The sequence below is a fragment of the Erythranthe guttata genome, chromosome 7, assembly GCF_056151865.1.
Source record: "Erythranthe guttata isolate IM_541 chromosome 7, IM_541, whole genome shotgun sequence".
Classification (NCBI taxonomy): Eukaryota; Viridiplantae; Streptophyta; class Magnoliopsida; order Lamiales; family Phrymaceae; genus Erythranthe; species Erythranthe guttata.
The window spans coordinates 6,391,406-6,535,584 of NC_142539.1; the positions used below are offsets into that span (position 1 = coordinate 6,391,406).

The 144,179-nt window shown below is 34.9% G+C and overlaps 6 protein-coding genes, 4 long non-coding RNA genes and 1 pseudogene across 11 annotated transcripts; 7 read left to right on the plus strand and 4 right to left on the minus strand.

Annotated features, from left to right (window-relative positions):
- Positions 1–6,245: 6,245 nt before the first annotated feature.
- LOC148769086 (uncharacterized) lies at positions 6,246–9,387 on the minus strand. The gene is made up of 3 exons (XM_088820221.1): positions 9,046–9,387; positions 7,973–8,998; positions 6,246–7,214 (listed from the first exon to the last, which is right to left on the minus strand). Exons 1-3 carry the CDS (start codon positions 9,385–9,387, stop codon positions 6,246–6,248), a joined length of 2,337 nt encoding a protein of 778 aa, XP_088676347.1.
- A 5,311-nt stretch (positions 9,388–14,698) lies between these two features.
- LOC105956238 (uncharacterized) lies at positions 14,699–18,035 on the plus strand. Its single transcript, XM_012980083.2, has 7 exons — positions 14,699–15,398; positions 15,502–15,604; positions 15,915–16,183; positions 16,308–16,413; positions 16,769–17,334; positions 17,495–17,599; positions 17,699–18,035. The coding sequence occupies exons 1-7, from the start codon at positions 14,982–14,984 to the stop codon at positions 17,783–17,785; spliced, it is 1,653 nt and encodes a 550-aa protein (XP_012835537.2). The 5' UTR covers positions 14,699–14,981; the 3' UTR covers positions 17,786–18,035.
- A 1,139-nt stretch (positions 18,036–19,174) lies between these two features.
- XTH15 (xyloglucan endotransglucosylase/hydrolase 15) lies at positions 19,175–21,309 on the minus strand. The gene is made up of 3 exons (XM_012980100.2): positions 20,595–21,309; positions 19,770–19,963; positions 19,175–19,694 (listed from the first exon to the last, which is right to left on the minus strand). The coding sequence occupies exons 1-3, from the start codon at positions 20,871–20,873 to the stop codon at positions 19,337–19,339; spliced, it is 831 nt and encodes a 276-aa protein (XP_012835554.1). The 5' UTR covers positions 20,874–21,309; the 3' UTR covers positions 19,175–19,336.
- A 13,934-nt stretch (positions 21,310–35,243) lies between these two features.
- On the plus strand, positions 35,244–36,054 carry LOC148769087 (uncharacterized). The gene is made up of 2 exons (XR_016032174.1): positions 35,244–35,571; positions 35,675–36,054. It is a non-coding gene; the product is annotated as an uncharacterized LOC148769087 (long non-coding RNA).
- Positions 36,055–55,205: 19,151 nt separating this feature from the next.
- On the plus strand, positions 55,206–56,481 carry LOC148769088 (uncharacterized). The gene is made up of 2 exons (XR_016032008.1): positions 55,206–55,396; positions 55,916–56,481. It is a non-coding gene; the product is annotated as an uncharacterized LOC148769088 (long non-coding RNA).
- A 4,652-nt stretch (positions 56,482–61,133) lies between these two features.
- IVD (isovaleryl-CoA-dehydrogenase) lies at positions 61,134–65,743 on the plus strand. The gene is made up of 15 exons (XM_012980099.2): positions 61,134–61,555; positions 61,916–61,999; positions 62,093–62,150; positions 62,696–62,820; positions 62,922–62,966; positions 63,078–63,126; positions 63,228–63,337; positions 64,126–64,202; positions 64,322–64,372; positions 64,514–64,578; positions 64,703–64,857; positions 64,984–65,024; positions 65,116–65,170; positions 65,274–65,330; positions 65,461–65,743. The coding sequence occupies exons 1-15, from the start codon at positions 61,445–61,447 to the stop codon at positions 65,608–65,610; spliced, it is 1,233 nt and encodes a 410-aa protein (XP_012835553.2). The 5' UTR covers positions 61,134–61,444; the 3' UTR covers positions 65,611–65,743.
- Positions 65,744–77,298: 11,555 nt separating this feature from the next.
- Positions 77,299–81,252, minus strand: LOC105956250 (protein TIC 22-like, chloroplastic). Its single transcript, XM_012980097.2, has 7 exons — positions 80,677–81,252; positions 80,291–80,365; positions 79,993–80,049; positions 78,008–78,067; positions 77,827–77,907; positions 77,700–77,735; positions 77,299–77,607 (listed from the first exon to the last, which is right to left on the minus strand). The coding sequence occupies exons 1-7, from the start codon at positions 81,127–81,129 to the stop codon at positions 77,524–77,526; spliced, it is 846 nt and encodes a 281-aa protein (XP_012835551.1). The 5' UTR covers positions 81,130–81,252; the 3' UTR covers positions 77,299–77,523.
- A 1,762-nt stretch (positions 81,253–83,014) lies between these two features.
- Positions 83,015–86,293, plus strand: LOC148769089 (uncharacterized). Of its 2 annotated transcripts, XR_016032010.1 has the most exons (6): positions 83,015–83,139; positions 83,384–83,438; positions 84,806–84,887; positions 85,088–85,150; positions 85,984–86,047; positions 86,137–86,293. It is a non-coding gene; the product is annotated as an uncharacterized LOC148769089 (long non-coding RNA). The 2 variants fall into 2 exon arrangements; XR_016032009.1 differs by lacking the exon at positions 83,015–83,139 and having other exon boundaries at positions 83,219–83,438.
- A 6,550-nt stretch (positions 86,294–92,843) lies between these two features.
- On the minus strand, positions 92,844–94,087 carry LOC148769090 (uncharacterized; annotated as a pseudogene).
- Positions 94,088–105,591: 11,504 nt separating this feature from the next.
- LOC105956249 (Pentatricopeptide repeat (PPR) superfamily protein) lies at positions 105,592–109,243 on the plus strand. The gene is made up of 5 exons (XM_012980095.2): positions 105,592–105,838; positions 106,434–106,631; positions 106,726–106,923; positions 107,566–108,354; positions 108,460–109,243. Exons 1-5 carry the CDS (start codon positions 105,799–105,801, stop codon positions 108,996–108,998), a joined length of 1,764 nt encoding a protein of 587 aa, XP_012835549.2. The 5' UTR covers positions 105,592–105,798; the 3' UTR covers positions 108,999–109,243.
- Positions 109,244–111,120: 1,877 nt separating this feature from the next.
- Positions 111,121–112,950, plus strand: LOC148769091 (uncharacterized). Its single transcript, XR_016032175.1, has 3 exons — positions 111,121–111,445; positions 111,745–112,451; positions 112,703–112,950. It is a non-coding gene; the product is annotated as an uncharacterized LOC148769091 (long non-coding RNA).
- Positions 112,951–144,179: the final 31,229 nt, after the last annotated feature.

Consider the following 144,179-nt stretch of genomic DNA (forward strand, 5'->3'; position numbering starts at 1 on the left):
CATATTAATGTATGCTCCAAATAAAAGTCAAAAGTGAATTTTGTGGTCAAGATTGGGTTTTTCTGAACAAAATTGATTAAATAGGGGTTACAATTAAGAATTTGGTATAAATGGTTGAGGGTAATATTGGCATATACATGAATGTTTCCTTTATTTATAATAAATATTAAAGGGATGAACTTATTGGTGAAAAAGATATAGCCTCTAAACCTAGAATAACAAAGATGCTTGGTTGGGGACTAATGCATAAAAACCCCTTTATCAATTCTTAGAGTTTATAATTCGCTATTGTTTTTTCTTTTGTAATAATCCGTTTGATTTTGGCATTTTTCCCAATATATGCAATAATCCATTACCAATCTTTTATGGGGCTATTACCAATAACTTCATGGTGGACTACTTATTTATATCTAGGTCCACCTACAAAACCCTTTTACCAAGAAGTATAAATAAAATCTAGAGGTGTGTAAAATACTAAATTACTCCATCACGGTTCTAATATAATTCAATTTTATCCTTTTAATGTCCACCACAGTAATATTATTACACGTACCGGTTAACAAAGCAAACAAAAAAAAACAATAAAAAACAATATTGATGTGGTTGACTGTAATACTATTGTACATACAATAAATTCACACTGTCAACAATAGTAATATTACCGTCAACGGTCAGCGACGGGAAAAAAAGAAAAGCAGAAAAAAAAATCAACACCGCCAGAGACCGGCGGCGGAAAAAAAAACATAAGGAAAAAAAATGTCAGCGCCGTTCTCCGACGACGGGAAAAGAAAATCAAAAAAAAAGAAATTGAGAAAAAAATTGAATTTGTTGAATGACCACCTCAACCAAAAGCTTAAGCTGCTAGTGAAATGTATCATTTAATATTAGGTTTATGAGGAGGGGATAACACCTCCATTGGTATGAGGCCTTTTGGGGAAACCCAAGAGCGAAAACAGTTGGACCCGGCCCAATCTGGACAATATCATACCAATGTGGAGTTTGTGCTATCCCGACGGGACCCAACAGTGGTACTAGAGCATCCTCAAGTTGGGGGTGCTCGTTCAAATAGGGCGTACGAAAATCCAACTGGATTCCGCTCAGGTATTGTACTTTAAACCCCCTATGGTTGGGATTTAATTTTCTAATGTGATTGGTACTGCCATATTTTTTAGATTTTGTGGTTTGTGAGCCACTGTGTGTGATTCGTGGTCCGTGAGCCACTCTGTGTGTTCTGTTGTGGTCTGTGTGCCACTCTTGCTTCTGTGTAAATCTTTTTCTTCCGCTGCATATATATAAACTGCTCACTTATATATATAGATATTACAGGGTGGTATAACTTGGATTCTCGACCTCACTTGACCGGACCGCAAGTGCCCTGGAATCCTGTGAGGGAGGGTCTCCAAGATTGACTATCCTTGTTGCATATGCACTTATCCCACTTTTGGCCTATTGTGAAAAAATGGTCTAATATCTTGCTTTGTGCTAAAATTACTATGGATGCTATGTCTGCTTATTCCATGGCTCCTTTTGATGGTAAGGATAATTTTTCTATTCGGAAACAGAAAATGAAAGGTGTGTTAATTCAACAGAGATGCTATGTGGCTCTTGATAAATCTTATGTTGCTGACACTAGTGCTACTAAGAAAAAAAAACTTGATGAACTTTCTTACTCTGCCATTATATTGAATCTTTCTAACTCTATGATTAGAAAAGTAGGTATGCATGATTTTGCCAAAGGTCTGTGGGAAAAATTAGATGATCTATACACTTAAATTTCTCTGCCCTCAAAAATATTTTTACTTGAAAAGTTTTTTAGATTAAAATTGGATTTAACCAAAGATTTTGATGAGAACATAGATCAGTTTACCAGATTAGTTCAGGATATTAAACTGACGGGAGACAAAAGTATTGATAACTATACTCCCTGTAGCAACAAAATCTTATTTGCGATTTAGACAAACAAGAAAAATTGCACAAATATAAATTTATTGAATTAAAATAAAATATTGCGGGTTACAAACTCTAATTTAATCCTCTGATTCTTCTCTCAAGAATAATAAGCATTTGACTTTGATTTTCGGAGTCGGGTCGTTGACTTGATCTTCTCCGAATTTGATTTGGATTTGAATAACGTCTTCCGAGGGTCTTGCGACTTGAATCTCGGATCGAACGCTGAACTTTGACGGGTTTTGACTTGAAGATCTTGGAGTTCTTGATGGATTTGGCCCTTCAATATTCCTTCGATCTTATTTGTTGAACTTTGACGGGCTTTGACTTGAAGATCTTTGAATTCTTGATGGATTTGGCCCTTCAATCTTCCTTCGATCTTGATTTGTTGAAGAACGCCCTCAATTTGTTGAAGAACGCCCTCAATTTGATGAAGAACGCCTTGAATTTGATGAAGAACGACTTGAATTTTATGAACGCCTTGAATTTGATGAAGAACGACTTGAATTTTATGAAGAACGACTTGAATATTGTAGAGAGAATTTTCTCCTACAGTTTTTCTTCTTCTTGAGTTCTCTTTTGAATTGTGTAGTGAGGGTCCCTATTTATAGTGGTAGAATAAGAGTCCTACATGAAGTCTTCTTGATGACGTGGCGCGATTTGATTGGCTCTCTTTAAATTGATACTTATCTCTTATAACTTGGAAGAGAAGAAACAATCCTATTGGTCAATAATTAATTGATAATTATCTCCATGACTTATTTTGCAAGATAAATTATAGTTTAATTTAGACGCAATTTAATTAGCCAATTTAATTAATCAATTAATTAACTTTATGCGTCTACACTCCCATTTTTTGTTAAATGCAATCCCTGATTCTTACAACGATTTGAAATCTGCTATTAAGTATGGCAGGGATAATATTTCTCTTGACAGTGGCATAAATGGTTTAAAGAGTAAAGAACTGGATTTGAGAGTTAACAAAAGCAATAAGAATTTTGGTGAGGTGAACTTTCTGAAAGGAAGGCATCAAAACCGATTTTCAAATAAGCCTTCTTCCAGTAACCAAAATGTTTCTCAAAATGGTTCTCATCAAAACAATTTTCAAAAGAAAAAGGGCAGGGGCAGGAGTAAGTCGAAAAATCGTGTTAACAATCGTAAGTGCTATAATTGTGGTGAACCTGGTCATTATGCTCAGAACTGTATTAAGCATAATAAGTACTCTAACAATCAGCATGTTAATCATGTTTCTAATAATAATCTTGGTGATGTGTTTATGCTTGGTGAACATGCTTGTGTGAATTATGTGCTATCATCTCTTGGTGAAAATGATTGGCTTTTAGATTCTGCATGCTCACATCATATGACTCCTATGAAACATATTTTCTCCCACTATGAATCCTTGAATAATTGCAATGTGACTATGGCTGATGGCACAAAACGCCAAGTTCATGGAATTGGAACTGTTTGCTTAAAGTTTGACATTGGTTATGTGTTAACTTTGCAAAATGTGCGGCATGTTCCTAATTTAAGTGAAAATCTGATCTCATGTGCTATCTTAGAAAATGATGGGTTTCATGGTGGTTGGGGTAATGGTTGCATGAAAATTATGAGGGGTAATATGCTATGTTTTAAGGCCATAAGAATGCAAAATATGTATGTATGTCATTCTGAATCCTCTGCTTCTGTGAATGCTGTCCAAAGTGATCATTCTATTATGTGGCATAATAGACTAGGTAACATTAGTAACAAAGGTCTCAGTAGCATAACAATCACTATTTTTGCATTGATAAAGTGTTTGAGGTTACTATGTGTGACTCTTGCATCGTTGGAAAGCAAACTCGTGTTTCTTTTCAACCAACCCCTTCCCTGAATCCCTCTAAATGTTATGATATTCTTGAGTATGTGCATGCTGATGTGTGGGGTCCTACCAGTGTTCCGACACATGGTGGGAACCGTCATTTTATGTCCATAATTGATGATTTCTCTCGTAAGGTGTTTGTCTTCCTATTGAAACAAAAATCTGAAGTTATTGATAAGTTCAAAACATGGAAAGTTTATATTGAGAATCAAACAGGAAAACAAATAAAAACCCTTAGGACAGATAACGGTACAGAATTTTGTAATCAAGAAATGGATGCTATGTGCTCTGAATCTGGTATATAAAAAGGCACAAAAATGTTCCTTAATCCCCTCAACAAAACAGGGTGGTTGAACGCATGAATCGAACTCTTTTAGAGAGAGTTCGAGCCATGCTCGCCACTTCGGGTTTACCCACTATGTTTTGGGATGAGGCTGTTTTGACTGCCACATATTAGATTAATAGATCTCCCTTTGTGCCTTTAAATGGTGATTTGCCTGAATGTATTTGGTCGGGTAAAAGGGTTGATTTGTCCAACTTACGTGTTTTTGGTTGTGGTGCATTCATGCATCATAAAAGTGATAAGCTTTAACCTCGTTCTGTGAAATGTGTTTTCTTGTGTTATCGGGTTAAAGGTTATAGACTTCGGTTTAAAGGAGAAAATGGCTATAAATCTGTTATTAGTCGTGATGTGATTTTTAATGAATCTGAATTTCCTTGCCTTGTTGTTCATAATGCTATGAATTCAGAGGCTTCTCCAAATGAGATGGAGATGCCTACTGTTAAAGCTAAAAACGTGCATGATATTGAATCTGAAATAGTTGAAAGTTTGCATGACCAAAATGTTGAACATGACTTGCCTAATGTGGATGACTTGTCTGATTATCAACTTGCTAGAGATCAACCTAGACGTGAAAATGCTAGGCCTCCACAACGTTTCTGAAGAAACTTAAGAGAGCTTCATATGAAAACTTTTATACTCTAATCATATATTTACATTACAGAGAACAACAATATATAGGAGAGATGCCACCAAGAGGAAAGATTGTAATCGGTGTAAATAAGCCTACAAATCTACACCTACCATATAAAGCTCATAATATATATATATATATATATATATATATATATATATATATATATATATATATATATATATATATATATATATATATATATATATATATATATATATATATATATATATATATATATATATATATATATATATATATATATACATATATATATATTCTCCAACACTCCCCCTCAAGCGGGATCCATTGGATTTATGGATCCAAGCTTGCTCAAGAAACGATTAAATTGAGATGATGGTAGGACTTTAGTGAACATATCAGCAAGTTGCTCAGTGGTTCGAACATAATGGGTGTTAATGACTCTAGACTGAACTTGTTTACGTACATAATGGCAATCCACTTCGATATGTTTTGTCCTTTCGTGGAACACCGGGTTGGCTGCGATATGCATAGAAGCCTGATTGTCGCAAAAAAGTTTCATTGGAGTAATAGATGGATAGCCCATATCTGTAAGAAGACTTTTAAGCCATACAAGCTCACACGATGCCGTAGCCATAGCACGATACTCAGCCTCGGCACTAGAGCGAGCAACCACGTGTTGTTTTTTACTTTTCCATGAAACAAGATTACCACCAACAAACATACAATAACCGGTAGTTGATCGACAATCAAGAGTATTTCCAGCCCAATCGGAATCCGTATATCCCATTACATTAGTGTGCCCATTTCTAGTCATCATTATCCCGCGCCCTATCGTTCCCTTCAAATATCGCAAGATCCGCTTCACCATGCTCAAATGATAAAGAGTTGGAGCATGCATAAATTCGCTAACCAGGCTTACAGCAAAACAAATATCAGGCCTCGTAATCGTCAAATAAATGAGTTTCCCAACTATTTGCTGGTAGTGTTTTGGACAATCAAGAATTGTACTTGGTGAATCAAGCTTCAATTTACTATCTAAAGGTGTAGACGTTGGTTTAGTAGATAACATACCAACATCGTGAAGTAAATCCATAACGTATTTACGTTGATTGAGAAATAGTCCTTTACTGGAAGTTGCCATCTCAATGCCGAGGAATAATTTCAAGGAGCCGAGGTCTTTAATCGGAAATTGGTTATGGAGATTTTTCTTTAAGCAAGCAATTGCGACAGGATTGTCTCCAGTGATAATTAGATCATCGACGTAAATAAGAACCATCAACTTGTCAAGCTTCCCAAGTCGGATAAATAATGATGAATCGACAGAACTTCTTGAAAAACCAAGGGTTTTGAAGCGCATTACTTAACTTTGCATGCCACGCACGGGGACTTTGCTTCAATCCATAAATGGATTTATGAAGCTTACAAGCTAATTTCGGATTACCGCTCAGAGGATGGCCTGGGGGAAGTTTCATAAATACTTATTCTTTGAGGTCACCATGCAAAAATGCATTTTTTACGTCCATTTGATACAAAGACCAGCCATTGTTAATAGCAACGGACAAAAGAACTCTAACAAGGGTCATCTTGGCAACCGGGGCAAAAGTCTCCTTGTAGTCGACACCAATTTTTTGAGTAAAGCCTTGAGCCACAAGCCGAGCTTTATGACGATCAATAGAACCATCAGAGTTGAACTTAGTTTTAAAAATCCATCGACTACCAACAACATGCTTGTCTTTTGGAAGAGACACGATGCTCCAAGTATTATTTTCTGCAAGTGCTCTCAATTCCTCCTCCATAGCAGCCTTCCACACACCTTGAGAGTGAGCTTCTTGAAAAATCTTGGGCTCATTAACACTAGAAATTACTGTAAGAAAGGCCTGATGCGAGGGTGATAGTTTTTTATAATTCAAAAAATCAGTATACGGGTGCCTGACCTTGTAAGCAACATAATCTTGCAATTTTGTGGGTGGGGCACGCGCCCGTGAAGGATTTCTCCGAGGAGCTAATGGCTCATCTTGAGTAGTGGATAACTCGTGCTCGCTTGAATTGATAGAGCTTGCCTGAGAATCATCAACCGTAGATACAATAGGCTGAGAATCAAGTGAGTTATTCACTAAAGTTTGAACAAGAGCCTCTTTTTCACTATGCATGTTAGAAGAATTCTCATGCCATGGCGCAACATTGGGTAGCGGAAAAAAGTCGTCCATTATCTCCCCCTGCAAAGAAGTCTCAAAATATGGGTTTGACTCAATAAATCGAACATCTCTACTGACATAGAGTTTCTTAGTGGCAGTATCGTAACACTTGTACCCCTTCTTTGTTTGTGAGTAACCCAAGAATATGCATTTAGCAGCTCGCGGATCAAGCTTGTCGCAGTGAGTCGCTGGTAAGTGCACAAAGCAAATACAGCCAAAAACCCTGATATGGGATAATCTTGGCCTCCTTTCCTGTAACACTTCAAGAGGACATTGAAAATCGAGAACTCGACTAGGTAGGCGATTCACAATGTAAGTAGCAGTGAGAACTCCATAAGACCAAAAATACTTTGGAACATTCATTTGTAGCATTATTGCTCGCGTTTTCTCTAATAAATCTCGATTTTTACGTTCCGCAACTCCATTTTGTTGAGGAGTGTTTACACAACTTGTTTCATGTAAAATTCCATTAGAGATTAAATAATTTTCCATGACATGGGATACGTATTTTGTGCCATTATCAGATCGAAGAGTCTTAATATGCGCTGAAAATTGAGTAGTAACCAACATGTGGAAATCCTTAAAACACCCAAAAACTTCACCTTTTGATTTCAACAAGTACACCCATGTAACCCTTGAAAAATCATCAATGAAGGATACAAAATATTTAAAACCATCAATAGAACGGAAAAAGGTCCCCATACATCTGAATGAACGAGTTCAAATGCTCGATTAGTTTTTGATAATGATGAATTAAAAGGAAGCCTAACGGACTTAGAATAATGACAAATATCACACTCATAAGTTCCTTTACGCAACTCGGCAGTTATTTTTGATAGTGTATAATCGGATGGATGAGCTAAACGACGGTGCCATAAAAGACGTTCGTTTGTGGGAGAGAGTAAAGCCTGACAACTTTTGGAAATATGAGACCCCGAAAAATAGTAGAGTCCATGCAAATGAAAGCCTTCACCAATCATCTGTTTGGTGACAAGGTCCTGAAAAATCACCTTGTAAGGAGTAAATATAACCTCACAATTAAGAGATAATATCAATTTTCGAACAGAGAGCAACTGAAAAGGGAATGATGGAACATACAGAACATCAGATTCTATAGTATCCGAGACAATATTAATTTTTCCTTTACCCTTAACAGGAGCACATTTTCCATTATCTACAGAAACAAAGGCGGGTATAGAATAAGGATTATAATTTCGCATATTGGCTAATTTATTGGACATATGATATGTGGCACCAGAATCGACAACCCATAAGTCATGTAAATTAGTAATTTCTAATGCAGTCGTAAAGGCAGTCAAAATATCTTGGCGGTTCTCTGTGCTTGCATTAGACGACAAGAAACCAGCAAACTTGCCGAGAAGAGCAGCAGGCTCTTCATATCCTTGCGTATCAGCCGTCTTTTGTAAAGCTTCCTGGCCATGCCTTTCTTGTAAAAAATTAGCAAAGTCGTTAAGCAAGGTAGCAGGATTAGAGGAAAACGACTCAAAAGTATGGGCAGCAAGATGAGCTTTATTGGTGTTGAATTTCTTTTTCTCTCCACCAGTCCTGTCTTTGACAAATTCCGGCTTCATTTCTGGGTGAAGATTCCAGCAACGATCAACTGAATGACCTACAGCATTGCAATACTCACAAGTCAGATCTGGGCGCTTTCCTTTGTAGGGTTTTCTTTCTGAAGAAGGCTGAGTAAGATAAGCACGAACATCAGGGGTATTAGATGGAGCTTCACGAGGCATAACTTTTCGACGAACTTCCTCACGTTGAATAGTTGCACACACACCTTTTAACGATGGAAGTTCAGCATTCATCAGGATATGACACCTTAAATCCTCAAATTCTGGACCAAGGCTCGCCAATAATTGAAAGATTTGATCTTCTTCTGTTCGTTTGCGCAGAACAATTGGATCAATAGAGTGAGGTCGATAAACTTCTAACTCGTTCCACAAGCTCTTCAAGTTTCCCAATAAACTTACAAATGGCTTCCCATCTTGACGTAGATTTGCAATATCTTGTTGAATCTGAAAAATCCGGCACAATTATTCTGACTACCATACATGTCACGAACAGTTTCCCATAGATCCAAGGAAGACTCGGAATAACTAAAGATTTCAGCAAGATTGCGCTCCATCGAGTTGAGAATCAACGTCATAACCATCTGGTCTTTTTGCAGCCATGCCACATATTCTGGAGAATCAATCTCCGGAGATTTTTCTTTACCATTGATAAATCCCAATCTTGATCTTCCACCGAGAGCAATAGTTATTGCCCTAGACCAAGGTAGATAACTGAATTCATTCAATAGCACATCGGTTAACCTTTGAGAGGTGTTCATATCACTCTTTGTAATAACATTACATGAGGTGACAGTGACTTTCTTTGGCAATTTAATTTCTTTTTCGTCACCCATGATCAAGAAAAAAAAATGGAGAATAAATACTATTAAATGTGCAGGATTACTTCTGCTCTGGTACCATGAAGAAACTTAAGAGAGCTTCATATGAAAACTTTTATACTCTAATCATATATTTACTTTACAGAGAACAACAATATATAGGAGAGATGCCACCAAGAGGAAATATTGTAATCGGTGTAAATAAGCCTACAAATCTACACCTACCATATAAAGCTCCTAATCAAATATACATATATATATATATATATATATATATATATATATATATATATATATATATATATATATATATATATATATATATATATATAGGGAATATTCTCCAACAGTTTCCTAAACCTGCTAATTGTTCTTTGGTAGACTGCAAATGGTTGTTTAAGGTTAATGATGAGGTAGACTCCATTAGGTATAAGTCCCGTCTTGTTGCTAAAGGTTTCACGCAAAAGGAAGGTATAGACTGCACTGAAATTTTCGCTTAAATTTACCACTGTTCGACTATGCTTGCTTTAGTTGCGCATTATAATTGGGAATTAAAACAAATGGACTGCTTTCTTGCATGGTGAGTTAGATGAACATATTTACATGAAACAACCCGAGGGCTTCGTAGATGCTAAAAAGCATGAATATGTGTGTTTGCGGAAAAAATCTTTATATGGCTTGAAACAATCACCTAGGCAATGGAATAAGACATTCGATTCTTGCATGCTTTCATTAAAGTTTAAGAAAAGTGATTATGACCCTTGTCTTTACTTCAAAGATACTCACTTTGTGCCTATTTTCTTGTTGATCTATGTTGATGATATGCTCATAATCAGCCCTTGTGTGAAATCTGTAGATCATGTGAAAATGCGACTAAGTAAACAATTTGACATGAAATACTTAGGGGATGCTAAGAAAGTATTGGGCATGAACATTGATCGCAATCGAGATAATAATTTGCTGTTCTTGAATCAAATTTCTTATGTAAGTAAGATCTTAGAAAAATTTGCCATGTCTAATGTTAAACCTACAAATGTGCCTTTAGCTGCCCATTTTCAATTAAGGATCAATCCCCCAAGACTGAAACTGAAATTGACTCTATGCAAAATGTTCATTATGCCAATGCTATAGGTTCTGTGATGTATTTGATGGTAAGCACTCGCACTGATATAGCTTATGCGGTAAGTTGTTTGAGTCACTATGTGTTGAACCCATGTATGCCGCATTGGGAAGCTTTGAAATGGCTTCTTCGTTATTTGAAACATTCTTTGCATATTGGCCTGAATTTTTCTACATCTGAATCTGGAATTGAATTAATTGGCTATATTGACTTCAACTTTGCGAATGATAGAGACAGTAGGAAATCCTCCACTTCTTACGTTTTCACTTTGTGTGGATCATGTATTAGTTGGAAATCACAATTACATCATATTCTAGCTCTATCTACAATCGAGGCTGAATACATCGCTACCACCGAGGCTATGAAAGAAGCCATATGGCTTAAAGGCATTCTGCGCGAAATTGGTTTTCTTAAAAAGGATGTCACTGTTTTCTCGGATAGCCAATCGGGAATTCAATTATGTAAAAACCCGGTTTTCCACGATCGTACTAAACACATTGAGATTAAGTATCATTTCATTCGTAATATTGTGGAACAGGGTATTATCAAGCTGGAAAAAATCCCATCACAATTTAATCCAGCAGATGTGGGTACTAAGTGTCTCTCACTCGAGAAGTTTCGCTCTTGCTTGAAAAGCTTGGGCCTAATCTCTCAATCCTAATTATTGTGTGTAATTATTGGGCTGTCTTCGTGACTGCCCTTTTTTTTTAATCTGTGTGATTAATTTTTAATGTACATTGTTGATTGCGTGTTTTGTTGTGCAGGTACATTTAAAACGGCAATGATGACCTCATATCCCAATTTTGTCCTGATAGTCCATTTGGTCCCAGGTGAAGATTGTGAGATAAAAGGGGCACAAATGTTTATTTGGCCCAAAATTGCTAACCCACTTTGTGCAGCCCACTCCCTTGGTATCGGCCCATGAGATCACTTAAAGCTCAAGCAGATCCGATCTGGACCGTTGATTGATAAGTTTCGATCTCAGCCATCCATGCCACATATATATACCATCCCACTCTCTCTAATCTTCAAACCCTAACCCTAGTAGCTGCACCTCATCTCTTCTCTCTCTTCTCGACGGCCGAATCTTTCGCCGGATTCCATGGCGGTCGGAGATTCGGTCGATTCTCTTTCCTTTGTTGCTGCAGCTGTATGGGTATATATATATATATATATATATATATATATATATATATATATATATATATATCTCTTCTTGAAGATGAAGAACGCAACGAAAGATTCCCATCTTCTACCTTCTTATCTCAAATCTCTCTGTGGTGAGCGGTTTCGTGGCCTCTATGAGTGAGGGTAACAGATCTGGGGAAACACTGTGTGTGTGAGTTCGATTCCTTGGGGTTTTGGGTTGGGTTGAGACGACAGTCGGAGTGAGGCTGAGATCTGAGCACTCGGGTAAAGTTCTGACGGCTGGGTGTGACCGGTGAGCTTGACACCGGGAGTGTACTGGCTGCAGCCGACTGGACTCCAGACGTGGACACGAGAAACGAGGACTGAGTCGTTGTTGTGTCATCTTCTCCACCAGAGTTGAAAACGGGCAGATTTTCACATCTACCCCAGATTAGTTCTTGTTTTATTACTATCATTATTTCTGTAATTTATTTGTTAAGTCCTAATCCCCTTCCTCTTAGGATTATTAATCTTATTAATTCATTTGATTAAAGGTCTGTAATATTAATGTTATTTGAACGGCCACCCAACATGGACGAATTTTAATGAAATTTTGAGATTATTCTCGTTTGGTTCTTCATGAACTCTTCGAATATATCGGAGGATTCCGTTTGTTCACCCTGACTTATCAATCGATCTTTAACAATCGATGGTGGCGTCTTCACATTCCAAGGTTCTTGTCACTTTATAGGAACGAGTCGCGGTTCCACCCCTTTGATTCTTTGTTTTAGATGTTCCGTGTTTTCGCTTCTGCATTAGGTATTGAGTCTCATAACAAGTTCTACGGGGTTCGTATCAGTTGGTATCAGAGCTAACATCCAAACTGGTTTCGTCTATCTTTATATTATTGTTGTGTCTTCTAGACTATCTCCTATTTTCTCGAGTTGTGTTGTCAGGAATCGTCGTTAAAAAAAACAACGAATTTTAGTTCTTTGTTTTCAGTTCCGTAGAGTCTAAAATAGGTTTTGTGCGTGTCCAAAAAAGAAATTCGAAATTTATATTTTGTTTGAAGTGTTCTTAGAGTCTAAGTTAGGTTTTATTAGTGTCATTAAAAATAAAAAGAAAAAAAAATTCTTAGATCATGTTTCTGAAGGACGATTATAAAGGGAAAAGAATTGAGCAGCGTAGGATGTCTCCAATGGAAAAATGCTTCCAGAAACTCCAAGATCGGATGGAAGGACTTGTTATGCCTATCCCTACTAGTCATCTGCCGCCGACCGTCTAATTTTCACCAACCATATATTGGAAACATGTTATTTTTCAGTTTAAATTCTCCAACTAAGCGGTTCACTTTCAGTCTAGACTGCCTAATTTTTCAGTTTAAACTTTTCAACTAAGCTGCTTATTTTCAGTCTATTTTCAGTTTAACCTATCTATTTTTTGTTTAAGATGTCTATTTTCAATCTAAACTGTCCAAATAAGCTGACTTGTAGCAAATTCAAAATACACACCTATCCTTAAAGCTATAGAGAAATTTTTTGAGAGGTTTCCGACTAATTTTCCGATATAGTTTTGCTAAGATTTCTAACACCAAGTTTGTTTCGATAATTCTGGATTACACAAGGAGTTATGTGCAATTAATTGCAATCTAAAAACCCGCGCTTCTAATTTCCCGCCACTAAAGAGTTGGACTTCCCTCCAAAACAAGAAAAACACCCCTCTTTTTCTCTCCCCTCAAAACCCTAGCCCCATTATTTCGTAACATGATTGTGTTTATAGTAATTTTACCGTCAACGACAGTAATATTATTACTTTGACTGGTCAACAAATCAAACAAAATAAGAAAGTAAAAAAAAAATATATTGATGAGGTTGACAGTAATATTATTATGTTTATAGTAATTGTGTTGTCAGCGACGGTACAATTACTGTCATCGTTCAGCGGCGGGCGTATAAAACAAAAACGGATAAAAGTTATAAATAAATAAAAATCAACGAAGGAGACAGGTGCTGACCGCCGGTCATTTCCGGAAGCCGGCGGCATAAAAAATTGTGAAATAAAATCGAAAAAATCAACTTTGGAAACCGGCGGCGGAAAAAGTTAACAGAAAAAAAAAAGTTAACGCCTGAAACCGGCAGCATAAGAGAATCAAAATAAAATATTAATCAAATTTTTTGGTCAAAATTGATGAAATTGAAGTTAAATTGGGGTTACAACTAGAAATTGGGTTTAAAAAGTTAGGGTAACTTTGTCATATACATTAATTTTGCCTTTATATATAATGCATATTAAAGGAATGTGCCTATTGACGAAAGAGATATAAGCTATGAACCTCGAATAATAAAGATGGTTGGTTAGGGAGTTATGCATAAAAATCACATATATTTTTTGTAATTTATTTGATTAAAATTGAAATATGATTGTAAATACTAAATAGTATTAAGGGTTCTATAGAAGTGAATTGCCAAATCTTACATAATGGGAATGTGATGCATAAAAACACAATATATATAATTTGGGGCAATTTGCTAAACACCCTTGGGCGCTAATATTCTTTCAGATCAGGATATTTATATTTTCGCATTTTGCTATAAGTCCTTCGGTCAGCTTAGTTGAAGAGTTTAGACTAAAAATAATCATTTCTGACCAAAAATATTTTATTCGCCTCCAACTCATTCGTCCTCTGAACAACACCCACTTCAAAAAATGGCATTTATGCCTATCCCTACTAGTCATCTGCCGCCGACCGTCTAATTTCCACCAACCATATATTGGAAACATGTTATTTTCATTGATTTTCGGTCTAAGATGTCTATTTTTCAGTTTAAATTCTCCAACTAAACGGTTCACTTTCAGTTTAGACTGCCTAATTTTCAGTTTAAACTTTCTAACTAAGCTGCTTATTTTCGGTCTAAGTTGTCTATTTTCAGTGTAAGCTATCTATTTTTAGTTTAAGTTGTTTATTTTCAATCTAAACTGTCCAAATAAGCTGCCCGATCGACTTATAGCAAATTCAAAATACACACCTATCCTTAAAGCTATAGAGAAAATTTTTGAGAGGTTTCCAACTAATTTTCCGGTATAATTTTGCTAAAATTTCTAACACCAAGTTTGTTTCGATAATTCTGGATTACACAAGGAGTTATGTGCAATTAATTGCAATCTAAAAACCCGCGCTTCTAATTTCCCGCCACTAAAGAGTTGGACTTCCCTCCAAAAAAAAAGGAAAACACCCCTCTTTCTCTCTCCCCTCAAAACCCTAGCCCCATTCTTTCGTACCCGAAACCCAGCAGAATAATTTGGTAAAGGAAAAGACAAAATCATCCATGGAAGAATCCCATTTCCCCCAACAGTAACAAAAATGCGTCCATCGAATTCTGACGTTATAATCGGAATTTCAACCCGCAGCAAATCCCGAGCATACATCCACCGCAATTGTTCCGGCGTCTCTCTACCCGACCCGGTTCCAATAAAACCCATTTCCTTCCGCCCCGAAATTCAATCAGCGGAAGCTTTCCTTGACATGAACTGCATCAACCCACCGCCAGTTTCATCCATTAAAGATCTCCGCGCGCGAAGGGTTTCCACTCGAGATCTCAATTCAGTTCTGGCAGAAGAAGAATTGGATGCCGAAATTGAGGAGCGGAGGAAGCTGTTGAAGGTTTCAGATGCCAGCTCGGATTCGGGTCGGGTCGATGAAGGAAATGGTGTGGAAAATGGTCTGAGTTTGAAGGATCCGCCAATTTATGGATACCCCTCTCTCTCCAAGGGTAAAATGGTAATTAATTTAAAGTTTTCGATTTTTTAGTTGATATTTAAGATGTTATGTCATATGCAATTGCGCGTTTGATGATGGTCGAAAGTTTTGTCGGATTATGTAGGCCCTAAATAGGTCTGGTCAAAGAAAGGTGTTCAAGAATTCGAGCTCTTTCGGCTATCGAAGATTGCTTCCCTATCTAATGGACATTGTGAATGCTGACTCTAGTAAGTTCTTGCGAGTTTATTGCAATCGGTACCACTTGTGTTATATCAAATTGCTAAAAACTACCCCGTGTTATTTTATTGACAAAACCCCCCCATGATTTGTTTTCGTTTAGCCCGTATCATAACATGGGGTAGCTTTCTAGCAATTCGATACAACGCAGTGTTTACTAATTGCAATAAACCCTTCTTGCTCTTGTTAGTGTCACGTCGTGCTTTTCTGTTTTAATGATTTCAAGAAAGTGTACATCGGGTCAATTTTTCATAAATATATTTTGCTTGCTAAATGTGTTTTGAAATAATTTATATGTAGGTGTTTCCAAGATTGAAATAGTAGATGCCGAAATTCCATGTAAATTACAGAAGTTTGATGCTGCGAAGAGTTCTAAGGTTGAGAGCGGCGGGCCCCACTTTGACGATAAAAATCCGTCAGAAAATAATGAAGAAAGAATTGATGCTTCGGTTGCAGAAGAGTGTGTCCAAATGACGCCACCCGATCCTGATATCTTCACCAAACGAGAGGTTACGAATGGTGCAGAACACGAAATCTTTAAACGCGGCACCAATTCAGTTAATAGACCTGTAAGCTTTCTTCGATCGATAATGCTTTGTAACAAACAATTCATTTTGTATGAAATAATGCCTTCCGAGACTATTGGATATGGTCGATTTGTTGATTTAAATTTGTTGCAATTTTTTTTATCAGGTTCTTAATCCGTGTTCTCGACTAAGGCTGTTCAAGAATTCAGGATCACTCAGCTACAGAAGGCTGCTTCCATTTCTGATGGATATATCTAATAATAATAATTCATGTAAGTTGCATTTCTTGTTGAAGGAAAAGGGGGAAAAATTATAGTTTTCATCCCTCAAGTTTGCACTGATTTCACATTTGGTCCTTCATGTTTCAAAAATTCTACATTTTTAGTCATTTCCGTCAATTTTCTGTTAGTACTAACAGATTCAAGCGTGTGACAACGGTAAATTGACGTAAATGACCAAAAATGTTAAATTATTGAAACACGAGGGATCAAATGTGTCTTTCATGAACATTGGGGACCAAATACGAAACCGGTACAAACTTGAAGGGTGAAAATTGTCATTTTCCCCGGAAAAGGGTATCAAACTCTCTTACTTACAATTTAATGTTTGTGTTTTGCTCTTGCATAGGTGCCTCGAAAATAGCTCAACATCCAGTACCGAATAACGAACAAAACTACGATGAGAAAATTAGAACAGAAAATTCCCATGAGAAACAACATGCCGATGATCGAACCGAACCTTTGTTGGAAAATAGTAATCGTAAAAACTCAGAACAGGGCTCTGACTGTGAAGAGAATATTCCAACCAAGCAGTCTACTTTTGAAGAACACGGGCTCGTTGGAAAACCGGAAAATAATTGCTTCGATACGGGATTGGAACATCACAATAACAACCAACAGTCGATTGAGAAAGTTAATTCGAAAGAAAGCTCATCCCAAAACAAAGTATCGGATGCTTTGCTTTCTCCAAGAAACGGTTGTTTGAAGGGAATACTGAGAAGAAACCGAAGAGGATGCAGAGGGTTATGCAATTGTCTGAACTGCGCCTCGTTTCGTCTTAATGCCGATAGAGCGTTCGAGTTTTCTAGGAATCAAATGAACGATGCTCAAGAACTTGCGTCGGAGTTGATGGATGAATTAGCTAACCTCCGTCTTTTATTGGACAAATCTACTTGTAGTAGTGATATCAACCCGGTAAGTTTTATACTTGCAATTATTTGTAGTATGTTCTTTTCATAACGAAAACTTGTTACGAATTCTTTTGCTTGCTATCTATTAGGATTAAATTAAAAATTATCCTTCTATTGACTCTCGTTTATTTCTTCTGAGTATTGTTAACTCTGTTTTAATGTAGGCTGTTATTAAACAAGCATGCAATAAAGCACTGGAAACAGAAAAGCAAGCCAAAGAGCGCCTTAGCCAATTGAATTACGAACTCGATGTTCACTGCAGAATCCCAGTATGCACCTTTTTTCTCTTCTTCAATTAGTTTAATATTTCAAAATGCTTTTCAATCTGGAAAATGCCGTCGTTTATTGATTTATTGGATTCCATACAGATGTTGGTGCAGCCAAAGGTAACCTTCGCTAACTACATTCAAGAAAAAGCTATTCCCGTATCAAATAATACAGAAAACAACGAATAAAGTTATGTAAAAAGATTTTAAAATGTTTGTAGATGAAATGCAAGTTATAGATTTTGTGCTAAGGTTTGCGTTGTATATTTTGTTCTTCGATACATGTACGGGATTGAGGCAATGGTGTGATATTTATGCTGCACGGATATCGCACTCAAAGTTTATTTATGATTGTTGTTTCTTGGAGAAATATACTATAGAGTCGAGTCTTTGGTGAGAAAGCCAATTCTTAAGAATTGATTTAAATGCAATTTTTTTTTATTAGTCATTATTCTTACGTTCGAGCTTGATCGAACAATTGTTATTTAGATTTTTTAAGTTTTGCAATTGGATTTTTAAGGCAACTTATTTTGTTTGCCTTGTACATACATATTTGCCTTTCAGTGATGACTTTGTCAATTTGCTGGTGTGGTTAATGAATTGGGACTTTATCCACTAACATTTAAAAGGTTTGTTGCTTGATATATAATCTTGTTTATATTTTTAGAGTAACTTACGGCCACCCCTGAGGTGAGGTTAAATTACGAAAAAACCTTTTCTGTTTGGGTAATTACAATCACCTCCCTTTCAAGTCTCAACTATGAATCTTCTTCAACGCTCACCAAATTTGGTGGAATATTCTAAATTATGTGGAATATTCTCCAATTTGTACCCATTTTAGCCCAATCAAGCTCTACATTTTGAAATAAGATGATCATAAGATATGTTTATTTGCTTGTAAATATCAGATTGTGGTGTATTAGAAACTGTATTTTTGCACAAAAAGAGTAAAACTAGAGAACATTCCACGTAATCTAGAAGATTGTGTAGAATTTGACACTGCAAAGAGTGGACATGTAAGAAGTTTCATAGTTGATGGGTGATTGTAATTACCAAACATGACGGGTTTTTCCGTAATTTGACATTACCTCAGGGGGATGGCCGTAATTTATTCTATATTTTTAATAGGGTAAATTACGGTTACCCCCCGAGGTGAGGTTAAATTACGGAAAAACCCTTATGGTTAGGGTAATTACAACCACCTATAAACTATAAATATTCTTAGACGAGACCACCCTTATGGTGTCAAATTCAACAGAGTTTTCTATATTCCGTAAAATGTCTTTAGTTTGTGCTCGTTTTGTGCAAAAATGCAGTTTTAATGCACCGCAATCTGATATTTATAGGACACATTTATTTCAAAATGCGGAGCCCGAAAGGGATAAAACAGGTATAAACTGGAGAATATTACACAAAATTTGACAAATGGTGGACATGTAAGAAGAATCATAATTGAGGGGTGGTTGTAATTACTCAAACAAGAGGGGGTTTTCGTAATTTGACCTTGTCTCAGGGGTAGTCGTAATTGACAATTTTTAATACTTTAAAGTTTAAACTGACAATGAAAGTCTGATCTAAAATATCATGATTTTTCATTTTTTTTATATTCCATTAATCTAATTTTTGAAAACATACAATATTGTGGAAAGATTGATATCTAGCTACAAACCAATTATTTCCATTTTATTTGCATGGTGTACAAGAAATTAAATGAAACTTCAACAGCCTAACATTTATATATCAGTGGGTGCATTCCAAGGGAAAGCCTTGAGGGAACCTTTTAAAATCGGTGCAATAATTGTAAATCATGAAATTCTTCTGAACCCATCTCAGCCTTCTCCTGCTGTAAGCGTCGAGTTCTTGATTCTGCCACGCCCCGTTTGAGAATTTCGACCCGCCCGTTTGCACGAGGAAGTTGCGGTAATACGCCGTGAACGGTGCTTTGGACCAATCCGTTTTCACAAGGCCACCCCTTGTCGCCCAGTCATCGGCGTTCCATAGGCTCGAGTATATTCTCATTGGTTGGCTTTTCGGGTACGGTACACCGACCGATTCGCTGTTCTTGAACACCCTTATCGGAGTGTTGTCCACCAAGAAACTGCAAAATACTTATTTTAGGACATTTTCCATTATTAATTTAATTTATAAAATGTTTGAAGATTATTGTGCTTACACAATGTTCTGAGAGTTCCATATGACTGAATATGTGTGGAAGTTTCGTGTCGGATCGAACCAGAGATAGAATTGTTGTTCTCTGTTTCCTTTGCCTTGTGTGAAGACATTAGTGTGGAGGATGTATGGATCACCCGACACGTTTCCTAGGAACTCGAAGTCGATTTCGTCGTGCGTCGGCCCTTGAGAAGACAACTGCAAATAAACACAACATCAACCAAATTATTTGTAAGCTATATATAAATCCCATATTTATATTTATTTTTTCAAATTTGTTTGGGTTAAGGTAGATTTTATACTACAAGTACATCAATTTATTTTACTATGATGATTATGTCTAAATAATGCTTGATCATTTATACTTAGGCATCGTTTGGTTGCTAAGATTAGTCGCTATGATTAATTAAACAATTGGATCTTATTGGATTTTTGGCTAGTCAAATGACTTTTTCGGGGCGACCCGCAATTGTTAAAAAATATAGCTCTAATCTTGGGTAATCGAGGGAAGAAAAGAGACATTTATTGAAACTAAAAGACATTTATTGAAACTTCGAACAATATAATTAGATTTTGATAAAATTATTAATTAATCTTATCTTGGATAATCTTATACTGAGAACCAAACTGACACCCAAGTATACACTACAAGAAAGTGCAAAATAGGGCAACGATATCTTTATCGACGAAATTAATTTCGTTGTTCATACTTATATTTTAGCAACGAAATATAGTATTTTTTGCTAAAGAATAACGTTTTTTGTAACAAGATATTTTTGTTCCATGTGAAGATGCTAATTATAATAAGAAGAGACTAATATATACTTACGTAGTATGCAGTAACGGTGCCGGCAGAATTGCCGGCAACAAGTTTGAGCTGCATATCAATCCTACCAAACAAATACTCTTTCTTCGACTGAAAACCGGAACCGGAAACCTTGTCGAGAGACAAAGAAAGAAGCTGGCCCCCACCGAAGATCTTTGCTCGGTTTTCGCCCCAAGTGAGGTCGAAATCTTGGTTGAAATTACCACAATTTGCAACCACCATTAGTCCAGCAAGTAACAACAACAATATTGACAAGTAACCATTATTATATAAACAAACCATTCTTTAATTTTTAAATATACTAGGTTAGAGAGAAGAAGCTGGTGTGATAATGCTTTGAATTTCAAAGGGAAATGTTTGTGTATATTTATAGAGAGAGAGAGAGAAATAGAGAGAGAAAGAGAGGTGATGATGGGGGGGGGGGGGGGGGGGGGGGGGGTAGGGGGGGTATGGCATAGGATAGGGGGGCCATAATGGAAGAAGTAGAATACTTGTGAATGATGATTATGATAGAGGATGGGGGTGGGAGAGCTTGATGAGGAGCAAATAGAGAAAGCTGTTGCCAGCTTACAGCAATGAAAGCTTGAAGCTGCTGCTTTTGGCTTTTTGTTATTTATTTTTTTTAATTTAAAAAACTAATTTTAAATTTGGTCCTTTGTTAGCTATTACGAAAATGATGGAGCTTTGGTTCCATTAATGATTCTTCTACTGTCCTTTTGAAGGCATTCATTATTTTGGAGCCGTTCAGTGGATGCCAACTGGGCTTTGTATATGTATATGTATATTTTTTTTAAGGAAAGAATCTGCCGTCAACCATATAAGTGTATTTGATAAATTTACACTCTTGTATAATATTTTGTAAATCATACTCAACCATATAAGTAAGTGTATTGGATAAATTTGCACTCTTGTATAATATTTTGTAAATCATACTCAACCATATAAGTAAGTGTATTGGATAAATTTGCACTCTTGTATAATATCTTGTAAATCATACGAGAGACGTAAACCACACTATGTTAACCATGTGTAATAAACTTGATCTAGCGACCGTTGACAAGGGGATTCGAACTTGAGTCAATTGACACAAACTCACTTGTTCCAATTGCTAGGTCATCCATTGCGGGACGACTGTGTATATATTTGAATTCGAGAGACGGTGAGAGAGAATGCTATTACTGTTAGTAGAACTAGCATTTTTTTCCTATGTGCACGGGGCATTTCAAAAGTGAAAATAATGATTAGTTTAATACATGACAATAATAATTATAATAAAATTTATTAGATGTCCAAGATTAATATTTATACAAATTAAATAATACAAATTCATTCCAAGAAAAATAAATATAAACTTATTTTTTTACAAATATGCCATTAAAGTTTCTTAAGTTGCCGTAACGTTTATTTCTTTTATATATAAGATATAAGATATAAGATATAAGATATGAGCCATCGATTTCAACTCTTATTTATTTTACTTTAATAAAAACTCATGTGTGAAGTAGTAGGTGCCACTTTTGATGGCTACTTCGACCATACACCTGGTGATAAACACCGGGTGGTCGGGTCTCCTACTAACATATGTATTTTTTTGTATTTCTCTAAAACGTTTACAGGTTGATTATAGAGGAGAAATATATGATAAATAACTAAATATAACATTTGTCAGCAGAAGACTCACCCAGTGTTTATCATCGGCTGTAGGGTCGAAGGAACCGACTTTTGATCGACCGATTTTTTATTTTATTTTTTCATTTTTAGCAAAAAAAACAAAATATAATTACTGTCAACTACTTTTTATACTGAAAGTAGGAAAAAAGATGCAATTCGGATAATATAGAATAAATTATTCAAAGAATATTTAACCAACTAGTGCAAGGCGCAAACTTAGGCTTGTTTGTATCTCTTATACCTATTACACATGACAACAAGAATATGTAGTTCACGGACTGGAACCAGAGTTTTTCACAATTAACCAAGTGTTGATTGAAAGAATTCACATGGAGGTGAAAAACTCCATGGTTGCAGAAGAGAGAGAGAGGGAAAGTTTGTTAGAGAGAGAGAAGAGAAGAAAACTAATTTTTTTATTAAAAAATGAATTAATTACAACGGTCACAAAGAGTTGGTATATATATACCCGATTTTACACGTGTAAAATGTAAAAGCGCTATTAGCTAAACTAAATAACAAAAGTGCTAATATCATATAACACTTTTATCTGTGTTATAATAAATTCAAGACTGCAAATATAAAATAATCCAACATCCCCCCCTCAAGATGGAACTGGAGAATAGATGTTCTTCAAGGCCATCTTGGACAATAGATGAGAGAAAAGAGGAAACGGCAGTGCTTTGGTAAAGATATCAGCAATTTGATCCCGACTAGGCACTGGCATAAGTCTGACAATGCCACGAGTAACTTGTTGGCGAATGAAATGGCAATCGATCTCAATGTGCTTCGTGCGTTCGTGAAAGGTGGGATTGGAAGCAATATGAACGGCAGCTAAATTGTCACAGAAGACCAAGTTAGAAGCAACTGGAACTTGAAAATCCTGAAGAATTTGATTGATCCAAACCAATTCACTTGACAATGATGCTAAGGCTCGGTATTCAGATTCAGCAGAGGATCTGGAAACTGTGGATTGTTTCTTGGCTTTCCAAGAAACCAGAGAATCACCCAAAAAAACACAAAATCCTGAAGTAGACTTTCTAGTATCTGTACAGCTGCCCCAATCAGCATCAGAAAATGCTTTGACCTTGGTTGAAGGATCAGAAGAATAGAAAAGTCCTTGTCCAGGTGCAGCTTTGAGGTATCTGAGCAAATGGTGAGCAGCCTGAAGATGAGTGGACCTTGGCTTAGACACAAATTGACTCAACTTGTGAGTGGCAAAAGCAATGTCTGGTCTGGTGATAGTTAAGTAGAGAAATTTTCCAATGAGTCTTCTATAAACTGTAGAATCTGGAAGAAGATCACCATCATCTTGATTAAGAGCTGCCTTAGGATCCATGGGAAGGAGTACTGGTTTAGAACCTAAAAAACCTGTCTCTTCAAGCAACTTTAGTGTGTATTGTCTTTGAGAAACAATAATGCCAGAATTGTTTCTAGCAATTTCCAAGCCAAGAAAATATTTCATCTTACCAAGGTCTTTAAGTTTGAAAACCAGATGCAGCTGTGCTTTAACAGACTCAATCTCAGCAGGATTAGGACCAGCAATTATCATATCATCAACATATAAAATGAGGGCTAAGAAAGAAGTACCTGACCCTCGAGTGAAGAGAGAATAATCAGACAGAGATTGAGTGAAACCAAGGGCAGTGATAGCATCTGTAAATTTTTGATTCCATTGTCTTGAAGCTTGTTTGAGGCCATACAAAGATTTTTGTAGCCTACATACTAGTTTAGTGCCAGAAGTGTGAGGAAGTTCTGATACATAACCCTGAGGCAGGTCCATATAAACTTCCTCCAGTAAATCACCATTAAGAAAAGCATTGTTCACATCCAACTGATGAAGTTCCCACTGAAATTTGGCAGCTAAAGCTAAAAGAATCTTTACAGAAACAAGTTTAGCAACAGGAGAAAAAGTTTCAGTGTAATCTACCCCTTCTTGTTGGGTAAAACCCCTTGCTACTAGCCTAGCTTTATACCTATCAATAGTGCCATCTTGCTTCCTTTTTAGCTTGTATACCCATTTACAGCTAATGGAATGCTTATCAGATGGCAAAGCAACTACTTGCCAGGTTTTGTTTGTTTCAAGAGCCTGAATCTCTTCAGACATAGCTTGAAGCCAGGAAGGGTTTTGAATGGCTTGCTTGTATGAAGAAGGTTCTGTTTCAGCAGAAATATTGGCAGTGTAGGCAAAAAAAGAATCAGAAAGACTTGAATAATCAAGCACATTAGAAATGGGATGTTTGGAAGTAGAAGGAAGCTTGGAATTAATTTGAAAATCAGAAAGGTAGGTAGGCAATTTTGTATGCCTGGAAGACTTCCTAACACAAGGAGGAGATGAACCAGAAACTGGAAGAGAAGAAGAAACAGAAACTGGAAGGGAAGAAGAGTCATTAGTTGGAGGAAAAAATTCATAAGACATAGAAGAAGAAGGTTGATCAAAAGAAGGCAATACAACATCACTGTTGTCTGAATGAAACTGAGCTGAGTCAAAAGGAAAAATATGTTCATGAAAAATAACATCTCTGGAAATAAAAATCTCTTGAGACTGCATATCTAACAACTTATACCCTTTAATACCTGGGGGATATCCAAGAAAAACACAAAGCCTTGCTCTGGGGTCAAACTTAGTCCTACCAGCAGCTAAAGTCCCTGCAACAGCTAAACAGCCAAACACCTTAAAAGCATCATAAGGCACAGAAGAATTGGGATATAATAGAGAAAAAGGAGTACAATTACTCAGATTCTGAGCTGGAGTTCTATTGATCAGAAAAACAGCAGTTAGAACACACTCAGACCAAAATTTAATGGGCACCTTAGACTGAAAAAATAAAGCTCGAGCAACATTTAAAATATGTTGATGTTTCCTTTCAACCACTGAATTCTGTTGAGGTGTTTGAACACAAGAAAATTGGTGCATGACACCATGTTGAGCAAAAAAAGATTTAAAAGACAATTCATGAGCATTATCAGATCTGAAAACTTTAATATTTTTGCCAAACTGAGTTTTAACCCAAGCAAAAAACTGAGGAATAATAGTAAGAACATCAGACTTGTTCCTCAATAAGTAAATCCAAGTGAACTTGGAAAAATCATCCACAATAGTCACAAAGTATTTAAAACCATCATGAGAAGCAACTTTATAAGGACCCCATATATCACAATGTATCAAATCAAAAGAAGCAATAGACTGAGAAGAACTTACAGGGAATGGCAACCTTTTAAACTTGGCCAAAGAACAAACATGACAACATGATGAACTTAAAACAGGTGGTAAAGAAATACAGTCTTTCAAAATAGAAAGTTTGGAAAATGGAAGATGACCAAGCCTATTATGCCAAGTTTGAGAAGAAACTGAGACTTTATTACAAGAAATTTGAGTAGAAGAACAAGAAGCAGACAAAACAGGCTCCAAGACATACAAGCCTTGTAATCTTTTACCCATACCAATCACTTGCATCAGCTTGTCCTGAATCACAAATGATTGAAAACCAAAAGTGACCAATTCATGAGGCTCAGACAAAAGAGCACTAACAGAAAGTAAATTGAATTGAAACTCAGGAACATAAAAAACATTATGCAAAAAAAGTTTTGGAGCTAGCTGAACATCACCTACAAAAGCCACATGCAATGATGATTTATCCGGCAAAATGACCTTAGTATTATGAGCAGGAATAAGATGCATAAACAAAGATCTATTATTGCAAATGTGCTTAGAAGCACCTGAATCAACAACCCAATGAAAAGACATAAGCATAGGATTCAAGAGAGCATTAGCATAAATTGTACCTGTGACACAGGAAATATGAGAAGAATCATCCTGGGCTGGAACTGCAGAAGAAGAAGAAGATGGAACTAAACCAGACTGTTGAGCCATCTGTTGAGATACATAGGCCAAAATCTGCTGACACTGAGCTGCTGTCATGGCAGAATTCTCCAAAGAAGCTGATGCTTCAGCCTGAACATCAAGAGGAGAGTTAGAAGCAGAAACTTGATTAATACCAAATCTACCTGAAGGAGCAGCCATCCTTGGTCTCGGCTTGAATCCAGAAGACTGATAGCCCGGTGGAAAACCATGAATCTTGTAGCACTTCTCCATTGTATGACCATACTTATTACAATGAGTGCAGAAACCACGGGTATGCTTCTTGTCTCCAGCAGGATAGTACTGATTATTCTGAGAAACTGGTCCAGCAGGTGCAGAAGGCCTAGAATTGTATGAACCCGGAGCACCTCTAACAGCAAAGGAGAGAGAACTATGCCCTTCAAAACTCTGCCCAACAGATCTCTGCCGCTCTTCTTGAGAAACTAATGCAAAGACTTTGTTAATGGGCGGTAGAGGATCCATAAGAAGTATCTGCCCGCGTGTCTGAGAGAACGAGTCATTTAAGCCCATAAGAAACGCCATAACCTGCTCTTGATTATAGTAATCAACCAGCAAACCACAAGTACAATTTGGGCGAAAATTAACCAACTCATCCCAAATTGCCTTCAATTTCGTAAAATAAACATTGACAGAGAACTGCTCTTGCCGGAGATTGGCCAATTCACGGCGTAATTGAAAAATTCGGGGACCATTAGTTTGAGAAAATCGCACACTCAAATCAGTCCAAATGTCACGAGCAGTTTTAGAATACATCACACTCGCTTGAATATCTTTAGAAATGGCATTTAAAATCCATGACATAACCATACCATTGTTGCGAACCCAGGCATGATGAAGAATTGGATCATCTTCAGGGGGTTCAACAATGGAACCATCCACAAAACCTAGCTTGTTCTTCACCGTAAGAGACAAAATCATCGCACGACTCCAGGAGGCAAAGTTATCTTCAGAGAGAGCTTGCGAGACAAGAACAAGACCGGGACCATCAGAAGGATGCAAAAAATATGAACTCGAAACATCGTCGATTTGGGCGCGAGTTGTACGATTCGCCATTGAAACGAAATTGAGGAAAAATTAACAGAAATTGACGGACGCAATCGCACAGAACAGAGCGGAAACGAAGAAGAAACGGAAAAATTCAAACTGATACCATGTTGATTGAAAGAATTCACATGGAGGTGAAAAACTCCATGGTTGCAGAAGAGAGAGAGAGGGAAAGTTTGTTAGAGAGAGAGAAGAGAAGAAAACTAATTTTTTTATTAAAAAATGAATTAATTACAACGGTCACAAAGAGTTGGTATATATATACCCGATTTTACACGTGTAAAATGTAAAAGCGCTATTAGCTAAACTAAATAACAAAAGTGCTAATATCATATAACACTTTTATCTGTGTTATAATAAATTCAAGACTGCAAATATAAAATAATCCAACACCAAGTGACCTTAACTAAAGTTTTTCTTTGGAGTATCTATTTGGTTGCGCTTCGAAATCGCTGATTTCGGTCAAGTTCAATTGATGGTTAACTACCGATTTAGACGGTTTTTTATGTAAATTTTGTTTTTTTTATCTTGAAAATTGTCAAAATTTTAGGTGGAAAATTTGTCGATTAGGTTGTTCAATCCAATGTGTTCGTTTAAAAATTGGCCGTCTATTAATGTTTTTACCAATGATCTTGACCGTTGATCTTCAACTTTCAAATAATCTCGACCGTACAACTTTCTAAGTTAAAAAAATGTGCAACACTTCAGGGTCGATGTGGAGCTAGCCCGTAGTCAACGGGTTGGTTAATCGGGTCAACGAGTCCATTACACGGATCGGGACTGTGTTACAGGAGCTGATTTACCATAGTTACCCTAGGTTGAAAAGTCCGGCGTTTACAATTCTAATTCAACAGTTAACCCCTGAATTTCAAACTTCTTTATTTATATTTTTGATTGGACGACCATGATTTCCTAACTGCTGGTTGAACCGGCACAAAATCTTCCATATCTTAACCATGACGACCAATTCACCAACGGTTCAAATGTATATGATTAACCATAAGAGGTTTTCCTACCATATTAACCCTTCCAGGGCAGATCCAGGAGTTTTTGTTGGGAGCAAGATTTACAGGGGCAGGGCCCCCGATATTTTTTTTTGGGATTTTTATGCAAAAGTCCCCAACCAAGCATGTTTATTATTCTAGGTTTAGGGGACATATCTCTTTTACCTATAAGCCCATCCCTTTAATATTTATTATAACTAAAGGAAACATTCATGTATATCCCAATATTACCCTCAACCATTTATACCCAATTCTTAATTGTAATCCAAATTAATCAATTTTGTCCATAAAAGTTCAATTTTGACCACAAAAATTCAATTTTGACTTTTTTTTGGAGTATAATTTAATATGCTCCAATTTCATCCTTAACTTAATTTAATCTCAATTTGACCCCAAATTTCACAAATTATTAAATTTTGACCCAAAATTTTTTTTTTTTCAAAAAATATTTTTTTTTTCAAAAACTTTTTTTTTGCCGCCGGATTCCGGCGTTGACCGGCGGTCAACGCCGGTCTCCGGCGTTGACTTTTTTAATTTTTTTTTTTTTTTTTTTTTTTTTTTTTTCTTTCTTCCGGATTTTTTCGCCGGTTTCCAGCGTTGACCGGCGGTCAACGCCGGTCTCCGGCGTTGACTTTTTTTTTTTTTTTTTTTTTTTTTTTTTTTTTTTTTTCTTCCGGATTTTTTTTTTCCGCCGGATTTTTTCGCCGGTTTCCGGCGGTCTCTTTTTTTAGTGTTTTTTTAAGTTTTTTTTTTTTGTTTGGTTTGTTTTGTTTTTCCACGTCCGCCGCTAAACGTTGACCGTAATTGTGCTGTCACTGACAGTAAATTAATGTAATTATACTGTCAATGATAGTTAATTAACGTAATTGTACTACCGTTGACATTACATTTATGTAATTGTGCTGCCGTTGACAGTAAATTAATGCAATATTATATTTTTTTATTTATTATTATTTTTTTTTATTTTTTTTTGATTTGTTGACAAGTCAACGTAATTATTATATTACTGTCGTTGACAGTAAAATAACTGTAAACACAATAATATTACTGTCAACAACATCAATATTATTATTTTTTTGTGGTGTTTGTATTAATATTACTGTCTATTATTGTAATATTACTGTAAACACAATAATATTACTGTGGTTGACGGTAATATTACTGTTTGTTATAGTAATATTCCTGTCAACCACATCAATATTATTCTTTTGTTTGGATATTTTGTTTGTTTGAGTTATTCACGGAGTAACGTAATAATATTACTGTCTACTATTGTAATATTACTGTTGCTATAGTAATATTACTGTCACTCACAGTAATATTAATTCTTTTGGTTTTTTTTATTTTGTTTAAATTTGTTGAACGGACAACATAGTAATATTACTTTATTATACAATAATAATGAATTTTGTTGTGTTAATATTAATGTGCTAGAGATTAATATAGCAATATCACTGTGTTAAACTATAGTTTAGTTATTTTTACTGTGTTTAACAGTAATATAGTTAATATTACTGTCATTCAAAGCAATATTGTTGTTTAAACGGAAAAAAAAGTTACAGAAAAAAAAATAAAAAAAATAAAAAAAAGTCAACGCCGGAGACCGGTGTTTACCGCCGGTCAACGCCGGAATCCGGAAAAAAAATCCGGAAGAAAAAAAAAAAAAAAAAAAAAAAAAAAAAAAAAAAAATTAAAAGTCAACGCCGGAGACCAGCGTTGACCGCCGGTCAACGCCGGAATCCGGAAAAAAAAAATCCGGAAGAAAAAAAAAAAAAAAAAAAAAAAAAAAAAAAAGTCAACGCCGGAGACCGGCGTTGACCGCCGGTCAACGCCGGAATCCGGCAGAAAAAAAAAGTTTTTGAAAAAAAAAAATTTGTGAAAAAAAAAAAGTTTTGGGTCAAAATTGAATAATTTGTGAAATTTGGGGTCAAATTGAAGTTAAATTAAGTTAAGGATGAAATTGGAGCATATAAAAGTAAGAGGGGTTATTTTAGTCCTTTACATAAATCTGGACCATGTGTGGACTTATTGGTAAAGGAGAATATTGTCTGGATCTCTTTATGAATAAGTTCCCACTGATGGGCTTATTTGTAATATGCCCTTTTTTTTTTGAATTACTTTAGAAAGCAAAAATAATTATAAAGTTTAGTTAATATATACAAGCATATATCATCACTGAAACTCCTTAAATTTAAAAATTATGTATTATAAGTGGCTAAATTTATTTTTTTGGGAGAGGGGCTAAAATATAGAAATAAAAATAAAAAAATATTAAAAAAAATCATTTTTTTTTCTTGAGGGGCAGCTGCCCCCCTTGGGGTGCCTTAGTTACACCCTGAAACTCGTCGTTAACGACTTTACGAAGAATCTATTCTTAACCACTTAATCATCTAAACTGATTTTATCCACAATATATAATTGACTATAATCGAGAGGCAGATAACTGTGTGGATAAAAAGAAGTACTACTTGCCAATGCCATCACGTAAAAGTGCAAGCATGTAAAGTAAAAAAGTATACACATCATCACAAGCAGTGCAAATTCAGTGAACTTTATCAACAGATTTACAAACAAATTATCTGCATATTTTTCATGAATTTGACATTCTCAAGTAATTCAAGAAATTTTCTAAGTGGTCCCAAACATTTAGCCCATCATTCCCTTTGTCAAAGGACATCAAACATAAATGGATTAAATTACCATTTTTATGCAAAAAATAATTATATAAATAAATAAAATTCAAGATGTCATGATTCATGTGTGTATGTGATGGAGAGAAATGCTGATGAGTAGGGATGGCCAAGGCGCTGGTACGGGGTGGATTTTGGAAAACCCGCACGTGACATCTAGCAAAATTTCATACCCGTATCCGTTTCGTACGTGTTTCGGGTTTGATTTTATTAAACTCACCCCCACCCAGCTTCGGACCGTAAAAAATATAATCGTTTTATATTTCAAATTTATTTAGTTAAAATTCTTTTAAAAATTAGTATTTTTATAATATAAAAGATTAATAAAAATATATAAATGGGTTGGATACGGTGCGGGTAGGTGTGCATATGTTCAAAACCCAAATCCGCTACAGGTGAAATTTTTTATACCTGGCCGTACCCACCCCATTAACTAACCGGGTGGAAATTTTCCGATAAATTCAAGGTGGGTTAAATTGTCATCCTAGTTCCTACTGATGAGATGAGATGTCTGACAGAATCTTTTAGGGGATGGAGATTTTGAAATGGGCGGGGACGGGGATTGCAAAACCCGCAATTGATTATTTTGTTAATAATAATAATAATAATAATAATAATAATAATAATAATAATAATAATAATAATAATAATAATAATAATAATAATAATAATAATAATAATAATAATAATAATAATAATAATAATAATAATAATAATAATAATAATAATAATAATAATAATAATAATAATAATAATAATAATAATAATAATAATAATAATAATAATAATAATAATAATAATAATAATAATAATAATAATAATAATAATAATAATAATAATAATAATAATAATAATAATAATAATAATAATAATAATAAGGGTAAATTACAAATACCCCCGGATGTATGGTTAAATTACAAAAAACCCCCTCTTGTTTGGATAATTACATCTACCTCCCTCAACTATGATTTTTTCTTACCTTTATGGTGCCAAATTCAACATAGTCATCTAGATTCCGTGAAATGTGCTCTAGTTTGTACTCTTTGTGTAAAAAATACAGTTTTCGATGCACCACAAACTGATATATACAAGCTAAAAATCATATATTATGGTCATCTTGCTTCATAATGTAGAGTTTGAATGGGATAAAACGGGTACAAAAGTGATAATATTCCATATAATCTCGAACATTCCATTAAATTTGCTGAGTTGAGGAGGGTGGTTGTAATTATCCAAACAAGAGGGGTGTTTTTGTAATTTGGTCATACCTCAGGGGGTGTTTGTAATTACCCTAATAATAATAATAATAATAATAATAATAATAATAATAATAATAATAATAATAATAATAATAATAATAATAATAATAATAATAATAATAATAATAATAATAATAATAATAATAATAATAATAATAATAATAATAATAATAATAATAATAATAATTAGGGGTGCAATTTCTCAACTTGGACCGGATCTGATCCACATCCATGTAGATCGGATGCAAAAGGAACCGGATCCAATATCAACCTACATGAATAGATTTAATGTGAATCGAGTTTAGACCGATTCGAATTGGATCACATGGATTCATTGCATCTTTAATTCAACTTATGAGGTTGAATATGTCAAGTTTTAGGGTTTAATATCTCAACTTATGTGGTTTAATATCTCAAGTTTCACAATTACACATATTCACACACACACTTTTCACACACACACATATACACATACACATACACATACACATACACATACACACTTTTTACACACACACACACTTTTTTACACCACACGCACGCACACTTACATGCACATACACACTATTGTTTATATATATATATATATATATATATATATATATATATATATATATATATATATATATATATATATATATACATGTTTATATATACACACACATACACTCACACACAACACACACGCACACACACACACACACACTCTGTTTACACACACAGACAGTGGCGTATCTAGTGTGGTCCAAGGGTGTGCAGCTGCACACCCTTGATTTAAAAAAAAAATATTCCCTATATATATACCTTTATATAACTGTAAATCTGTAATTTGAATATGTAAAGCTGTAGCTGAATTGGTAGAGTTCTTCCTTCAATTCCAAGGAGGTCCTGAGTTCGAGACCTTTTTCTTACAAGTATCCTCCTATTTAGTTCTTTTTTTATTTCTAATTTTTCTTTATTTCTAATTTTTCTGTATATTGCTCTATTTAGTTCTTTTTTTATTTCTGAGTTTTCTGTATATATTCCTTTTTAAATTTTATTTTTTCTGTATATTATTTAAAATTTAACTTTCAAAATTGGTTTGTAGTTTGTTGGTAGAAATTTTTTACCCGTGCAAGATTTAATTTCCATTACACACAATATTTCAATTGTTTTCAATTTTTTTGAATATGCATGAGGGTATTTTTTCATATTTCAAAATATCAAAATCTCCTAATAAAACGTATATTTTGCTATTTGCAACTCTAATTTATTTAATATTCCTTTAATATTTTATATTATCTAAATTATTCCAATTTTTTGAATGTTATATATATATATATATATATATATATATATTATTTCAATTGTTTTCTAAATTTACGTCTGTGAGTATTTTTTTTTTTTTTTTTTGAAAACTCAGAATATGCTAATGAAATACACATTTTGTCACTTGCAACTTTAATATGTTTACCACTCATTTAATATTTTCACCAATTTATATGTCTAAATATTTCATAAATTAGCCCAAAATTTGTAAAATAATCCCTTTAAATTTGAAAATATTACATATTTTTTATTATTTAATGTGTATAGTATTAAAAAAAATCGGGGGCGCTGCCCCCGAATCCCTGTAAACTTTTACCCAACCATTATATTTTTTACTATATTTAATTCCGAACACCCTTGGCAAAAATTCTGGATTCGCCACTGCACACAGATACATGTATATATATGTAAACATATATATATATATATATATATATATATTTTTATATATACACACACATACACTCACATACACACACACACACACACACACACTCTCTCTCGGTTTACACACACACACACACACACTCTGTTTACACACACACACACTCACATACAGACACACACACTCGTATACACACACACACACAGATACATGTATATATATATATATATATGTGTGTGTGTGTGTGTGTTTTTATATATACACACACATACACTCACATACACACACACACACACACTCGTATAAACACACACACACACACACACTCTGTTTACACACACAAAGACATTCACATACACACACACACACTGTTTTACAATTAAATTTTTAATTAAAATAATATTTGACTTTTTTTGTGAGAAAATTGTTTTGGTATTTGATTGGATTTTGGTTGGATCCAATATGACCCACTTTATTTTGTGGTTAAACTTTCAATGGATCTAAAGTGGATCCACATGGATCCAATTTAAAAAAAAAATCAACTTGATCCGATCCGATTTGTTTCAACTAGACGTAATCTAAACTGGATCCTTATGGACCGAACCGGATCTAATCGGATCCGTGGAACCGGATCCAAATTGCCACCCCTAATAATAATAATAATAATAATAATAATAATAATAATAATAATAATAATAATAATAATAATAATAATAATAATAATAATAATAATAATAATAATAAATCGAGGCGAAAATGATTGATTTATGTGCGACTATGATTCTCTTATCTCTATATTACTCACGTATAAAATATGACTTCATTCAAAAGAAGAAAAAAAATGATCCGTAATTTTGGTGCAAAATCAATTTATTCGCTTCTGAAAAACAACATGATTTTTTTTTATTCTTCATTTTTATCATCCCAAATATTTATTCCATTAATCATAGCAATTATGAGACTGAGTTCTCTGATAGAATAAATAAAATAAATAATAAAAATGTAAAATAAAGAAAAAATGAGAATGATTTTTATTTTATTTTATGGCATTTCACCAAAAAGAATATGCTACCTAGTACGGTAGACACTAGAGTAGGTGGAGTGGGGGAGCTTTAATTTAGGCAAAAAGCCACAAAAGCAGTAGGAAAGTGGGCCAACTTATTAATTTTATTTCGTAATTTTGTAATGGCCCATCTAACCAAACCAGTGAAACATAACATAATACTTATAGGGATAATTAGCAAGAACCCCCTCATCTAGGTAAATGAGTTAAGGAAACCCCCCCTCCCAAAAATAATTAGAGAAAACCCCCTAGCTAATATTCCACCCAAATATTATTTTAGTAATTCCAAAACTACCCTTAATTGTTCAATATACTCTTTTAAAACCCTAATCTCATTTTTCATTTCTCATTCTCCATTATCGTCAATATCTTCTATTTTCTCTGTTTTTTATTCTTTCTTTCTTTTTTCTTTGTTTGTCTCCGGCAAATATTCTCCCCGCCGCCGCTGTCGGAATAGGGAGAAATTCAGAGAGTCTCCACCGCCATGACCGAAGACGACGATTGCAGTGGGTAAAACGACGCCGTTGACGGAGAAAACGAGATGTGGGACCGCCGTTAATCCCAGCTCCAACAGCGAAATCGGCGGTCCAATCGGTCGCCGGCCTTTACTCCAATCTCTCTGCCAATTTCCCCACCATCGTTCACCAGCGGCTCTCCTTTGGAAAATGAACCTCGAGTAATTTCCTCTCTCTACTCTGTCTTAAAAATAATTAGACTTCAGCCATGGATGTTTCTAAATAAATTTTTGAGTTTCTGGAAATTGTTGGTTGATTTGTTAGCATGGTGCATATGCTTCGGATTTTTGTTTATCGAGATTCGGTAGGGTTTGTATCTTCTGTGGGAGTAGTTCCGGGAAGAGGGAATGTTACAGAGAAGCGGCACTCGATCTAGGGTTTTTTGGTGGATTGTAGCGGAAGACGGCGCAGAAAAAAAATTTCGCGCAGGCAGGGCACTTATTCGACTACGTGGTTTAATCGACTATGTACGTAGTCGATTAAGGCTTAATCGACTATGTTCAGTAGTCGATTAAGGTTAACCGACTCTAGTTGTTATTTTGTTTTTTTTTTTTTGATTTTTTGTTTATTGATTCCAATGTATAAATCAATTACAATGTTTGTATTTTTTTTTAAATATAATTGTTTTTGTATTTTTTTTGTAATTGTGATTTGTTATTTTTAGTAGTTAAATTTTTAATCGACTATCCATTAATGAACCTGATAGAGAAAAAAATTAAAAAAATTAAAAACAAAAATTAAAAACAAAATTAGAAAAAAAAAAGTTAAAAAATAAAAAATTTCCTTAATCGACTATGAAGCATAGTCGATTAAGGCTTAATCGACTATGCATGAGGGTATTTTTTCATATTTCAAAATATCAAAATCTCCTAATAAAACGTATATTTTGCTATTTGCAACTCTAATTTATTTAATATTCCTTTAATATTTTATATTATCTAAATTATTCCAATTTTTTGAATGTTATATATATATATATATATATATATATATATATTATTTCAATTGTTTTCTAAATTTACGTCTGTGAGTATTTTTTTTTTTTTTTTTGAAAACTCAGAATATGCTAATGAAATACACATTTTGTCACTTGCAACTTTAATATGTTTACCACTCATTTAATATTTTCACCAATTTATATGTCTAAATATTTCATAAATTAGCCCAAAATTTGTAAAATAATCCCTTTAAATTTGAAAATATTACATATTTTTTATTATTTAATGTGTATAGTATTAAAAAAAATCGGGGGCGCTGCCCCCGAATCCCTGTAAACTTTTACCCAACCATTATATTTTTTACTATATTTAATTCCGAACACCCTTGGCAAAAATTCTGGATTCGCCACTGCACACAGATACATGTATATATATGTAAACATATATATATATATATATATATATATATATATATATATATATATATATATATATATATATATATATATATATTTTTATATATACACACACATACACTCACATACACACACACACACACACACACACTCTCTCTCGGTTTACACACACACACACACACACTCTGTTTACACACACACACACTCACATACAGACACACACACTCGTATACACACACACACACAGATACATGTATATATATATATATATATGTGTGTGTGTGTGTGTGTTTTTATATATACACACACATACACTCACATACACACACACACACACACTCGTATAAACACACACACACACACACACTCTGTTTACACACACAAAGACATTCACATACACACACACACACTGTTTTACAATTAAATTTTTAATTAAAATAATATTTGACTTTTTTTGTGAGAAAATTGTTTTGGTATTTGATTGGATTTTGGTTGGATCCAATATGACCCACTTTATTTTGTGGTTAAACTTTCAATGGATCTAAAGTGGATCCACATGGATCCAATTTAAAAAAAAAATCAACTTGATCCGATCCGATTTGTTTCAACTAGACGTAATCTAAACTGGATCCTTATGGACCGAACCGGATCTAATCGGATCCGTGGAACCGGATCCAAATTGCCACCCCTAATAATAATAATAATAATAATAATAATAATAATAATAATAATAATAATAATAATAATAATAATAATAATAATAATAAATCGAGGCGAAAATGATTGATTTATGTGCGACTATGATTCTCTTATCTCTATATTACTCACGTATAAAATATGACTTCATTCAAAAGAAGAAAAAAAATGATCCGTAATTTTGGTGCAAAATCAATTTATTCGCTTCTGAAAAACAACATGATTTTTTTTTATTCTTCATTTTTATCATCCCAAATATTTATTCCATTAATCATAGCAATTATGAGACTGAGTTCTCTGATAGAATAAATAAAATAAATAATAAAAATGTAAAATAAAGAAAAAATGAGAATGATTTTTATTTTATTTTATGGCATTTCACCAAAAAGAATATGCTACCTAGTACGGTAGACACTAGAGTAGGTGGAGTGGGGGAGCTTTAATTTAGGCAAAAAGCCACAAAAGCAGTAGGAAAGTGGGCCAACTTATTAATTTTATTTCGTAATTTTGTAATGGCCCATCTAACCAAACCAGTGAAACATAACATAATACTTATATGTCTTTCAAGTTTGAACTAATTCTACATTTATTTATATCATAAAGAAGGCGTGACATTTATTCAAAAAAAAAAAAGAAAAAAAAAAAAGAAGCCGTGACATTATTAAATGATGCAACTAATTCCTCCGTTTTCTTATGTCTCATGTAATTATAAAAATTCTTATATTATTATGTGTCATTTTAGATTTTTTTGGTGAGGCTATTTTCTTCACCAACTTTAACTTAACATGATAGATCAATGGAGTTGGAAAGAGAAGATACAAATCTAAAAAGAGTAATTTTGTTAACTAATAATATTTTTTCGCTAAAATCAAGGCTTTTTAATAAGTTTATTTTTAAAGGTTTTTTAATAACTTTTACTGTGGAACTGTGTATCAACCTTAAACGTCACTAGAAAAGAAAAGAATGGAGTATTTAAGCTCATAAAACTCAAATGATAAACGTTGTTTCGATTTTATTAATACCAACATTCAAGATCAGAAAGCTAATTCAAATGGCTATAAGTTTGATGTTTTGATTTTTTTTAAAGTTCAGAGTATAAGATGGTCAAAATCACTTTTGAAGTAGATTTATTGTGGGTTAGAGCAATGACGTTCACTCATGCATAATTCTCTCAGCCAACATCCATTCTATCTCATTCAATTTTGAATCGATATCTAAGTCAAATGACTATAAATTTGGTCATTTTTAATTTTGTAAATTTCAAACTGAAAAACAGCTTTAACCACATTCGTAGTCGGGACAATACCGATAAAATTTTAAAACGACTTTTGAATGTAGACCTTGGAAAGTATTTGTGCATTTTATTTATTTTTCATTAGGAAAAGAAAAGCCATACCATTTGTTGTTTTAGAAGTTCATTCCATGATTCAATTTTATCATTCTATCATTAATTGTAAGATCTTATAAGCTTAGCTGGAGAAATACAATACAAAACAATACTCACTAGAACATACGCCTCAATCACAAGATAAATTTGATCATCTTCAAGTGAAAGAAAGTAGCAAGTGATAAGGATCAATCCTAATAGTTGAGTTGAATTACGTTATTGGGCGTTTGACTAAATTGGGCTTTGGCAGGAGTGGTGCTCTATTAAATTCGTCAAGAGTTGTTGGTTCATAGTTCAACAAAAGATTTGGAAAGTGTTGTGGTAAAAAGGATAACACAAACTCGATATTGGTATGCTATTTTTTAATATGGGTCAAGGTCAATTGGACTTGCTCTTCGGTTTTCCCAAAATGACTCATATGAATAGAGTTGTTATCCTCTCTTTATAAATGAGTAATCTCATTTTCACATTAAATTAATGTGGGACTCTGTTTGTACCCAGCAATCCTACCCTTGAACAAAGAACCACATACGTCGGACCACAAAGGACCACTGAGCTTCCCTCAATTTGCGACTCGGTGGCTCACACCATCTTTGTTCGGCGCACCGAGCCTTGAACAAAGGAACACCCAACCTCCCAGCTGGAGTTCTTCGAGACGCCTGTTAGGGGTGTGCGCGGGTCGTAAACCCCCGGGTTCTAGCAAAACCCACCCTCGTCCCGTCAACTAACGGTTCTTGATTTTAAGGAACCAAACTTGTGGGTTTTCGACGGGTTTAGGATAGACGGGTCTATTGCGAGTTTAAAGTAGAACCCAACCTTCACAGGTCGAAACCCGTCGTAATTTAAAAACGTTATTTTCTTTAATAATTTATCAGTTTTACGCGAAATTATTAAGAAATTAAAATGAATGACCAAGTGTAAAATTTTAAATTGAAACAAACGTGAATAACATCAATGATAAATGTCACGAGTAAATCAAAATTAATAATTTTTAACCATAAATTCAAAAAAGAGTAACTAAATTCAAACCTTTATAAGAAAAAAATTAAAATAAAATACATAACCGTAGACAAAACAGGACGATGTCGTCGTTATACATATAAGTCTTGACATGTAAGAGATACTTTATTCATGTATTATCAATTATTAATTTATTATACTAAATAATATAAACAAATCGACGTCGTCTTGTATAGCGGGGCGGGGCGGGTCTCAGGGGTATTAATTTTTTTTTGAACCCGTCTTAGACCCAAACCCGCGGATCTTATCCATTTTAGGACCCAACCCTATAAATGGATCTATCCATCCAGTCCTAGCGGGGCGGTTTTTAACGGGTTCAACGGGTTGATGGGTTCGACTTGCTCACCCCTACCGCCTGTCATTTGCGCACCGGGAGCTCATCATATTTGCTCGGCACCGAGAACTTCCGACAATATCTACCACATGGTTAAGTTTGAGCCATGCTCTGATACCACTGTTGGTTGAGAACAAAAATAAGGGGAGTTGCACTCACCGAGAATTGCAAGAGATAAAATTTTGGAAGGAGAGCGAATATCACGCCCGTTAGTTAAGGAGAGAAAGGAAAAATCAGCATGTGGGATTATGTTATTGGGCTAAGAGACTATAAGCTCAATTTTGTGTGGGCACCGGGTAAGTGGGCTTCAATGTGGGTTTGTAAGTAGGTCATTTACAAAGAATTCATTTTTTGGCCATACTTACAAATCTCCAGCTGATCTAATTGTGTCATCAAGATCTTTTTGGAGAAATGAAGTCACCATTGCCTTGTGACACCACATACTCAAAACATGAAGTTAGAACAAATTAACAATAAAGCATAAAGTTATGCAATAAACATTAAAACACAGACTAATGCAATAAAAACAAAATACAAAGTAATGCAATAGCAAGCAAAAATACAAAGTAATGCAATAGCAAGCAAAAACACAAAGTAATGCAAATAACAAACAAAACACAAAGTAATGCAAATATGATAACCCATTAGAACACATCACCGTCAATATCATTTTGTATTGATCTCTATTTTCGTATTTCTTAGGCTTGAGACACTGATCAATAATGATAGGTGTCACCACAATTGAAACGCCTTCTATTATTAGGATTAGTCTTTGATTTACTACAATCTCCACCATTTTTCTTATTTTGACCATTTCGACTAAAACAAATCTGTTGTTTTGAAAACGACTAAGCTTGACTTCCTCCACTAAAATTTATCCCACGAAATGATTTATCTCTATTAATTCTTAATTCAAGCTCTTTACTATTACAAACATTAATCACAATATCTAATATAACCTGATCCCTATCATACTTCATAACAAACTTAACATTATGAATAACATTCAAGAGCACAATATGGGTATAATCATCAATGTTCTTATCACCCGTTAATTTAATATCTTGAACTAATTAACTTGGTAAAAATATCCATATTAGCATCAATATTTTTGCTCAAGTCCAATTTAAATCCTAAAAACTTTTCTAGCATTAAAATTTTTATTGGGCAAAGAAGTTTCAGTATAAAGTTCCACCAAATAATTTCATTAACATCTTGCAGAATCATGCTTTCCTACTTTTCTAATCACATTGTCACTTAGATTCAAGATAATAGCAGAATAAGCAAGTTCATCAAGTTCTTCATGTTTTGAAACAGTTATAAAAACATATTCAGTTGGAGGAATTGCTTAAAAATATTTGAGATGGATTAAAATGCTTTTCGTTTTCGGTTGCCAAATTGAAAAATCACATTTTCCATCGAAAGGAGCTAAAGAAAACACAGAAAACGATCCCACTTTTTCAAGTATCACAAAGATAGAAAAATCACAAATATTATCAAATATCAGTAGGATCAACACAAAGTAGAATCACAAAGATTCACAATTCTTTAGAAGATCGAATCACAAAGATTCACAACATTCGAAACACAAAGATAAGAGAATCACACAAATTCACAATTTCAGAGTAAAATTGAATCACAATCACAAAGATAGCAAAATCAGACAAATTCACAAAATATTAGCGGAAGCAATAAACAAAAAAAAAAAAATTCACCAGGATTCACCAACAATACATGTATAATTATCACCAAGATTTAATCAACCCACCAACAACACAGGGTTTCGTACGCCACACCGTACGGACCCTTAACAAAGCTCTGATACCACTTTTTGGTGCCAACGGGATATCACAAACTCCACATTTGTATGATATTGTCCAATCTGGGTCACGGCCAATTGATTTTGCTATTGGGTTTCCCTAAAAGGCTTCATACCAATAAAGTTTCTATCATCTTCTTATAAATGAGTGATCTCTTTGCCATATTAAACCAATGTGGGATTATGTTTGTACCTAATAATCCTCCCCTCGAACAACGGACCACATAGGTCGAACCATAAAGGACCATTGAGCTTCCCCTCAATTGTGCCCTAAGGGCTCACACCATTTTTGTTCGCAGCACCGAACATCGAACAAAGGAGCACAGAGCCTCCCACCTGGAGCTTTTCAAGCCGCATGTCATTTGCGCACCGGGAACTCACCATATTTGTTAGGCACTGAGCATTTCCCGCAATTTCCACCACATGGTTAAGTTTGGGTCATTCCTCTGATACTAGTGTTGGGGGACGAGATAGCACAAATTCCACACTGGTATGATATTGTCTAATATGAGCCAAACCTAGTTTATTTTGTTCTTAGGTTTTCCCTAAAGACCTCATGCCAATAGAGTTGTTATCTCCTCCTTATAAAAGAGAGATCTCTTTCCCGTATTAAACCAATTTGGGACTATGTTTGCACCTAACAACAAGTCCCATTTCGATACAAAATTGAGCAAGTAGCGCGGTTGCGTATAGTTCAAGTTTATTGTTTATGGGAGTTTTCATATCAACAAGGACTCTCATATCAATGATACCTGATCGACGACAAATCTGGAGTTTTAATTAGATAATGAATGTGATCTAAGTAAATCTAGAGTTGCAATTAGATTAGAAGACTACCTCTAAACCTAACCCAGAAGTACATGGCTTATGGTTCATTGTAAATCTGACAACCGGTCTAATTATATTTAATTAGTATTTTAGATATATTAGCGGAAGTCTCGTAGAAAATAATTAGTGTGAAAGGTTCTTTTGGAAAACGCCTTCTATAAAGAAAAAGTTACATATAATTTTTTATTTTAAAAATTAGATGAAGAATGTCAGCACCTTACTACACGATATACACTTAACCGATTCCTTAAAAGGGGTATGCATGATGAGTAACTTAATTGCAAAGAGTAAAGTGATGAAATCTGGATAATTTAGGTAGATTTACTTTAGGAATTTATTTTTCTTAAACCGTTTGTGCAAAGTACATGAAATGTTTACCACATACTCTAATGTGAGTCTTGAGAACTCCATTCAAACGGTTTTCAAAGTTATTTATTCTTTTGGTAGAAATAATTAAAGTTGTACAACAATTCATTTCAAAATCCAGAATAGAGAAGGGAGCTCTGAAAATATCTCATAAATCCCCTATTGTTTCAAATACTACCAAATATTTTGTCGAAATAGTATAATGAGTTCGGAATCTATTCCAAGTGGAATTGATACATTTGAGATAGAAAAACGTCGGATGTTAATGCAAAAACTATACAGTGACTATGTGTTAGTGCAGTCGTAGCAAACAATTCATAGTTAATTCATGACGTCCAAATAAGTCAAAAGACCTAGAAAAATAACCATAACGGAGAGACCTATTACTATGTAAAATTTAATGAAATTCAAAGACAGAGCACAACATAATAGATATTTAAAACGTATTTCAAACGACAAGGCCTATCACAACATAGTATCTAGTCGATGAGCATTTTATATAAGTTCAGGAAAAGTTGCGTTTCAAACAACAAGGCATATCACAATCTATTACACATAATGTTCTTAATAATAAGTCCCCTTGAGGGGTGGAAGATCGAGTACGATAACAAATACTCTCATAACGGTATCAAACGTTTTTAGTAGTAAACTAAAAGGATTTAAACACATAACTAAGTTGAGAGCACACAAGATCCACGCACCTTCTATGTGAACATAAGATCCTCGAACTCGACTTCAACTTTACGACTCGTGCACGTGATTAAAGGTAACTACAAGCATTTCAACACACATACGAGTCTTTTGGACTCAATGAAAATTTCGAAGAGTATCGAGTACATAGAGGCAATTAACATACATATTACTATATACATCATTTCATATCATATATATACATAAATATAAACATTTTGATTTACCTCAACCATCATTCCTTTATTAAGAGATGATATATACGTTGTGACGCCCACTACCGAAATATATTTTTTTTTCTTCAATAAATGAATACTATGATTACTAATCAATACAACAACTTCAACTTAACTACTCAGCATTAAAATCAAACACAAGTGGCAACCAAAGCTCACAGCTAATCTCGTATACATAGTTCTTGAATTACAATCATTTTTAAACACAATACTAGATTAAACTCTCTAAATCTCTGAATAACTTCTACTCCTAAGAGCCTTCAACATAATCGTCCACTAATGCACCTGACACTAAGAATAAGAAGGAAAATAAAGAAGAAGTAAGTCCAAGTGAACTTAGTGAGGAGTACAAGGGAATAACAGTTGAATCAAATAATAATCACAATATAATTGTTCAAGGAATTGGAGTTGGAATTGGACCATCTAGAGAATAATCGTTCGATAAGGAATAAGAGGCCAATGTACAAGGCACATTAGTATGACCAGAATAAAAAATACAATCAATATGTACAGGTAAAAAACAATATTCACGGGTAATTCCCGGTTATCAATTATGAATTTCGTGGAGATTCCCACGATAATAACTTTGGATATCAAATATGAGACCATAGAGATTCCCATGGTAACAATTTGTTCATGTACCTGTACATGCCTTATGACTCCCTTAGCCGTACCTACCTTATAACACCGATAAGGGAGCTACCCTGTCAATCAATCAATAGGCATGCCCGGGCGCATGCCGATCCGTCCATCAACACAGTTAACCTTCAACTACGCCAATGGTCTAGATCCAATATGGGTACTGTCGAAGAGACCATCCACCGTCGGCCCAATACCGCCCAGCAGTCTTTTTCGAACAGCCCCGAGCCCAACTGGTCAATTATCCTTAGGGCGTCCCCAAATGAATCAATAATATAGAGATACGGATATGCTTCCGACTATCTCAATTTACATTTTGAATCCCAATAATGAATTCCACTTTGGAAAGAACCAATATCACAGTTCAACAATTGTGGGATCCCAATAACAAGTGATAATATCTTGTGGTCACAAAATCACAAGTCAAGAAGGGTACGATCAATTGTTTCAATAAGAGAGTGACCACAATTCAAGATCGTATAACAATTGATGAAGATGGATCTCAATTAACAATAGTCTACGGTTAAAATAGAATCCGTAGTTGTATAGCTCGAAAGACAAGTGGTTTCAAAGGATCAATGAGAAGTCAAGATACGAATGATCCATCAATTCACAGTAGGTAAGAAACGAATGATTTAATGGATAAACACAATAATCCTAAATGGTTCACGAGTCGGGAAAAGAACGATTTACGTTTCATTGAACCACTGTAGAAACAAATCAAATGATTTAATGAATCATAATAGAAGTGGTTCAACTAATAGTCAAGTCAAAATGTGAAATAATTCAATATTGATAGAGAATTAGATTTAAACTCGTTAAATAATTCAAGGATCAATAAAGGAACTCGATTGAGTAGCCAAAGAATCTAGATGATAAATTATTGGAATAAGTCTCGAATCAAGATGAGAACTTATTTGAATAGTTCGAGGAAGAAGATACGAACCATCAAGAGGATTCCGAATAAATCATTATTTTCAACAATTCAAGAATCATAATATAATACGATAGGCAACAAGTAAGATATATCACAATTAAGTGATCAAGAAGCAATAACTGATATCTTATTCTCAGTGTGCATTTTGTTTTTCCAAGAAATAATAGTGAAGAAATAGAGTACTCACCTAGAGTCCAATGCATGTGCTATAAATACATCTTTACCCTCAAGCCACGCTTAAATCTCATGTAGTCTTGAGTGAGAGCTTTACTACTCTCAATGCCTATACAAATATTTATCAATTAATAAGATTTACACAGTCAATTTCTTGAAACGTTTATTAAGAATGTCTTGCTGCCACAGCTTATTCGAACAGTCGATCACCTTACTTATCCGAATAACCTAAACAATATATCAAATTAAAGATAACATATGAATCTATAGGTTCAGTGAAGATCTTGAGCCCAAATTATCAACCTAACACAGCAATAATAGTCTTGGATGATGATTGCATGAAACTGCCAGGTTTTGTTTAAACAAATGCATTTGCTGGCACTGTTTATTTGAAAAATCATAACAATTTGTAGAGTTATCCAAATTATCTAAATTAACACCAAATTGAACCTTGCAATGTAAACTACAAGTTCTCAGAAGACACACAGCCCAAATTATTATCTCAACATAGCAAAAACGGCCTCGTAAGAAGAATATTCAAAACTGCCATGTTTTAAAAGATTTACTGTCACTTAATTCGGACCTCTAATCAGCTTCAAAACATACATTAACTCAACACAATTTTACACTTACCAATAGTTTTCGAGGTCCTCTACGAGTTTTGTCAAGGAATGATTCCCAAATTCGCACTCCAAACCCTCCAAATTCTTGCTCCGAAAACAGGTGCGGCAGAAGGTTTTCTTTCCCTAAAGTTTCGGTGAGCAGCTGGGATTTTCGCCAAATTCCGGCGACCACCGCCGATGAATACCATCGAGAACAAGCACCTATGGAAGGCTGACATCTCAAGGTTTCTAACCGTGGTTCATGGTCGTCGAGATGCACCCTCTAAGGCCTCGTTCAATTAATTCTTTGAAGAGCCAAAGGCTGGAATTCGATTTCTGGACAGCTAGTCGCCTTTTTCGCCCGATTCCGGCGACCATCTGATGCATCCACCGTTGGAGGCCACCACCACTGGAAAGCTGACTTCCCAAGCTTTCCAACGATGTGACTTGATCGTTATAGCCCCTCGTTCACACATCCCTAATTTTGTCGACAATTGAATTGGGGATTTGCTTTTCCAACCTCAAATTTGTTTCATATACCTCACTTCTTCAAACCCCTTCTTGAATTCGAATTTTCTCCAATTGATTTCTGGAATTTCAGTCAAGAACCGAGAGAGAAAGGAGAGAGTAGGCGAGAGAGAAAGAGAGCGATGAAGAAATAGAGAAGACGAGAGACGATGAGGTATTTATCGGGGTAGGAATAGACACGGCCATGGGCCGGTTCCGGGCCGGTTCATACCGATTCACGGTTAAATGTTTCCGGAACCGGAACCGGCCCCTAATTTGCACGGTTCAGCGGGCCGGTCGGCCAGCCGGTTCAATCCGGTTCCGGGCCTATCCGGGCTGGTTCACGGGTCGGCCTGGAAAATTTGATTTTTTTTTTTTTAAAATACTTGATGAATAAATAAATTAAAGAAGTAATTTTAAATAGAAAAAGGAAAAGGAGATAAATGAAAAGACTTGAACTTAATTTAATTCAAAATTTTAAAAATTTCGAATTGGGTTGGGGTGTGAGGGTATTTATAGGAAAAATTGGGGGGAAAAAAATAAAATAAAAAAATCGAATAACAGCGAGTTCACTAGCCGTTGTTTGCTTTTTTTTTTTTGATTTTTTTTTGAATTTGCTTTTTTTTTTTTAAATCTAGGCGAACCGCCGGGCCGGCCCGGGGGTTCACGGTTCATCGATTCATAGAACCGGGTCCGTCCCGGGGATGACGGGCCGGTTCACGGGTCCTGGGCCGGTTCACCGGTCAACGGATTGGGCCGGTTTCGTCAACGGGCGGGTTCGGGCCGGTTCCAGACCCAAAACCGGCCCGTGGCCGTGTCTAGGTAGGAAGGAGAACACGTCCAATGTTGTACGTGTCTCTTTTATTTTCCAATTAATCATATTTCGTCTCTATTATCCGATTACCGAGTCATTTATTAGTATGGGCAAATGGCAAATAGGTACATGACAACGACACTTAATTAAAAGAGGGATATCCAACTTTTTTATATTTTAAATAAATCCAGCCCATTCAAATTTATTTGCAAATAAGGAAAATTCTTTTATATATACCAGAATTACCCCAACCCCAATTCATTGAAACTCAATTCAACTCCAATTTTATGATTTACACCCCAATTTAGCCCAATTTCATAAATTAACATATTTTAACCCTAATTTCGATTTTGACCCCAATTTTTACCCGCCACCACCGGAGACCGCCGGTCTCCGGCGTTGACTTTTTTTTTTCTTATTTTCTTTTAATAATTTATTCTTTCTTAAAAAAAATATTTTAATTAATATTACTGTATTGACTACTAAATTATAACTGTCGGAGACAGTAATTTAACTGTTAATTGACCTTTTTTTTTTCAAAAATATTTTAATTAATATTACTGTCTTGGCTGCTAAATTACTGTCTCCAGCAGTTATTTAACTGTCGGAGTCAGTAATTTAACTGTTAATTGATTTATTTTTTTAAATGTTTTAATTAATATTATTGTATCCATTGCTAAATTATTGTCTCGAGCAGTTATTTAACTGTCGGAGACAGTAATTTAACTGTTAATTATTTTTTTTCTTACAAAAATATTTTTAATTAATATTACTGCCTTGGCTGCTAAATTACTGTCTTCGGCAGTTATTTAACTTTCGGAGACGGTAATTTAACTGTTAATTGACTTTTTTTTTTTGAAATTGTTTTTTTTTTTTAAAGATTATTTTAATTAATATTACTCTCTTAGCTGCTAAATTACAGTCTCCAACTGTAATTTAATATTACTGTTCGGGAAAATAATATTCATAATATTACTGTCTCAGATAGTAATATTAATAATATTACTGTTCGGGAAAATAATATTCATAATATTACTGTCACAAACATTAATATCACTGTCTGAGACAGTAATTTAGTAGCCAAGACTAGGGGTGTAAACGAGGCGAGCTCGCCTTATTTTGTGAGCTCGAGCTCGAGCTCACTACAACTATACCAGGCTCGAGCTCGAGCTCGAGCTCGAGCTCGACGAGCCTATAGTTTTGAGCTCGAGCTCGAGCTTGTTTTGTTTCTAAGGAGCTCGAGCTCGTGCTCGAGCTCGTATATCAAACGAGCCCGAGCTCGAGCTGAGTATAACCAAATTTTCCTTCAATTAATTTCAATTTTTTTTTTCTTTAATCAAATAACAAATTACAAGATTAAAACTAACTAATAAAATAAATCTATTTTTTTATTCGAATGTTAATGTCTTAGCAATAGTCTGATGGGGTTGTCTGGGGTCCGATAGGGGTTGTACGTCTCGGACCCAAACGATTTAATCTGGTGCGTAGAAAATATTTAGTAAAAATTTATAGTCGTTGATTTAAAGTACGAACTAGTACGATCCAGTACGAACCTATGAATTTGTAAATTAAAGTACGAACCCAGTAAAAATAGATCGTAAAAAGGTCGTACTCCATCGTACTTCATGTAAAATTACTTTATTAACCTTACATTATTAAACCAGGGAATTAAAAGTAGGGTTAACTGTACTTTGCTACTTTGGTCATTTGTGCTCTTTGCCCCCCAAATAAAAAAAAACCCCGATCATACCTCGACTAACTAATTTAGCCTAATTTCACCAATTAACCAATTTTTGACCATAATTTCAATTTTGACTCGCCACCACCGGAGACCGCCAGAGGCCCACGGTCTCCGGCGTTGACTATTTTTTTCTTTCAAAACTTTATTTTTGTCTGAATTTTTTTTCCGGTAGCTCAATCGCAGGGTCTCCGGCTTTGATTTTTTTTATTTTTTCTAAATTTTGTTTTTTCTAAAAAAAATTATTTTAACTAATATTAGTGTATTGGCTGTTAAATTACTGTCTCCAGCAGTTATTTAACTGTCGGAGACGGTAATTTAATGTTAATTAACCATTTTTTCTTAAAAAAAATATATTAATTAATATTACTATCTTGACTACTAAATTACTGTCTCCACAGTTATTTAACTGTCAGAGACAGTAATTTAACTGTTAATTGACTTTTTTTTTCTTAAAAAAAATATTTTAATTAATATTACTGTCTTGGCTGCTAAATTACTGTTTTCAACAGTAATTTAACTGTCGGATACAATAATTTAACTGTTAATTGACTTTCTTTTTTGAATTTTTTTTTCTTAAAAAAAATATTTTAATTAATATTACTGTCCTGGCTCAAAATTACTGTCTCCAACAGTAATTTAACTGTCCGAGACAATAATATTACTGTATTAATTAATTTTATCGTCCTGGCCTGCATTATTGTTGTCTTCGACTGTAATATTATTGTCTTCGACCGTAATATTACTGTCTCAAGCAATAATATCACTGTTTGGGACAGTAATATTAGTAATATTACGGTTCGGGAAAATAATATTCATAATATTACTGTCCGAAACAGTAATATTATTGTCTAAAACAGTAATATTACTGTATGAGACAGTAATTTAGTAGGCAAAATAGTAATATTAATTAAAATAGTTTTTTCTAAGAATTTTTTTTTCAAAACCGAAATAAAAAAAAAGTCAACGCCGGAGAGCGGCGGTCAACTGCGGTTGACTGACCGGAAAAAAAAAATTCAGAAAAAAAAGGTTTTCAAAAAAAAAAAAAAAGTCAACGCCGGACACTTCCCGGTCAACGCCGGAATCTGGCCGGAAAAAAAATTTCAGAAAAAAATTTATTTTCTAAAAAGAAATATTTTTTCAAAAAATTATTAAAATGGGGGTTAATGTGATATATTTGTTTAAATTCGGTGTTAATGTATAATATTAAGGAAGTTAGAGTATAATGGATGAAATTGATAAAAAATATATTATGGAGGGTATTTTAGAGTAAAGACATGGTGATGGGTTTATTTGAAAGATTGTTGTTTATGTGGACCAATGTGCATTTAAGTCCCTTGTCATGGCCCTAATTATTAATTATTATTAATTGTCACGTAAGTTTTAGTTATAGGGGTTTTATGTAATTTCACTTATAAGGTAGGTATCGTACTTTTTTTATGGGGTTCGTACAAATCATACGTGTCACATTTTTATTGGTTGATTTTCCGTCGTTTGGGTCCGAATAGTACAACCCCTCTCGGACCCTAGACAACCCCTAGTCTGATACTATATATGTCTTATTAATTTTTTTTTAAATTAGAAAAGTAATATTATTCTTTTTTATTTATTATTAATAATATCCATTATTTTGTATTATTAATATGCATTAAAAAAATATAGAAAAAATGTAAAGCTCGCGAGTCAGCTCGCGAGCTGTCGAACAACTGAAATGAAGCTCGAGCTCGACTCGTCAAAAAGCTCGGGCTCGTGAGCTCGAGCTCGATTTTTTGAGCTCGAGTACGAGCTTTTTTCGAGCAAGCTCCGAAAGCTCGCGAGCCGGCTCGTCTCATTATACCCCTAGCCAAGACAGTAATATTAATTAGAATATATTTTTCAAGGAAAAAAAATTTTCGAAAAAAGAAAGAAAAAAAAAAAAAAGTCAACGCCGGAATCTGGCCGGAAAATAAAAATTTCAGAAAAAAAAAATTATTTTTTCAAAAAATTATTATTTTGGGGGTTAATGTGATATATTTATTTAAATCCGGGGTCAATGTTTAATATTAAGGAAGTTAGAGCATAATGGATGTAATTGATAAGAATTACATTATGGAGGGTATTTTAGACTAAAGACATGAGGATGAGTTTATTTAGAAGACTGTTTTTTTTTGTAGACCAATGTGCATTTAAGTCTCATGTGATGGGCCTATTTGTCATTCGCCCTATTATATACTTATCCCCAACTTTATCTATTAATAACACATCAGCCTTAAATCTCATTATTTACTACCATAGACTCTTGCATAAATTACGGGTGTTACATACGTTACCTTCTCTTAGATCATCTTGCCTTCGTTACCAATTTATCACAAATAATGGACTTGTAATATTAGGATTCTATAATTATGTTACCTAGATTAGTAATGATTCAATTACCTAGATTAGTCTATTACATTGTAATATTTATCTATATATAATCAATGCAAATCAACTCATAAGTTATGTGGGTTTTCAATTACTTATCAATTCTAATATGGTATCAGACACCAGGTTTTAACCTAGCCGCCGACCCCCATCCTTCATCAAACTACTCCAACAGTTCGTCAAACAGTTCTCCATGGCCGTTGACGACCAAATCCTTCAGCTATTTCCGTATCAAATTATTTGCAATTATATTTTCTTCCAAAAAACATTTGTCAAATATTATCACTAATTACAGTTAAAAAAATCCATGAATGGAAAGATTTAGTGACTATCTACTTTATTACTAATCAATAATTGACCTTCAAATATTACCTATTTAAAGAGATATTTTTGTCCACACATAAAATGGAAGAAACCACCCTATGATTCATACTTTTATAGATAGTATAGAATGTAGAGTATAGATCATCGAGAACGTGAGGTGTTACAGTAAAGGGTTACGAAAAAATTCAATAAATTTAATTTTATTTTGCTAATTGTATCTTTTTTCCTTTGTTCATCAGAAAACTTTCTTTGTCATACATATTCATATTTGTTAAGAGATCATTTGTGAAGGTCCTTATTCATTTAGGTTCTTCTTGTACTTGTGGAGTCATAAAATCACAAATCAGTGCTTGACAAGATGGGAATATGTGAATTATTTGAATAGCACAACCCTAAGACAAAAATATTTTAACTTGAACATGTACAATTCGGAATTGGGAGGATATTCCGAGAGCCAAAGCCAACAATGACCATAAGGAAGTTCTAGCCAAGACCACAAGCACCGCAGGGATTTCAAGGCACTGCGTAGACAACACAACTACAAGGATGCAACATTCATTTGGTCCTTTTCCAATTGATGATGAGCACACGGGCATCCATGCAGAGCTTAGAGACGCAAATTGGCCAAATAACTTTGAAGCTCAATGAGAGGCCAACTGGTTCACTTCCGTTGGAAACAATCGACCCACGCAATAAATGTGCGAAATAGGAGGTAATTGGAAGCAATTTCCAATAAGTCCATTACACTTCCGAACATAATATTGAAGAGAAGCCCGCAAAGACCACCAAACTCTAGACAAGTAGTAGCAATGTAATATTGTCTGAGTTCACTCCTAAGGTACCATTTTCTTAACGTCTCATCAAGTCTAAATTGGATATGCAATTTCGTTCATTTTTTTAATAATTTATAAAAAAATGTATATTAATATTCCTTTATTGGCTCTCGAGCATACATCAAATTAGGTTAAGTTCGTGAAAGAACTTATTTCTTTGAAGAGGAGGTTGAGGAGAGTAAGATAGTAACATTGACGAAGCAGTGTGTTAAGGTCTTAGAATAGAAAATATCACCTAAGCATAGAGATCCCGAAAGTTGCACTATGCCATGCACTATTGGTACTAGTTATTTTGGGCGGGGGTTGTGTGATTAAGTGGCCAATATCAATTTGATGTCTTCCTCAACTTATGAGAAATTAAATTCGTAGAAAGTAAGCCTGTGTGAGTGACCCTGAAATTGGCCGATAGATCTTTAACTCACCCTTTAGATATAATTGAAGATGAATTAGTTAAGGCACACAAAATTCACACTCCCAGCCGACTTTGTAATGCTAGACATGCATGGAAAAAGACGATAATATCCCAATTATATTAGACCGTACTTTCCTTGAAACATGTAAAAATATTTATATGTAGGAAATAGAGAGCTAAGGAGTGTAGGGGAGGAGACGATGATTGTCAAGGTATAATGTGTGGATGAGAAGACTATTGTGGCTAATAAATGCTATATGTGTGATGATGGAAGCAATTCGACCCTTATTCTTGTTCAATCAAATAATTATATAAATATTATGGAGACTAATGTTCATCTAGGAGAACGAAAGAAAAATGTGTAATCGATCGCAATGCGAACCACTAAAAAATACGATGATAAAAAATGATATTACCAAGTACCGTGAGATTGAAAAGAAAAACCCAAGAGCCTTCCTAAATGATCCAGACGGAAGAAGAAGAAGCGGACAAATACTTCCATTTCGGACTTTTCCAAAAAAATAAGTGAGGAGATGGGTCCGAAAACTGAAGAGTTGAAGAGCGAAAAGTAAGTCTTGCTGAAAACTGCAAACTTCGCACTTCTTGGAAGGCAACCCAAGTTTTTTTTTTCTTTTCTATACTGTTTCTCTTTTTTTTTTTTTTATTGAAATTTATAGGTGATATCATTCTAATGGAGTTGAATTTTATTCTTGCAGATGTAGAGCAATTTTAACGATTCACCGGAAAGTTACATGGAAGAATGGGCATTGTCAATAGTGCCGCAACATTGTTGTCAAATGATTACATTCGTATCTCTATCCCTTTATATCTATATTTATTTTTCTCTGATTATTGAGATTGACTTAAAAAAACTATTTTGATAATTAAACGTCGATTAGAAGAGCTTTCGACTCAATTTAACATTGTAATTGTGTTATTTGACATGTGTTAACGTATGAACATATTTTTATATATTTACCCTAGATAGTATTGATTGATCGAAAGTTGTGTTTATTGATTTTGTCGTAATCAACTTGAACATGAATATCTAGCTTGATTTCGACAATTAGATTTATAATACATGCATAACCGTATTATAATTAATATAACGTTTCAGGCTAATAATCAAAGGATTATAAATTGCATAATTGAGGATTTTGGTGAACATATAGGGAACATAAATCGAGGTTTCCTTTAAACCGAAATTTTATTATCATTTCTTGCATTTTCAATTGATAACAAAACCATCCACCTTTAGATTACTCGATAAGATTGTAATCGCAAAAATTTTCTTTCTTGGAATTAGACAGTTAACTGATCATGTGGTTTGATATATAATCCTTATGAGTCCACTTTACCACTTGTTTGTAATATGTGCATTTATGTGTTGATATTTGTCCAAAATATCGACGATATCGAAATTCAAAAAAATTGAAAATTGAAATGAACAAATTGTCTTTAAAATCGTTTTTTTTCAAAGAGAGTCTAAATTATGTTCCAATTTCAATGCTAGTACAACAACTTAATTTAATATTTTCATAAATAATTGGGCTAATTTGATGGACCGCTCTCATTTGAAAAATATATTGAACTAATTATATTACATCCTTGGTGATCCCCAACTTTGTTTCAAAATTTAACATACCCGCATCGGCCACATGGAGTACCTATTATACATTTAAGAGAATCATATTTAAACCCCAACCAACAACAATTGTCTCTCTCTATATCATTTTTCTCTCAGATCCAAATTTCCGCCGGCTCTTAGTTTTTCGGCTGACAATGGCGATTCTCGGAGTTATAATCTTCTGTCTGACGGACAAAATTTGATGGTTTAATTTTGAAGTTTTCTCATCGGGATCTTCTTTTTATGGTAATTTTGTACTTTGGATATGCTCTTTTGGGTTTTTTACTGTGTGCGTATTCCGATAACGGTTCTTCTTGGAGAGGTAATTTATTTTTCGGCAGTCGGAATAATTTTGTACTTTGGATATGCTTTTTTGGGGTTACTCGCCGTTGAATTTTTCTTGTCGAGATCTATCTTTTAGTGTTAATTTAATTCAATTATGAAAGTCACATTTGTTTTTGTGATTTTTTCCGTTGTGCGCTGAACCTTGGGTGGTTGCCGCGACTAGGGTTTTATTAGGAGGTGCTTGGGTGAGGAGATCTTAGCGATTTGTTCTAAAATTTCGTAGCATTCGCAGCTATGGCCTCTTTCCCTATCTCTCTCTTAATTTTTTGTTGATTTTGAGTGTTTTGAAACTTTGACAATTTTTGTTAACTTGCCCTAATATTTAATTGGAATAATACAACACTGTATTTAATGTTAGTAGTCTTGTCTCCCCAACTAACATAACTAAACAATTTTTTTTATTTGATTTTGCAATTGCAGCTGAATGGAAGCCATTGGCATTCTCCTTGAAGGTGCCAAAAATCTGATTAAAGTTGTATACAAATTTGGCGAATTTGACATATGTTGATGTTGCTTCGATGCTAACGAATCAGCCCACTAGTCTTGAAGCCCAACGAGACGGTCTTCAAGTTCAATAACGAGAAATTCAGGGGTTCTTTGCCACGTGTCGAAAGGGTCGAAAGGGGTAAAATATCACCAAAATTAGAGATGGATCAACAAAAAAGCCATACCATATATTTATAGGAGGAATAGACTGCTAGTTTGTCATAAACTTTCAATGTGGGACAATTGTGCTTGAATCTTAGCTCTAAGTAAATTTTCCCTCTAGTTGGGCCAAAAATCTACTTAGCCACATCATTAAGCCCCCTATCCCCAATATGGAAATAGGATGATGGCCCGTCTTTGTAGTAGTATAGATAGGAGTGGTTGGTGCACTTGCATTAAATAGCATTTGACTTAAGCTTTGAAGGAGAACATATTTGTAAAAAGAGAATTTCTCACTTTGAAGACTTTGACCAATGTAAGAGAAAATCTTCTTTCTCTAATTCTTCTTTTCCCTCTTCTCTCTCCTCTATATTCTTCTCTCTTGCTTTTCTTTGTTCTTTACACTTTCCCCTCCCCTCTTGCTATTACTACATACAGATATATTCTTCTTCATTTTTCTTTTTTTAATTAAATGGGTTGGACTTTGTTGGACGAGTCAAGTGATGAGTCGGTGGGGGTAGTGGGAGAGAGGGAAGACGGTGGTGGGGAGGAGGAGGTTGGTGGTGTTGGCGGCGGTTTGGGAGGAGAGGGGTGCCAGGGTCGAGCTTGTCCGGGTCGAAGGGTACCGATTTGTAGCCATTTGGTCCAAAATACAACAGGGCAGGGTTGTCGAGTCGAACCCCTTCAGGTCAAAAGGCGACCGGGCGGGGGTATTTGGTCTGAGGCTTAGTGGGCCGAGAGCCGTCGAGTCCGAGCGTCGTGGGCTGGGAGCGGGTTCGAGAGTTGTGGGCCGGGAGCCGTCGGGTTCGAAATTAGTGGACCGGGAGCCGTCGGGTCCAAGATTATTGGGCCGGGAGCTGTCAGGTTGAAATTATTGGGCCGGGAGTCATCGGGTCTGAGATTATTGGGCCGGGAGCTGTGGGGTTCAAGGGGTCAGGATCCGGCGGCCGAGGCTAGTGGTGTGGCCAACATTGTTGATCCAGGAATCGATTTGGAAGACCCAGAGCATTGGGCGTGGTCTCAAAAGATTGATGTGTTCGGAACAAATCGTAACTTGCAGAAATTAAAAGGGCACAAGGCGACGACGAAAAACAAGGTACCCGGGCCTATTTGTCCGTTTCTCTCATCTTGGGGCGACGACGTTCATGTCCTTAGCTCGGATTACTCAAAGGGAAAAATCGTTCGACAACACTTCATCTGAATGGATGGTCGGCTCTTGCCGTTCGTACCTACTCCGCCGCGGTTGTCGTCGGTGAAATCATTAGAGTGTAGTGATGATGGGAGTAGTTCGAATGAGTTGGGGTTGCCAAAAGTGACGCAGGATGAGGCCATTCGGCCGAGTGCGAGACTTGATGGAGAGCTCTTAGGGGAGTTAGATTTTGGCACTTTGTTTGCTACAGATAAGTTGATGGAGATTCGTGCTTGCCTTGGGGTCGTTGAAGATGTGGAAATTAGAATGCCGGCCAATGGTGATAGGTGCTATTAGACATGGCCATGGGCCGGTTCGGGCTGGTTCACGGTTCCCTTTTTCAGGAACCGGAACCGACCCGTACAATATACGGTTCGCGGGGCCAGCCCGCCGGTTCACTCCGGTTCCGAGTCAGCCCAGAAATTTATATTTAATTTATATATATATATATATATATATATATATATATATATATATATATTTTGAAAATACTTGATGTATAAATAAATTACAAGAATTATTTTTAAATAGACAAAAAAGAGCAAATAACGTCCGGTTCATTGGGCCTGTTCTGCCTTTTACAACTTTTTGTTTTATTATTTTATTTTTTTTTAAATCCGGGTGAACCGCCGGGTTACCCGGCGGTTCACGGTTCACATAATTCCAGAACCGGGCATGTTTCCGAGGGACACGGGCCGGTTCACGATTCCGGTACCGGTTCACCGGTCAATAAGCCGGTCCGGATCGTCAACAGGCCGGTTCGAGCCGGTTCCGGGCCGAAAACCGGCCTATGGCCGTGTCTAGGTGCTATGCTCCGTCGGTTGGCTTTTTTACCTTCTATGGCGTCCCTTTCATGGTTGACTTTACTCTATCGCCGAATCCCCTTCTTGTAGAAATATGCCAAGACGCCGGGATTTGTATTAGTCAACTAACTCCTAATGCTCACTTATACTTCCTTGGTTTTTGCCATCGAGCGGAAATTGCACAAGTTCCGGTATCCCCCGAATTGTTCCATGGTTTGTTTATCGTGAGGCCATTACTATCGGGAGGGCCACATTTTCAATTTTACCCCGGCCCACGTGTAAGTTCTTGCTAAAATGTATCTATAAATTGGACGATTGGAAAATGTGGTTCTTGTATGCTCGAGATGCTGAGGGGTTGGTTCGTCTGAAATGGGACAGAGGTTGCCCCGTCTTGGTGACGGAAGAGATGCTCGGATATTAAATGTCGTGCGAATGAATCGGATTTTTTGAAAAACCGTTCGACCCATGAACTCTATAATTCCTTGGGGTAGACTTTACATCATTTAATGAGTTAAATATTCTCCGTCTTAATCATCAATCTCTTCTTAAACAAAAAGAAATCTATTGGCGCCAAAGATCACGAGTTCAATGGCTCCAAGATGGAGATAATAATACAAAATTCTTTCATGCTTTTGCTTCTAATCGAAAAAGAAGAAATTTTATTCAAAGTTTAAAACTGGAGAATAATGAATGTATTTTTGAACTTCAGGACATTCAATCTGTTTGTACGACTTTCTTTACTTCCCTCTATACCGCCAATAACTCTAGTATACGTACTTTCCATAATATTAACTGCGGCAAAATCTCAGACACAAGCCATGAACCTCTCTCTAAAACCATTTCGGTCGAAGAGATTCAAGCTTCTTTATCTAGAATTGGGTCTGATAAAGCCCCGGTTCCTGAAGTATTAAATGGGCATTTTTACAAAACCTATAGGGAGATTGTTGGAAATCCTGTTAACAACACGATTTTCAAAGTTTTCGACTCTAACCATATTCCGCAATTTATAAACAATAAAATTGTTTTGATTCCGAAATTTGCTAACCCCTATGTGGTTAACCATTTTCGCCCTATAAGTCTTTGTAACGTCTTGTATAAAATCATTTCCAATATCCTTGTCAATCGTATCCGACTTCTCCTCAATGATCTTATATCTCCATTCCATGATGCCTTTATCCCCAGAAGACACATTGGTAACAATGTAATTATGGCACATGAACTTCTCCATTCTATGAAAAGAAAAAAATCAAAAACTTCATATATGGTCCTTACAATCGACCTTGAAAAAGCTTATGAAAAAATTGAATGGAACTTCATACGAATGGTTCTCACAAAAGTTAATTTCCCTAAGAAAATGATAGAATGGATTATGGCATGCATTGAATCTGTTTCTTTTTGTTTATCTATTAATGGGTCCACTTCTAGCTATTGGAAACCACAACGTGGTATTCGACAAGGTGATCCGTTATCCCCATATATTTTCATCTTGTGTCTTAATTTCCTCGTTTTAGCAATTCTGGAAGGTCATAAATCTGCTAAATTTGATGCTTTTCAAATCCAAAAAAATGGTCCTACTGTTCCTATCCTTTGTTTTGCAGATGATTGCATTATTTTCTCTAATACTAATGCCAAATCTGTTGAATTCATCCATGATACGCTCTCAACTTTTGCTGACGAATCATGATTAAATATTTGTTGGAATAAATCGAAAGTTTTTTTCTCAAAAAATACCCCTCGCTCTCTTCAAAGAAACTTTTGCCAATTTATTCAAATCAAACCTGGTAATGCTGGGGAAAAGTACCTTGGTCTTCCTTTAATTTTTGACCGAATCACAAAAACCATCTTTTACGATATCATCCTTAAATCAACTATTTATTCAAACTAACTAAAAGTAATTAAAACAACAACTATACTATACGAAAACAACTATATTGAATCATCTACAAATTATTGAAATCGACGAAAACAAAAGAAAAAAACACACCAAAATTCCAACAAAAACGACTATTATTGAAACCAACTACAACTGTAACGAGAAGAACTATATTTTTTTGAGTAACATGAACAAAATTTCAACAAACGAACATACGTTCAACTATTGATTGAACGATAATCATCCTCCCAAACGATACCTCCTCCTCGAGCTCGATCGATTCATTACAGCGGTGGTGGAGGCGGTCTTCCAAGGAAAATTGCAAGAATGCTTCCAAAAATTGAAGGAAAAAAAAAAAAAAAAAGTACCAGCAGATCTGCTCATCCCTCGGAAAGGAAGGGGGGAGACCAGAAAGGCCGTTGTTCGTCCTCGACTTGGCGGCGCCCCCTTGTCGTTGTCGAGATATGGAGCCGCCTTCGTCACCTTCACCGCCACCGTCGTCGAGATATGGAGCCGCCTTCGTCACCGCCACCGTCGTCGCCGATACTATTGAATTTCAATTTCAGAAAAGAAGAAAAAAGGTGATGGGATTAGAAAACGACAGTTTGTTATAGACATTGTGGCTATGGTTTGTAAATATAAGATTTGGTAATTAGGGATAATATAGGTATAACACTTCATAATTGTATTAATATTAATTTAATTAAATAATTAAGGGGTTCTCACTAATATTGCAAAAGTTTATGGATCCAGGTTAATATATTCTAATACGTTGGGTGTTCTCACTAATTATCCTTTTTAATAAGTAGCCCAATGGTGTTTGCAAAAGCTTTTTGAAAGTGATTATAAGCTTTCTTTTCCTCATAATCTGTTTTCACGTGTTTGCAAAATTAACTTTTGCTTTTGCTTCTCTTAAAATAATCTGTTTTAAGCTATTTTTTTAAAAGCCTCCCTAACTCTGGTTTTTCTATTTAAGTTCATTTTTTAGAATATTTGCAAACACCCCTAACTTTTAGAAATAAGCACTTAAAACTGACTTAACTCATAATCACTAACTTCTGCTTTTAAATAATTATTTGCAAACACCACCTTATTTATTATTGATCCAATAAATAAGTAGGCGATAATGAACTCATCGTAATCATAGTATGATAAGATTATTTTCAATGAAATGTAAGTACACGTCATCCATCGGAAATTGGGAGCAATATATGTATAAAAGAGAAGATTTGGATTGGAACAAAATTGGGTTGCGTCCGAACTTGGAATTTGTTAAACACAAATAGTAGTTGATTTTCAAGCCTTTTCCAATTAATATTTTTAGGCTATTAAATTAATTAATTAATTAATAACTCCTACACTACTCTCATCATCTTTCTAAATTAATCCATCATATTCATCGCCCACCAAACAAGCCTTTCTGGTGCAAGAAGAAGAAGATGCACAAGTTATTTGCACTGAGGTCCCTGACTTCTTCATTATTCAGAAAACAACCCCACCGTGTCGCTGCTTTCTCCACATCACTCCTCTTCGATGATACCCAGAAACAGGTATCCTATGTCTGAATTTGTTGCTCCACTGAATTACAATATTCACTGTTGATTCTATTTTATTTATTTATTTTCCATCGCCCCTGAAATTGCGGTTAGTTCAGTGATTTGATACCCAATTTTGAAATGGTAGCTTTGTGATTTAAATATGATGTTCTGATATTAATTAAATCAATTTTGTAATATGTGTTATGAGTTTTGAATTCCATTAAATTCAATATGTGTATATATATTTATATATAGGGATGTGTAATTATTCAATTGCATTTTCTTAACCAGCTTTCTACCTTAGTTGCAAAAAATATTGTCTTAGCTTTATGCATAATTTTGAGAACCTGTTTTTATTTGTGGTGTCAACAGTTTAAAGAAAGTGTGGCTCAATTTGCTCAAGAAAACATTGCTCCTCATGCTGCAAAAATCGACAAATCAAATTATTTTCCGGAGGTTGTACTATCAACTATGTACTTGCTGGTTTTATATTTTTTTTATGTCATTTTAATGAAACGAGCCTCGACTTATAGCTTTTTAACTTTTCAGGAAGTTAATTTGTGGAAGTTGATGGGAGATTTTAATCTCCACGGAATCACTGCCCCAGGTACTACACTCCCGCTTCGACAGTTTCTAAATGGCACATATTTTTGTTTGTACATTTTCATTCATCAATTCCGGTTTCATCTCTCTATCTCTCTTGTGCTGTTCGATTATAATTTTCCGACATGTACTTGGTACTTTATCTTATGTTATTATGTCTTAATGACAGTAGTATGTTCATGGTTCTTGAAACTTGTGACGAATTTGGCTGTGCATTATTATTACATGCCGATAGAATTTTGTCCATGTCAATTTCGGCCTTCTTTTCATTACCAGAATATACTTCTTGTAGAAACATAATGATTTTTTAAATAGCCGTAGTTATGTCCGTTGTTGTATTATGCATCATAGTCACTGTCAAAATAAGTTGTTGTATCGTGTTTAGCTTATATCTAATTTCATTGTCTAGTTGTATATTAGTATTGGTTATTGCATGAATTCCTGACTATATATATATATATATATATATATATATATATATATATATATATATATATATTCTTGTATATATCTCGATGAACGTATCTAAAATCCAACTGAATGTTACAGAGGAATACGGAGGACTTGGCCTCGGCTATTTATATCACTGCATAGCTATGGAAGAAATTAGCCGTGCTTCAGGTTCGGTTGGTCTTTCATACGGTGCACATTCGAACCTATGCATCAATCAATTGGTAATTAATTAATTAATTTATTTATTTACCCGTAAGTTTGCGTTCCGTTTCAACCATTCATCGTACTTGTTATTAAGCTTGTAAAATCTGATTATTTGAAGGTGAGGAATGGAACTCCTGCTCAGAAGCAAAAGTACCTGCCGAAGGTTTCACTTCTATTTCAAAGGCTTTATTTTATACGTCGTCTCACTGTGTATATATATATGTATTGTTATAGATACAAACTAACTTCTGTCTCTTACTTAATTCTGATGAAGCTAATAAGCGGGGAGCATGTTGGAGCTCTTGCAATGAGTGAACCAAATGGTAATTGACGTGAACCTTTGATTTCTCGACATATTACACATCACGTTTTTTTTATTTTATTTTGTGAACTGAATAAATGATTTTTTTGTATTATTACTTAGCTGGTTCGGATGTTGTTGGTATGAAATGCAAAGCCGATCGTGCAGATGGTGGTTTTGTTCTAAATGGGAACAAAATGTGGTGCACGAATGGCCCTACTGCTCAGACACTGGTACTTTTAATCAAAAAATAATCCTTAAATTTTCACACTCACTCACTTTTCTCGCATGATTTATTGCGCCCCCGCTCGTGTTTATTCAAATTTAGTATTTGACGCTCTTTCCTTTTTTTCCACTCCTTCAGTTCTGTATAAGTTCATTTGTTTGTTCTTGAATATTACTTAAAAAGAGAATTTCAATAACAAAATAATTAAACCTAATTTTTATCACTTTCTCGATAAAAAATTGCTGAAAGTAAAATTTGGAACCCTAGTGGGATTCTACGAAATACAAAATTGACCAGGGAGCATGATTATGAGTGCATTAGAGGAAGACGTGCTTGTTGAATGCTAAGTTCGATTTTTAAAAATTGATGTAAAATATAAATGGTTCTAATTTCCGTTAAAATTTATTCTCCAAAATGCTTATCAGCACTAACGACTTAACATTTTGCTTCCGTTTTTCTTCAATTGTATGTGCATTTATGTGGTGTTTGTTAATCTTACTGGAACTACGAAATGAAGCTTGAATATGGCATTTTTATTTATTGCAAAGATGTCTGTGTATCGTTTCCTGGTCTGAAGTGTCGGAAATAACTAAGAGAATGGGAAGATAAAATACCTTAACAAATACAAGTGCATTTTTATTACTTTTAATTCGATCCCTGGAAATACTCGAAAAAGACATAACTTTGTATTCATCCTTAAAATGCCTAGTTTCTGTGCGTAATTCCAATGTCAAACTTATGATTTGGAATTTAAATACGTCGATCCACTGAATATGTGTTATAACATTGAATCAGGTTGTGTATGCGAAAACAGATTTGGCAGCTCGATCAAAAGGAATAACAGCTTTTATCATAGAGAAAGACATGCCTGGGTATGTTTCTACCGTACCTTTTGCTGACAATGATAATGAAAAACATTTTAGTACTAAATGTTTTAGCAGCAATCTTCGATTAATTGTGTTTCTGTCTTAAACAATGTGATTAATTGCAGATTTAGTACTGCCCAGAAACTAGACAAACTGGGAATGCGTGGAAGTGATACGTAAGAAACATTATTTTCTTTCTTTCTTTCTGCTGCTTCGATTTGTGTATTTTCTATCAGCAAGCAATCAATTTATTTGTTTACTCGTCTTTTTCGATAAAAACAGCCTGATAAATTATGATTGCATCAAATAAATTGCAGATGTGAGCTTGTGTTCGAGAATTGCTTTGTTCCGGAAGAAAACATTCTTGGCCAGGAGGGAAAAGGTTATATACAACTTATTTTGGCATAGATACTGATATTTATGTGGCAATTGAGTCGTGATTTGGACAAAAAAAATCTGATTTTGATTTAATAATATATTATTGATATAAAAAAATCTGGCAACAGGAGTTTATGTGATGATGTCGGGGTTAGATTTGGAGAGGCTTGTTTTGGCAGCAGGACCGCTCGGAATCATGCAGGCATGTCTTGACGTTGTTCTTCCCTATGTCAAACAACGAGAACAATTCGGTCAACCAATTGGAGAATTTCAATTTATACAGGTTTTTTTTTTTTTTTTTTTTTAACAACATCATATCATATATTAATAAAGCAACAAAACTCGTATTTAGTTCTTCAGGAAGAACCCATTTCTGAACTCAATACATTGTATATTTGATTAAATGCAGGGAAAGATTGCTGATATGTATACTTCGTTACAGTCTTCAAGGTTGAGAGGATTGATATAAATTACATTTAATTAATTAATTAATCCATGCATTTTTTAAATGCTGAAAAAAATTTCGATTCCGTTATTACAGGTCGTATGTGTACTCGGTTGCTAGGGATTGCGAAAATGGGAATATCAACCCCAAGGTGTTTATCATATACATTATTTATTATCTTTTTCTTTTCTTTTTTAATTAATTAATTTTTTTTTCAAAGTTTCGGATAACATGCTATGCTATTTATAATCCAGGACTGTGCTGGAGTTATACTTTGTGCAGCTGAAAGAGCCACACAAGTTGCTCTTCAGGTACAAATCTCATCTTCAATAAATAAAAAATTAAAAAAAAATTAAATTCAACTTTATATTTGTGTTTCTTCGGTTCTTGATGGAATTAAGGATGAAATTTTAATATATTAATATTTTATTTATTTTTCAGGCGATTCAGTGTCTGGGTGGGAATGGTTACGTAAATGAATATCCAACTGGGCGTTTGCTTCGAGATGCAAAATTGTACGAAATTGGAGCTGGGACAAGTGAAATTCGAAGAATGATAATTGGACGCGATCTTTTCAAAGAACAACATTGAGGGGTAAAATAGGAATATTGCCATTTTGTATGTTGTTCATAATCACATTATAAACATGAAAATGCAATTGTATCTACTGCATTGTCTGGTTCTGCAAATGGCCTTGTGAAGTAAATGTATGGTTTTATACTTATTGCACTTTGCCCCTTCAAAATATACAACTTGTTGTGCTTTGCCCCAAAGGTGTGTTCCCGGTGAAATTCTCGTCGGATTTGAGTAATCTGAAAGGGTAATTTCGTCACTTTAGGCTCTCTCTTTTTCTCCCCCGAATTGGATCAACCAAATTAGGGTTCTTCTTTTCTCCCCAAATCTGAAATTAGATATGGAGTCCGGGATTCAAATCCTTGAAGGCCTTCTGGATTAGGGCTCCATTTGCGGAAGAAATTTGTCCGTGAATCCTTGGACACGGTCGTTGTTGGAATTGGAAAGTTCCGTCGGTGGAACCTCACGAGCCACCCGCTGGCTTCGAAAATGGAACGCTCCGGTGGTGGACAAGGGATACGACACGAGAAATGGGTTGTGAAATGGAGACCGCTTAGATGAATGCACGGACATCTGAAATTTCTCTCTCGTGTGTGTGTGAGAGACAGTGAATAGGAGAGATAGTAATAGGTGAATCCTGCACTAATCATTGCCCCCAAAATCTAGCAAATGTTGGCCACGTTCGGCTGCGTATGATTCTCTAATCATTGAAAGCTTCTCAAAGTTTTAGTCTCTGTTTTTTTTTTTTTTACAATTTTTACAATTAGATTCTCTTATCGACTTTGCTAGCCATTTTCAAGAGGTTTGCTATTATCAGTGCGTTTTCTTTCACTCCCAGTGCAAAATAATTTATTTTTTACCATTTTCCAAATCCTCTCCCAAAGCCTCTCAACCTCTAAAATTTGAAAATTTCCAAATCATGTATTTCTTCTATCAATATTAGTTAGAGCACAACAAATATGAACATGGATGAAATCAACTTCGATTTTGAGGTGAAAATACACGTTTTTGTGTCATATTTCAACATTTTCAGGCATTTCGTGTGGTATTGCACGAAATTTAATGTTTCACTTCGTGCAATACGACATGGTTTTTTTCTTTCAAATTTATGTTTTATTTCGTGAATGTGTGCACGATAAGTTAGTTTTAATTTTGTGTGGTTTCACTCTAAATGATACCTTTCATTTCGTGTAAAAGCATACGGAATTCCTTCATTTTTTTTCTTCAGTTAATACGATTTATATTTATGCAAGAAAAAAAAAACAAGAATCTTACGATCATAGTCCCTTCTTTCAACGTGATGGCGTGTTTGATAGTAGAGAGGCGTTAACAATGTCGGCAAAGACAAAACAATTAGTCATCATCATGAACTGATTAGTTGTAAAACATAAAAAAATCATGTTTTGACGTGTGTATGGTATCAATCTGGACGACGCAAACTACTGAAGTAACATTCTTGTCCGTTCAGGTTAATTGGCACAAAGTCAGAGGATGATGGATTATGGCGATTGAGTGCGGGTGATGGTAATCATAACCATCGACCGTATTTTAAAGCTTAACTTATGTTTTGGAATGTTTAAATTTGTAATGTTGCGTTTTATATTTTAATGTTTAACTTATATTTTGGAATATTTAAATTTGTAATGTTGTGTTTTGTATTTTCGAAATTAACTTATTTTTTGGAATGTTTAAATTTGTAAGATTGTGTCTTGTATATTAATAATACTAAAGGATTTCCTTTAGTGTGTAGAGTAGTCCTATGCATCATAGTTATTCCTCGGTGACCCAGTCAATCAAGACATAACCCATGTATATCAGAGTTAATAAGTTTCCATGAAATAGTGGCATATGATTCGAAAGCTAGAATTTGGATATAATAAACTCCATAAGCTGTTGCTTTGAATTTTACACAAACAATTCTTTTGTCCATATGATGTGACGCATAGACACTCCACGGTATTTTCAACGAGTGTCTCTAAATGATATGCATTGCGTCTCACATATTTAAAACTTGGTACATTCTTATTTGATCTACCGGATATCCATGCATTTTCAATATGCACAGTGGTACCATTAGAAAACAAGTTGTTGCGTTCCCGGAACCATATATTATCTTCGTGGAACCTGATATGTTTTTAACTTGTGCCTTACACAAAGTCACACTCGAAAAATATATTTTATTATTGGATATTGGTTGTGTAATTACACTATCAAGTGGACAATTTTCTATTTTGTCCAAGTTCTCCATGTACGCCTCAATAAGACAAACTAAAATTAATACTGAATCATAATATTGTTTATAAATTATATGATAACACACTCATAGTTTTATACATTATCAAAATATCAGCTCAACCTTAGGAATATAACTTCAAGGGGAAATATGTACATGGATATATCAAAAGACAAAATAGCTCAACATCGGGAACTGCATTATCCAAGAAATCTAAATACAAAGGATACATAGTGAGTACAAAATAACACAAAAGAGATGATCATTTGGCTTATACAATAGGATCAAGATATGTAAAGAAATCTGACAACTCAAGAGATGTTCTATCTTGAACAGGATCTTGATCAAACATGCCTTCAGATGTGCTAGCTTCAAGAACATCAAGTCGAATTTCTGTCTCAATGACATGTTTCTGGACATTTTTTTCTTTGTCTTATTTTGAGTCCTGATATAGATTTATCAGGTGTTGGACAGTTCTGCAAACTTTGGCCCAGTGTCCAGTCATTCCACATCTAATACACATAATTTTTGGAATTCTTTCCACGAGCATCTTGCATTTATCGTGATTTGCCTGAAATGGTTTTCTCTGTCTGACCGTAATATTATTTCGGCGGAGATATTCATATCCACCTTGGTTATTATTTCTGGCATCTTGAGGGAGACCACGTCCACCACCTCTACGCGCACCACGTCCAAATCTACGTCCACGACCTCTAAATCGGCCCATATTTGTATTTTAATTAGCATGTGATTCAGGCATAATTTGGGATCCACATGGTCGCAAATCATGATTTTTCAATAGCAATTCATTTTTTTTTTCTGTTGTGAAGAGTACAAGTTAAATCAACTTTGAATATGTTTTAAAATGGCGTTGCTTATATTGTTGTTGGAGCACGAAGTTCGAGGTATGCATAGTGAAGAAAATTTTCTCCAATTTATCATAGTCAAATATTTTTACTCCGGACAAGGCTAATCGAGACCCAATTTTAAACAATGCTGAACTATAGTTGGCAACATATATGAAGTCTTGCAGCCTTAGGTGTTGCCGATTATATTGAGCATGTGATCAAGCCCCTCCTTGAATTTTTGCCATATTTCTGATGGTCTTTCCAATTGTATATATTCGTCTTTCAAATCCTCAAACAGATGATGGCGGATAAAAATCATAATATTTGCCTCATCATTTCTGTTTGCCTCCTTGATAGATCCAAGATTTTCTCTAGATCTAATCCTTGGAGATATAGTTTGATATCTAAGCAACATGATGGAAAGTTATTGTCGCTGACATCAATGATTTGAAATTAATGTAGTTTGTTTTTCGATTCCGACCATATATAGAGCAAAACCTTATATTGGTGACGTGTTATAGAATAAACTTTATAAAATAGTATATAGCAAGTAATATTCTATAAACTAATTTGGATGGATGAAAGTTTGTGAAAGAAAGTAGATAATGTAAAATGCGTAGAGGATTGAAAGTTAATGTGTATTATTAATTTCTATTCACGGTGTCATTTACTTATACACATATTTTGACTATCATTAGTCATCATGGATTACAGATGTCATAAAAATTTAGATAACAATTAAGACACCTCTCATATCCATGCAAGGGTGGAGGAATCAGGAAAGTTCACTGTTGTATATTTTTACACTTAATCATATCTTTAATTAGAGTTTTGAGTATATTTTATTGATAATTGGTGCTTAATGTTTTGATTTATTATGTTTCAAGCACAAATTGAAGAGTTGAATAGGTTGAGGGTCAAAACTATAATTTAGAGAAAAGGTGGGCAAAATTGGAGAAGTCAAACATTCGAGAAGGAAAGATTGCGCAGTAAAGAAACTTCAAAAATTACAAGGAAACTGCCTTTACCCCAATTTTCCCACCTTATAAAAAGCCAACTCAAGCACACAATTATGAGTCCTCTTTTTGGGCAATTTCAAGAGCAAAGAAGCAATAACGAAGACGAAAAATTCGAAAACTCCAAGTATAATTTTATCGTCCATGAATTATTTTAATTTCGTTTTTACTTTAATCTTGAGTAGCTAACTCTTTTAATTCTAGGATTTTATTTTGAACCCTATGTGGGATTTATGAACCATTTTCCATAATTTTATGCAAGTTTTAATTCTGGATTATTTCTTCTACTTATTTTATTAAGTGCATGAAACTAGCCGCTTTATGTGCTTTTTTGTTATTGTTAATCGCATGAATTGGAAGATCGGGTTAATAATTAGAACTTGGGTAGAAGAGCATTTGTAGTATTAAGTATTAACATATGAATATAGTTAATCTCTTAGTTAGCTATTATTGAGATTTGTGCTTCATGTTGTGTTCTAGAATTAATCATGTAGGAATACACTAATTGAATCTAGAGTATTATAATCATAATACTCACGGAAGCGGGTTACGGTTAATTTAGCATCTCCGGTTAGTAATCCAATTTAATAACTTACATAATTGAAGGAATTGGGAAATTAATAATCACATAGGGGGGAAATAAAATTATAGGCTTGTTTCACTGATTAATCTACGTGTTTAATTATTTTCTTGCTCTTGCCTTTTTTAATTTGCTTTAATTTAGTTTAGTTAATTTACAATAATTACTCAACTTTCGACTGTGTAGAATGAGCTTGATCACAATTGGCAGGATTTAACGTCCATAATTAAATAATTAAATTTTATCTGTGGGATCGATACTTGGACTTAAAAGTCCATCATGTTACTTGTACGATACGTGCACTTGCGTGTAGGTATTATCAACCAACAAGTTTTTAGCGCCGTTGCCGGGGATCAAACCCGGGCCACCCGCATGTCAGGCGCGAATAACTCCTGAAACTTTTCATGAAAGTCTATAGCTCACCAGAAAAGGATGAACAAATACGACGGGAAATTCACAATTTCGTCCAAGATCAAGGTGAAGCATTATCCGAGGTGTGGGAGAGATTCAAAACTCTTTTGAGGCAATGTCCAACTCACGGAGTGGAGTAATGGCGACTAATCCACATTTTTTATCAAGGAATTAACGAGAATGCGATAACCGTTTTAGATGCATCAACCGGAGGTAATTTCATGATTCAATCTATACCTGATGCATTTATTATGTTGGATCAAATTGTGCATAACAGGTTTGCCAAATCAAGCGAAAGGACGATTAATTGAGCCAAGAAGGTTCCCGAAGTTTTGGAATTAGATGCAATTACGCCCCTTCAAGCTCAAGTGACCCAAATTGCACAACAAAATAAGCTCCTTTTACAGCGCATCAAAGCAAATCCACCACAACAAGTCCAAGCCGTGGATTTTCCATGCTGTGAAATTTGCGGGAAATCACTACACGCTCCAATGCAAACAAGATGTGGAATAGCTCAATTACGTCAACAATGCCCCTCCTTAATTTCAAAATAAAGGGTGGAGATCACAAGGCCAATACGGAGTAAATTCACAAGGCCTCAAGGTCAATTTCAAAATCAAGGGTACCAAAGACCTCAAGGTCAATTTTAAAATCAAGCCCCTCCTCAACAAAGCTATCAAGGCAACAATCCACCGACCCAAAATTCACACACTGATGAGGTGTTGGCCCAATTTATGACCACCAATCCAGCCTCGTTGCGCAACTTAGAAAATAAATTGGCACACCTAGCATCGAATCAAGAGAACCGTCCGGCAGGAGTATTGTTATCTAATACGGAAGACCCTCGTAAGCAAAAATTTAGAGACTTGCCAAGCTACTGATTTAAAGATCGAGGAAAAAGAAGAAATTCAAAGCAAACCACAAGCAATTGTAGCCGAATTGGTGGAACCGATACCATACCCCCAAAGATTGCAAAAGAAAAAAATCGAGGCCAAAACTTGTCAAGCAGTCACCCTGGAAAACGGAAAGCAATTGGAAGAAGCCCAACAGAAGGAGAAGAGAAACACAGCAATCGAGGAACCGAGAGAACTTGAGGAAAAAGAAGTAATTCAAGAAGAACCGCCATCGACAGTGATTACACGGGCCCCACCAATTCTATATCCTCAAAAGTTTCTAAAGAAAAAGCTCGATGCCGAATTCCTAAGTTTTTTGGACAAGTTGAAGGAAATTCACATAAATATGCCATTCATCGAAGTACTTCAAAAGATGGCAAAGTGGGTGAAATTTCTCAAGGACCCCGTGACAAAGGGGAAAAAATTGCAAGGGAGCGAGATGATCCAACTCACCGAGCAATGCAATGCAATTCTTACACTGCCCCTTCCACAAAAACTCGGCGACCCAAGTAAGTTTATTATCCCTTGTACTATAGGAGGTAAAAAATTTAGATCGCTCATCGATTTTGGCGCTAGCATTAATCTTATGCTTTATTCCACTTATAAAAGTCTTGGTTAGGTGAGATTGAACCGAGGGCTGTAACTCTTCAAGTAACCGATAGGTCTTTAGTTTATCCAAAGGGTATTTTACAGAATGTGCTAGTAAAAGTTGATAAATTTATCTTCCCTGTTGATTTTGTTATACTTGATATAGATGAGGATAGGGATATATACCTCTTATAGTAGGGAGATCGTTTTTAGCCACGCCGAGAACTCTAATTGATTGTGCTAGTCGTGATCTTACGATGACGGTGCACGATCAAATGATCAAATTTAATGTTTTTAGTGCAAATAAAAATCCATGTGATAATAATTCTTGTTTTGCTATTGATATTATGGATTTTATAAATCTTGAAATATTGATGTTTTGAACTTGGACCCTCGGAAAGAATCTTTGAGTGCAGGAGACGATGGCGGAAACAAAAGTAGACATGAGCAAGTTTGTTTTGTGGACTAAACCACAATTCTTCTAAAGGATAGTCCAAAGAGTTGGGGTGTTGACGGCAATGTGAGAAGGCGAGGAAACGGATGTTGCCACCCAAAGAATAGAGCAAGCCACGAGAGAAGGCCTATCAAGCTACTGGGGTCATAAGGATAGAGCCAAACGAAAATTTCACAAGGGACAATTGGTGTCATTGTGCAAATCCCGTTTTTTGTTATTTTCATGAAAGCGCAAATTAAAGTGGTCGGAACCGTTTATTGTCCAAGAAATTCTTTCTCATGAAGTAGTCAAGATAAAGGATTGTGATTCGGAGCGTACGTTCAAAGTGAAAGGGAATCGGTTCAAGCCTTATTGGGGAGATAGTAACGAACTCCAAGTAGCGTTGGTCACTTTTGCTTGAAAATAAAGAAGCAACGTCCGGCTGAAGACTCTAAACTTAGCGCTTCTCGGGAGGCAACCCGAGCTTATTAAGATCCTATGATAATTAAGATCCATTTGTATAAGCATTGGACCAATTTGTTTTTATTAAGTAAAAAAATACTATTCTTTTATTTTTGATATTCTTAATTACCTTTTACATTGTATGTGACTTCTTGTTATTGTATTTTAAAGAGTTTTTTTTTTTTAAGTTTTGAAGAGTCATGTCATTCAATTTTGGTATAAAAGTAAAACTTATGATTCATCATAACATTATTTATTAGGAAAGTGATTCTGAAATTAAGTTTTTTTTTATATTCTATGTTTCTATTTATATTTATTTTTTCTATCATCATTTGTAAATTAGTTTAATATTTCAAATTATATATTAATATAACATATATATATATATATATATATATATATATATATATATATATATATATATATATATATATATATATATAGAGAGAGAGAGAGAGAGAGAGAGAGAGAGAGAGAGAGAGATAATAACCGAGTGTCTAATATGTTGTCACCTCTCTTTTAAATTCAATTATTTTTTAAGATTTGTTTTTTCTTTTAATGCATTATTCCTCAAATATTATCTATTTATTTGCTATTATGCTTTTTTTTTTTCTTTACTTCCGACGATTCCCTATTTTTCTCGGCCGTCTCCAACCATCCTCTTTTTCTCTCCAATTCCGGTAACACGTACTTTTTTCTCTTTCACAAAAATCGATATCTTCCTCTCTTCCGTTAAAGAGTGATGTAATGTAATTTTGCACGAATATAAAACTTGTGATTAATCATAATATTTTTTTTTATTGAGGAAGTGTGTTTTATATTTTAATTTTCTCATTTTCTATCATTATTAATGTATTATTGTAACTATTTGAATGATATCTTTTCATATTAAAATATATATATATATAGTTTTTTAAAGAAATTAAGTATAATTTGACTATGATGAACGTCTTATATTATTATTGTCATATGATATTACTTTTGTCATTTGTTAATAATGAAATATTTTAGCACAACTAGGGGTGGAAATCGGACGGATCGGATCGGAAATAGGCTCTTCGGAAAATTTCCGATTTTTTTCGGAACTGAAATCTCAATTCCGATTCCGATTCCGAAATATTCGGAATTTAAAAATGAGTTCCGATTCCGATTTATTCGGAATTTTCGGAAGTTCGGAAAAAAATCGGAATTTTCTGAAGAGGGAAGATTAAAAAAAAAAAAAATCGAATAGAGCATAGAACAACAAAAATCAGCAACAATCGGTGGCTAATCTGTCTACATAGTACAACATAATCAAGAATTTCAATTACTTTCATATTACCAAAACAAATGGACATGTTACGCATAAATAATTCCTAAAATTATGAAATATCTACAGAAATCACAAAAAATATTAAAAAAATTAAGGTTCTCTTTAGATGACGAAAATCGATCGAGACGAAGAAGTAAGCCGATGGGGTACAGACTAACGACGTAGAAGAAGCCTGAGCAAAGGGTCTGGCTGAGAAGAAGAAAGAAGTAAAAACTTGATTAGGCTTTTTCGTTTTCTTTAATTTTTCTCTCTTTTGGATGAAGAAGCGGCGCAGCACTGTCATGAAAATGAGGTAGAGAAGAAATTAGGTTTGAAATGGGGAAGTGTAGTTTGCATATTGGGCCAACTTAAATGGGTCAAATGATCTATTTTTAAATAAAAAATTTACGGCCCAATCCAAAATTGGAAAGTTGTAGTTGCCTCAATTTTAGTATAAAATATGGACTATATATAAATGTATAATAATTTTTAAAAGTATAAAAAATTCAGAAAATTTTGGAATTATTCGGAAAATTTCGGAATTATTCGGAATTATTTTCGGATCGGAATTCGGAAATTCCAAAAAATTTATATCGAATTCCGATTCCGATCCGATTTTTTTCGGAAAAATCGGAAATCGGATTTTCGGAAAATGGATTACAAAAATCAGTTCCATAATCGGAAATATTCGGATCGGAACCGGCGGAAATCGGAAATTTCGTTCCGATTTCCACCCCTAAGCACAACTATCAAGTGTGTTAATTATAAAGACTATAAACTTTATAAGTACTTTCTGTCTATTAATTAATTTATTATTGAATCTCACTAAATTGTCTTTACAAATTTACCTATGCAAATGGCATTTTTGTCCATACAAAAAAGGAAAAAAACCTCCTATGTATTCATACTTTTATAAGTAGTATAAAATAGATACAGATATAGAAGAAGCGAGCAATAGTATGTCGTAAGAATAATCTATAGGCCGCCCCTCTTCTCGCCCGAACCGTAGCTTACCACTTGTAGATGGGAAATTCGACTCCTCTAAGGATCCGTTCCTTCATGTCAGTCCCACGCGTTCTGGTTCATCCTCCTCTTCGCGAACTCTTTCCATTTAGATTATCCTCTTCCTTCAACATGCCCTAGGCCAGCCAGTAACCAAAAAGAAAAAAAATGCAAAAAGGAGAAAGGAAAAATAAAGGAGGATAAAATATGGGAACCTCAATGTTCGCTCATCAAGGGCAAACACTCAGATAAATTCATGCACGACATAGGGATGTCTGCATGGTACACTCAGTGGCGGATCCAGGATTTGATATAATTGTGGGCTAAACTTAACAGGGGTTCCGGGGCAGTGCCCCTAATTTTTTTTATAAGCTATTCATAAAATACATCAACAAATAAGTAAATGTAATACTCAAAATGTAGTTATTACAGCTCTTTAAACAACGATTGGGTGGGCTAAAAACGAATTGAGTGGACCAATTATATTATACAACATTAAAATAGCATTAAAAGAAATTGAGTGAGGGTGGGTTCAGCCCACCCAACACTACACATAGCTCCGCCCCTGGGTATACTATATTGAGTTCGAGCGAGCATGATCGGTTCTATGCAGGTATCGGCTTCCCCGTTCAACCTTATTTCGCTTGGATCTCCCAAAAAATACGGGATCACTTTAAATCAGTTCCACCCAATTTCCATTCGTTTCATGTCCGTTTTTTGGTTTGCTCTAACTTGGCAAAACATACAACCAACTGTTGATCGCCTCTTCACATGTTTCCTTGCTAAACGATACTCCCCACAAAGGTTTTACTTGTCTACTCGTGGGAACACTAAATTCATGGACAAGACCCGAATAAAAATTGCACCACTCGGATCATTTCTAAATGTATGTGGTTTCTTCCACTCCTTTTGAATTTTCCACCACCATAATTAACGAAACACCTGGTTTTCGTACGCTTTGGTTAAGAGATGAAAGCTCTAATAAATCATCTCCGACCAGGGTGGTTCCATGTGGAAAATCTCACCCGGGATTCGCAAATTTCGACTCACTTTGACTTGAGGTGGTTGAGTCAAGGCAATAAGCGCTAACTTCTCACTCACCTAACTTGTTTTTACTTAATTTATATATTGGAACGTTGACGAACCGTTTCTTCTTGCAAGAATGCAATTCAGCCAGCTTTTCTATGGCAATAGTGGATATCGAGGATTTGGATACTATCGTCATAATCATTAAGCATATGCATGTACCAATGCATCTCATGTATCAAATGAACCTCAATATATACAATTTGGGTCAAATATACCGCGACGTTCCGGCAACACCATGATCCTGATTATAATTTTCAACCACCAACGAAGAACGAATCTCAAACATATCCGAAATAATTTTCATACAATCAACAATTCAATCATTATTTCTATTCACAATCTCAACTATTTTCAGAATTCTCATCCAATCCCACATTTTTGCGGGTTATCTCAACTTCAAAATCAAGGACAATTGCAAAGTACTAGCATATCAAGTAAAAAGAAAACCCAAGGACGAAACCCGAATTGAAATATGGCTAAAGACGGAACTATGTGAGGCTTGGTTAAGCATATCAGAATATGTATAGGTTGGTATGCATCAACGTAGAGATAAATTGTGGGAGATAATTAGAATATAATTTCTACAATACCATGAGTACAGTAGAAATAAGTCCGGACTAACGCACCGATTGTTAGTTGTTCCAACAAGCATCTTAAAGTTTCCTTCATGTGTTAGTACGACATAACGAGACAATCCAGTGGATGCAATGCAGAAGATAATAAAACACGGCAAAAGTAAAATTTGAAAGGTTAGGATAAATTCAAAGTATCAAAGTAAAAAATTAAAAGGGCAAAGTAAAAATTGAAACGACAAACACCTACTTCAATGTATACATACACATAAACACACACAGATGTACTGTATATTGCAAATGATTGAAACATATTTTAATTAATTTTCCAGTCTCTGATATGATTGATGCAAATTAAAGCTAAATAAAGAAGAGTCAACAATTCACAAACAGAACACAAATTCACAGCCCCTTCACTACATCTTGCAATAAAAGTTGTTTGTAATAGTTAGTAACCACAATTTTTTTTACCACTGACTGACTACACATAGTAATAAAAGAGAAGTGGTGCTCTTAATATTGTCGAGATCCGTCGGTTGAAACATCAAAACCCGGAGGGATAAAAACGACATCATCCCATGACGAAGCTGAACTATCCTGCAAATAAACAAAACCAAATATCCCAATTTAAGTTCACTCTCACTCAAAAAGCAAAATCATTATCGACAAATATATTTGATTTCTCTCACCTTCATCCCCTGTATTATTTCCTCAAGAACAGCAACCTAATCACAAGAATTAAAATAAGGCGAATAAATTAAAGAAATAATTAATATTCTCGAGGAAAAAAAAACGAGAAGAAATTGGAAAGTCGACCTGCACATCTCCTTTCCTAAGACTGGGATTCAATTGCTTCTGATCACGTGAAGCTCTTGATAGAGACTTTTCAAGATCCTCCTGTGCATTTCATAAATTCATAAATGTCAAAATAAAATTGACCGATGAGATTGAAATTGCAGAATCGAGATGAGGGATGGAAGTCGTCTTTTTTCCTAACCTTTCGGAAAAAAACAGGGCGATATTGCTTAGTTTGGCTCCTCAAAATCAAGCTTTTCGACTGCAATACATTGTTTTTGGAGGGGGGGATAAGATGATAGGTAAACGGATAAATAAGCTTACAAGTCACTAATTCGGCATTAGCAAATAATGAAGCAAAGAACGTACTGTGGGCTCATTATTTACCACAGTAACATGTGTTTCAAGATCATCGATTCAGATTAGCAAAGCTGAACAATTATGGAACTCGTAAACAACCCATTTCAATTGAGAGAGACGGAAACAGATAGAACTATAAAAAAAAAACAAATTAACTATTTTTCCCATACTACAAATTAGAAGAACCGTTATGTCAGACGACATTTCACAAAGGGGTGTAAAAAATGTCGTATATGAGTGCTGAATTTTTCAACTGCTGCGTGCAAAAGTTAATCTCGGACATTTTGTCGCAACGGAGGATCTTTAATATGGCGAACAAAGGGATAATTAAGGATAAAAGGTACATTTATGAGTAATCAATTGATAGAAAATACCCGAGCCAATTTTTCTCTAATTAGTTTTGTATTCTTTTACTAATACAGCACTCTAAGTGATTCTCCAAGAACAGAAAAATAAAGACAATACAAAGTCGAAGATGAAAGAGAGACGATCCGTTGACTCATTAGAGGTCAACAACAGGACTAAACTATATAATTCTCTCGGATTCACATCTTAGCCAAAAATGATAGATTAAAATTGACCACTCGTGCTTAAATTTGAAACTTTACAGTTGAATTCTTACATATTCCTTTTGCTTAGCTGTCAATGTCACGGGGTTCTAGTTACTTGCTGAAGATGTTTAATTTTTCGGATAAATATTTGATCATGGTCATCATTCATCTCAAACTTAACTCCTTATATTTTCTTTTATTTAGCAATACGGCTGGAAAGTTTGTTCTACTTCTTGAAGAGAGCTGTAGAAATCAGAACCGATGAAGCTCAATTTTGGGCAATTATGGCTTAAATGGTTTCAAAACTGGACATCAGACAAACTAATTGTGGTCGACAAAGATGAAAGATAAACATCGCATGTTGGTTAAACAATCCTATTTGAAAAATTCTGACTATGTAAATCAGAGCAACTCCAACTAAGTGAGTTTCAAATTCCTAAACCACCATTTGATTCCCGAAACTTGAGATTTTTCTCCAAAGGAGCTATTAAAATGGGTTGCATTTCGATGTCTCCTCTATTGCGATGCCAAAATGCATCCTAGACGACGAGGTATCAAACATCCCTTAAAAATTAGCAACCACCATTCCACGTTCAAAAAATCAATAGGAACAGAAATTCTTTCAAAATAACATTTTAAAAATAATAATAAATTCGTTTGATATCTGTGGTTCGTGGTTGGAGTACACTAGTTTTGATAAGAAGATTTGATATTTATGCATTGGAGTTGTTCTTACAAGGCCATTATCAAAATTATAGGAGAGTTACACCATTGCCAATGTATAGGTTATTTTTTGGACAAGGTGTCTTAAGACGAATTTGTGAAAGAAAATGAATCAAGGTAGTTTTTGTTTTTATTTTCGAGGAGACGTTCTTTCCATGAAAGAAATTCTGTTTTTGTATTCTGGGTGAGAGAAATATTGTATATATTTTATCAGGTAAGATTTCGTTTGTTAGTGGTGCCACATCAGCCTTTACCAACGAATAATATTCATAACACTTAAATAAATAGACAATATTTCTTGGAATCACAAGCTCCAGGTTTATATTACGAAGTTGTCGAGAAATTATTTAAGGATTTATTACTAGAACTTTTTCTTTTATATGCAGAAAACTCTACTAATAAAGGATTATTGTTATAGCAGATATTTACTTAATCAGTTGAAACTTGTCGTCCCCGTAATATGATCGATTCTTTATATAAGAGCACACTGAGAATTGTCCCAATTTCAGAAAAAATACAAAGAAGCTCGAAAATCTAAGAAAGGGAACCGAACCTGGAAAACTGGAACACCAGGGAAGCTTTCTTCTCGAATGCCAGCTCTTTCCCTCTCCTGTTCAGGTAAATAAAAAATATATATATAAGCAAGAACGAGCCTTGAATTCCGGATTTTAAGATCACTAGACTTAACAACCATCAAAAATACAAATTACAAGGTTGATGGTAAAAATGAACAAGTTTAGGAATTAACGATACCAAATTATATCATATTTGCTCATCACTTAATTCAAGAACAATCGATTACTGAATATTTGTAAGGTTGTACTGAAAATATTATTAGACTCGAGACTGACCTTCAACGCGTTTTGTATCTGAGAAGCCTCGGGCATCAATCTTAAAGCCACCCCATCAACTTTTAGCTGAAAAATCTGAAAAAATACAATAAAACAGAAATACATCAAAATTGAAGTTCATGATGCAACTATAGCAGATGATAGAAAACATTTCACAAGAAAATCCCCCAAAATGTAACACCTTATTTATTATCTCCTAATATTTATAATACATTTATTTAACACATCAATTTTACACCAAAACCTTGTCAAGCCTACAGCCCAAAAATTCATCACAATCAGTAAAACTGACCAAAGATACAAGTTCCTCCAAATGATCCGAATTTTGTATGTCCGCCAACTGTTTGACAAAATGCCTCAATGAATAGACGCAAGTAGAAACTTACCTTGCTTAGAGCAACAGGAACAACTTTCGAACCAGAACTCATAGTCGGGTCGACAGACTTCATCTGTTCGAGTAGGGTTTCGGCGTCCGCTTCGCTAAAACAGAACAACCCGAGATTTTTGCCCGTATTTGTGCCCGAAAGTAAAACGAATTCCTGCGAACCGTTACTGAGTGCGTATACCGGCACTCCGGCAAGCCGTTCGTCAATAGCTTCAGGTGAAATAGCGTGATTCTTAGGAGTGGCGCTGGATTTGCTGCTAGAAGATAACGTGTTGTTTTCGGTTGAAATGCTGGCAGGGAATGTGGTTTTGAAAGGAGGGTTGCTTTGCAAATTCTGGAAGAAGTTGGAGCAGTGGGTTTGAATGGAATTGACGGCTTGTCGGAGGAAAAGCTGCGGCGGAAATGGTGTTGGCGCCGCCGTTGCAGGCGGTTCTTTGGGTTTAAGGAAATTCATTTTAATTTTTTTTTTTCTGATTCTGGGGTTTTATCGACACCGGAGGAAAAGAAAACTGGAGACGGCAGTATATGGGCAAAGAACTGAAAAACCTTTTAATTTTGGGTTTTATTTATTTATTGTTTCCAGAGGGGTGATTATTATCTCCGCTATATATAAAATGGGGAAAATTGGTTACAATTTCCTAAAACATATTTTGTAGTGCTAAATTTTTTTTTTTTCGCTGTTTGTATTGCTAAAATTTTGAATTTGTTAAAAAGTTATGTAGCACGGAAACGTTGACCGTAATTTATTGTTTGGTTAAAATATTTTTTCTCCTAAATTTTTTATTTGTTTTTTTATGGCTGCGTTGAACGTTGATCGTAATTGTACTGAACACAATAATATTATTGTCCACATCAATATTATTATTATTTTTTGCTTCTTTATTTTGTTTGATTTATTGACGAGTTAACATAATAATATTATTGTCAACCATATTAATATTTTTTTTTAGCATTTTTATTTTGTTTGATTTATTGATCGATTAACGATTAACGTAATAATATTACTGTCTACTATTATAATATTACTGTAAGCACAGTAATATTACTATGGTTGACGGTAATATTACTGGTTGACACTAATATTACTGTCAACCTACATCAATATTAATTCTTTTGGCTTTTTATTATGTTTGTCTTTGTTGAACAGTTAACATATTAATATTACTCTATTACACACTAATAATGATTTTTGTTGAGTTAATATTAGGTGTCAGGGAGTAATATAACAATATTATTGTGTTAAATAATAATATAGTTAATATTAAAGTGTTAAACATTAATCTTATTAATAAAAGGAAGGTTGTTCTGGTGAAACCCTAGGGTTTTTTTCCCCGCTCATTTTATGGCTACATTTGTCATTTAATTATTTTTTACTTTTATTATTTTATTATATCAATTTTCATTTAAACTAATTAAGTATCTTTTAATGATATATTATTGTGTGATGAATTCTTTTATACCATTTATTTATTTTATTATTATTTTATTTCAATTTTCATTTAAACTAATTTTAATGATATTTTAATTCTAAACTAATTACGATATATTATTGTGTGATGAATTCTTTTATACCATTTATTTTTTTTATTATTTTTTTTATTTCAATTTTCATTTAAACTAATTTTAATGATATTTTAATTCTAAACTAATAACGTTTTTTCAAGGAATTATCCAGATTTTTCTCCCACACCAAATCTACGTATCTTTTATTATCTTATTAATAAAAGTAAGGTTGCTCCTGGCAAACCCTAGAAAATTTTTCCCGCTTATTTGATTGAAATACCCTAGAAAAATTTCCCCCCTAATTTGATAGTTATAATTGTTATTTATTTATTTATTTATTTTTATTATTTTATTTCATTTAATATAATCAAGTTAACAAATCCATTAAATATTCGGATTTTTTGACCATAAATATATGTATTTTATTGATAAAAGTAAGGTTGCTCCTGGTAAATCTTAGAAAATTTGTTCCACTTATTTGATGGTTATAATTGTCATTTATTTATTTATTTTATTATTTTTAATATATCTTATATATAAAAAGAAGATATTTTGACCTATAACCCTAAACCTACATTTAGGGGCATTTTCGAAATTTCAACTTTTAGCCGTTTTTTTTTTCTTTATTTTTTTCGTCCCACTCTGTATAGTACTGCCCACGACTTTGTAACTGCATAACTTCTCCAGCCTAGAAACTTCTCCCTCCACTTCTCATTACTCATTAGTTGCTTCTTTATCGTATAAACACATATCCTTTCACCACTTCCCTGACACATAAACCTCTTTTTTCTGTAACAATGGAGAAAATGGAAAACCCAGAAGCAATCTCACGTACGGTAAGTATTTCTCCTAATATACCGATTAAATTCAATAATTGTGTTTCTTCATTGCTTTGCAGATACCTGATGAACTGGTGGAGCATTACTTTGCAACTACATCACACTATTTTCATTCCACCAACGTAAGATCCTATTTGTTTTTTTCCTTTTTTCATGTTTATTTGTTTGTTTTTACAAATTGTTTGCGTCTAATTTTTCAGTTTAGTTTTCGCAACTTTGCTATGTTAGATTAATGGGTCTGTTCATACATGCTTTATCAATTTCTGCACATTTCGAGAACTCTTCTTTTCAATTTTCGTTTCCGCCGGTCAAACAATGGAAGCTGCCATGGTTTGGATTCTCTTTACGGCTCTTCTTCCATCGCAGCATAGCATCAATACATATTATGGATGGTGCCGTCAAAGACCAATCTCTGCTTCTGGTAATTGTTTATTTGAGAATTCTTGATTACTTGGTATATTATGGATGTAATTTTATATGATTGATTCTTTGTAGTAGTCGTGCAAAAAGTTGTTTTAGTTATTGTAGATCTACTTCTGAATTTCATCTTTTGTAACTATTTATTCGAGTAAAATTGACAATTTCCACACAACTTAGTGGGTCGAGAGGTTGGTTTTGCATTCAAGCTTCATCTTATGAAATTCTTTGCTGCTCTATTTACTTGCATCTTTGCTTTAGCATTTAGTATGTTTATGTCGAAGCTTCAATAGTTCATCTTGCTGTAAGTGAAAACGGAAATAAGAGATGACTAATGGAGCCATTAGATGGTACAATGCTTCATAACTGAACTGCAATGAAATTCTGGGAACCAGTTTTCTTGACGTTATATGTAATGTATTTAAAGTTCCTCTAAAGTTTGGTCTATTGCTTGCGTCATTCCGTTGTTTTTCGAAAAAATCAATTGACGGATATGTAATAGTATGAAAAAAAAATTCTTTCTTTTCCGAAATTGTATATCTGCGAGTATGTAACAGTACAATTCTTTTCTTTGCTATTTTGTTTGGGCTTCTGTGTTTAAAGAAATGCAGTCTGTTTTTACGATTTTTTTTTTGGGAATTTCGAAGCTCTGCGAATTTTTGTTCAGTTATGTGTTAAAAAATTAAAGCTTTAGTTTTTTAAAATTGTTGTCCGTTCAAAACGTTTTCTTTTTACAAAGAAATGAAAATCTTTTTCCGATATACTTACATTGGTTTCGGTTAGTTGGCATAATCAATGTTGTTGTTTATATTGGATTCCATCAAGTTCATTGTTTTTGACTTCTTTCCTAACATTTAAATATTTAAGTTTTTGGAGAAAAGCTACTTTGCTCTTTTCTGAAAAATTCTTTAGCATAGACCTGATTCTATGCTATTCTTTTACCAGAAAAATATCTCTGCTCCTCAAAATTCTCAAAATTTTATTTGATTGTTTGCATTATTGTTTTCTTTTCCGAAAAACCTTTGGTGGGTCATTGGGACTATGCGGAAATATCTCTCTCTTCTGCGAAATTTTGTTCTTTTGTTTTTGTTAACAAAATTGCAGTTTATTCTGTAAGTCCGTCTCTTGCGCTTCACTCAAGACAATATTGTTAGCGAAGAAGAATTCTATGTTTTCCCTCATACAACAAGCAAAACAAAAATGAGGAGAACTCTGTTTTAATGTTTTTGAACAAGCGTGACATGTGTTAGCATTATTTTAAGTGCTTTATGTGGCATTTTTTTACTTTTTACTGAATTTTCTACTATCATTGGAATTACCTCGCCTAGCTTTTTAATTTGTTTCATGCATGTTTTTACCATTTATTTGTAGTCGATAAGTTGGAGATGACTGCAATATTGAAGGCTAGGGTTCAAGGAGACAAGTAATCCTCCTATTTGCTTGGGCGGAGGAGGTCAGCATCATGACATTCTTTTATATATATATATATATATATATATATATATATATATATATATATATATATATATATATATATATATATATATATATATATATATATAACTGCAATGTTAGTAATGATGTCTTATAAGATTGAATATCAAGACTTATTATTCTTTCACTTGATTATCCTGATATTTTCTTCACTTGTAGGGAGGGAAGAAAAAAACATGAATGTCTAACAAATGGGTTTTGAGATGTCGAATAGCTCTTCAGGTATACTACTCTCTTAGTACATTGGAATAGGTAACATAATTCCTTTAGGAAAAGAAAACAAGAAATTGATCTTACATGAAATTATCTGTGCAAATTTTATAGTGAATATCCATATTCTTCTCAATCTTTTTTTCGTCCTGACGTCCGCATCCCTTTTTCGTATGAAATCTTTTGCAGTGATATTCAAATTTTTTATTTTCTTTTGTTCGATCTAACCTTTAGGAAAAAAAAACATGTGTGTTAGAGTCTCTCTGTCGGATGCAATTTATGTGTGTTTGTGTTTGGTACATGTAAAGTAGTCAATGCATTGCATTAATCTTTTTACCGCATTTTATAAAAAAAATTGTATATGTTATTTTATTAGTATTTGTTATGGATTTATATATTCTGTCAATCCGAGAAAAAAATTTGAATATCACAAATTTTACTTGCTTTCTTGGATGCTTTCTTAAATAAGAGGCTACAATTTTCTTCATAAGTTCTCATCTTTTTTTTTTCCCCTTTTTCTTCTTCTCGGTTAGCTGTCTGCTACACTATTTGTGTAGAACGTTTGCTGAGATAATTAAGTTTTTTTTTTCGTTTCTCATTGTATGATACACCTTTTGTTTGTCCATCTACAATAGGTTTCGTTTTTTTTTTTTCGTTTTTAGTGTTATCTTATGTATGTCTGAGTACCTTTAAGAAGGAAAAATCAATCGAGACACTCATTAATTAGTACGTAGCGGCGAGCAAAAGCGGACTGGGGTTGCTTCTCTATTTTTTTCCATGATATTTCTTTTTCCTATCTTCATTGTCTACTACAACGCCTAATGTATTTCCAATTATTGTTAAAGTCACCAAGAAGCCACTGCCTGCACCAGTCAAGTATTTGTTTTTTCAACTCATTTTCTTCAGCATGTAAGATGAATGTTCTCAGAAATATCTCTTCTTGATATTCCATTGTTGTTTCCGCTCTCAATTTTTTTTTTTTCATTTTTCATGTACAGTTTTACCGTCTTCTGATTTGATTTGCGAGGAAAATAACAGGGGTCTCGAAGCTTGCAGTTCTCTTTCTCATCGGATTTGTTTTTGGTGACCACTAATCCATATTCTCTTCTTCAATAAGTTTTCGAAATATTAATGATATTACTGACAATGAAATTTCACAATTAAATATTTTAATATTGTGTAATATATTTCTTATTACATTTTTTGTTTAAATAGCTATTTTCTTCTCTTTTGGAATTTCAAAAACCAAACCTTAAGTTTTGCTCCAAAGTTGTTGATAAAATAATTATATGCATCAGGATTAGTGGAATATCTCTATTTTCATCATACTATATTTTGTTTTTGTTCATGTCATATAAATAAATTAAATATTTTACCCGGTTATTATTTTTTTCTTTACATAATGCTATATTTTTTAGGAGGTCTATTGTTTTCTTCTCTTTTTATATTTTTTTTCACATCATGCGATACATACATGTCGAAAAAACCACAAAATAAATGAGGTATATAATTATTTTATCAAAAGAAAAATGATATTTTTTATGTTTGTATGGTTTTGATCTTATTAAAGGTATTAATGTCATTACCTATTTATAATATATTTTTTAGTTTGGTGCTATTGAAGTCAGAACGAATTGGTATTTGAAATAACCACCCCTTTGTTAAATTTGTATTATTATTTCACATATATTTTATATATTGACACTCGGTATATAAATTTATTGTAGGATTGAAAAATATATGCTACAATAAAATAATAAAGTAATAGCAGTATAATTTGAATTTCATAAATATATATATATATATTAGTATTACTTGATAGATTTTTTTTATTACAATTTGTATTATTATTTAAATAATTACTTTCTTCCCTTTCTGAATGCGACCCCGTGCAACGCACGGGCACGGTTACTAGTATAGTTAATATGACTGTCAACCACAACAATATTACTGTTTAAACGGCCCAAAAATGTTGAGGAAAAAAAGATTAAAAAGAAAAGTCAACGCCGCCGCTGACTGGCAGAAAAAAAAGAAGTCAAGAGCGGCGATGGGCAAAATTCTAGTCAAAATTGGGTTGGGGTCAAAATTGAATAATTAGTGAAATTTAGGTTCAAATTGAGGTATTGAATTAAAGAACGAAATTGGAGCATGATAAAATGTGATGGGGGATTTTAGTCTTTTACACACCTCTGGACATTATCTGAATTATTTTGTAAAAGAGGTTTTTGTTTGGACCCATTTATGAATAAGTAGCCCATAATGGGCTTATTTATAATAAACTCATATATAAGGTTTTAGGGCAAATGACAAATAGATTCATGAGAAGAGACTTAAATACACTGTCGAGACAGAAAACAGTTTCGCAAATAAACTCATCTCCATGTCTTGTATCTAAAATACCCCTCATAATATAATTTTCATCAATTTCATTCATTGTATACTAACCTCATGAATATTGTACATTGACCCCGAATTTGAACAAATATATCACATTAATCCCATTTTCACAATTTTTTGAAAAAATATTTTTATTTTCTAAATAAAAAAAAACGGGTCAGATTCCGACGTTGAATTTTCTATTTTTTTTTTTTGAACTTTTTTTTTCTCTCTAATTTATTTTTTTAACGACAAAATTATTGTCTGAGACAGTAATTAATATTAATGTCCCAAACAATAATATTACTAATATTACTGTCTCAAACACTAATATTACTGCTCCTATTACTGTTGAAGACAGTAATATTATGGTCGGAGACGGCAAAATTGTAGGCCAACATGATAAAATTAATTAATACAGTAAAATTATTGTCCCACACAATAATATTATTGTCTCAGACTGTCTTTTACTGCAATATTATTGTTTGAGACAGTAATATTGCAGGCCAAGATATTAATGAAACTAATTTATTTATTTTTTAAGTTTTTTTTTTAAAACAATCAACGGCGGTTGACCTGCAAGGAAAAAAAAATTCAGAAAAAAAGTTTCAAAAAGAAAAAGAAAAAAAGATCATCGGTCTCCGCGGTGGCCGTCAAAATTGGAATATGGGTCAAAATTGGTAAATTGGGCTGAATTGGGATGTAGATCACGAAATTGGAGTTGAATTAGGGTTTCAAGGGATTGGGGGTAATTTTGGTATATATAAAAAGAGTTTTCCTTATTTGCAAATAAGTTTGAATGAGGTGGATTATTTGCAAGACAAAAAAGTAAGATGTTCATTTTCTGATTAAGTGTCCTTGTCATGGGCCTATTTGCCATTTGACCAAGTTTTTATTGATTTATAAATTCTTTTTATATATTTTTAATGCAAACATATTCCAAATAAATGTTGCTATCAACTATCAATTTGCAATTGATCATTAAATAGTGTAAATAATTAGGGAAGCAACAAAAATATTCAAAATTCCGTTTTTCAAATATATTTCTAACTTTTTAGAAATAGCAAAATGACCCATAAGGTGTGCGACAAGTGTCCTCGAGTGTCCGACCCGAAACATGCCTGAAACGCGCAAACGTTAAAAAGTTGATGTATCCGTGCTACATAAGTTAAAAGTCCACCAGGTAGCTTAGGTGGATAGCTTAGACTAAAACTAAACAATTTGACTGAAAGTAGATAACTTAATTGCAGAGGCTTGATTAAAAATTGACAACCAAGATTGAAAATGGACAGCTTAGTTGTAGAATTTGTATTGAAAATAGACATCTAAACCAAAAAGAATATTAAAGCCAATGATAGTAACATTTTTCAGTAACGTGGTTTGCGGAAATTAGGCGGTGTGCGGTGAGGAACTAGTAAGGACAGGCAGAAGAGTGAAGAAACGTCATTTTTTTTTAAGTGGATGTGGCTTTAAGGAAGGATGGGGTGGAGGTGTCTAGCATGTAACTAAGTTGTCCGAAAGACTTTTATCAAAACACGAAAATAATTATGGGTAATTGAGAGAAATGCTTGGTTTTTTTATTATTTAATATACGAACAAGCAATTTTTTTTCCAGAATAAACTCTATATTTGTTTTATATTGCGAAAATACTCCATATTTTTATTTGAACAAACTCATGTTAGAGAAATGATCGACTAATCTATGTCGACTAATCCTAGTGGACTGATGTTACCCCCTTACACGGAGACATCGACTATGACTCGAGTGTGACCGAGTTATAGTCGAAATGGTGCCAAGAGAATGTTGGTGCAAGACATGTTGCACATAGGCGAAACAGTGGCCTAGTGATTGGCAAGCATTGAAGTGCTTGGCCGAGAAAATCAAGGCAAGGATTTCGAGTGATTGGCAAGCATTGAGGTGCTTGGCCGAGAAAGACATGCAAGTGTAGGCAAGGCAAGCGGACTGACTAGCATGTGTGTGGGCAGCATCGAACATTGGGCGTGCACGCTCGCCGGTCGGCAGATCGGGCGGCTGATTGACTTGGGAAGTTACGGAAGGCAGTTGCGGAGCGGTTGGCACCAGCAATGACTTAAAAATTGTCCCTTTTATGTTGAAACAGTTAGCCAAGTGGCTTGTCTACGTGCCACCATATGTCCTCGGCAGCTTAGTGTGTAAACTGCATTCTACCTTGTATTTGTATGCCATTGAGTGCACAAATCCGCCCCATTCAGATATAGGGACTCATATTGCAATTTTTAGCATCTGTTGTGAGGATTCATTGTGTGCACCAAGGGTTTTCCTTGTATTATTCGTGAGTTGATTAATAAAGGTTGGGCGTTGTCCGTAAATTGCTTGTGTTGTTCGATTTCCGCTGTATACTTGTGATTGTTGTTGTTTACTTGAAACAACGATGGTGCCATACGTGTGTGAAGAATTGTTGAGTAGGCTGACTGATTTAGAGTGTAAATCAGGCCGTGCGGTGGGAATTTTTTTAATTGTAAGTTTACCCCTGTAACAGTTGGTATCAGAGCCCGGTTCTTGGGTTCTGAACGGTGTTCTTCGACATGGAAGATTCGGGTTATTCCTTTATGATGAATCCTACTCGAGCAGTGATGCTCGACATGGAAGCAATATTACAACGTCTTGAGACTCTTGTTGTGCCGCCCGTGGATCTGAGAGCAGCCCCTATTCTCTAACAACTTGTTGATGGGCAACAAGCATTCGAACGGCTATCCAAATCTATAGCCGATCTACCTGAGTTTGTGGAGACTGGGATGGCAAGTACTGCTGAAGATCTCGGGTTGCTAAGCGATACAGTTGAAGCCAAATTGAGACGTTTTTTTTATGGATTTGGCTGTAGTGAAGTGGGCGATTCGTGAGGGGACGTAGAGTGCTATTTAGAACAGATCTTCGTCTTCCAAAGTACAGGTGCCTGAACCCGCTACGTTAGGTGGTGCACGTAGCGCAAAGGAATTATAAAACTTCATGTGGGACATGGAGAACTATTTCCGGACAGCATGTGTCCGACTGAGAGAAGGTGACCATTACAAGCATGTACTTGTCGGGTGATGCGATGTTGTAGTGGCGAGCACATCTTTCCGACGATGCTAGTGCCAATCAATATGAAATTGAAACCTGAAAAGTATAAGGGGTCCGTTCGTGAGTCCGTGAAGGACTTTAGTTCCTTGATGCTTGGCAATAGGGATATGTCGGAGGAGGATAAGATTTTGAACTTCATGGCTGGTTTGCAACCTTGAGCACAATCTGAGTTGCGAAGACAAGGCATGAAGGATCTGCCCGGAGCAATTGCCACTGCAGATCGCCTTGTTGATTACAAGACGGTTGGTGCCAAGGGTGCCGAACGGAATGAATTCGGGAAGGATAAGGGCAAGGCCAAGAAGACGGATGGAAAGTTTGGCCAATATGGGAAATTCAAGGCCAAGAAGAATTTCGAGAAGCCCACTGGAACGGCAAAACCCGCGGGGCAATTGCCGGTTGACAAGGAAAACAAACGTTGTTTCTTGTGTAACGATGACCATGGAATGAGGAACTGCCCTAAACGAAGCAAACTGAATGCTTTGATGCTAGAATCGGATGGAGATGGTGATGACTCTAAGAAAGTCAACCCCATCCAGTTGTTGAGTGCCTTGGCGGTCGAGAAGGTACCTAGCAACCCAAAAGGTTTGATGTATGTCGAAACTTTGGTGAACGGTAAGAAAGTGATGGCCATGGTGGATTCGGGTGCAACACACAACTTTGAGGCCGTTCAAGAGATTGAAAAGCTAGATCTAAATCTCTCACAACATGCAAGTAGAATTAAGGTCGTGAATTCAGAAGCCAAGCCGGTGAGGGGTGTGGCCAGTGTAGAGTTGTGCATTAGTCTTTGGCGTGGGCAGTGTTCGTTTACTGCCGCACCACTAGACGATTTTGATGTGAATATGGGGCAAGAATTCTTGTTGTCAGCCCGTGTTGGTGTCATACCTTTCTTTAGTGGATTGTTATTCGAGGATGTGATGACTGCTGAATTACCGAGAGAGTTGCCGCATCGGCGAGCTATTGACCATAAGATCGAGTTGGAACCGGGGGCCAGACCGCCAGCACAAGCACCGTACCGGATGGGTCCTTCGGAGTTGGCTAAACTTAGAAGACAACTGGACGATTTGTTGAGTGCGGGTCTCATGCAACTTTCCAAAGCTCCTTATGGGTCGCCGGTTATGTTCCAAAAGAAGCAGGACGGTTCAATAAGGATGTGTATTGACTATCGGACATTAAACAAGGTTACTATTAAAAATAAGCAAGGATGTAAAACTCCGGAATCGGGTTCGAGTCGGTTAGGCACCACCTCACGATTAATCGGCGAGGCGGTGATTAATCGAAGATAAATTAGAAATAAATTTATTTTTAGATTTCGTGTAATATATTATTTGTAAATACTCTAAGCATATACAAAAAAATATTTAAATATTTTATCCCCTTATTTATATATCTTAATCACATAACAAAAACTTAATAGTAAATATTAGTAAGTTAATAACTAGTAAGATCGTAATACTAAAGATTCTTACAAAATAGATACAAAACAAAATGCAAACATTCAAAATTATGCTTAAGCATTGCAAAAAACTTATGTGCATTGGATCACTACTTAAACTTCTAATTCTTCTTCTCCATATATTTCCTACACTTGTACACCATCGGGTTCAAATTCGAACTCATCTTCCTCAACATCATCATCCGTTTCTTATTCATCCAAGATAAATTCTTCATCATGTAGTTCTCTTATTTCATCCACGTCATCGTCATCTTCACCACCACCGGCTATCCATCATTGCGCCATACTCGCTTCATTAGCTAGAAGTGAATCTCTTGTCTTATCATCCTTCATTTTTTTTTTCTTTTTGTTGAGTATCTTTGAATTGAATTGGACGTAGACGAAATTGTTCAACCTCGTTATATCTAGTTTATTCATTTTCTTTGTATGCAACTACCATGAAAAAATATATTATACTTAAATTTGATTTGTTAAAAAATATAGCGAATGACATTAGTAGTTTACTTACCCCTTCAAAAGTGCTCCAATTTCTTTCACAACCGGATGAACTAGTAGTCAATGCAAGAATCCTCATAGCCATTTTGTGTAAGTTGGAAGCATGATTACAAACAGTAGACCACCAATCCACTATTAAAAGAATATTTAATCAATAATCATTGACTATAATCGTTGATTAATTAAATATTAAATAATTAAAGTAGTCATACCCGGATCAAAATCATCATTGTTGATGCATATTTCTTTGTTCAAAATGCGTAAGATCTTCCAAATGATGCTTATTTCTTCTTGTACATAGGCAATTCTTTGTTCAAAATAGTTTGATGTGTTGCAAAATGTTTCGGATAAAACCTTTCAATGCAATCAAATAACTCATCCATGATAGATCCTTGAAGTTGTATGTTTGAGTCTTGCTAAAAATAATAAGGATTCAAAAAGTAGGCGGCCAAGTGAAGTGAACTATCAAGTCGACCTTTTGCCTTTCGTTCGACAATATTCAAGATAGGCTTGGAAGAACTTTCATTATTATTGAATACCTCCTTGATTTCTTTTTTTGCCTTTTCAAGTTCTCCATAAAGAAAATCCATAGATGGCTTCCGATCACCATCGACAAGCCGAAGCACCCTCACTAGTGGAGTAAACGCTTTTAAGCATTGTATCACCCCATTCCACCACGATAAATCCGACACTATGGCGTACACCGCTTTTCCTTTAACGGTTTTTGAGTGTTTGCATTTTTCCCACTTACTATTGTTGAACATTGTACGCAAATTGTCTTTCTTCTCCATCAAACTTTGGAAGTCAAGGAAAGAAGTAGCAAACATTGTAACTCCGGGTCTCACTAAATCTCTTTTTTTAGTAAAATACCTCATCAATGCAAGCAAGCTATGATTTGCATATAGAAATATAGTGAGCGTCTTTGCTTTTTCAATCACACTCTTGAATTTGGAAAGCTTTCCAATTCCTTAGAGCATTAGATTAATGTATGAGTAGCACATGAACAAAACAAAGATGGTCTTTTCTCTAATAGCTTCATGGCCGCATTCATATTGTTGGAAGCATTGTCCGTTACAACTTAAATTACTTTCTCTTCCCCAACATCTTCAATCCATTTGTCTACATATTAAAAAATATAGGCTCTGGTGTGTGCATCACTAGAAGCTTATTTCGAAGAAATGAAAGTAGTATCAGATCTACAATTAACACACAAATTCATGATGCTTCTTCTTTTTCGATCGGCCCAAGCATACGTCATAATTGAACACCCTGTAAAAGTCCATTATTCTTCGTGTTTCTTTAGTGATGTTTTAGTTAATTCAACTTATTTTTTCAACAATGGCCCTCGAAGTTGATATGGACTTGGAGGTATATATCTTGGACCAAATTGCCCGACCTTCTCGACAAATCTTCGGAAACTATCATTATCTATGACATTGAAAGCAATGCCGGCCTCGTACACCCATCTTGCGATGTATTCATCCACTTTTTGTTTTCTTTCTTTGGAAAGTGCTTCATTGATGTTTTGTTATCTTGCATTCATCTTTGAGTCAAGATTTATCGTCTTTACAAACTTATGAATAGAGCCAAGCGTGTGCGAGCTTTTCTGTTTCCACTCTCTAAAATTGAAACTTCTTCTTCATCGTCCCCCGCAATATTCACTTCTTCTCTTCCTTCACTTTCTTGATTCTTTTTCGCTTTACTCTTAGATTGATCTCAATAAAAGTTTTACAATCAAGCCTAGCTTCTTCGGTCACACGTGGACAAGCCTTCACTTGTCATGTCAATCCCTCAATATGATACTTGAATCTACTAATCCCTCCTCTCCCTATCTTTCCACAAAAGTTACATTTAGTTTTGTCGCTATTTCCACCGTCCACAAGATGCCCATATTTCCATCCTACATCGTCTGAGTTGGGACGCAATATGAAACCAATCGATTCAATATTGTTATTCGAAGCAAGTGAACCGTCAATGGATTCGTTATTCATCTTCCCTAAAAAATCAATTAAAAATAAAATTTAATTAACATAAAAAAAAAAAAAATAGAATGACTGTAATTCTGTCATACCCCACTTCCAAACATTGCAAATTAAAAATAAAAAAAAAAGTGGGTGCAAATGGTCCACAACCAACTCACTATGCAACTTAATCAACAACAAAAAAAGGCCAAAAGAATGCCAAACATTTGGAGATTAAAATTGAAAAACTTATGGGTGTATTGTAATTTCTAACTAGAACAATGATGGCATCCGCAATCCAAATATTTCAAAACTTACATGTGCCGTCGATGTGTGGAGGAGAGTTGTCACCGTAGCCGCCATCAATTCGTGGAGCGCCATCGCCGGTTTGGGGTGAATGATTTTTTTTTTTAACTTTTTCTGTCTTCTTTTCTTATGGGCAGAACATAGGGAAGAGGGAATGAACTATGGAGAATTGAATGGAATACCATTTTAATTTTTAACAAAAATCCGTAAACTAATTTATATTAAAAAAATATTGAAAACCGATTTTCCTCGATTTTTGTCCAATTTTTTCCTTATAAGTTTGATCCGTCTCCAAGGTTTGACTGCCTCGGACCGCCATGGACCGCCTCGGAATGCTCGTACCGCCTCGCAGAACAAAACCCGATTTTTTAAACCTTTACACTAAAATCGTAAAGGTTTTGGACAGCCTCTGCCTCGAAGATCGATTCATCGGTCGCCTCAGCCGTTTTTTAGAACACTGAAAATAAGTACCCTATTCCTAATGCGCTGGATCTTTTCGAAAAGTTGGCAAGGGCACGGTACTACACAAATATTGATCTTCCGGCTGGATATTGGCAAGTTTGTGTGGCACCGGGTGATGAGTCAAAGACAACTTGTGTGACGAGATATGGATCTTACGAGTTCTTGGTTAAGCCTTTCGGCTTGACCAATGCTCCTGCAACTTTTTGCAACCTTATAAATTATGTATTGTACGAGTTTCTTGATCGTTTTGTGCTGGTATATCTTGATGATACCGTGGTGTATGCTGAATCGTTGGGTGAGCATGTTGAGCATATGCGGACATTATTCTTGAAGCTGAGGGAATACAAGTTGTATGCTAAGAAAGAGAGGTGTGATTTCTATCGGGAATAAATCTCATTCCTTGGTCACATTATTAACCAAGGAAAGATCAAGATGGATATGAAGAAAGTATGGGCAGTGACTGATTGGCCCGCTCCTTCGAAAGTGGCTGAGTTGTGTTCGTTTTTTGGTTTGGCAAACTACTATCGACGGTTTATCAAAGGTTACTCAAAGATCGTGAATCCTTTGACGGATCTTTTGAAGAAAGATCAGAAGTGGGAATGGACTTCGGATTGTGAGGGTTCGTTTGAAAAATTGAAGACTGCAATCTCTTCAGAACCAGTACTGAAGTTACCAGAGTCCGACAAGCCGTTTGAGTTGCAAACGGATGCTTCTGACCGTGCTATTGGGGATGTGTTGGTGCAAGACAAACATCATGTTGCCTTAGAAAGTTGAAAGATGTTGAGATGCAGTATAGTACTCATGAGAAGGAAATGACGACATTGGTGCATTGTTTGGATTCGTGGAAGCATTAATTGTTGGGTACGAAGTTTGTGGTTTTCACCGACAATGTGGCAAACACATACTTCAAGACACAAAAGAAATTATCCCCGAAAAAAGCAAGATGGCAAGAATTCTTGGGTAAATTCAATTTCAAGTGGGTACATCGATCGTGAAAGCATAACGACGTAATGCATTGAGTAGGAAAGTTCTTGAATCCTACGTTCGTGCCTTGGCTCATTTGGAGTCTGGTTTTCTTGAAAGGGTTCGAGAAGTAGCCAGGACTGATTTGGTCTACTAAAAGATGGCTGAACAAGTACGGGTTGGACAGATTCGAAAATATTGGCTAGAAGATGGGCTGTTGTTTGCTATGTGTGGCCGTGCTTATGTGCCGAGCAGCCCTCTTAGACGCGAATTGTTGCGGGAAACACATGATCCGACGTGGGCCGGACATCCGGGAATTGACAGAATGTTGGCCCTTCTAGCAAGATTGTACTATTGGCCAAAAATGGACTACGATGTTGAGGCATACGTGAAAACTTGTCTAGTTTTTCAACTAGACAAAACTGAGAAGAAAAAGAAGGCCGGTCTATTGCAGCCTCTGCCCATTCCGGAGAGACCTTGGCAATCGGTTGCGATGGACTTTGTATCGGGAATTCCAAAAGTGAACGGACCGTTCTGCACCTATGGAGCTTGTCCGGTCGAAGTAGCTGCTGAGTTATTTTTAAAGAATGTTGTGAAGATTTTGGTACTCCCGAAGACATTATCAGTGATCGAGATACTCGGTTTACGGGCCGTTTCTGGACAACGGTCTTCAACATTTTGGGGACTGAGTTGAATTCTCTACTTCAAATCATCCCCAGACGGATGGAGAGACGGATCGGATGAATGTCGTGTTGGAAGATTATCTTCGAAATTACGTTAGCGCTAGCCAGAAGGATTGGGTCGGTTTGCTTGATACTGCCCAATTCTGCTACAATCTTCACAAGTCATCAGCTATGAGGATGAGTTTGTTCGAGTTGGTGTAAGGGAAGTAACCAATGGCATTGCAGCGAACCGGAGGGAAGTGTCCGGCTGTATATCGTTTTGCTCGTGCTAGACAAGAATTGCTAGATGAGACAAATGACAGTTTGATGAAAGCACAAGCGAGGATGAAGAAGTATGCTGATGCACATCGACGAGACGTGGAATTTCAAATTGGTGATCAAGTGTTGCTGAAATTGACGCCTTAGATTTGGAAGAAAATCAGTTCCAAAGCAGTGCACCGAGGGTTGGTGTCAAAGTATGACGGTCCTTTTGAAGTGGTGTCAAAACTTGGCCGAGTTGCTTAACGGTTGAAGTTGCCGGACAGATTGAAAGTGCATCCTATGTTTCATGTGAGTTTTCTGAAGAAGATCAACCAAGATTTACTGGATGAAACTCGAAAGCAAACGAAGAGAGCCCCACCAGTAGTCCGAAAGGAATTTGAGAGAGAAATTTAGCAAATTCTAGACCACAAGACCCAAGGTCAGAGCAAGAGGAAACGGAGAACTGAAGTTTTAATACACTAGAAAAAATAAGAGGTGTCCGATGCTACTTGGGAAAAAGTGGTGAATCTGTGGCAGTTTGAAGATGAGTTAACGAAGTATTGGGAGAACTTGAAGCGGGTGAACAATTCGATGAAGGCGTCGAATACCGTTAGTGGGGGAGGTCTGTTACCCCCTTAAACGGAGACACGATTATGACTCGAGTGTGGTCGAGTTATACTCGAAATGGTGCCAAGAGATGTTGGCACAAGACATGTTGCACATATGCCAAATAGTGGCCAAAGTATTGGCAATCATTGAGCTGCTTGACTGAGAAAAGCAAGGCAAGGTTTTTCGAGTGATTTGCAAGCATTTAGGTGCTTGGCCGAGAAAGAATTAGCAAGTGTGGGCAAGGCAAGCGGGCTGACTAGCATGCGTGCGGGCAACATCGAACATTGGGCGCGTGCGCGCGCCGGTCGGGCAGGCCGGACGGCTGATTGACTTGGGAAGTTATGGAAGGCAGTTGCGGAGCGGTGGGCACCAGCAATGACTTAAAAACTGTCCCTTTAATGTTGAAACAATTAGCCAAGTGGCTGGCCAACGTGCCGCCATGTGTCCCTTGGCAGTTTAGTGTGTAAATTGCATTGTACCTTGTATTTGTATGCCATTGAGTGCACAAATCCGCCCCCATTCAGATAGAGGGACTCAGATTGCAATTATTAGCAGATAGAGAGACTCAGATTGCAATTATTAGCATATGTTGTGAGGATTCGTTGTGTGGACCAAGGGTTTTCCTTGTATTATTCGTGAGTTGATTCATAAATATTGGGCGTTTTCCATAACTTGCTTGTGTTATTCGATTTCCGCTGCATACTTGTGATTGTTGCTCTTTACTTGAAACAACGATGGTGCCATACGTGTGTGTGAATAAATTGTTGAGTGGGCTGACTGATTTAGAGTGTAAATCAGGCCATACGGTAGGAATTTTTTTGATTGTAAGTTTACCCCTGTAACAACTTACAACTGATATAGTCAAATTAACAAAATCGACTAAATTTTTATTTCTATGCTAAGTGTTTGCTTAGTCGAATAAGTTTTTTTAACTGATTAAGTGTTTTCTTCGTCGGTTATTATTTGCTACACATTTTTTAAGAGTTATTTGCATACACCCCCTTATAAAATGTCTAATTACCGGTTCGTGAACTCGATTAGATCGATTACCTCCGGCGTCGGCGGCTCTGACGACTGCAAATCCAATCTCCAATCTTTCAAAATCCTTCTGAGATGTTCTATCGACATCCACATTAAAACCAATCCCGAATTCTAGCAAAAATCTCCCCAAATTGGTAGCCTACTGTGGATGCTATTGTGGGTGCTATGGGCACCATCTCCGCCATCTACCATGGACGAAATTGTTGGCGGAAGTTAAACAATTGTTCGTCAGAACATGAAGATGGGGCAGCAATTGAAGCGGGTTCGAATCGGTTGCCGGAAAATTTTGACGTGTGGTTCTGACGGAACTCTGAGAAGAAGAATGTGGGTGCCGTTGTTGGGGAGGAAATCAAGAAAAGACTAGGGTTTTAAGAGTTTATAATTTTAAATTTGACCCAAACATTTGTATTATTAGCATTTAAGTTCAGTTGAGTTTATATTTATATAAAAAATAATTTCATATGGCATTTGAGACTTTTCATATCAAAAAACCATTAACATATCGCACCAACCGCGCATACATCACACGATTTGCTGGTAGGGGGCTGGTGGTTTTGGCTTCTTAACATAGGTGGGGTAAGTGTTAATTGTTTTTACACATGGACTTTTCTAGTAATTAGACTTATCACATCGTAGCGCTTGTTAAAACCTCCATTTTTAAACATAGCTGCAAAAATGAACATCAAACATTACAAATTTCCTACAAGTTCATCCAATCCACCCCCATTGCAATTGAAAATTGCATTCGTTCCCATCCCCAACCTCATTTATCGGGGTAAAGGAACTTTTGTCCATAAACTGGCTAACCATCCTAATAGCAAATGGAATATCAGGTCTAGTAATCATCCATCAGATATATCAACTTCCCAACAAGGTGTCAATACCATGTGATGTCGTATCACTCACCTTGGGTGTATTGGACGGGAAAATGTGATCTAGGTCACTGCGCGCGAAAATGTGATCTAGGTCAGGTAGGAGCCTGTCAGCAAGCTATGAGAAGCCAACTGATTCGTAAACTACAAAATAAGTGCACGTCAACTAAGCCAGAGGTGACTCAGACGAAAATCTCTCCAATGGTCAAGTCATGTATCTAGGCAAAACATAGGGTATGTCATACAAATTCTAGATAACTCGTCGTGTTAATAATCAAAGCGTACCTTTTACAATGATCGAGAGAGTGTATTTATAATTAGGTTGGTGGTAGAATCATAAGAGTCATAATTATAGTCTAACTCTAGAATATATTTCTAATTAAGGCTTGGAGCTTGTAATTGACTCAAAACCACTATCTTGACGGGCCCATACTATTAGTCACCTTTGTATTGGGCATTTTTTCTTGCCCAATGTAAAGTAATGAATTTTGTTGTTTGTATGTGTGAATTACGTATTAAAATAATTTTATTTTATTAAACTTTATAATATACTTTTTTCTTCTTCTTTAATATAGTAAATTATAATAATAGAAAATTGAACTTTATATTGTCACTCAAATGTGATATAGTATACCATTTTGGTCATAATATTTTTTTATATATAATAAAGAAAAACAATTTTACTAATTCAAGTTGAGTTGGAAATGAAACGCGTAGACTAATTGCTATGTGGTGTAAACAAATATCAAGCAAAATTCACATTGTATCATGTGGTGTGCGACATCCCTAAAAGCAACGAAAACTTCCTATAAAATTTCTTTTGAAGCAAGTTTTCATCTTTAATTTTACGGGAAATTACAGTCATTTCTGAGGTAATGTCAAATTACAAAAACTCCATATTATTTGGGTAAATTACAACCACCCTCCTTAATTATCTATTGTTAAATATACCAACTGAATAATGAGTTTTTTCGTAAAACAATTCATAGTTAATGGGTGATTGTAATTACCCAAACAATAGAGTATTTTTCGTAATTTAATCTTACCCAGTAGGTGGTCGGTTAGATATTCAACAAAAACACATGCCCACAAAATCAAAGTTAATTGGTTTACTTTTCAATGAGAACACAAAAGTCATTTGAATCATATGACTAACCAAATTTTTACACGTGACATAGCATTTGAAATTATAGTCCAAATGTTAATAAATAAAGAAACAATAGACTTTTACTTGGCCTAATTACAACAATAATTCATTAATATTGGTAGGGCTATATATAATATATGAGTTGGACAAAACTATTGCTAGTCATTCAACAATATGCTTTGAATTTCTTTGTGGGGTTGTAATCATTAAATATAGGGTAAATTACAAACACCCCCTAAGGTATGGTCAAATTACAAAAACACCCCTCTTGTTTGGATAATTACAACCACCCCCTCAACTCCTCAAATTTAGTGAAATCTTCGAGATTATATGGAATATTATCACTTTTGTACCCGTTTTATCCCATTAAAAATCTACATTATGAAGCAAGATGATCATAATATGTGATTTTTAGCTTGTATATATCAGTTTGTGGTGCATCGGAAACTGTATTTATACATAAAACGAGTACAAACTAGAGCACATTCCACATAATCTAGATGATTATGTTGAATTTGGCACCATAAGGGTGGAGGTGTAAGAAAAAATTATAGTTTAGGGTCGTAGATGTAATTATCTAAACAAGAGGGGGATTTTTGTAGTTTGACCATACCTCGGGGGGGTGTTTGTAATTTACCCTTAAATATAATTGCCTTTCACATCTTTGTTCCTTGGATTCTCCACAAAAGGCCGTAATCATATGGCAACACTTTCATGATAAAGTGTGATGTAGGTGATGTAATTATCTCACAGTCAAATAGTATTGGTTCTATCTACTTCATGTGACGTGTGAATCCGAATTCGAGGTCCAATTGATTGGTCTGTGACGTACGGTGAAATAGTTCATGCGAAATGCGTGGAAGTCAACAAAACAAGAGCCTGCACCAAAACAAAGAGCCGTGTAACGCGGGACCGTGTGTTCAACTGTTCCACTTTGGGTATCCAAAGATATTTGCAAAGGCATGTGTTATTGGATAGACTTTTTTAATATAATCTTATAATTATTTCAACAAAAAAAAATTATATCGGTCGAAATTGTTATTAAAGGAACATATTTGAAGTAGAAATGCAATATTATCATCTCATACCTATGCTGCAAGGACACGGATACGTGTACACGGCGATACGCGGATACGAACACGGTGATACGGCATTTTCAAAACATTAGGATACGGACATATGGGGATATGTGTAAAGTGTAAACATAAAAATTATAGGGGAATATTTATAAATTAGAAAAATATATGGGTACATTTATATACTGTAAAAAATATCTATAAGTGGCCAAATCGCATAAGAGAATCGCTCGCCCTTGCTGCTCGTATTCTTGGTCCGCGTCGTTGCTAGAGTTTTGGACTTTTGGGAGGACTCTCAAAGAAAACAGAGAAAATGTGTATTACAAAGAAAAGAAAATGCGTATTTTTTTTATTAGGGCTCTCTCTTAGTACATAAGAGCCGTGTCCCAACTTTTTTAAAATTACGGACCCTGCCCGATACGGGTGTCCTACTTAAGTGAAATTACGACACGGCCCGATACGGTTGTCCGAGCCGTATCCGGGCGTGTCCGAGTGTCCAGGTGTCAGATACGGGGACTCTTCACCGGGGGCGAGTCCGCCCCTATGGGACGGTGGACTCAAGTCCACCCTTAAATTACAAAAGTTTCCTTATATTATACATATATATTTATTAATTAGCTCACCCAAAATCCAAATTAATGCAAAAAAAAAAATCCTTTTTTTTTCCTTCATTTTTCCCCTATTTTCTGGTTTTGTCACAAAAAAGTTCTAAATTTTTTTCGGAGGCGCTGCCTCTGTATCCTAAAAATTTAAGCTCACCCTGTATCACATTCCTAGACTCGCCACTGCTCTTCACCTTCTAGAAGTGTCCGTGCAGTATAATCTCATACTATTAAATAAACTAGCATTTTTTCCCGTGCGATGCACGTAATATTATTTCAAAAGTGAAAAAATTAATCAATTTAATATATAATAAGAAAATATAGTATACTAACATAGTAAAATTTAATAATGTTGTATTATTCATATTACATATAACATTACTTTTTTTAAATCTGATATATTAAGATTTATAATCCAAATATATAGATTAAGATTTAACGAATCGAATTTCTATCTTTATCTCTTAAGATTTGAGATATATTGATGAAAAATAGGAGATTGATAATTGTTGAAAATTATAGTTAAAAAATTAGTTGACAAAAACTATTAAAAATAAATAGTTACAAAAGTACCATTAGATAGGATTTTTCGAGATTTAGTTTCAATTTTGATAATTGTTAAAAATTATAGTTAAAAATTAGTAGAGAAAAAATATTAAAAATATTTAATTATAGATACATTATTAGGGTTTTTTTAGGGTTGTCCATCATTTCTTTATTTTATATATAAGATTTAAAATGAAATTAAAATTAAAATTAAAATTTAAGCGGTTCGTGTCGTATTACTTGAACCAACCAACACAAAAAACAATGGTTTGAGCATAATTACAAGAAACAATTGAACTTGATTCGTGTAATTCATACAAACAACTGTTTTTATTTAATTAAACTTGACTCGTTTGTTAAATAAGTACCTATTCCATACAGGGGCGAGCTAAATTTCACACTAAAATTTATTAAATCCCACGCATAAATTAAAAAAAAAATCTCTCTCTACCTCTCTATGATGATTTATCCCAGTTACTCAAAATTCATTAATTTTTCATGTGAATAATCATAAAAAGGGAGTTCAATTTTATTTAGTATTTATTTAAATTCATATCGATTCGAATTTTTTCCTCAAATTCCAACTTTATTTTCATGTGAACACATGAAGATTTTTCTCAAATTCGAACTTGAAATGCTAGAGACGTTTTTAGTGTGTCACTTTGTGAAAAAAGTCAGCGAAAAAAAAGAAGGGTGTGGAAGAAAAGAGAAGATTTTAGAAAGATAAATATTTTCAATTGTGTACATAATTTGATAAAATTAATGTGAGATTTAGCATTTCAGTTCCATATAATATAATGGGATATCCAATATCTAAGAATCAAAATCAAAATCGTATCAAAATCATGAGATATAGTAATTTTGTTACCAAAACATTTGCAAACCCTAATAATTCTAGTAATAATGAATTTAAAAGGATTGAGACCATGAATAGATATATCTAATCGGATTTTTTTGTATTCCCTATTCCACCCTTGTAAATAATTGCACTTGCCAACTCCTTGTTTACCATTAAATTCCACGTCTAAAACCTGTCTATAATAGTCAACCCTTCAATAACTTAATTGTTCACACGTTTATCTATTTTGTTATTTTTAAATTCAATTTAATTTGTGGTACACCAATAAAAAAAAAAATCGATCATGGTTAATCATATATATGGTTGGGTTTATTTTTATGGATGACATAAATAAAAAAATCGCATATCTACATAAATAATTATCCATAAAATACATATATGTAGAGTGTGTGTTATTATGTGTAAATCTATAGCTTAGAATTACATATGTATTTTACCAGGTGTAGGTTTTACAAAGTCATGACAAATTCTAAATAGATCAAACACTCCCATATAGCTAACGAGTCGAATTTTTTGTCAATTAATTATTTTACGTTTTTTCCAATGTTACAAAATAAAATTTTATGTTTTGAATAAAATAGGGTACAAAACAAAATACATGTCTACCAACCAATTGAAAAGGGTTGTGTACTACTTCCTCCATTCCTTAATAATAGTCGTTTTTCTAATTTGCATAAATCTTAAAAACTCAATAAATATGTATTGATTTTAGGAAAATAGATATTGTTAGACCAAAATACCGTTATTTATTAATTAATGCAGAAAGAGTGTTGAAAAGTTATTTAATAAGGGCATAATTGAAAAAATATGTAATTAATGTAGTGTATGAATTCTAAAGTGACAGATAATATGAAACCAAACAAGTTCTTAAAAATAACAGATATTGTGGAGCAAATGGAGTTATGTAAAGGAAAAAAAAAAGGGACTTGCTATTTACGGTTTGAAAATTGCTATTTGCGGTTTATAACAAAAAACACTTTATCTCTCTAAAACCGCAAAACTTCCCAAAAAAATCCAAAATCCCCCAAAACGCATAAAAGCCGAACTTGGGCGCCCATTCATGCAGTGCACGCCCAAGTTGGGCGTGCAAGCTGCATTTGGGCGCCCGACTTGGGCGTCTAGTCCAATTTTTTTTTTTTTTTTAATTGAACGCCCTGGAACGGGTGTTCGTACACGCCTTGGGCGCCCATCTTGGGCGTTCCAACATGTTTTTGCGAAAAAAAAAACCCTACAAATCGATTTGTAGGGCTTTTTAACATGAAATTGGTTCCGTAATCGACCTACCCAATGCATATTACACATAAAATAGTCGAAATTACATCAAACAATCGAAGCCCAACCCTTCTTCAAGTTTGATTTTGAATTTTCGATTTTTTTTTTTTTTTTTTGCTATTTGTAGTTTGGGGGGTTTTTGGATTTTTTTTGGAAAGTTTTGGGGTCTTAGAGAGATAAAGTGTTTTTTGTTATAAAGCACAAATAACAATTTTCTAACAGTAAATAGCATTTCATACAAAAAAAAAAGATGAATTTGTTAACAAATTGGAAACAAAGAGGGTGGTGGGTACAAACAAACAAAGAAGAATTGTTAGAATAATCCACAGCAAGCGCATTGCACCTTACCGCAGAGAATAAAACCCGGTCAGTCAGCCATGCAATAGAAAAGTCTGGGACTCGTGATAACATGCGCACATGGTGCACTGTATTTCTCGCTATCGTTTTATCGCCCTGTCTCACACTGCCCTTCTCTCTCCCTCCCTCTCTCTTTCTCTCTCTAAAAGTCTTCCAATTTTCTCTCTCTAAACTGCCATTACTGAGTTTGATCCTCTTTTGTCCTTCAAACACTAACAGTGATTTTTTTTCCCAGAGATTATGGATAGTCACGGTCACAAAACGGCCGCCACTTCAACAGGTATTTTTCAATTTTCTTCTTCCTTTTTTTTTATTTTTATTTTTATTTTTTATTTTAAAAGAAAATGTAGTTGCTTATGCTTCCTTGGATTCAATCTGCTGTAGTTTCTTCATTTTTTTCTATTTGTTTTGTCAAGATTTCATTTGGGTTTTTCCCCCTTTTTTCGTTGCTTATCAAAATTTGTTGCCATTCAGTAATATTATCAAACACATAATAGGCACAAAACTATCGCACATTGATAACTAACGATTTCTATGTGGACGAAGTCTTGCCATTTTCTTACACCAATTTTGAATATTCTGTCTCTATACGTGTAATCTAATGATTTGTATGTGAAAATACTTTTGTGCATTATTGTTTTTAATTTACTAAAATAAAACCCTTTTCATTTAATTGATCAATTTCTCCTTCTTTTTATGCAATTGTGCAATTCAATTTTTTTTTTTTTTTTTTTTTTTTTTTTTGTGCATTATTGTTTTAAATTTACTAGAATAAAACCCTTTTCATTTAATTGATCAATTTCTCCTTCTTTTTATGTAATTGTGCAATTCACAATTTATTTTATTTTATTTTTGGATTGGATTGATTCTTGAAGGGCACGAGGTGCACATATGCAGTAGATGTAAATGGCCATTTCCAAACCCACACCCAAGTGCTAAACACAGAAGAGCACACAAAAGGGTTTGTGGTACAGTTGAAGGCTATAAATTAATTCATTCTGAAGAAGAACACGATCGCCATCTGTCTATTTCCGACGACGAACATGCCTCCGACAGCGAAAACCATACCCCTAGTGAGAAGAACAATCCTTTCATATTTGACTAAAACATAAAATTCGCGCATTTTTTCCCGACTTAACTTTCGATGGAATTTTTCGTTTAATGAAGGTCCTAATCTTGTGAAGAAAAAAGCCGAGGATTTTGCTAGTGGTGAAGGAGCAGGTGCAAAGTCGAATAGGTCAGAAGATGATGTTTTTTCTGATGCAGTTACCGAGTTTTCGGATAGTGGAATTAGTCCAAGTTTGGTGGAGCGGTTGGTAATGGAGGAAAAGCCTTTGGAGGATGATGATCCTATCAAAACTGCCGGTAAGTATTTAAAGGGTTATATAATTAACACGTTCGAAAGTAGAAATTCAGTTTTCAGCCTTTTGTTTTGTCCTTTTTTTCGTATAATATTGTTTTCTTGAAAATATGGTCGGTGATACAAAGAAACGGAAATGGATATTATGTACATGAATGTAGGCCTAAATGCCTAAGTTTAAGTGAAGATGCAAATCTGATTGATAAAAATAATTTTGGAAGTCGATTCTTTCGATTCTTTTTTTTTTAATCTGAAATTGGTGGGAGTATATCTTTTATGTACCAAGTATATGTATATCTTCATGTTTTATCGAACCGTTTGCGAAGAGAGGCCATTTGTTTCGTATTGTATTTCTCTGTGTTTGTATCTAAATTAAGCATAGCATTGTGATAGTAAAGCTCTCTGGCTCAGAAAGTTGTTGTTCTGCTGAATTCAATTACATCTTGCCTGTAAGAGGCCGTCGTCTTAAACAAAATTCTTTCGTTCATGCTTTTCGTTTTCTGCTTTTATTAGTAGTAGATTTTTAATTTTATTTTGTGATACCTATTCTTATTTTTTTCTTCTTCTTGTGATTCTTTATAACAGATGTATTTAAACAGCTTATTTTACGCGTCTTATATGTTTATTTAAATCCCTTGAATCTTCAGAGAAACCAGATATAACTGAACAAGTCAATGATCCGACGAGGATTGTGGAAATGAATTTACAGCCCGACATTATCAAATCTGACGTTTCAAGGGAAATAGCTGTAGAAACTCAAAGTGTAAATGAATCTGATATTCAAAAGGAAGAAGATAAGTTGGCTTCGATAACTTTGGAATCTGAAAAAGGTGAAGTTGTTTCAGTTTCAGAACCTGCATTAACTGCAGTGGTCCAACATGAAAGTTTAGATGCTCTGGTAACGCCAAAAAGTATTCCCACCGAAACTGTTTGTGAAAATGCTCCTTTGGAGGTAAAACAAGTTTCTGTCGACGAAGATAAAACTACAATTGAATTCAAGAAAGATGTTGATCGTGTCGAAGAAAAGCCTAACAGTGTGATTCTGGAAACTGCCAATGAAAATGGTGAAGCAGGGGGTTCAGCTGTGGTTAGCGATGCAAAAATTTCACAAGAATTGTCGAAAACTGAATCGAGTGATGATGTTCTCGAGAAACCCGTTGAAGTGCTCGTGCAGTCACAGGTAATATTAGAAGTGCCTAAGAATATTCACGTGACCGAATTAAAGGAGGATAATAATACTGAGGTTGTAATAGTATCGGAGAAAACTCTCGACCAGCCAATCGTAAAAGACGAAGCTCTACCCGAGAAGCAATGTTCGAACGAAACTTCACTTGATGTTGAGGAGAGTGTCGACAAATTAAATGTTGAAAATGTTGATTACAAGAACGTGCAAGATAAAGTCGATGAAATTGAAGGCAACTGTGGTTCAGTTTCAGGTAAAACTCTATTTATTTATCAAGAACTCAATTATTTCAAGATTTTATTAAGTATTTCGTCACTCTATTTATTTATTTATTTATTATTATATTTTTTTTGAACAGCGCCATTACAATCCAATACGGGTGTCGCTGAAACAAACCCCCCATCGCCAGATACATTAATAATAGAAACCAACTCGGGAAAGCCAAAAACCGAGGTTGAAACATTTGAGCCGCCTTCATTTATGACTCTGGTACAATCCGGCAATCAAGACAAGGCTGATGAGAAAGAAGGATGGTTCCCTTCTCTGACAAACGCGTCGAAGGAATCTGAAGGCAGAAAGAAAAACGAGGAAATAATAGCCAAAGTAACGAACTCGAGCCCAATGAAGCAGCGTCATGGTTCTCTCAAAACTCTACTCGATGAAGTCAACTCGCCAATCAAAAAACAAGTTCCTGATTTTGATGACGATGCTAATCAGAAAAACGGGACTGAAAAACCAAACAGAGAAGAAGTTAATGGCAACAATAAACACGTGGAGGAATGGGATTCGCCTGCAAAATACCCTATCGAGATCAAGAAAGAGAAGAAAACGAAGAAGGGGAAGCCGTTTTGGGTTCCGTTTATGTGCTGCTCTTCTGCAGCAAGTAGGGAAGTTTAACGGGATTCGTCTGCATTGTTTGTGGTGAAAGATTCGAGTGATGTTTATTCGTTTGCGTGAGTTGTTAATTTTTGTGTGGTATATAAAATGTTTATTAATGAGTGGGATTCATTCATTTTCTTTTCAGCTTACATTTTGCTGTGCGTTTTCATTAATAAGATGTATATGTTGAACAAGATATATATATGATTCATGTATGGATGGATGAACTACTTAATTTTCATGTACAAGTTTTGCTTATTAAATGATTAATTAGCTGGTGATATAATTCATGAATATATTTTTTTTTCTTTTTTTTTTTTTTTCTTTTTTTTCTTTTTGGCAAGATGCTGAAAGTGTTCGTTAGGATATTTTCTCTGTTTTCTGAAAATCCTACTTGGCATGTTTGTTTGTTTTGGACAGTGTTCTAAAAATCGGCCGAGGCGGCCGATTAATCGGTCTCCGAGGCGGAGGCGGTAAAAAACCTTTACAATTTTAGCGTAATGGTTTGAAAAATCGTTTTTTTGCCTGTGAAGCGGTTTTAAGCGGTACGAGGCGGTCAAACCTTTATGGCGGGTCAAACTTCGGAGGCAAAAATCGACCAAAAATCGGTCAAAAATCATTTTTTTTTTTAATTCAAAATAAAAGTTGGGATTTTAATAAACAAAATATGAGTTTATGTTTTATTTTGTTTATGTTAACTCTTATTGTTAAAGAACTAATGATGTATGCTAGGAATGTTCAAGAATAAATGTAAATTAAAAAAAATAACTTTTTATTTATATTTTATAATGATATTTATGTATTATGATCTTATTATTATTAAACTTTTATTATTTATTAGCATATATACATGATGGAGATATTTAAATATCTTTTTATATATGTTTTGAGTATTTATAAATAATATCTAGAAATATAGTATATTAAATTTTAAAAACCGATTTATTTCCGATTTATCACCGATTAATCCCCGTTACACTGATTAATTGTGAGTCGGTCCCTGACCGCCTCCGACCTAATTACCGCTTTTTACGACCTTGATTTTTGAGGAAGTAGTTTGAATTACATGCTGAAATTGTATCTCTTGATAGGCCAAAAAGAAAAGGATGGTTAAATACACACCTTGAGCTATTTCAGATAACACCTCAATATTTTCATCAATAATTTAATAGGAACAAGTCCAAACTATTTTGTACCATTTGAGATAAACTTACACTCCTTTCACTTTTTTTCTAATTCCTAATTTACCCTTCCATTATATTATTCCCACTTCTTCCATCCTCATTTCTCATTTCTTTTTCTTTTTTAAATTAATTTTTGTTTTCTATTCTTTTTTATTTTATTTTCTATTTTTTAATTTTTTTTGCTGTCAGGTGTATTAATCGACTATCAACTTAAGACATAGTCGATTAAAAAACTGACTACTCAAATCGTGGTTCAATAATGGAATTGACTACAAAAGTAAAACAAACGACTATAATGCCATCAATGAAACCCAAATGATTCAACAAAAAGAATCCAAACAATACCCAACCGAAATGAAAAATAAAAACAACTAATAAAAAAAAAAAAAGAAAATCAACTATCTTTACAAAAAACAAAATATATAAAATTGTAATTGATCTATACAAATGTGACGATGGATTGATAATGACAAAACAATAATGCACCATCCGTATGCCCCCAAGTCCATCTACCACTAGGCTAAAATGCATTTCAGGCGACTTTTTTATTGCGACGAAAAAATATTTGTCGCACGATTTGCGACTATTGTGTAGAAATTCGTCGCAAATAATTGGAAATAATAAATTTATAAGAATTATTGCGACGATAAATAATTTTGTCGCAACGTTTTGTCGCAAAATTAAGTTCTAAAATTTCCGTTCAATTGTTGCGACGAAAAATCTATTATCGTCGCAAACGTGCGTCGATAATATACCAATATGTCGCAATGGAAAATAAAAATTAATTTTTTTTTAATAAATTTATATTGCGACGTTTTTAATATAAATGTCGCAAGTGGAATCGGGATTTTGCGACATTATTTTCGAAATTTTATTTTAAAGTCGCAAATTTAAGATAAAAATCGCAAATTTAATTAAAGCTTGCGACGTTTGTAATTTAAAGTCGCAATTTATTAATTAAAAAAAACCCTTATGCCCTAATTCTCTCCTATCTTCTTTACCCATCTCTCTCTCTCTCGCCACTTTCTCGCAGCCCTCTGCCAACGATTGCCGACACCAGCGACGACCTTCGCCATCCCCATCTCCGCCCTTCTCCCCGACGCACCAAGAGCCCACACCAACGACACCTCCGCCCTTCGCCGACCCCCCATCCGCCCTTCGCCGATGCACTAGGAGCCCACACCAACGCCACCTCATCCCTTCGCCAACGCCATCTCCGCCGTCGCACCTCCATCCACGCCCACACCGAATTATTGAAACTTGAAGCCTGCTAATCAATTGGTATGGTCTTACTACCCCCTTTTTTTATTTTTCTTATTTTGTTTTTCAAATACTTAAATTTGGGGTTTTCATTTTTTTTTCCCAAAATGAATCTATTGTGGCTTACTGTTGCAAAGACCAACTATTTTAATTTATGGTTATCTACTGTTGTTCTTAATTTAATATTTTTTTTTTTTTTTTTTTGTCTTATTTTTTAGAATGTGTTTTACTGATATTTGATCAATGGATATGGTTTGTTAGTTGGATTAAAATCTTATATGACAAACTTGTAAATTTTTTCCCTTTTCCCATACTAGTAGTTCGATTGGAATTTCTGACCGTTCACCACCGCGACGGAGAGATGCTACCTCCACCAGATTTCTCCTTCGCCGTCACCACCAGCTTTTGCCGCCGCTACCACAAGGTTCCATCGCCGCTGGCCCCGAATTTCACGACCGCGGAAAACTATTAAACAAGTACGGAATTCATGCTCTATTAAATCGATTTTAGATTCATACCTGTCTTTTTCTTCAATCTGATTTTGCTAAAATTGGGATTTTCAATTTAAAATTAGAAAAGTAACAATATTATAAATATTTAAAATAAATTTAATAAGAGCACAAATCTAGTAGTGATTTTGGTTTTTTTGTTTTTCTGTACTGATATATCAACTCAAAAATGCAGTTAGCCTTGTATCACTAGATTGTTAGAACTTCTATTTTGGGTGTAAAATTAAACCATGCTTTTCAGTGGGGGCAATGACCCCTACTTGTTTATTAGTTTCAATAATTAAGTGCAAAAGAATGGTCATGGAAAGTGTCGAGTGAAGTGCTAAAGAATCTGTATGAGTAAAGTGCTAAAGAATCTATTTATTGCAGGCTTAATTAGGAAGACGATCTTTTTATCTTCTCTTGATGGTTTACCTGTGATTGTTTCTTTTTTTAGAATGGATTGACTCGCAAAAAATCAAATGTAAACTAGGGAAACATTACCCCTTGATCTTGCAAGCCTAAGTCCTGCTATATTGGTAATTCGTCCACAAAAGGTTTTATCTTTTATGTTTTGTTTCTCATGAAACAATTCTATTTTTTGTATCTAATATGTTTTTCCTTTTCCCTTTGTGTAATTACTAATTATCATATTCTTGAATCTTGGTTTTCTTCCTTATACTGTTTGCATCAATTAGATAATATAAAAGCTCATGCTTGTTTTATTATTTTTTAAACATATATCAAGGAAAAAAAATATATAATAACATGAAATTCTAATCTTCAGCAGATTTTAAACTTTAGCATGTTAACAACATCGAGGTATCACTATCTTATCTAAAGATTTCAAGTTCCGTTCAAGGGATTTCGGACATAACAATGGGAGAAAAACTATTGCATCAGTTTTATATGCCGGTGCAGCCAATGTAAGTTCGTTGATTATTAATTATCATGTCTAAAGGTCCGTGGTTATTAATGAAGATTGTATTGATACAAACATGTGAGTAGAAAAACTCATGGTTGGTTTAAGGTTGATTTTATTTAGGCAAATAAAAGAAAACCAATAAACAAAATCCAAAAATGAATTAAAATGTAGTGGATTAACCTTGATCGACTACTGAACATAGTCGATTAAGGATCCAATCTGCGCTAACTTCCTCCATCTACACCCTCCAATCTACCAAAAAAAAAACCCTAGATCGGGACTCCATCGACACCCCACCATCGGCACATCACACCATCACACCCCCACCATCACCGCTTAGCCAGTGTCGGCACCGCCCTTTGCGATCGCGTATCTCTGTCGACCACCTCCCCTACGGTCTCTTCTTCATCTCTCCTGTAGCTTTTCTTATCCTACATAGCCACCATCATTTTTAGTTTTAGCAGCGACGAGACGTGCTCTCCGACAATGGCGACGATTCTTTGAGATGCATAGGAGGATTCCTTCAACATCCACGACGGCGCGTCGAGGCTGTTACGTTGTCGGAGAAAAAAGAGAGGAAAAAAAAAGAAAAAAATAGAGAAGAGAGAAGAAAGAAACGAGAAAAGAGAATGAGATGAAAACAATTGAGATTAGGGTTTTGAAAGAGTACATTGGACATTTAATGGTAGTTTTGAAATTATGAAAATAGCATTTGAGTGAAAATTTAGCTAAAGAGTTTTTCTTTAATTATTTTTGGGAGGGGGATTTTTCTTAGGGTTGATTAGGGAGATCCCCTCAAATTACATTTGCACATAATGTCAACTCACTTCATATTTACTCTTTATTAATACCCCTCATTTGATATTTAAGTTTATCATAAATCTTTTATTATCTATTATACCCATTATACCCTTTTGATTGCTCCACCACAAACCATATTCCTTCAAACACATCGACAGTCACTATATTGCTCTCTTTCTTCTCTTTTTTGTGGCAAAATGACGACCTTCTCTCTTCTCTGGTGAAACGATGACAAGTCTGCAACCTGATGACCTTCTCTCTTCTCTGGCGAAACGATGACAAGTCTGCAACCTGCTGCACTCTTCTTCCACAAGGTGCTTTCTGATGGTGGAAATTGGGCGGTCTCCTTCTTCCGACACCGTGGCTAACACTTTTCCCCTCTCTTCTCCGTCTATCCACTTCGACGTTCCTCGATTATGGCAATGACGAGATGATGTGGGCAAAAATCTCACGCGGATGAGGTGGTACAATGCGATTGACGATGGTTTAGGTTGTTTTTTCATGGGGGATGTTAGGATTTTTGAGCGGCAGCTCTAGCTTTTTGGCTTCGGATTGTGATTTAGGTTTTGGTTGCATTGGAGTTTGGTGGCGGCACTAGTTTTCACACGTCGAGGCTAGGGTTTGGTATTTTTGTTGAGATCCAAGGTTTGGTGCTGCTGGACGAATTTGTAGTTGGTTTAGTATTTTCGCAGTTGGTTTATGTCTGTAGTTGGTTGTTTTCATAGTTGTTTTCAATTACATTCTAAAATTACAGTCATTTTTGTCAAAATTTGCAGTTGTTTTTGCGTGGCGGCGTTATGGTTTGCAAGAATTGATATTTTTAGTAGTGGTTTGGTTAGCGTTTGTAGTTGATTTTGATAACTAGTAGTTGATTTCGATAATTAGTAGTTGGTTTCGGTGATTTTGTAGTTGATTTCGCTAGTTTTGTAGTATATTTCGATAATGTTGTAGTCGATTTTGATATATTATAGTTGGTTTTGATGATATTTGTAATTGTTTTTCGATAAATTGTGGTGGATTACTATAAATTTTAGTTGCTTGTTAAAATTTGTAGTTGGATTGATGTGTTTTTACAGTTGATTATAATTGTAGTAAATAAAGAAAAAAAAAATTGTAGTTGATTATTGTAATTTGTAGCTGTTTACTATGTGGTAATTCTGTCAGGAAAATAAGACGAATTTATTAAAAAAAATTATATATATATAAAAAATAATTTACTAAAATTATTAAAAAAAATATTGCAAAAAAGATATATCAAAAAAATTAAAAAAAAAATAGAAACTAGAAGAATATTTAGATAGTGGGTAAGAAAGGTGAATAATTGGAATAATGTAATCGCAAAATGGGATTATGAGAAGTTAAGGGAGTCTCTCGAATACAAAAAACAAAGTAAGTCTAGTACTATTTAAAAAAATAAAAATGAGAAGGTCTCACTAATAACCCTTTTCCTTAACTATATTTCTTAGATGGAGATCATATATATTTTTTCTAAAACGACATATCACTTCATCAAGAACTTATTTAAAAAAAAATAAAACAAATTTTAGAGCTTATGAAGCTATCAAAAAATTTATAAGATAATTTGAAAAACTTATGAACTTAGCCAAACACCATCTTAATCTACTTATTTCTTATGCACTTCTTTTTTTCACTCTATATAAATTTGTCTTATATATAAAAGTAATAAATGTTAGGGCAACTTCAGAAATCCAATAACATCTTTGTAATTATTTTATTATTCGTTTGTTTACTAATTTTGACCAACATAAAATTCATTATCATAATATGAAATGAAGGTATCCCCTATTAATACAATCTTTCCTAAAATTTGAGATATTTAATTTTTGAATTTTTAATATTATTGTTCATATTTGTATAATAATAATAATAATAATAATAATAATAATAATAATAATAATAATAATAATAATAATAATAATAATAATAATAATAATAATAATAAATAAATAAATAAATAAATAAATAAATAAATAAATAAATAAATAAATAAGCAAAACTCACCAGCGAACTCATGAGCTCTTGAACTCTTATAAATGGAGCACAATTTTTCCTATTACAATTGTTATTGTATTGTATTAAATAATAATAATTATTTTCAATTTGAAACGACGCATGGGGAGAAATACTAATACATTTAATACTGAATTGTTTTTCAGAAAATAAAGTAACTTAGAAATGGACAGAATAACTAACATTTTATTGAACAATATGCCATATCACGATGCAAACAATCGTAATTAAGATTAACATGCAACAACGATAACTATTTATGCACCAACAACTAAGAAAAAAACCTACAATTGATCAAGAACTAGCTCATAGATTGAGATCCCAACTGCCGATTTTCCGATTGGAGTTTGAGTTGAAGCCAATTGGTTGTGGTGGCGATGCAGGTGCAGGTGCAGGTGCGGGAGTAGGTGGGGGTCGTTGCTTGTGCTTTGAGTAGTGAAGGCCGACGACGATTTTATTATGAAACGCACGCGGTGGCTCTGGTTCTCCGGCAATGCCGTGATATTTTGAACCAATTAGATCACCGTTAATGCAATTAGGAATTGCTAAAACCATTATTAATCCAATGAATAACACTAACAAGTTTGCACTAGACATGACTATTATATGTATTGAATTATTAGTCTGTAGATTGTAGATGTAGTTGTGAAATGAAATGAAGACGAGCTTTTCTTTTATATAAGAATGAGACCATAAATTTGAGTACAAGTGTCAATATAATTTTTCTGCATGTTAAACACATATTCGATTTTCATACAAGGTTAGGTGTGATTACCTCTTTAGTTTTGGTTGGTTTACCGCTGGTAATCCACCTGCCATCAAATTTAAGGCAATATTGCCCTTCTTAATTAATTTTTTTATGAAAATAAATGCTATTTTAGGACATTTCTCACTCTCTCGTAAAAATTTAAAGTTTTACTTATACTCGAAAGGGGTATTTACAAATAAGCCCATCAATGAGTACTTATTTATAAAGAGATCAAGACAAAAAACTCATTTACCAATAAGTCCACACATGGTCCAGATTTTTGTAAAGGACTAAAATAACCCCTCATACTTTAATATGCTACAATTTCATCATTAACTTTATTTAACCTCAATTTGACCCCAAATTTCACAAATTATTCAATTTTGACCCAAAACTTTTTTTTTTCAAAATTTTTTTTTCCCACCGGATTCCGGCGGTCAACGCCGGTCTCCGGTGCTGACTTTTCAAAATTTTTTTTTCCTTCCGGATTTTTTCGCCGGTTTCTGGCGTTGACCTGCGGTCAACGCCGGTCTCCGGCGTTGACTTTTTTGATTTTTTTTTTTCTTTTTTTTTTCTTCTTTTCTTTCTTTCTATAACCTTTTTCTCGTTTAAACAGCAATATTGCTGTGATTGACAGTAATATTAACTATATTACTGTTAAACACAGTAAAATTAAACTAAACTACTGTTTAACACAGTACTATTGCTATATTAATCTCTAGTACAGTAATATTAACACAACAAAACTCATTATTATTGTGTAATAGAGTAATATTACTATGTTGACCGTTCAACAAATGTAAACATAATAAAAAACCAAAAGAATTAATATTACTGTGAGTGGCAGTAATATTACTATAACAACATAATATTACCGTCAACCACAGTAATATTACAATAATAAACAGTAATATTATTACGTTACTCCATGAATAACACAAACAAACAAAAAATCCAAACAAAATAATAATATTGATGTGGTTGACAGCAATATTACTATAACAACAGTAATATTACCGTCAACCACAGTAATATTATTGTGTTTACAGTAATATTACAATAATAGACAGTAATATTATTACGTTACTCCGTGAATAACTTAAATAAAACAAAAAACCCAAAAAAATAATAATATTGATATTGTTGACAGTAATATTATTGTGTTTACAGTTATTTTACTGTCAACGACAGTAATATAATTACGTTTACTTGTCAACAAATAAAAAAAAAAATATAATAATAATAATAATAATAATAATAATAATAATAATAATAATAATAATAATAATAATAATAATAATAATAATAATAATAATAATAATAATAATAATAATAATAATAATAATAATAATAATAATAATAATAATAATATTACATTAATTTACTGTCAACGGCAACACAATTACATAAATGTATTGTCAACGGCAGTACAATTACGTTAATTTACTGTCATTGACTGTATAATTATGTTAATTTACTGTCAGTCACAGCACAATTACAGTCAACGTTTAGCGGCGGACGTAAAAAAAAAAACAAACAAAAAAAAAACTCAAAAAAACACTAAAAAAAGTCAACGCGCGGAGACCGCCGGAAAAATCCAGAAGAAAGAAAAGAAAAAAGCAAAAAAAAAGTCAACGCCGGAAACCGGCGAAAAAATCCGAAAGAAAAAAAAAACAAAAAAAAATATTTGAAAAGTCAACGCCGGAATCCGGCGGCAAAAATTTTTTTTTAAAAAAAAAATGTTTGTGAAATTTTTTTTTTTGGGTCAAAATTGAATAATTTGTGAAATTTGGGGTCAAATTGAGATTAAATTAAGTTAAAGGATGAAATTGAAGCATATTAAAGTATGCTCCAAAAAAAAGTCAAAATTGAATTTTTGTGGTCAAAATTGGATTTTTGTGGACAAAATTGATTAAATTGGGGTTACAGTTAAGAATTGGGTATAAATGGTTGAGTGTAATATTGGGATATACATGAGTGTTTCCTTTATTTATAATAAATATTAAAGAGATGGTCTTATTGGTGAAAGAGATATAGCCCCTAAACCTAGAATAATAAACATGCTTGGTTAGGGACTTTATCACAAAAACCCCTACTCGAAAAGTTGTGTGAATTACAATGTAATCTCTATTCCAATTGGGTGATAAAAATTAAATAGGAAAACTAGGTAATAGTCTCTAGAGAGGATTGTAATTAAGGATATTATTTTTCTTAGATGTACATCCAAAACTTTTATAATATTTAATTGGGTAAACAACACTTAACCCCTTGTGGTTCGAACATTTTGCACATGACCCCTTATGGTATGAATTTAGGCACATAATTTCCTTGTGGTTTTGACATGTTGCACATGACCTTTTTATGGTATGAAAGTAGGCACATAAACCCCTTGTGGTTTTGAAATTTTGCACATGACCCTCTTATGGTATGAAATTAGGCACATAACTCCTTTAAATAGAAAACTGGAAAAGACTAAATTACCCCTATCAAGTCAAAAGTTCTTGTTTTAATTTAATCCTAATATTATTCTATCGAACCAATATTCCCCCACTCCATATCTTGTTTTAATATTATTCTATCGAACCAATATTCCCCCACTCCATATCTTCCTGCTCTCTTCCTGGTAGAGCTCCCTCTCGTTGGGTTGGAGTTTTTTTCTCCTGTCTTCTTGAGTTCTTCTTGAGTTTCATTCTCTGTTTTCCTCTTCTCCCTTTTTCCTCTTCTTGAGTTTTTCTCCTCTTTCTCCATTTCTCCCTCTTCCCCTGCCATTTTGGTTCTTCCGATATGGACAAACAACCACTCATTGATGACCTCATCCACAAAACCATTGGTCTTGAATGCAATGATGACACCACTGCTACCAACCCTCAATTTGAGAAAGAATACACATTTATTGCGAAGATTCTATCGGAGAAACCTATAAATATTAATGAATGCTTTCAAAGCTACTATGCTTAAAGTCTGGCATCCGAAAAAACGTGTTCATGCAAACCATCTTGAGTCCAATCTTATGGCATTCATCTTTGAAGACGAAACCGATTTTTCAAGGATTTTCAATCTCTCTTGGACATTTCGTGATATCAGACATATACCCACCCCTTGTCAACTCTTTGCAGCCAATATCGGCTGAAAATAAGGGGCTATTAAATGCTAATCACAATCAAAGTCTATTCTGGAATTTTACAGAACCCAATGAAAAGAATGTTTCCCCCACAAACCTTTCTCGAGACCTGAATTTCATAAAAGAGCTCACAAACAGAGCACTCATATCAGATAAACCCAATGGGCCTTTTACCTCTGCTTTTGGCCCAATTATCAACACCAATTCTTCTTATATGGCCCAACCCACTCCCACCAACTTACCTTCATCAAAAAAACGCCAACTCAGTTCTCTGGTTCAACCAAAGTCAAAATTACCCAAATGGGATTTCCCCATGCATAATTCTAATCCTTTTTTGATGGAAACTGAATCTGAGTCTTCTCTATCCAAGAAACACAACTTCAACCATTCAGCCTTATTTTCTTCCCCAGACTCCAACTCCCTTTCTTTATCTTTTACTACTGCTTCTTCGCCTATGGATTCTAGTAACACTAAGGTTGAACTTACCATACCATCTGAACTTAACGTTGATTTTGGTAAGAAAATCTTCACTCTATCTAGGAAAAACAGTGGTGCCCCAGCAATTCATAGAATTAATAGAAACACGGTCGTTCTATCTGAAATTTCTGAAGAGAAGTCTCCCAAGGCTAATGTAGCCTCTGCAATTTCAATCTCAAAACCTTTTGCCAATGACCCAGAGGGGTCTAGGGAGTGACTGCTATGAAAATTATCTCTTGGAATTGCCAAGGGCTTGCTCAGCCTAAGGCAATTCGTGCACTCAGGTTATTCATAAAAAACTCTAAACCTGATTGTGTTTTCATTTTTGAAGTTAAAACCTCATTCACTGTTGCCATTTCCAAAGCTTTCAATTCTCTCTCCTTCCCAAATCTTCTCTTTGTTCCTCCAATTGGTACTTCTGGAGGACTTCTTCTTGCTTGGACCTCCTCTGTTAACCTCCAAGTCACTGCCCAGAATAATTTTCTCATTCATGCTATGATTGTGTCAGAACCGAACTCCACACACTGGTTTTTCACTGGCATTTACTGCCCCTGTCAGCCTATTGGTAAAGCTCAATTCTGGAATTATCTTAATTTGATTGCTGATAATATTGATTGCCCATGGATTATCATGGGGGATTTCAATTCGGTTACTTCTCAAGTGGAGAAGAAAGGGGGTCTTCCATATGCCTCTTCTTCTCGCCACACTCTTGCTGCTGATCTGAACAACATTGGTCTCATTGACCTTGGTTATAATGGTCCTTGTTTTACCTGGAACAACAAGAGGAAAGGTTTAGCTAATATTCAAGAAAGAATTGATAGAGGTGTGGGCCGTGTGGCTAATTCTAGCTGGTGCTCTCTGTTCCCACATGCTAGCATACACCACCTCCCAGCAATTTCTTCTGACCATACTCCTCTCTTGCTTGATACACTTCCTGTACTTGACAATGGTCCTCTCCCATTTAGATTTGAAGCTATGTGGTTGACTGACCCATCTTGCTACGAAACTGTGTCCACTGGATGGCAGATCCCTGTTGCTGGTTCACCTCATTTCCAACTTCATTCTAGAATAAAAAATGTCAAATGTTCTCTCAAATCCTGGAACCACTCCCACTTTGGGCATTGCCAAACTAGAATTAAAGAGCTCAGTGCTCAAATTTTTGCTATCCATAATGGGGTTCAAACTGATACAGCTCTTGATGCTAACAATTCTCTCCAAGTGGAGTTGGATATTTGGCTTAAAAGAGTTGAGGTTCTTTGGAAGCAAAAATTCAGAGTTAAATGGCTTCAAGAGGGTGATGCTAATACCAAAATTTTCCACCTCTCAACCATTATCCATGCTAGATCCAATAAAATCTCTTCAATCAAATCCTTGGATAACACCACTGTTTTTGAATGGAATCAGATTGGCAATTCTTTCCTGCACTATTATGAAGAGCTTTTTAAGTCTGACTATCCCTCAAACGAGCTCCCTTTTCCTCACAATCTTGATGATCTTTTCCCTCCTGTTATTTCCGAGGATGACTGCAATCTCTTAACCCGTTTACCTTCTCCATCTGATATCAAGAATACTCTTTTTTCCTTTGCTTCCAATAAAAGCCCTGGGCCAGATGGTTTACCTCCTCTTTTCTACAAATCTTTTTGGAAAACAACAAGCCATGCTATTATTCTCTCTGTGCAACATTTTTTTAAATCTGGCTTCATGTTGAGTGCTCTTAACCATACTTTTTTTGCTCTGATTCCTAAAATTCCAAATGCCACTAAAGTTGATCATTACAGACCTATTAGTCTTTGTAATGTCACTTATAAGATCATCTCCAAGATCTTGGCAAACAGAATCAATCCCCTTCTTGATAAGTTTATCTCTCCTTACCAAATGGCTTTTGTCAATGATAGAAACATTCATGATAATAACATTGTTTCCCATGAGATTATGAACTATCTTCATAAAAAAAAAAAAGGAAAAAATGGTTTTATGGCTATAAAAGTTGATCTTGCTAAAGCTTTTGATAAAGTGGAGTGGTCCCTTCTTATCTCCATTCTCTCTAACTTTGGTTTTCCTCAGATCTTTACAGGCTGGATAATGCAATGTATTTCAACCACTCACTTATCTTTCATGATCAATGGCTCTCCATTTGGGTACTTCAAGCCTTCAAGAGGACTTAGACAGGGAGATCCCTTATCTCCTTTTCTTTTTGTGATTTACATTGAATTGCTTTCTAGATTATTAACTCTTGAAGAAAAGTGCAATCATTTTAAATGAGTTAAAATTACTAGAGTTTCACCCCCTATTTCTCATCTAATGTATGCAGATGATCTCATCATTTTTGCTAGATCTTGTGGTGATGATGCTAACACTATCAATCAGACTCTTTTGAAGTTCTCTCTCTGGTCTAGCCAAAGTGCTAATCCCACCAAGTCCCTTATCCATTTCAGCTCTAATACTCTTCCTTAGATTAAGCTGGATATCTTGAATATTTTATCATTCAAGGAATGTGACCATAAGGCCAAACACCTTGGGCTTTCTTTCTGCCAACCAAAATCAAGATCGTCTTCTTTCCTTGAGTTGAGTAACATAATTACTGCTAAACTCAGTGGTTGGAAAGCTAAGGTTCTTTCTCAAGCTGGCAGGTCTATCCTTATTAAAACGGTTGCTCAATCCATTCCTACCTACCCAATGTCAATTTTTTTGATTCCTAAAAGCATCTGTCAAAAGATGGATTCTGATATGAGGAAGTTTTGGTGGGGTTCTAATGCTAATGGCAACAGCTTTTCTCTCAAATGTTGGGACTCTCTTTGCACCCCTAAAGTCTGTGGTGGTTTGGGCTTCAGAAGAATGAGAGATTTCAATAGAGCTCTTATCTCCAAGCTTGCTTGGAACATGGCCAATCCTTCTGATAAAATATGGATCACCCTTCTCTCCTCCAAATATCTAAGGCATAGCAATTTTCTCCATACTAATACCTCCCCCTCAAACGCCTCTTGGATTTGGAAAGACATTCTCAATACAAAAGATTTGATCCTTAAAGGTGCTTGCTTTTCTCTTACCTCCAACTCTAACGTTCTAATCTGGAAAGAACCTTGGATACTGTTAAGTGTATATTTATACACTTATTTGTACCTTTTAATTGGAGCTTTTGATGTGTTTTTACGATAATTGGTGCTTAAATTGGTTATTATTTGTATTTTAGGTGCAAATTGAAGAATTGTCAACTTTTGGGGTGAAAACTGCAAATTCGGAGAAAAAGTGGGCCAAAAGTGAAATAATCAGAATTCTGAAGAATTGAAGACCGCGCGGCCGTGCGGGTTTTAAGATTATATTTCACACGGCCGTCCGGGTGTACGAGTTGGCGAAGTGAAGGAAGTTTAATTACACAAGGAAACCCGCCCTATTATATTTTTGCACCCTATTTAAAGGCCAAAAGCACACAATTAGAGGATCTTTTCACCTTTTATCTTTAATCTTTAGGTTTTTATTTTTCATCTTTCTACACGCAATCAAGGAGCTCAAGAACGAAGACGAAGAATTGACGACTCTTCATCATAGTTCTCCTCTTTTATTAGCTTTTATGATTTTTCGTATTTTTATTATGCTTGTCGTTACGAACATGAGTAGCTAAGTTTTTATTCTAGGATTTTATTGGAACCCTGTGTGGTAATTCGAACCTATTTTTCGACTTTTATGCAAGTTTAATTCTTCGATTATTTCTTCTATCTTGATCTTATTTAGCGCATGAACGTAGCTAATTTATGTTGCTATTTGTTATTGTTAGAATTGATTGACAGATCGTTTTAATAATTAGAACAGGGATAGAAGAGCCTTCGAGTAGTTTTCACCGGATGAGTGTGTTAATTGCATGTATTATCGTAGACATATAGATAATACCTTAGGTAGCCGTTTACGAGACTTGTTATTTAATGCTTTATTTATTTTAGGTTTGCATAGACATATAGTGAATCTTTTATGAATAATAGGCTTATAACGCAGCGACAGCTGGTTATGAGTAATTTCGTGTCTTGGGTTAATAATCGAGAATCGTAACTTGCATGATAGGAGATTAATTGGGTGAAGAATTATCGCATAGTGGGAAGATAAAATCCTAAATCCGTTTTATATTGATATTTTCTCGTGTTTAATTGCTTTCTTAATTAGTTTAATTTATTTATTTAATTAAATTGACAACCCTGCGTAGGCTGGATAAAAATCACAATTGTTAGGATTTGGTACTTAGGATTAAATAATTTGCGTATTCCCTGTGGGATCGACATCCGACTCTCACGAGTCTACTTTACTACTTGTTTGCGATACGTGCACTTGCGTGTGGGTATTTAGCACCCAACAAGTTTTTGGCGCCGTTGCCGGGGAATACGGCTAAATTATTTATTTATCCTAATATTAAATTTGAACAATTTTTCTTACTTCAGCCATTTTTTTTATTTTTTTTAATTATTTTTATTTTTTATTTTTTTTGTTTTAGGTACTTTTTATGCGAATAAGACACGACACGAACTTGCTACCTCTTGATCCCGAAATTGAGCGAACGTTTAGGCAAGCCAGGAGAAATCAACGGTTAACCCGAAACACTCCTGCAACGATGGAAGAAGAAATTAATCGTAGGGGAGAGGGTCAAGGACTCCTACCGAATGCGGCAGGGGAAGTCGTTATCGAGCAAGAGCAACGCCAGCTGATTAATCCACCGCCTCGTCAACGAGCACTGCATGAGTACACCGTCCCGACACTCAATGGGTTCCAATCAAGCATCCAGCAGCCCCCCATTGAAGCCAACAATTTCGAGATTCGAGCGGGACTCCTCACGATGCTCCAAAACAATGGTCTATTCAGCGGATTGGCTCATGAAGATCCACATCTTCACTTGGTCAACTTTCTCGAAACGTGTGACTCGCACAAGATGAACGGAGTAACACCCGAAGCACTGCAACTCCGCCTGTTCAAGCACTCCCTACAAGGAGCAGCCCGAGAATGGTTGCAAACTCGTGCACCGCACTCCATCTCGTCGTGGGCCCAGCTAGCTCAACTTTTCATGAACACATACAACTCCCCAACAAAAACTGAGAGAATCCGGCGAGAAATTCAAAACTTCATACAAGAAGCCGGTGAAGCATTATTCGAGACGTGGGAGCGGTTCAAACAGTTAGTAAGGAGGTGCCCGAATCACGGACTACAAGAGTGGCGCCAACTGCAAATATTTTACGATGGACTGCAAGACAACTCGAGGACAGTGCTCGACTCTGCAGCTGGAGGTATGTTCATGAGTTTGACCTACGACGAAGCATACGAGCTCTTGGAACGAATCGCTAGAAATAAATACATGCGGGCATCGGACCGGTCGAATAGCGGAGCAGTCAAGACGGGAGGAATTTTGGAGTTAGACGGAGTCACTGCAATCACGGCCCAATTGGAGAAGCTATCGAAGCAAGTAGCAGCTTTGCAGACTCAGCAAGTCCACGCAGTCCAAGTTCCCGACCAGCGCGTAGAAGAAACGGAGTCTCTGAATTATGTGCATGACACCAACCGACAACAGAGGAACCCGTACTCCAACACGTACAATCCGGGATGGAAGGATCACCCTAACTTTGGGTGGGGAGGAAATCAGCAAGGACAAAGGCAAGCACCACCTCAAGGTCAACCGCCTAATTATTCACGACCAGCTCCCGGATTTCAAAATCCGCCTCAAGCTGAACCTCAAGGAGGAGATCTCGCAAATATATTGGCGCAGTTTATGACAACCACCCAAGCCTCCATCCGAAATTTGGAAACACAAATGGGTCAACTTGCAACCCAACTAACCGCGAGGCCATCGGGAGCACTGCCGTCAAATACAGAAGATCCTCGGAAGAACAACGTCGAGCAGTGCAACGCTGTGAGTTTAAGGAATGGGAGACAATTGGAGGAAGCCCCACGAAAAGAGAAGCAAAACACGGCGAGTGAGAAGCCGAGTGTGATAGAGGAAAAAGAGGCAACTCACGAAGAACCACTATCATCTCCAGTGAAATCACGAGCCCCTCCAATTCCATATCCTCAGAAGCTTATAAAGAAGAAGCTCGATGACGATTATCAAAGATTTTTGGACAAGCTGAAGGAAATCCAAGTAAATATTCCGTTTATTGAAGCCCTTCAAAAGATGCCAAAGTGGGTGAAGTTCCTCAAGGATCTCGTGACAAAAAGGAAGAAATTGCAAGGGAACGAGATGATCCAACTCACGGAACAATGTAGTGCAATTCTTACACGGCCCCTTCCACAAAAACTCGGCGATCCAGGTAAGTTTACTATCCCTTGTACTATAGGAGGTAAAAATTTTAGATCGCTTATTGATTTAGGTGCTAGCATTAATCTCATGCCTTATTCTACTTATCAAAATCTTGGGTTAGGTGAGATTGAACCTACGGCTATAACTCTTCAATTAGCCGATAGGTCTTTAGTTTACCCAAAAGGTATTTTAGAGAATGTGCTAGTAAAAGTGAACAAATTTATCTTCCCTGTTGATTTCGTTATACTTGATATAGATGAAGATAGGGAGATACCTCTTATTTTAGGGAGACCGTTTTTAGCCACGTCGAAAACTCTAATTGATTGTGCTAGTGGTGATCTTTCAATGACGGTGCATGATCAAACGGTCAAATTTAACGTTTTTAGCGCTAATAAAAATCTATGTGATGATAATGATTGTTATGCTATTGATCTTGTGGATTTTACAAATCATGACGATTTTGACGTTTTGATCTTAGACCATGGGAAAGGATCTTTGAGTGCAGGAGATGGTGGCGGAAAAGATAGTCGGACGGAGCAAGTTTATTGTGCGAGCCCAATTTTAACTCCGCCGAGAGACTGTCAAAAGAGTTGGGGTGATAACAATGATAAACGTGCAAGGTGGATGTGGCCACCTAAAGAACCAAACGAGCATTATTGGGAAGAGGAAATCAATCGCCAAGTGACTTCGGTCACGTTAGCTTGAACAAAGAAGCAGACAAAGTCCGGCTGAAGACTGTAAACTTAGCGCTTCTCGGGAGGCAACCCGAGCTTTCGTTTCTTTTTCTTTTCTTTTTATGTTATTTTAAATTTTTAGTTTTGCTTTTATTTTATTTTATTTTATATTTGAAAAAAAAAAAAAAAAACAATTTCCATAATTTCAAATCCCCTCTCTCCCCCACTTCGAATCCTCGCCTTCCTTTTTTCGAAATTTTCCCTTTTCTTTGACAAATTTCACCGAAAAATTACCAACTACACACATATAATACGTAATCAAGGTGGTTTGTTGTTGATTTGCGCAGGGAGATTCAAGAACGGTGCAATTTTCTCGAAAAACCCATTCCACCAAGAACGACCACATGGTGCTCGACGATTTTCCCGCACCGATTATTGAGCCGGTACCCGAGCTTTCGGATGATGAAGAAGATGGTGATGCTCATGCGCAAGGTGGAGTTGGAGCGCAACTCCACGATGGCCCCGACACTTAAACAGGTGTTTTCTATCCTTAAACTCCGGGCGAATCACATTGAGGGCAATGTGAATTTTAAGTTTGGGGGTGGTTGATTACTTGTTTTCAATTATGTGCGCTTTATTTGTGTTTTATTTTTTTTATTTTTTTTTTAGTTTGCATGCTTTATTTGCGTTTTATTATTTGCTTTGAAAAAAAAAAAAAAAATTTGTTCGATGCATCCATGAACTATGATGATGGGAGATGGTCAATGTTTGATGATGAAATTGCTTGTTTTATGTTGAAAAGGAGTAGATATTTGTTTAGCTTTCGATTCAACGGAACGTAGAAGTGAATTATTGCTAGGAATCACACTTTATGCATTGCTTTGGTTGAATGTTTTGCATTTTAAATTTGGAATTTATTTGTGCTCAATCATGCTTTGTTCGGTTTTAAATCTCACCTTAGGACATTTATGATACGAAGTGTTGATAGTAAGTGATTTGGGATATGATTTGGGCCTTCTTTGAACCGTTTGAGCCTTTCAAGCCTACCCTTTTTGTCAAATTATCCTTAGAACCTTGATTTGAGCCTCGGAGAAAAGGTGTTCTTTCTTTTAGCCAATATGTAGAAGGTAGAAAAGTGGAGATTTTTGAATAATTATCCCTTGGAGGTCGGTCGAAAAATTCTTATAAGATCTTTCTTCTTCTTCGATTAAAAAAAAAAAAAAAAAAAAAGAAAAAAGCTATGGATATATATATATATATATATATATGTGCATCTTTATATATATATCTAAATTCTTCGATTCAAAAAAAAAAAAAAAAAAAAGGAAGAAGAAGAATAGATTAGAAGGGAGAAATAAGGACTAGTTGTTGAACTGTGTTGAAAACTCGATCCATTGCCTCAAAAGCAAAGAGTGTTGACGTGTGAATTTTGGAGAATCGAGTTTATTAAAGTCCCTAGAGGTGAATTCATTGTTTCAAACGCCTATCTTTCAAATTTTGGCGTAATCACCTCAATTCAAGAAAATTAGCCACACATACCCATATTACCTACCTCGGACCAAAGAGCCTAACAATTGAAAGCCACAAAGCCCCAATGATCCCAATAGCTTATTGTTCAATATTAGTTGAGTAAAATAATTTGGTGAGTATTTGGAGTCAAATATATGCATGTAAGTATAAATTCTTTCTATCTTTAACTTGCAAATATTGGATACTTGAAGCAATTGTATGATTTGTGATTTTTGGTAATGGTGAGTGACTAAGTGCCGTTGAATGTTAAGCTTGCGAATACCTAGGAATTATCATCATAATTGCAAGTTCTGAAAACGCGAAGTTGACCAATCGATCTATGTAATGAGATGTATAGTCGTGTTTTGTGTTCTTAATTTGATTTTACTTGAGGACAAGCAAAAGTTCAAGTTTGGGGGTGTGTTAAGTGTATATTTATACACTTATTTGTACCTTTTAATTGGAGCTTTTGATGTGTTTTTACGATAATTGGTGCTTAAATTGGTTATTATTTGTATTTTAGGTGCAAATTGAAGAATTGTCAACTTTTGGGGTGAAAACTGCAAATTCGGAGAAAAAGTGGGCCAAAAGTGAAATAATCAGAATTCTGAAGAATTGAAGACCGCGCGGCCGTGCGGGTTTTAAGATTATATTTCACACGGCCGTCCGGGTGTACGAGTTGGCGCAGTGAAGGAAGTTTAATTACACAAGGAAACCCGCCCTATTATATTTTTGCACCCTATTTAAAGGCCAAAAGCACACAATTAGAGGATCTTTTCACCTTTTATCTTTAATCTTTAGGTTTTTATTTTTCATCTTTCTACACGCAATCAAGGAGCTCAAGAACGAAGACGAAGAATTGACGACTCTTCATCATAGTTCTCCTCTTTTATTAGCTTTTATGATTTTTCGTATTTTTATTATGCTTGTCGTTACGAACATGAGTAGCTAAGTTTTTATTCTAGGATTTTATTGGAACCCTGTGTGGTAATTCGAACCTATTTTTCGACTTTTATGCAAGTTTAATTCTTCGATTATTTCTTCTATCTTGATCTTATTTAGCGCATGAACGTAGCTAATTTATGTTGCTATTTGTTATTGTTAGAATTGATTGACAGATCGTTTTAATAATTAGAACAGGGATAGAAGAGCCTTCGAGTAGTTTTCACCGGATGAGTGTGTTAATTGCATGTATTATCGTAGACATATAGATAATACCTTAGGTAGCCGTTTACGAGACTTGTTATTTAATGCTTTATTTATTCTAGGTTTGCATAGCCATATAGTGAATCTTTTATGAATAATAGGCTTATAACGCAGCGACAGCTGGTTATGAGTAATTTCGTGTCTTGGGTTAATAATCGAGAATCGTAACTTGCATGATAGGAGATTAATTGGGTGAAGAATTATCGCATAGGGGGAAGATAAAATCCTAGATCCGTTTTATATTGATATTTTCTCGTGTTTAATTGCTTTCTTAATTAGTTTAATTTATTTATTTAATTAAATTGACAACCCTGCGTAGGCTGGATAAAAATCACAATTGTTAGGATTTGGTACTTAGGATTAAATAATTTGTGTATTCCCTGTGGGATCGACATCCGACTCTCACGAGTCTACTTTACTACTTGTTTGCGATACGTGCACTTGCGTGTGGGTATTTAGCACCCAACAGATACCATCTCTCTCTTGCTTTATTCCCCCTCTTCCAGATCCAGATAACCCCCCCATGATCCAACTTGTAAAAGAGCTTCTGATTGAAGGGAGTAATGTTTGGAATATCCAGCTTCTTAATGACCTCTTTCCCCCAGAAGTGGTTCTCGAAATCCGGAAGATCCAAGTCTCCCCAGTGACTTTGCCAAAGTCTCTCTTTTGGGTCCCCTCCAAGTCAGGGAAATTCTCCTCCAAAAGTCCTTATATTACCGATCAATCCTCTCGTTTCTCTCATTATGTTTCTCTTCCCCCCACCATATGGAAGAATTTGTGGAGCTCCCCTCTCCATAATAGACATAAAATCCTTTTGTGGAAGATTCTTAATGATATTCTTCCTACTCGAGCCAAATTGAATTCTCTTTTTCCCATTGTTGATACTTCTTGCTTGTTTTGTCATGCTGCTAGTGAATTTGTGCAACATTTGTTTCTTAATTGCCCTTTTATTACACAGGTTTGGTTCACATCTAAATGGAATTTCAATTTGAACACATTTAGAAATGAACCTCTCAACCATTGGATTTCTCTTATACTTGGCAAATCTCCATATTTCCTTCCTAATATTCCTATGTTTAGAGATGAATTTCTTATTTTTGTTGCTGTCCTATTTGATATTGTATGGAAGAATAGAAATAAACTTGTCCATGGCCTTCCCTTTCTCAATGTGCAGGATATTGGAAAAAGAGCCTTTTCAATGGCTATGGAACATAATTCCAGTCAGCTCCAATTCAAACTCAAGAACAAGCATGGCAACATTCAAACTTGGCAAAACCTCCATCTGATTGGCTGAAAGCAAATGTGGATGCCCATTTCTTCAAAGGAGCTGCAGTCACAAGCTTAATTATTCGTAACTCAAGAGGCTCCATTTTATTTGCTCATACAAATAACCACCTGTGCCATGATGCCTTAGCTGCTGAAACAATTGCCATTAAAGAAGCTTGCCACCTCATTGCAAATGCAAAGATTGAGAAGATCATTATTGAATCTGATTGCCTCTCCGCCATCCATTTCATTATTGATCATGCCATAGAAGTTCATTGGACTGCCAAAGTTTTAATCTCAGAGATCCGTAAATACTGGGCACTTTGGCCTAAATGGCGCTTCAAGTTCATTTCTAGAAATGCTAATTTTGCCCCTCATAATCTTGCTGCTTGGGCTAATTCAGTTAAATGTTTTGGTTTTATTGCTCTTTTGAATCTCCCTAACTCTTGCTTCTGTGACGGAGGTTTTCCTATTGTTGACATTTGTAATTTCCAGTTCTTCTAGTTTATTTATTTTATTGATAAAAAAAAAAGGCTTAATGTACTTTTTTTGTAAAATGAGAAATATAATATATTATTGTGTTTTTTCTATTTTACCGCACATGTTTTTTTTAAAAATTAATTTTCATTTCAACTTTAGAGAAATGTTTTTTTTAGATTTTCCAAAAGAAAAAAAAAATAAAGACTTTGTTTCTTAAACAAATTAAAGCTCGATAACAACTATATATATTATATAGAAAATAGTAATATAATAATCATAATTAATGACAATGTTAAAGATTTTCAAATTGTTTTTTAAAATTGAATAAATTGTCAATCGTACAATAACTAGTATTATATACCTTTTATGCTGTAAAATTAAAAAAACACAATAATATATTATATTTCTCATTTAAAAAAAAGTACATTAAACTTTTCATTTTATAGAATAATTATTTTTAAATTAAAATAAGAATTTTTGACTTGATGAGGGTAATTTAGTATTTTTCAGTTTTCTATTCAAGGGGGTTATGTGCTAATTTCATACCATAAGGGGGTCATGTGCAAAATTTTAAAACCACAAGGGGGTTACGTGCCTAATTTCATACCATAAGTACCATAAGGGGGTCATGTGCAACATTTCAAAACCACAGGAGGGTTATGTGCCTAATTTCATACCATAAGTACCATAAGGGGGTCATGTGCAACATTTCAAAACCACAGGAGGGTTATGTGCCTAATTTCATACCATAAGGGGGTCATGTGCAAAATGTCAAAACCACAAGGGATTTATGTGCCTAAATTCATACCATAAGGGGGTCGTATGGAAAATGTCCAAACCAAAGGGGGTTAAGTGCTATTGACCCTATTTAATTTGTAGATTTTGCAATTGAATTTTTTAGCATATAATTTAAATTTTATTTTACAATGTAAAAAGTAGGATATCATAAAATAGTAGGGTAAATTACAAACACCCCCCTGAGGTATGGTCAAATTACAAAAATCCCCCTCTTGTTTGGATAATTACATCTACCACCCTCAACTACGATTTTTTCTTACACCTCCACCCTTATTGTGCCAAATTCAACATAATCATCTAGATTCTGTGGAATGTGCTCTAGTTTGTACTCGTTTTGTGTAAAAATACAGTTTTCGATGCACCACAAACTGATATATACAAGCTAAAAATCACTTATTATGATCATCTTGCTTCATAATGTAGAGTTTCAATGGGATAAAACGGGTACACAAGTGATAATATTCCATAAAATCTCGAAGATTCCACTAAATTTGAGGAGTTGAGGGGGTAGTTGTAATTATCCAAACAAGATGGGTGTTTTTGTAATTTGACCATACCTCAGGGGGGTGTTTGTAATTTACCCAAAATAGTATTATTAATATATAACTCTTAACGTTTTTTTTGGAATATCACCCGCCCGCGAACGGAGCCTGTCCCTTTGGGTTGCCCCGATACTACGGGCCGATGGCTGGTTCGATTCACCTGAGACCCCCATCTTCCTTCTTCTCAAGATCCGGCGCCCCATACAAGGGACCATTAACAACAATCGTTTCAAGCACCTCTTTATATTCTACTCTCGTGTTGGCCCAGTGGCTCGTGACCCAATTTGGGAGTGTGGGTTTAAAGATGTGCCTAATTGGATCGTAAGTCTAATTAGTCAAATAAATGACTAATTAAGGGAAAACTCCAATTAACACTCACACCCTCTCGTAAAAAACTAGCACTCCGGCTATTCATTGGGCTGGTTTTATTCAACAACCAACTCATTTTCGATCAATATTTTTTTACGGTTGATAAACAATCAACCCACCCATCAAAGGTGGGTCGATAATGCCAACCAACCCATGATAGTTGGGTCCGTTGGTAGTTTGTAATATGCTAAAAAGTTGGTTCGTTGGGTATTATCGGCAAACCAACTTTTATTATTATTATTATTATTATTATTATTATTATTATTATTATTATTATTATTATTATTATTATTATTATTATTATTATTATTATTATTATTATTATTATTATTATTATTATTATTATTATTATTATTATTATTATTATTATTATTATTATTATTATTATTATTATTATTATTATTATTATTATTATTATTATTATTATTATTATTATTATTATTATTATTATTATTATTATTATTATTATTATTATTATTATTATTATTATTATTATTATTATTATTATTATTATTATTATTATTATTATTATTATTATTATTATTATTATTATTATTATTATTATTATTATTATTATTATTATTATTATTATTATTATTATTATTATTATTATTATTATTATTATTATTATTATTATTATTATTATTATTATTATTATTATTATTATTATTATTATTATTATTATTATTATTATTATTATTATTATTATTATTATTATTATTATTATTATTATTATTATTATTATTATTATTATTATTATTATTATTATTATTATTATTATTATTATTATTATTATTATTATTATTATTATTATTATTATTATTATTATTATTATTATTATTATTATTATTATTATTATTATTATTATTTATTGAAAGTTTGTACTTTAAAATTTTATATAGTATTTTCTCTAATTTAATAGTTTTGTTTTAAAAATACGCATTTGACCTAAAAAAATTGTGAAATGTGGTCTTTGGTGAACTTTTATTGATTAAATTGATATTATTTTTGTTGCCAGACGATTAATATATAAAATTTATTATTATTGTATTTTTATGTAAGATTTAATTTAGTGGGTTGATCATTGATGCAAGTTTATTTTTTTCATTTTGAGCGCTGGAAGTTGGAAAAATAAGGACTTGAGTATATTTTGGATTATTCACCAATTCATCATAAAAAAAAAACAAATAAAATTTGAATATGCTCGCGCTATCGTATTTTGAATTTTTATGATATATTGAATTATTTATGTTAATTTTAAGACATATGGTTATAATTTTTTGGATTTTTATTGTAATATTGTTGTACAATTATGTTTAGTTAAAATTTTGATTTTTTATTTTAATATTGTTGAACTAGTTATGTTTAAATATTAGTGTTCGAATGGAAGTTTAGAGAAAAAAAATGAAGTTGGTTTGCCAACCACCACCCAACCCATATATGTTTGGCCGATAATGGTTCTTAATATTTACAAAAGTCGATTGGTGGTCGGATTGGTTTGATGGCCGATAATCAACCAACCTAACCCACGAATAGGAGTGACACTCACTTGTCCAACACGGGATCTCTACAAAAAGCTCACATTTCTGTAAGTGTTGCTTGTCCCACGTTGATTCTCTACAAGAAGTGGGCAAGTAAGGTCATATATAAATATGAAGTATACATTTGGTAAGATACTATTTTTGATTGATTATTTGAGTCTTTGGAAATATCACTCCCGAATCCCGACTGACTTGAACGTCGGAGGGTGATCGTCGGGATTTCCCGGCGACTCACCCAGTGTTTCTATCTGTTTTGCAGAGTCGCCAGTGGAAGCTCACCTTCGACCCCCTTCTTACGCTTGGCAAGAACCTTCGACTTTCCTTACACTGGAATTGAAGACCCTTGGACTTGAAGACTATTGGGCTTTAAGACCCCTGGGCTGACCCATAAACTTTTGAGCAACATCAATATTATATTTAATGATAAATAACACTTAAACTCCATGTGGTTACAAGATTTGCAGATGACCAACTTGTGCTCGTAATATCAGCACACAACTCCCTTGTAATTTAGGGGGTAGCTTCCGTTAATTTTTTCGTCAAATTTAACCGCATGTCTCAAACTTCAAGGGGCCATCTGCAAAAATGAAAGGGAAAACGTAAGCACAAATGGGTCATCTGCAAAAAAAATACTTTGACGTTTGACACATGTGGTAAAATTTGTCGGAAAAAGTAACCGAAACTACCCCTAAACCACAAGTATGTGCTGATATTAAGAGCACAAGAGCATCATCTGCAAAAGACTGTAACCACACATGGATCAGGTGCTATTTTACCTATATTTTAATCTAGATATCTTCCATACCTATTAATAGAGCCAACATAAAAGTAAAATGAATTTTTTTTATCTAATTATTTATTTGCCATTCTTTTTACTAAAACTATCCGTAATATGTGGAATACCACATTAATACTTCTAAATGTGATTCCATTAGTTATTGCCCGAATATTTAAATAACTTTGGCTATGTTTGGATCGTGGATTTTAATATGACGAAATGAAAAGTGTAAAGGGATATAAAATCGGGATTTTCGAAATATATTTGGTCCGTAAGAAAAATAGTAATAAAATCTTGATTAAATAACCGTGAGAGGATCAGAGGAAGACGTCCGATTGCGACATCCGAGTTTTCCTTCGCTTTCCCTATTAAGGAAATAGTTTTTTTCCATGTTTTAGTCTAGTTCTTTTTCCCCACTTTTTGTTTTTTCTAAATTATTTTACACATAATTTTACATTATATTGCTTTTCCTTTTTCTTTTTGCCAAGTGTTTTACATTTTATTCCAATAATTTACCTAATATTTTCATCTTTTTGTACACTACTTTTCCATGAAGCAAATAGTGTTTTTGGGGTGGGTTTATGTACAAGATGACGGATGAAATGTCTGTATTTTGAGATGTTGGATGAAATGAATTAATATTTAAGGAACTATTAAAGGTATTTGGCCTTTACTTTTTTTCAATATATATTTTCATATTATTGATAAAGGAATATATTTTTTTTCATTGGTTATTTTAGACAAAGAAACTAATTGAAGTGAAAAATGCAGTGCAAAGTAGTCTTACCAAAGAACATAACATTTATGTTTATAATAATATATAAGCTACATTTGTTTTAGTTAATGAGAATAAATCATCAAAGTAATGTAACAACTCTTCTTCAAATGAAATTGAAAGAATCTAAGCTTATAATTTGTCATTTTAAGTAGCTGGTGTCTGAATCTGAGGTGGTGGTAGTACTGCTACTGGATGTGGTTTTTTTCCGTTATGTCCCGACGCAAGTTTCCGACGGGGCGGTGCGGCCGATGGTGGGGGGAAATTTTTTCCCCTGTGCTCCGGTGCAGTTGCGATTGGTGGACCCTCTTTTTCGTTGTATTGGATTGCAGGTGCATCAGGTGCATTCAAGGAATCAATATGAGCAATACAAGAAATGGCAAACACCATTAATCCAATGAAAAATACCAACAAGTTTGTAGTAGACATGATTACTCATTCAACTTATTCTATAATTGTTATGTGAAAAATAAAAATAAAGATAGAGCTTTTTTATAGAAGAATTAGACCATAAATTTGAATACAATTGTTAACACAATTTTTGTGCTTGTAAAACACATGTTTGATTTTGATAGGAGAACAAATAGGATTACCTCTTTAATAATTGAGTTGGGTTGCCACATAATAAATAAATTCAACTACGATAAAATGTAGAGCCGGCCCTAACTTTTTGAGTTTCCTCGACACTAGGGATGACAATTTGACCTGCCCTATTGAATTTTTACGGGGATCGAGATGGAGATTTTTTGAGACGGAGATTGCAAGACCCACCCCATACGCACCCATTGTCATCCCTACTCGACACAAGAAAATAAAATAAAATAAATTATGAGATCCTAAATCCAAAATTCACATGTAAACAACTTAGTATATCAAAAAACGCCCCAAATCAAAATATCCATATTAAAATGTTCACATAAATAGGCATGTGTTCAATTTACCATGTCAAAGACTTATGTAATAAATTTTCTTAATTAAATATAATATTTAATGAAAAATGTTTACGAAATAAAATTAAGAGTAAAAAGCAGTTTACCCCCTAAACTATGACCCGTTTTGCACTTTACCCCCCAAACAAAATTTTTTTGCACGTTTTTACCTAAACTTGGTTTTTTGTTGCACGGTGCCCTAAAAATGTTATTTTCCGGCAATTTTGACCGGAATCTTACACACATGCCATTCACGTGAGTTTGGCAGGGTCAAAAGTGTCTATTCCCTTACATTCATCATATTAAATAAAAAACAAATAAAATAAACAATAATAATAATAAAAGAAAAGAAAATAAGAAGGAAAATCTGCAACTCTCTTCCTCCTTCCTCGAGAGAAACCTGCAAAGTGTCGCCGCCGTAACTTTTCACCACAAACTCAAATTTTATTATATACAATTTCCCAACATTGTCCATTTTCTACAAAATGTGAGCCATTGAAGCTATTCAGTGTTTTTTTTTCTTCTTCAGAATGAAATTAGCAGCAGCAGCACATATCTTCCCCCAATTCCACCCTCCATTCTCACACCCCCACCACCCAAATCCTCCCCCTCCACTCCTCGCCGCCGCCATCACCACCCACCGCCGCGGCAAAGACCTATTCCCAATCAAATCTCACCAAACCCAGTCACCCAATCCCCAAACCACCGCCGCCGCCACCCGGCACGATGACGGCGGCGACCTCGGAATCCCATTCGAACACGTCAAAATACTGGCGAAATTCAAATCCCGGCACAACTACATCAGAGTGATCCAAGTATCCAGGGCGGCGGACCACCCACTCGCCGGATCCAGGCTCCTCCTCCTCGACGCCCCCGGCAACATCCACAGCATCTCCTTCCTCTTCAAAACCCTCACCAACGCCTACTACGACGTCTTCGCCACCCTGCCGCCGATCCTCCCGCCCGGACCCGTCGGAATACTCGGGTTCGGAGCCGGATCCGCCGCCAAAATCATCCTCGAACTCCACCCTCAAACCGCCGTCCACGGCTGGGAGCTCGACCCCTCCGTCGTCGCCGTCGCCCGAGAGTACTTCGGCCTCGAGAAGCTCGAAAGCAAACACCCCGAAATTTTTGGCTGGGATCTGTTTGGGATGGTGGTGGCACGGTGGGCGAAGTGGGGAAGAAGGAAGAAGACAAATTATTTTTTTATTTTTTGTTTTCTTTGTTTTGTTTTTATTTTTTATATTTTTTGTTTTTTTAAAGAATAATTTATAGTTAATATTAAAGATGTAAGTGAATGGACGAATATACCCCTGCAAATGTCACGTGCAAGGCACATGTTTTAACTTTTCGGTCAAAATTGCCGGAAAATTTAGTTCAGGGGGCACCGTGCAACGAATTAACGAGTTAAGGTAAAAACGTGCAAATTTTTTTTGTTTGGGGGGTAAAGTGCAAATCGGCCCATAGTTTAGGAGGCAAACTGCTTTTTACTCTAAAATTAAATATTTTTCATAAATGAAGACAATCCTATTATAACAGAGAATGTCATGTATAACACATGCGAGGTCATTTGGGCACAAAATAAGGGCAGATTATCTATCCAATCAAATACGATGTCGTTTGTTCTCTAGTTTTACCTATTATTTAAGCCCAAATGACTCTAATAATCCATATATTAACGTGCACGATACGATGTTGATAGAATTTCTTTTAAAATGGTATATTGAGAGTGTATTTTTTCATTCTCAAAACATGACTGGACAAAATGTGTTTAAGAGAGTATATTGATATGATTTCCCGAGAAAGATTTCTACGTTTCGACTTGTTTTTTAATTAGAGGTTTTTATGCATATGTCTCTGGCCAACCATTTTTATTATTTTAGATTTAGAAGATATATATCTTTCGCCAATAAGCTCATCATTTTAATATGTATTATAAATGAAGGAAAAATTATATATATATATATATATATATATCTACTCCCAATCCTTTAAACCAATTTTTTAATTGTAACCCCAATTTAATCAATTTTGACCTTTTTTTCGAAGGGCTTTTTTTGCCGTCGGTTTCCGGCGTTGGTTTTTTTTTTTTTTTTTTTTTTTCGCCGCGGTTTTCGGCGTCGACTTTTCAATTTTTTTCACGCCCGTCGCTGAACGTTGACCGTAATTGTACTGTCACTAACAGTCTTCAACACACCCTAGATGATGCCTGGACTATGTTGTGAAAGAGTTTTTTACTGGATCTCTTTATGAATAAGAATCCCATGATAGACTTATTTGTAATGTAACCTTTTAATTATGATTGTTTGGGAAATAAATAAAGTCTAATTATTATTATATGCCATTATTTAATGTATTTAATTAAGTCTATTAACTAGGAATGGCAACGAGTCAGTTATGAGGTGGGTTTACCTAAACCCGAGACCTGACCAGTAAAAAATATATAAAAATTCAGACCTGCCACAACCCGTTTTAGCTTAGACCCGGATCCTCCTCAACCTATACTCGAATTAAACGGTTCTGACCCGCTATATTAATTGACATAAAAACAAAATCTATTTTTTAACTTTTGTAATATTTTGCTTATATATTTAACAACTTGTACAAGTGATATAAAGTGAATAATATATAATTAATTATATTTAACTTCTACGATAAAGAAGGTTCAAAAGCAAGAAAGACGACTAGCGGTGGTCGACAAGTTTGATGGATATTACTTACGAGAAACAAGATTAAAAAAAATGAAATGGTGAAAAATTGGCAAATGAGAATAGACACAATGAAAGTTGAAAGTTTGATGAATGAAATCCTAAATTAATTTGTATATATAGATTAACTATTAAATATAATATATTTATACGGGTCGGTTCCAATTAGACCAGTACCCGACCTAGAACCGTCCAGTTCTATAAATTTAAACCCATAACCATTTAACTTACCCAGACATGCCCCAAAATGGTCGGTTCCGGGTGTAAGACCCGACAAACCCTTACCCATTGCCATCCCTACTATTAACTATGGTCTCGTTTGTTTACGTATATCGTATTAGATTAGATTAGATTAGATTAGATTAATTATTTATTGGTTCTAATTAATTAGTTAATAATATGTTTGGTTCTTCACATGACATGTTGTATTAAATTTGTTACATTATGTAGTCGTAAGTGAATTGTCTATAAAAAAATTTATTTAACAAAATTAAGTTATTGTTTTAAGGATAATATTGTAATTTTTCGTTTTAGTCTCCTTGATGCGGTTGGGTTTCTGCGCTTCAAGGAATTCCGAACCTCCAAGTCCATTCCGTATTGGGCCTGTTCATCGTGGACCTGCAAAAGGACCGGGAGAGGTGCTCCCGGCGTTAGCACTCCGACGCCCAAGTCAGAACACCTCAAAGGCTCTCATTCTAAAATATATTCAGTAAAAAAAAGTTAAAATGTTTATGTGAGAGTTGCTTACCTTGAGGACTGAGTACCCTCTATTTATAGATGAAACCCTCCGGATGTCATTAGTTTTATTCAATTCTGTTAATTGGATGATTTCAAATCCATGATATTTTTCTAAGTCTTAGCACTTAAGTTACCAAGATATTTTTATGTGCCTTAGTGATTAAGTCATGAGGTGGCCCATGCAATTCTCATATCGCCATTTGGTAGTTACTCTAAGCTAGCAGCTCGTCTGAGTTATTCTGCTCGTCGGCGAGATCCTGCTCGTCGAAGGTATGCTGCTCGTCGGAGAGATCCTGCTCGTCGGATATATCTTGCTCGTCGGTGAGATCCTGCTCATCGGATATCTCCAGTTCGTCTGAGTTATTATGCTCGTCGGAGGTATTCAGCTCGTCAGAGAGATCCTGCTCGTCGGCGAGATCTTGCTCGTCGGCGAGATCCTGTTCGTCGGATATCTCCAGCTCGTCAGAGAGATCCTGCTCGTCGGAGGTATTCTGCTCGTCGGAGAGATCCTGCTCGTCGGTGAGATCTCGCTCGTCGGAGGTATGCTGCTCGTCGGAGAGATCCTGCTCGTCGGAGGTATTCTGCTCGTCGGAGAGATCCTGCTCGTCGGTGAGATCTCGCTCGTCGGAGGTATGCTGCTCGTCGGAGAGATCCTGCTCGTCGGATATCTCTTACTCGCCGGATATCTCCTGCTCGTCGGATATCTCGTGGCTTTATTTCCTCTTTCTGCATGGACCCAATTCAATTGGGCATGGGCCAATTCAATTGGGCCTTGCCTTGTTGGGTCGTGCTAATTCTGGCCGGATCAACTAGTCCCCCACTCCAAGTTGAACGCGAGAATATGAATAGGTCGGCTTGGAGTATGCGAAATCTTCTTTACCCACCTACTACGTTTTTTGCAATTTTTCTTGGTGTGTAATCTTCGTTGATGCTATTATTTCCCACTCCCCCTTTTCTAGTTATTTCCTCGTAAAATGCATTTATCCATAAAAAGACAACGTATCTTTTATCTAGTGTGACTACTCGATGACCGGTAATTTATGCCTGCCGTCGTGAAGTACAAGTAGCTCATGCTTCTCGACTGCTTAGATTTTTTACATCTTAACGGGCTCGTGCTCTCCTCTCAAAACGCTTGATATACTTTTCTTTTCTAGAGAACTCGTGCTTAGTATTTGAATGATCAATCAACTTTTTATTTTATTTCAATGAACTCGTGTTCGCTTCAAGAATATTTGAATAGTTTATGCATTTTAACAATCACGGGCATACTATCCGAATCTTCGGACATAGTTCTCATTTGAACGATCTCGGGCTCGATATCCGAATCTTTGGGTATATTTTTCATTTTAACAAGCTCGAGCTTGCTACCTGAATACTCATATTATTTTTTTCTATTTAACGAGCTCGTGCTCGCAGCCAGAATACTCTGATAGATTTTTTCTTTTAAACGAGCTTGTGCTCGCTATCCAAATACTCGGATAGATTTTCTGTTTCACGAGCTAGTGTTCGCTACCCAAGTACTCGGATAAATTTTCCGTTTAACGAGCTCGTGCTCACAACCCTAGTACTCGGACATATTTTTCGTTGTGACGAGCTCGGGCTCGCTACCCGAGTACTCGGAGTTTTTTCCGTTTAACGAGCTCGTGCTCGCTACCCGAGTACTCGGATAGTTTTTCCATTTAACGAGCTCGTGCTCGCTACCCGAGTACTCGGATAGTTTTTTCGTTTAACGAGCTCGTGCTCGCTACCCGAGTACTCGGATAGATTTTTCGTTGTGACGAGCTCGGGCTCGCTACCCGAGTACTCGGAGTTTTTTCCGTTTAACGAGCTCGTGCTCGCTACCCGAGTACTCGGATAGTTTTTCCATTTAACCAGCTCGTGCTCGCTACCCGAGTACTCGGATAGTTTTTCCATTTAACGAGCTCGTGCTCGCTACCCGAGTACTCGGATGTTTTTCCATTTAACGAGCTCGTGCTCGCTACCCGATTACTCGGATAGATTTTCCATTTTAACGAGCTCGGGGTCGCTACCCGAGTACTCGGATAGTTTTTCCGTTTAACGAGCTCGTGCTCGCTACCCGAGTACTCGGATAGATTTTCCATTTTAACGAGCTCGGGGTCGCTACCCGAGTACTCGGATAGATTTTCCATTTTAACGAGCTCGTGCTCGCTACCCGAGTACTCTGATAGATTTTTCGTTTTAACGAGCTCTGGCTCGCTACCCGAGTACTCAGATAGATTTTCTGTTTTAACGAGCTCGTGCTTGTTATCTAAAGTATGAAAAGCTCGTGCTTCCCAAAATACTTTGATTTTTCCAAAATCACATAGAGGTTTTAGAACTTAAACAAATACAATAGATATTATGTGGGCGGCCGTTATATGCAAGTCCATTTTTTTTATTAGTTCAAAACCACATAAAGGAGTTTATTAGTTCAAGCCCGAATCTAATTTTATTACATCAAGACCAAAGATGAAAAATATACCCCTATCCACAAATAATACTCAAATACAAATAAATCTTATTTTTAATTTGTTCAAGACCAAAAAAAAAAAAAAAAAAAAGAAACAAAACAAAAAAGAAATTAAATATCACGACTGCCAAATATTAATCCATGCTAAATATGTACGAATGAACATTAATCTATGCTTATTTCTTGTTGGGTTGCAATGATTTGGCCGATTTTGGAAAAAAAATTGAGATTGAAATTGGTTTTTTTATTTTTTTTCGTTGGTTTCCCAAATCGGTTTATCCAGACTGATTTTGTACACGAAAATCGGCGTCATAATACCGATTTTTGTTAACCAAATCGGCGACACAACGTCGACTTTACAAGTCAAAATCGGCATTCTAATGTCGATTATTGAGTACAAAATCGGTTTTCGAATACCGATATTTGTTGATTTATTTTAAATAATATATTATATATTTGGTTAATTGATATTTTTTAAATATTTGAAACGAAATTGTTTATCACCATTCGGTGGCGTCTACCACTCCTTTAACCCAATCGAGTAGAGCTTTCCGTATCTCAAATATTTATTCGTTAGATAATTCATTTGAATAATCCTCCATCAATCCCCTAGGTTGATACACGAAAGTATGAGAAAACGGTCTTAAAAAAACACAGATAATAAAATCGGTATTTAATAACCGAATTTTGTAGTACAAGTCGGCATGACAATACCGATAATACAAAAGCAAATCGGTGTTGTCATGCCGATTTTTACTACAAAAATCGGTTTTTAAGTACCGATTTTTATTAAAATAATCGGAATGTGGTTACCGACTTTAGAAACAAAAATCGGTATTTGCAGACCGATTTTTGGTATCGTCGAATTTTTTCCCAACAAAAAAAAAACGACCCAAAAGCAAAAATAAACGGTTAAAACATATTTCATTGTGTTCTCCACCCTCGTAAACCACCATATCATTGTTTTCTGGTTCCATTGTGAATGTTTGGTATGTATTGATAATTTTGGTGTGTAGGATTTCTTGGTGGGTTTGTGAAGAAGAAGGGGAAGAAGGAGGAGAGTTTTAAGTCGTGAAATAAGGAAGAGGGGTTTCTGGATTTATGTATTTTATT

Coding starts and splice junctions, on each gene's coding strand:
- LOC148769086 (XM_088820221.1), bottom strand. CDS start 9,387: ATGGGTGACGAAAAAGAAATTAAATTGCCAAAGAAAGTCACTGTCACC. Junction 8,999..9,045: donor CCTTGGATCTATGGGAAACT/GTTCGTGACATG, acceptor CGGATTTTTCAG/ATTCAACAAGATATTGCAAA. Junction 7,215..7,972: donor TTATATTTACTCCTTACAAG/GTGATTTTTCAG, acceptor GAAGTGTTACAG/GAAAGGAGGCCAAGATTATC.
- LOC105956238 (XM_012980083.2), top strand. CDS start 14,982: ATGCGTCCATCGAATTCTGACGTTATAATCGGAATTTCAACCCGCAGC. Junction 15,399..15,501: donor CTCTCTCCAAGGGTAAAATG/GTAATTAATTTA, acceptor CGGATTATGTAG/GCCCTAAATAGGTCTGGTCA. Junction 16,184..16,307: donor CCAATTCAGTTAATAGACCT/GTAAGCTTTCTT, acceptor TTTTTTTATCAG/GTTCTTAATCCGTGTTCTCG.
- XTH15 (XM_012980100.2), bottom strand. CDS start 20,873: ATGGTTTGTTTATATAATAATGGTTACTTGTCAATATTGTTGTTGTTA. Junction 19,964..20,594: donor GCACCGTTACTGCATACTAC/GTAAGTATATAT, acceptor GTTTATTTGCAG/TTGTCTTCTCAAGGGCCGAC. Junction 19,695..19,769: donor TGGAACTCTCAGAACATTGT/GTAAGCACAATA, acceptor AGTATTTTGCAG/TTTCTTGGTGGACAACACTC.
- IVD (XM_012980099.2), top strand. CDS start 61,445: ATGCACAAGTTATTTGCACTGAGGTCCCTGACTTCTTCATTATTCAGA. Junction 63,338..64,125: donor GCCCTACTGCTCAGACACTG/GTACTTTTAATC, acceptor ACATTGAATCAG/GTTGTGTATGCGAAAACAGA. Junction 65,171..65,273: donor ATGGGAATATCAACCCCAAG/GTGTTTATCATA, acceptor TTTATAATCCAG/GACTGTGCTGGAGTTATACT.
- LOC105956250 (XM_012980097.2), bottom strand. CDS start 81,129: ATGAATTTCCTTAAACCCAAAGAACCGCCTGCAACGGCGGCGCCAACA. Junction 80,366..80,676: donor TTCCTGTTGCTCTAAGCAAG/GTAAGTTTCTAC, acceptor GTATTTTTTCAG/ATTTTTCAGCTAAAAGTTGA. Junction 77,736..77,826: donor TTAGGAAAGGAGATGTGCAG/GTCGACTTTCCA, acceptor TCTTGTGATTAG/GTTGCTGTTCTTGAGGAAAT.
- LOC105956249 (XM_012980095.2), top strand. CDS start 105,799: ATGGATAGTCACGGTCACAAAACGGCCGCCACTTCAACAG. Junction 105,839..106,433: donor AACGGCCGCCACTTCAACAG/GTATTTTTCAAT, acceptor TGATTCTTGAAG/GGCACGAGGTGCACATATGC. Junction 106,632..106,725: donor CAGCGAAAACCATACCCCTA/GTGAGAAGAACA, acceptor CGTTTAATGAAG/GTCCTAATCTTGTGAAGAAA.